The sequence below is a fragment of the Balearica regulorum genome, chromosome 25, assembly GCF_011004875.1.
Source record: "Balearica regulorum gibbericeps isolate bBalReg1 chromosome 25, bBalReg1.pri, whole genome shotgun sequence".
Classification (NCBI taxonomy): domain Eukaryota; kingdom Metazoa; phylum Chordata; class Aves; order Gruiformes; family Gruidae; genus Balearica; species Balearica regulorum.
The window spans coordinates 33370-155265 of NC_046208.1; the positions used below are offsets into that span (position 1 = coordinate 33370).

At 49.7% G+C, this 121896-nt stretch overlaps 5 protein-coding genes across 8 annotated transcripts; 4 read left to right on the forward strand and 1 right to left on the reverse strand.

The window, feature by feature from the left end:
* The first annotated feature begins 2989 nt into the window (after positions 1–2989).
* On the forward strand, positions 2990–5438 carry PHLDA3 (pleckstrin homology like domain family A member 3). Its single transcript, XM_075776049.1, has 2 exons — positions 2990–3868; positions 4281–5438. The coding sequence occupies exons 1-2, from the start codon at positions 3517–3519 to the stop codon at positions 4400–4402; spliced, it is 474 nt and encodes a 157-aa protein (XP_075632164.1). The 5' UTR covers positions 2990–3516; the 3' UTR covers positions 4403–5438.
* Positions 5439–12635: 7197 nt separating this feature from the next.
* On the forward strand, positions 12636–19751 carry TNNI1 (troponin I1, slow skeletal type). Its single transcript, XM_010305812.2, is given in 9 exon segments — positions 12636–12741; positions 12744–12831; positions 15845–15848; positions 15946–15987; positions 16633–16764; positions 16851–16940; positions 17421–17597; positions 18934–19044; positions 19379–19751. Coding segments are annotated over 8 exon segments (747 nt in total). The 3' UTR covers positions 19042–19044; positions 19379–19751.
* Positions 19752–27334: 7583 nt separating this feature from the next.
* Positions 27335–39089, forward strand: LAD1 (ladinin 1). The gene is made up of 10 exons (XM_010305814.2): positions 27335–27743; positions 30897–31037; positions 32451–32958; positions 33385–33528; positions 34244–34293; positions 35141–35213; positions 35604–35735; positions 36133–36222; positions 37503–37580; positions 37938–39089. The coding sequence occupies exons 1-10, from the start codon at positions 27706–27708 to the stop codon at positions 37941–37943; spliced, it is 1260 nt and encodes a 419-aa protein (XP_010304116.2). The 5' UTR covers positions 27335–27705; the 3' UTR covers positions 37944–39089.
* A 445-nt stretch (positions 39090–39534) lies between these two features.
* On the forward strand, positions 39535–51290 carry TNNT2 (troponin T2, cardiac type). 4 transcript variants are annotated; one of them, XM_075776046.1, is made up of 16 exons: positions 39535–39669; positions 42098–42156; positions 43285–43302; positions 43951–43980; positions 44737–44793; positions 45106–45138; positions 45666–45701; positions 45997–46018; positions 46984–47044; positions 47172–47288; positions 47666–47743; positions 47896–48006; positions 48417–48526; positions 48976–49066; positions 49620–49660; positions 50374–51290. In XM_075776046.1, the coding sequence occupies exons 6-16, from the start codon at positions 45120–45122 to the stop codon at positions 50381–50383; spliced, it is 696 nt and encodes a 231-aa protein (XP_075632161.1). In that variant the 5' UTR covers positions 39535–39669; positions 42098–42156; positions 43285–43302; positions 43951–43980; positions 44737–44793; positions 45106–45119; the 3' UTR covers positions 50384–51290. The 4 variants fall into 4 exon arrangements, with proteins under 4 accessions (XP_075632161.1, XP_075632158.1, XP_075632160.1 ...); XM_075776043.1 differs by having other exon boundaries at positions 50999–51290; XM_075776045.1 differs by having other exon boundaries at positions 43954–43980; positions 50999–51290.
* Positions 51291–72647: 21357 nt separating this feature from the next.
* PKP1 (plakophilin 1) lies at positions 72648–121388 on the reverse strand. The gene is made up of 15 exons (XM_075776042.1): positions 120962–121388; positions 118855–119077; positions 111523–111623; positions 101418–101842; positions 92838–92982; positions 91022–91229; positions 90237–90414; positions 88007–88121; positions 86654–86809; positions 86374–86550; positions 84189–84342; positions 83512–83698; positions 78561–78645; positions 77161–77261; positions 72648–76084 (listed from the first exon to the last, which is right to left on the reverse strand). The coding sequence occupies exons 2-14, from the start codon at positions 119054–119056 to the stop codon at positions 77190–77192; spliced, it is 2205 nt and encodes a 734-aa protein (XP_075632157.1). The 5' UTR covers positions 119057–119077; positions 120962–121388; the 3' UTR covers positions 72648–76084; positions 77161–77189.
* Between the last annotated feature and the right edge of the window lie 508 nt (positions 121389–121896).

Consider the following 121896-nt stretch of genomic DNA (forward strand, 5'->3'; position numbering starts at 1 on the left):
CTCCAAAGGTCAGGGTGATCAGAGCCTGTGGTCTCCAGTCAGGTTTGGGAACCCTCCAAGGATGGAGGTCCCACCACTATGGGTCTTGTCACATCAATGCACCATACACCCAGAGACAGTTATTTTCCTTACATGCATCAGAATTTCCCTTGTGGCAACTGTGCCCATTTTCTTTTCTCCTTTTGCCATTCACTGCTGTGTCTCCCTTCTCCCAATCCTTCTCTAGGTAGTGGAAAAATGAAGTTTGGTCTCCCCAAGCCCTCTCTTTTACAGGCTGGTGGCTCTCTGCTGAGCTTTCAGCTCCAAAGGTCCCAGGTGACAGCATGGGCAGTGTTCTGGGACAGGGGTGTTGCCCTGAGGGTTTGCAACTGGTGCTACACACCTGCTGAAGTTGCACTGTTCACCTGAGAGTGGCTTAGGGAGTGACAGAGACCAGGACAGGCATTTCTGGGGCTGCACTTCCAGACAGAGGGCGTGAGGTGGGCTGGAGGAGGTGATGGCAAGGCCCAGGAGAAGCGGAGTGGGATCAGAGGTGCTTTTTGGGCATCCCCTGCGCAAACTGCAGCAGGATGGCTGCGACCGTCTGCTACCCTCTGCTGGTTACTGCTCCCTGTGCACGGGCACAGCCTGTGCCCGTCAGCCAGATGCGTCTGGACACCTGCACCCAAGTGTTGTCCAACTCCCTTTAGAGGCAGCAGAGCCACCCATCAGCACCCATCCCTCCCTGCTGCCGGCACGGGGGGCTGCCAGCCCTTGGAAAAGGGGCTGTGGGACCCAAACCTGCCTCCAAAGAGACAGACCAGAGGGTCAGCTCGTGGCCAAGCACCCTGCAGCCTGGAGGCTGGTGGTGATGCTACTACTCTAAGGGGTCGGACTGGAGCCCTCCGAGCCCCGTGGCCAGTGGTGCCAGGGGATCTTGCGGCCAGGGATGCCACGCTGCCACCGCCCTATCCTGACTGTGAGTGCTTTGTGGGAATGATGCCCCTGCGGCTGCTGAGTCAGCCCAGGGCAGGACTTCCCCCCCTGCTGAGCCCTGGCAGCCCCTGTTACCTGCTCGTAAGGGCTTTGTGTGCACAGGGCATGTGTTGGGACCACGGGCAGCCCGCGGAGCAAAACCTTTTGTTTGCCAGCAGCCTGACGCAGTGAGTCTTGTTGAGTTTGCTGGAAGGAAACTGCAGCATCAGCCTCCTGGGCAGCCCGGCAGGAGGAGCCTCCTGCCCTGCGGGTCTGAGAATGGACAGCTGGGGAGAGAGGAGCAGAGAAAGACTTTGTGAAAGCTTCTTTACATCCACGGCCATGGAAAAATGACCTTCCCTTGGTGGCTGGAGCCCAGAGAGGCAGTGAGCATTGGAGGTGGGGTCTCAGGGAAGGCGGGGGTTGGCAGCCCTTGGCTCTCCCCAGCGTGGTGAGGAAGGAGATCAGGCTGGCTAGTGAACCAAAAGTGCCCATGGACATCCCAGCTCACCAGAGCAGAGCCAGGAGCGACAGTCCCGAAACTACTCCCTCAAGTTTCCAGGGCTGAGCATCCTTGTAGCTGAGCTTTACCTGTGCATGGGAAAACAGCCTTGGATGCTCCTTTGTGGGGGGAACCCACACATCTGCTCTGCTCTTCCCTAAAGTGCTGGGGTGCTGGGGGTGACCTCCAGGGCTGCGCTGGTCCCCTGGGCTGTGCCTGGCCCCGCGCTGCCTTTGGCTGCGGGGGTGGCAAGGGCCGCAGGGGAGATGAGGCCGCCTGATGTCATGAAACCGGGTCTCCTGGGACACCTGGGATCTCTGCCAGCATGGCGAGGTTGGCCCCGGGGAGCACGAACCAGTTCCTGGCTCCAGCAGCCACTGCCCTGCCCTCTTAATGAGGGATAATTAGGTGCATCTCATCGGTGCTGCAGACTTGCCCCCCAGCCACGCTGGCTGCAGGCAATGCCAGTGGCAGGGACTGGGGATGATGGAGGGGCTGGGGCCAGAGGGGCTGCACCTGGGGGGCACTGGGGGGTTGGGGTTTGCAGAGGCATGAGCAGGGTGATTCGGGAGGTGAGTGCTGGAGCAGCGGCTGCGTGCCAGGGAGCCGCAGGCTGACTTGCGGGCTGCCAGCCCCAGACAGTGACCCCGGCATGTCCCCAGGGGCATTTTTCACCCTTCTAGACCTCACCTGGGTGAAGACACCCACGCTGTCACATCTCCGGGGGCACATCCAGCCACCCAGCAGGCTGTGACCGTCACCCCCTTTGGCAGCCCACAGCCAGCACAAAGGGCCCAGATGTCCCCGCTGGCAGCACAGCACAGCACAGCACAGCACAGTGAACCCCTCTAAGCCAGGCACTGGCACAGGAAGAGATGAAGCTGTGGGAACAAGACAGGCTGGAGAGGAGACGGGTGTTTCACTGCAGAGGAGGGTGGACTCAGGCTGGACCTGGCTGTGCTGTGCTGCCCCGGCACTGCGCTGGGGGTGCATGCTGCCCTGCACAGGTCACACGAGGCTGGGGGATGCTGGTCCTCACTGTGGGACAGGCTAGGGGCTTCAAATCCCTGTCCCAGGGGATTTGGGGGACGGGAGGTCTGTGTGCTGAGGGCTGGACCAGCACTCGTGTGTGCAGGGCCAGGTGGGTGGTGGGTGTCAAGAGCTCTCCCCATTGCAGGGCAGCCTGCACAGCCATCTCAGAATGATGACACCACACGTCTCCTGCCTGGAGATGTGGTGCCATGTGTCGACCCTCCTGAGCCCTCACCCAGGGGTCCCCACAGCCCCTGCCTGGCTGGCATTGCACCCAGAGCCCCCTGCCCCAGCTGGCACTGCACCCCACAGCCCCATCTGCAAGTGAGACTGCGCCCCATAACCCTGTGCCTGGCTGGTGCTGCACCCTGCAGCCCCCTGTCCCCACCAGCACCACACTCTACAGCGCTGTGCCAGCTGGCACCACACCCCCCATCAGCTAGCACTGCACCCCCCCCATCAGCTGGCACTGCACCCCATGCCCAGGCTGCCGTGCAGAAGTCTCCAAGCCCTGCCCCGGCACCTCTGCCATGCAGACCCATGCCCACACCCTGCCTGTTCACATGAGGACCCCAGGGGCAGCGCCTGCCTGCGGGTACCCTGAAAGCACCTCCTGGGTGAAGCGGGGCTGCGCCGAGCCTGGACAGGCTTCGCCTGGGCGTGAAGGGTGCCTGCGCAGCAGGAGGGGCCAGGCGAGGCGGGGAGGAATGCGAGTGGGAGAACGGCCGGGCATGTAGCGACAGCTCCTGGGGCGCGCGGCGCCGGGGATCCCACATGTTGTATGGGGCAGGGAGCAGAGCCCCGGCAACAGGGCTGGAGGCTGGCATGGGGCACCCCATTGCTCAACCCCTTTGAGAGCCAGGGAACAGAGGGTGGCAAGTCCCCCCGGGGGGCAGCACGGCTGTTGTGGGGGTCCTAGCCTCGGGGAGCTCGGCTCTGACGTGGAGGTGCTGGAAATCCCCCAGCGGGTGATGCCCGGCTGTGCTGATACAAGGTACTGAAGATCCCGGGGGGGCTGAGGAGCCGCTATGACCCCTGAGAAGGTGCTGAGAGAAGGGGTGCTGGAGAAGCGGAGCGGGGGGCTGCTGCAGCTTTGGAAGAAGAAGAGGTGCCTGCTGACGGAGAAGGGGCTGCAGCTCTTTGAACCCAAGGGCTCGCGGCGCAAGGAGCTGAGCTTTGCCCGCATGAAGGCGGTGGAGTGCGTGGAGTGGAAGGAGCGGCACATCTACTTCACGGTGGTGATGGACGACAGCCACGAGATCGACTTCCGCTGTGCCCAGGAGGACCCGGGCTGGAATGCCGAGATCACCATGGGCCTCGTCCGCTTCAAGAACCAGCAGGCAATCCAGGTCGTCCGCGCCCGGCACAGCTGCCGAGCAGGTACCAGACCCCCCACCGTGCCGCAGGTCAGGGTGCAGAAGCCACTGGAGGATGAGGTCCCCAGCCACCAGGGCCCATCTCCGAGTGGTTTGGCTTCCCCGAGGAATCACAGAGGGGGTCCCATGGATGGGGGTGGGGATGGATCTGCACGACAGTTGTCGCGTGTGCCCCGCATGGGCTGAGCTCTGCCCTTCGCATCCCCTGCTGGGTTTTACCTTCCCACATCCCTGGAGAAGGACTTTCTAACAACTCCCTGATCTGTGGTGGCCCTGAGGGATACAGGGCTTTTTGCCATCTTGCACATGGGATGGCAGTGAGGACCGTGGCTCCCCTCCCCAGCTCCCCTCGGGGCTGGATCCTGCCCCGTGTCCCAGTGCTGGCCAGGTGGGTAACAAGCATCTTTTCTCTGCAGTGGTTCAGTTTGACACAGCCCCAGTAGGACAGCCCATGGACGCACAGCATCCGAAGAGCAGGATGGAGATGGCCCTCGGCTCGACGGGCAGTGGAGAGAACGGGATCCCAGCAGGCAAGTGAGGACATGGCTGTCTGTGGCCCGGGGATGGGGATGGTGGCCCCGGGGAGGCCAGTGCAGGCGCTGGCCCTGCCCCGTCCTGGGGCAGGACAGAGGCACCACAGGAGCCAGGCTGGCACAGCTGCAGACACAGGTCAAGCCTCATCCCCTTGGCATGACGGGGCAAAAGACACAACCAGGGCCACCACCTGGGGCTCTGGACATGACAGGTGACATCCCTGCCTGGGGACCCACCATCCTTCAGCTGACATGGCCAGGACCTTGGTGGACTGGTGGGGACCCCCGGGCCTCTCCTGCGGGACAGGGGATGGGATGGATGAAGTTGAGCCCAAAGGAAGCAGTGCGATGGTGAGCTCTGCCCGAATGCCAGTGACACTGGGACAGATGGATACGACCAGGGACACAGCTCCACCTGAGTCTCCGCATTGAGAAGGGCCTGCAGAGCAGCTGCTGCAGCAGGGACCCCTCGAGGCGCCATACCCAGATGGTGTGGTGATGTGGCCATGCTGCTGGACACTGTCCTGCCCTGGGCTGTCCTTGGGCTAAATGGGGGATGCTCAGGGAGGCAATGGGGACCCCGACTCCCTGTACCAAAAGTATCCCCAAAAAGGACTTTCTGCTGCTTACCCTGGTGTTGCTTTGATTTGTGGGACCCCGCAGGGTATGGGAGAGCACAGATCCTGCACAGAGCTTCTCCAGTTGTTGGCATCCCCCTACCTCTGCCAGCATCCCGCAGTCGGGCTCCAGAGCCCCCCGCTGCCACCCCGAGCTTCTCTGGTCACCCATCCTGCTATGCCCATGTCCCCAGGGATTCCCATGGTGGTTTGTGGGCAGGCGACCCAGGAGCAGTGCTGCCTGGCTTTGCAGGCAGGGACGACAGGCAGGGGAAGGGATGGCTCTGCCTCGACAGGCAGCGCAGACATGAGCGCCTCGAGCCACCCGGCTCTGCAAGCCGGCGCCTGAGCTCCAGCCCCGCAGCCGGAGGCGCTGCAGATCCTCCCAGAGATTGCCCAGTTGCGTGGGAATCGGGGAGCACGGCGCTCCGTGTCCCCGGGCTGTGGCAGCTGGCCCTAGCCTGTGTGCCAGCCACCTCCACCCGACCCCACCTGGGCCCACGGGAACCCATCCCCGTGCCAGGCCACCTCCAGGGTGGGGTTGGGGAGGGATGGTGGCATGGCTGGAGCCAGGTCACTGTGCAGGGCCAGGTCACGCTGGCTCTTTCCAAGCAGCCTAGGAATAAGCATTTTGGTGTTTTTCCACCCAAGGAAGCCTGCTTGGCCATCCCTGGTTCTCAGAGCTTTGTTTGCTGAGAACCTCCTCTGCCTGTGAGTGGAGACAAGCAGAAGGTCCAAGCTGGGGGGTGCAGATGAAGCTGGATCCAAACCCTGCACAGACAGAGCTCTGCACCATCCCTGTTCCACTGCAGGGACAGAGGGACTGAAACATGGGGGGCTCCAGGGACAGTGTCACCTGCTCCCCTACCCACAGGGAGATGCTCTGGGCATGGAGCCCTGCATGGACCAGCCCCTCAAAACAGGTCCCCGCACACATTTTGGGAGGGAATGGGGTTGTCAGTGGTTGGAGGAAGGTGCTGGTGCTCACACAGTGTTTCCATGGCAGGGATCTCTGTCCTGGGGTTTCTCATAAATCCCCAGCTGCCGGAGTCAGGGGATTCAGTGAGGCTCATTCAAAGTCCTGCAAGTGTCCCAAGCTTGTGCCATGGTGGGGCAGCACCCAGGGGTGGGGAGTACCCAGTGCAAGGGGTTTTCCAAAGTCATCTTCTGAATTTTAAGTCAGTTTTGGGCAGTCTGACTCCTCATTTTCAGATTTCTGTGCTCTCATTCACTGTAAACGGATATTTTCTGTTTTCTAACTGCCAGCAAGGAACTGGAGAAGAAAATGGTCAAGATGGATGTGTGTAAGCCCCAGGCCTGGCTGTGGACACGTCCACCATGCACTGATGGATGAGGCAGCAGAGTGGCTGTGGTACCCACAAGCTGAGGAGAATTTTAGGCAGTTAATAGAGGGAGGGGGACAGAAAGAGCAAGGCAAATCTCTGTGATCATTTCAGGTCCGGGCATGGGGAAAGCCAAGGTTTTCTGTCCCCATCCTGAGCTTCTCATCACTCTGCAGACCAACATGCAGCCAGAGTCCCTGCCTGTATTGCATATCCCCCCAGGTTTGGGAGTTTCTACACAGACACCCAAATCTGCCAAATCTACCCTCAACACGTGGATTCACAGCCTGACCCTGGGAGCAGGGGCCAGGGGGTGAGAGCCGAGCCAGCAGCACGCAGGTGGGAGGCAGGATGGTTTCACTCGCTGCCTGCAAGAGCCGAAATTTTTCATGCAAAGGAAAAGGTCACCCAAAGAATGAAAAGCAAATAAACAGCCAAGAGGCTCATCCAGACAGTGGAGCAGAGATGGGGCTGGCAGCAGCTGCATCCTCCATCCCCAGTAACGTGGTGCCAGGAGCTTTGCAGGAGGCCAAGCACTGTGAAAGTATTTTTAGTTGACAATTTGCACAGAGTTATGGATGCAAGGGAGCTCGCAGGGTGCTTCCAGCCAGCCCAAAAAGCAGGGAGAGGACACATCAGAAGCCTTTCTAATGCCTCTGGAAGTGGGGAAACTGAGGCATGGCAGGGGGCTGGTAGGCATGTGGCCTCGCAGCCCACCCCCAGCATGCTGGCTCCCGCTGCAAGGAGGGGCTGGCTCCTGGGGACTCCTGCATTGGGGACACCAAGCAGAGCTGGGGCTGAGTGCTGAGCCCCAAAATGGAGCGAGGTGCCCTGGAGCTACCTGAGTTCAAAGGCAAGAGCCTGAAAATCCAGCTCTGCTGCTCCCAGCCCTGAGGTGCCCCCACTCCATCGACCCTCCCTACGCTGCTCAGAGGATATCCCAGTGCTGGAGCTCCTCTGCACAGGCTGGAGACTGCCCTGTGCCTCCACTCCTGGGGCCAGAGGGTCTGCCAGCACCCATGGGTGCTGGGACTGGCACCCTTCGTGCAGCACCGTGAGGGTGAGGTCAGGTGCAGGGGGATCTTCAGGGCCCTTTTTTCCACCCAACAAAATCCCAGCACCCAGCCCTGGCTTTGGGGTCAGTTTGGAACTGGCTGGACCCCCCGCAACAGCTGGCGAAGGTGGTGGGGGTCACACTGCTGAGACAGGGGTTTGCAGCGTGATGATGCTGATGCATCTTGGCAGGTGAGTCCATGTGTACCTCCTCCACCATCACATGCCCTGTGAAGAGGATGGCAGTGCCTTGCTTGTCCTATGAACATCACTGTAGTTTGTGGGTGGTTTTTCCTCAGATAAAAATGAAAAGAAAAAAAAGAATCACAGTTGTAGCAAGCAGTATTTATTTTAGCTTTGGGTCAAGTGTCTGGCTTCCTTCAGATGCCCCTAAAATTATTTCATTGTTGACCATCCTTAATTACAATTCCTAAATCACTGGATTTCATTTTGGCATCCGGAACCTGCCCCAAGCAGTGCCAGGCTGGAGAGCTGCTCATCTGCATGCCCACGTTCTGGGGGAACAGATGGCTGGGACATGCATACCACTGCTGCGCTGGGTTTGGCCATCTCCAATAAAGTCCTTTTGTGTTTGAGCATAGGAAGAAGTGCTGTCATCCATAACATAGAGCTTGGGATGCTGAGGGGGTCCAGGCATGGATTGCAGGGATTGCACATGCGTTAATTCCCCATCCCCAGTGTTCTGGAGAGGATGTCCCAGGGAGGTGGAGGAGGTGGTGGGCGATGAATGTGGTTGTGAGCATCACCCACTGATGGAGCTGGGGCTGTGGGAGCTAGTGGGAGGGACGGGGCTCATCACGCCTTCTGGCACCACACAAAGAAACAAAAATAGGGGCCAGGCATTGCTGGAGCTGCAGAGGGCAGCAACAGAGCTGAATACACACCAGCACCTGTCTGTCACCCGCTGTCCCCAAGCAGGAGTCACCAGGCTGCCCTGGTGACGAGGGTGGCTCAGCCTAGCCTTGCAGCAAAAGGGGATGCTGAGCTTGTGAGTGTCTCAGAGATAGATGGGAGGGCCTGGAAATACTCCAAAAATGTCTAAGAAATGTGTCAGGGTCTTTGCCTGGGCCTGAAGTTTTGGATTATTGGAAATAGGTGGTTTTTTCCCTGTGAAATGTTTTGCCTTAGGCTGAAAACCAGGCTGGTTTTTAGGATATTTAAATGGACGTCGCTGTTGAACAATGCCAACCCATCAACACGGACAGAACAGCTAATATCCTCCTCTTGTTTATAAGAGTGAACAAGATCAACATTGGGAAGGTTTCATGTGTCACTTGGCAAAACCATGGAAAGCTTAAAGTCTTCAGTGGGTGGCTCAGCTCCATTTTAATAACATCTTTCCACTGTCCCAAAGTAGGTAATTCCTCCTTATTTAATAAAGACTTTTCTACATGCTCGTGGCATGAGGCAGGGAGCAGATGCTGTTTGTAAAGAACGCGTTAGCTTTGAGAGACCCCTCCTCAGCTTTGGCACCTTCTGCAAACATTTCAAGTCTCCCCAAAGAATTCAAGCTGAGAAAAACAGCTTGTCCCACAATATTTCTAGAAGTGGAAGGTATTTTTCCTGTTTTGTGAAAATTCTCCTGATTTTGGATCCAGCCCCACAGCTGCTTCCATGCAGATTTCCTGCCTGAAGCTGTGCAAAGTGGGAAGAGCGAGTCTCATGCCCATGGATGAAGAGGCTAAACACAGGCATCGTCCCCAGCTGCACCACATGCAGGATGGTGTCCAGCCAGGTAGGGGTTCCCAGAGCAGGAGGCCATGGCTGGAGAAGACAGGGTTCTCCAGCAGCAGGAGCGGCTGTGCTCACCCTGGGAGCCCAGGACACGGAGCAGCAATCCCAAATGGATGAAGAGCTTCTGCCCCGCCAGGTAGTGGGAGGCATAGGTGTCCTGGTGGGGCAGACGCAATGGAGTGAAGATCAGCAGGGCAGAGACCTGAGCTGGGAGAGGACTTTCAGCACCATGGGGTGTGTTTGGTGTCCGGCCTGGAGCCTCGCTGGTGATGATCACCACTGGCAGCTCCACTTCGATGACTCAGGGCATCACCCAAGTCTGGTAAGACTCACAGATGCAGCAGGCTGAGGAAGCATTGATTGTTGGAGAGCATCCCTGGGTGGCTGTCACAAATCAACAGAGCAGTTGCAACTAGCTGGATCCCTTCTGGCAGCTCCTGAGGAGTGAGAGCTGCCAGGTGATCTGCAGGAGAAACACTCAGGCAGGTGTTTTTCAGGACAAGTCACAGCTTCATTGCAACATGACACTGCAGTCCTGCAGCCTTGCAATCACCTTGCTTGTAGGAGGTGACCTCTATGTTCCAGTGTCTCTGAGCTGTTGCACAGAGGGGAAACCTTCTCCCACCCCACGGTGAATCTGCGGGGCATCCTCTGTCCCAGAGCAGTGACAAACCTGAGGCAGCTGGTGGGCTCCTGCCATCCCCCCACATTTGGGGCTGGCTCTGAGTGTGGCAGCTAAGGGGTGGGATGGCCATGTTTGGAGGGTGAGGTCCCAAAGGACAACAGAGGCTCAGCTGTTGTTTCTAAGTCGGTCCCGGATGCCCTGGGAAGCCTGTTGTCTTTGTGAATGCCATCAGGGTTGACGAAATGAGGACGGTGCTTGGAAGAGAGCAAGGACAGGATGAGTGGGATGGCTTCACGGCCTTGAGGAGGGAAAGAGATCCCTCCAGCACTGCTGCAAGTCTGCTTCTTCAGTGGAATAGGCTTCATGTGGGGCAACCAAACTGCTCACAGGGGTTGGGTACCTGTGAATTTGGAGGCCCAGCATCTTAAGGAGCAAGGAACCATTGCAGCCCCAGTGCAGTTCTCCCAAAGCCAGAGGGTAGCTGTGGTGGCCCCTGCCATGCTTGTTGGGCTGATGTCCAATGACGAGGAAGCACCAACACCCTCCAGGGACTCAGAATGTCCAGAGGTAAGAGAAACTGCCCACATCTGTCTAAACATATGCAAGGTTGTCCACTTGTCAGAGACAGAACACAGGTGACCTGTAGGACCACTGGGACGTTTAGGAACAAACAGACTGTCCCTGGACACTTGGTCCTGGGTGGGTCTGGCCTCCCCATACAGCTCTCTGGGAACTTTTGGTTGACTTCCATCCCCTCAGTGGCAGCCCATGGGGAACCCTTCACTTGAATGAGTGGCTCCCAGGAACGGAGGGATATTATTTTCCTTTGAATTTGGCCTCAGCACTGGTCTGCCCCGTAGATTTCCAACCTGTCCCCTTCCTACCTGCCAGCAGCTCAGAGGGGTGTCCACAACCCCAGGTGCTACCTAATAAAACAACCCCTCATCTTGAGGCAGCTCATTGCAGTTTGCAAACCAGCAATGGAGAACCAAAATGTCCTCATCATGTCAGCTGGAGAGGAGGGATGGTGAGATCCTGCGCTACTGCTGGTGCCTCTTCTGCCAGCCCCCCATGGCTTTGAAACTGGTGCTGAAGCCCCGAATCAAGGGGTCCCACTATCCCATCCCTCACCCATCCTTTCCTCCTCCTCACTCCAGGTCCCAGCAGAGGACGAAACCTGAGACTGGAGCAAATGGCATTCAAAGCAGCCCCTGTCCCCAGGCAGCGTGAGCTGGTTGAGTCCCCGGGGCATGGCTGTGGGGAATGCAGTGCCTTTGTCAGGGGCTAATTTTGGCTCCTCTGTGCTCTGAAAACAATCCCAAGGCAGCTGGGAGGAAAGATGCTGGAGGCATGGCCCCGCGGGAGCTTTTGCCTTATAAAGGTCTAACAGGGCTGGTATAAAGTCTCCTCCTCAGTGGCTGGGAGCAGATCTGTGGGACTGGTGCTTGAATTTAGGGAAGGGGAAACGTCCTTGGAGAGGTCCCTGAGGAGGCTGGGCACAGGGGGGTTTCTCCTGTGCTTGCTGGGACTTGACTAGTGCAGGTCAAAAAAGGATGGGGCTGCCACTGCCACTGCCACTGTCACCATCACCGACCTCGCACCAACTTGGGGGCTGCTGCATCGCCTCCCACCAGGGCACAGCTCCCTCCTTTGTGCCCAAAGAGGAGGAAAGGAGCTGGGGAAGAAGCCAGGGAAGGCAGCACCACATCCCCTGCTCTGCAGGACAGGGGGGCTGTCTTTGCTCCCCACCATGGGAGCTACCCCATGCATGCAGCTGCATGTCCCTCTGTGACCATAATAGCCTCAGGATTAAAATACCGGGCATTGTCCCTGCTGGGCTGCACGCTGGGAATTGTTTGCTCCTAAACTTGCCCCTAAAAATATCCCAGGGAACAGGTGTCTCCTGCCCCTGCAGTCCTCTGCCGCACGAAGCCTCCCTCTGTGGGGACACTGGGCAAGGGGCTTGGGGCGGGGGGGGGGGGCAGGGCCGAGACAGCAGCTTTTTTGCTGCTTTTCAGGAATTTCACAGGGAAAACAAGGGGCTGAAAGCTACTCAATCTTCCTAACCTGCTATGCTGTGCTGGGTGAGCCTGGATGGTCCTGCTCCTCAAAGAAGGGACTGTCCCATCCTTGGTCCCAGCCGATCATCTGTCCTGATGCTGTAACCTCACCTTTGCCATTTTACCCCATCACCACTCGGCAACGTGCCCTGTCCTGGCCCGTGGCGATTCGCCCTCCTGCCCTGCCAGCTCTGGTGGCTCCAGGGAGGGTCCTTGGCCAGCGCTCCTGTAGGGATGTCGCTTTGTGCTTGCAGCGTTGTAGAGCTGTGTGCACCGCTGTGCATGGGGGTGAGCATCACATCAGCTGTCCAGGCTGCTCACATCCCCCTACCTCCCCTTCAGAGACTTTCTGAAAGAAAAAAAGAAAAGAAATAAAAGAGAAAAAAAAAGAAAGAAAGAAAAAAATCAGGACATTTTCTGCAAATTAAAACACTGCAGTGTTTCCGCTCATGGTTTCTGCCTCCTTGCAGACTCAGGGGTTTTCTGGCATCTCTGATGCTGGTTTACATCAGAGAGGAGCAAGGTAAGATGTGCCGTGACGAATACACCCCATCTGCACTGGCACTGCCAATGCACCGCGGCCAGCCTGACTCGGCACATCTGCGTGCTCACACACAACACGCATGTGAGTAAGGTGTCAGGCAGTGAGTAGTGGCCAAGCTGGGGTGATTCACATGCAAACAGCACAGGAATTCACCAAATCACGTGGGGGCCATGGGGGCAATAAAACACGGGTGCACTAACGCCTGTTGGTGATGTGCATGTGTCACCCAGTGTTCGAAACCATGCCCCAGGTGTGTGCAGCACGTCATGGGGCACTGGGGCTAGCAGCAAACGTGTGCACACAAGAGGGGATTTGTGCTATTTTTACTGACCACTTGCAGGCAGGCTGTGATTTAATACTCCCCCTGCACTGCTGGCCCCTGGCAGTGTGCGGCTCTCCGGAGGCCAGGCATCACCTCCCTCCTGCACGGCCCTGAGGTAAGGTGCTGCCCTGAGGGTCCCCCCACCCGTGACTCCCCAGGTGTGCTAGTGGCGACATGGGCACAAGCGTGGGACCACTGTTACTTGTATGTGGTGGCGTGGCAGAGAGGATCCCCTGGCAGCAAATTTGTCTGAATTTCTCTCCCTGCCTGAGGTTGCTCAGACATTTTCTCTGCTCTTGCAGAGAGGATTGGTGAGACTGCAATGGGGAGAAATACTGCTAAAATCCCCAGCCCGGCTTTGGAGCTGAGATTTGCTCGATTTTCCTGAAAACTGGCAAATAGGACCATTTTCGGGAGCATTTGTTCTTCTGTCCTAGCCTGACTGCTCATGATCACTTGTGTGACCAGGGAGGTGAGGTTCAGGGTGTGAGCAGTGTGTGTGGGGCATCATGGTAGCCAGTCGTGTGTTCATGGTATGTGTCTGGTCCCCTGGGATGGGGGAGGATGTCAGGATTGACTGGGGATTTCTTTTTAAGGATTTCCATGGTTTAATGGTTTATTAAGCTTTTTAAGCTTTTCACACCTGGGGGCATGTAAACAGTGCAGAATTAGCTTGTTCAGATCCTCTTGTCCCCATCAGAGAGCAAAGTGTCTTGTGGATGCTCTAGATCCAGCTAGAGCCCAAAAGTCCCCACACGAGATTGCTGGGGATGTCTTACCAGCACAGCTGAGTCCTGGCTGTCCTCCGGGAAGCCAATTTAGAAATATCTGGTCCTAAAAATGTATTGACCTTGGTAGAGGTCATCAGCCCGAGGTGCAGTGTGGGTCCCACCTTCTAGGGACGCTGGACTTTGCTCCGAAGGGGAAGGAGGGAGACACTGAGAGGATTCGCCCAGCCCTTGCTCACCTCCAGAGAGCAAAGGCTTTTCTGCCTCTCCCAGAATAAATTGGGGCAGGGGAGCAGCTGGGTCCCGACCTGCTCAGTGCACTGGTGTCAGGCAAGAGGAGCTGCCTTCCCTGCAAATCCTCTGGGACATTTGCCGTATCACCAAAACCTCCAAAGAGGCAGCTCTGACTGCATCTGACTTATATGGCTTTGGGAAGAAAAAAAAATCCTGTTCTTGGGGTTTTTCTTTGTAAATCCAGAGATCTGGCAGGCTCTAGGGGAGATGATTCCTGCTGGGATTAAACGGCATTTTCCCCACAGACTCCATTCCTTCAGGCCACGGGTCTGGCCAGGCAGTGGAGGGCACAGGGAGGGGACAGGGACAAGCGGATGGAGCTGGGAGGTGCACTGAGACTTGCTCTGCACAGGCTCCACGTCTGGGATCAGTTGTCTGAGACCAGGGTTGTTCCTTTTTCTTTCCTCCATCAGGAACCTTTGGGGTTTAAAACACTTTCCAAATTTAGGGAGATGCAAAGAGATTGAGGGAAAAAAAAAAATCCCTGCTTTGCCCTTTCAGTGCAAAGGAAAAGGACTAAACCCACTACTGGAAAATGCTGTTTCTTCCTGAAATGCGGCAGCAGTTTGTAACTCCTAGTTGGAAAGAGAAAAAGAATAAGTTGATTGGCATTTTCCCACACATTTTTCTATTACTCAGATTTACGCAGTGCCCTGGCTTCTTGGCAAGAGAGGGAAGTGTTAGAGGCAGTGCCAGGGGAGCTAGCGAGGCAGTACATTTTGAAGCAGCTGCCAGGGCATAGTATTACCAAGAAAATTTAAAATATGAAACTGTAAGTATTTCACCGGGGACATGGATGCTAAAGGAATCTGCTCAGCTGCTTGGCCATGACTTGTTGCCCCTTGCTCTGTCTCTCCTGAGACGGATTTTGGTTCCACTGTCCTTGCGGTTGCCCATGGGGAGCTGCGGGACAGGGCTCCCTGCACTAACATGATGTGGGGGACCCCAAGGCACCCAATTCTCCTGTGCTTTCCAGCCACACTTGCCTCCAGCCCCTCGCCCTGAGCTGGGGTGGGTGACGCAGCCGGCGGAGGAGCAGCTCGGTGCTTGGGAAAACCCCCGAGGAGCAGGAGACCGAGTTCTGCAGGGCTGGCTGGAGGCAGGCTGGGACTTGCCTGAAATAAGGTTTCCTCAGAGCTATGGGGTTCGTCTCGGTGTTTCACAGTGAGATGGCAAAGCCACAGAGTCGTTTCCGTCTGCTGACAGCACGGGGCAGCACCGGACCTCAGGAGCACCCTGCCACCACCACTGCTGCTTTCTGAGTTTGGGTGGATTTGGGATTTGCTCCTTTGTTTCAGCTTCTTTCTCTCTCTCTCTTTTTTTTTTTTTTTTTTTTTTTTTCAGGTGAACAGTGTGACACCACAATGCCAGAGCCGTAAGTAGAGTTTTCCCTTGGATTTCATTAAATCCTTGCCTGGCCACTGGGCTGCTCGTGCTGGCTGAGCTTGTCCTTTCTTTGGGGGATTCAGCTGGGAGACCAGCCAATGCTCAAGACCTCTGTGCCATTCCTCTTGCAAAAACTGTGTTTAAATAAAATTTTTTAGCCATTTCAATGCCCCGATTCAAACCTTGGAGCATTCCTAGATCTGGAAATAAGGTTCTGAGGTGGGCAACATCGCTTGCTTTGCCGTGAGGTTCTTCGTAGCACATCGTACAAATATAACATATTCTCCAATGTGTGAACATAAGCGAGAAACCTCCTTGCAAGGCTTTCATCAAGCAATGACATGGACATACCCCAGCCCTGCAAGCCTGAACAGGATCCAAGCATCCTGCGCAGGGAACACATGAATGAGGGTGTCGTGGCCTGAACTGCAGCTGGAGCTGGCAGGATGGGCACCATGACAGCTCGTGTGCGGCATTTGAGGTGCATTTTTGCTTTTTGAGCAGTGGTCCTGAGTGCCCACTGCATTTCCAGAGAGCACAGTCATCTCAGGCCTGGCTCACTTGCAGGTGGCAACTATTAGATAGAGAAATAAGGAAGCCAACTGCAATCACTTGAGATGCTTTTCTTGATGGTCACTTCTTTTTCACTCTTATCCACTGATGCCCTGTTCTCTTCTCTTGTTCCTTATTGCTCCTTCCTGAACATATGCCTGTCTGCAGGGAGGTAAGTGACTTTCCTTTCGGGAGCCATCTTGATGCTACTCTGCATTTGCTGTGAGTTTGTTTTCAATTGGTTCTTTATTTTCTCCCCTTTCCCCTAGAGAAAATCCAAGATCACAGCCTCACGCAAACTCTTGTTGAAGGTGAGTCCTGAGGGTTGGAAACTCCCTGGGGTTTGTCTTGCTGGGGAAAAGGAGCCAGGTTGAACTGCGTGGTTGGAGGGACAGCGATGAGGAATGGCAGAAGTATGGGCCTTGGGGAGCAGCTCCCATTCCCACCTCTTGTCTTCTCAAAAATCCTCACTCATGTGGGCTCTGTGGTCCATGCACCAAACAAACCTCCCCTCACCTCCACTTTACTAAAGCAGCGGGATACTCTGATGCCTTGTTCTCTAAAGCCACAAACCTCGTGTTTGTGCACCAGCAGCTCTGCAGCACAAGCTTGGTAGATCCCCGGATTGTGGCTTGGGAAAATCATCTACTGCCACAGCAGAGCAAAGCGATGCAAAGAAAATGCCGACATCAGCATCCATCGGGACCCCACCACCGCAGCCCTGTGGTATCTCTGGCCCTGCTGTTCCCACTGCCTTCAGGGACACCACACAAAAGGCGTATGGATTTTTTGATGTGTGTTGCAGCAGCACAGTGATTTTGGGAGGACAGCTACAGCAGGAAGGAGGTTTGGGAGGCAGACAGGACTGTCCCATCCTACAGACATTGCATGAGGAGGCTCGGGGGGAACAGAGGAGCCTATTTGTTCACACCTCTGCCATTTACTTGTGCTCATAGAGTTTGATGCTGGCAAAAGCGAAGGAGGAATGGGAACAGGAGATCGTGGACAAGCAGTCAGAGAAGGAAAGATATCTGTCTGAGCGGATCACACCACTGCACACCAGTGGGCTTTCCTTGAGCCAGCTCCAGGTATTTCTCAGGTCTGAGGTTGGAGTGAGGTCCTTGGGAGCATGGGGGGCATCACTCACTGCTCACCTGTTGTGCTTGGCCCCCAGGACCTGTGCAGGGAGCTGCACGAGAAGGTTGAAATTGTGGATGAAGAGAGATACGACATCGAAGCGAAATGCAACCATAACACTCGGGAGGTAGGAGGCAGGATGGGCTGTTTGCTTTGACATTAACTCCCTTCCAGACGGTAGCTTGGACGTCGATAGGGGTCTGTCATGGACTGGGCCGAGCTTGGATGTGGGGCATGCGCCAGGCTTATCTAAGGGCTGGTATTTGCTCTGCAAGGCATCACTCAGCACAAGGTTCATCCCTGCCTCAGGGAGCTCAAGCTGTCCACTGGGTCCACAGGCAACCTCCTCACTCTTCTGGTCACCCCTTGTGGGTCTGAGAGGTCCTTCTTACTGTATGGCTGCCATCCCAGCAGGGGCAAGGCAACGACAACAGCTGTATGCTCAGGTGGACAGTCCCTTGGTGAAGGTGGTCCTCATGGCTCCAGGAGAGGAACAGACCCCCTCTGGAGATCCATGTCAGCAGAGACTCCTGCTTCACACAGGAGCTTTTCGTGCAAGGCAGCCATGCGATGACCTCCCACTCCTCCTCCTTTCCTCCACCTGCAGATTAAAGATCTGAAAATCAAAGTGCTTGATCTCCGAGGAAAGTTCAAGCGACCCCCCCTTAGGCGAGTCCGCGTCTCCGCCGATGCCATGCTGAGGGCTCTGCTGGGCTCCAAGCACAAGGTTTCCATGGATCTGAGAGCCAACTTGAAGTCTGTCAAGAAGGAAGACACAGAGAAGGTGAGTGACTATTCTAGAGGCCAGAATGAAGACACCTCCTAGGGATGCACTTGCCCTTCTCAAAGGTCCCCTGTGAAACCTGCATGGGTTGTGCTTGTGGGCAGTCTTGTAAGGCAGTGCCCATTGCGGGATGTTGTAGGACCATGTGGGAACAGTTTGACCGGGCCAGGTAACTGATGGACAATAGCAAGTGAGAATTAGGCCTGAGTCCATGATGCTCTTCCATCTCAGAGCATGTGGGGGTCTTTCAGCCAGGGCCTTCTTGGCATGTCCATTGAGCTGCACTTGCAGAGAGTTTGGTATTTGGTCTTCTAGGGTGCAATCACCCCCAGGAAACACCCAGAAAACTCCCAGATCCAGATTAGATAAGACAGAGCAAGACCAGCAAGCACACTTCGTCTGAGATAAACAGCCCAGTTCACACCAGCTTTGCAGAGGTGCGAGAGGGGAAAGTGTGTCTCAGTACCAGAGATGGACAGTGATGCCCAAACCTCCCTGGGGTGTGCAGGCACCCCAACTGCAAGAGTTGTGCTGCTTTCCTAGGGCCTCTCCCCAAAGGGGTTTTACCCTTTGGTCCCAGCTCAGCAGACTGGATGAGAATCTCAGTTTTCAATTATTTATTCTTTTTTTTCCCCTTGTTGCTAGTATAGCACATTTTCAGTCCTTTGGATAGAAAACTGTGTTTACAGTCCCCAACGCCAGGTGGTGAATAGATCTGAGTTTATTTTAGATGTCGTGAGATGATTTTGGGGCATGGCTTGTAATCTATGAATGCTTGTGGGTTGGCAGAGCAATACCTGGGCACGCTCCCAGAGCTGCTGTCATCTCCCCTTTCTGCTCTAAAAGCATCTGCCAGGCTCTCACTGTCACACCAGCAATCTCAGTCCCCTCCAAAAACTTGGAGAAGGTGGAGATGGGTTTTATGTGGGCTGGAAGTTCTCTGCAGAAAGTGTTTTTGCTTGCATTTTCCCCAGAGCAGTGGTGTAAATCCAGAGTAAGTCCCATGTGCTAGTTTCTTGTTCCTAAAGAGATATTTTGGGATTTTTGTGCCTTCTGGTACATTAATGCAACTTAGCCACGCTTTTGGGGGGTATCCCCATGAAACCAGACCTCCCTGCAGAGATCAGGCCACTGTTTGCCATCTTCCTGGCCAGCTCCATGTGCAGGGGCACACAGCAGGGCTGGCACTGAGGGAGAGGGTGTTTGCAACCAGGCAGCTGCCATCCCCGTGGTGCCTGCACACCGGGACCGAGGGCTCTGTGCAATGAGGTGGGACAGCGTGAGGCTGCTGGCCACCCCATCATACGGCCATTGTGACCCCCATCCCTCCCCACAGGAGCGCCCCGTGGAAGTGGGCGACTGGCGCAAGAACGTGGAGGCCATGTCAGGGATGGAGGGGAGAAAGAAGATGTTCGACGCTGCCAAGTCCCCCACGGGCCAGTGAGAGGTAGGGGATCCATCCTCCTTCCCCTGTGATGCTCCGTGCTCCCTGCAGCATCCCTGATCTGCACTTGTGGCCAGGAAACTGCAGAAATCACCCTAGTCGTTACAGAAAAAGGCATCACCTGCCCCATCTCCCACCCCACACTTGGGACTAGTGCCTGCCTCACACGTCCCTGCCATGGAGCCCCTGCCAGCAGCTATCCCCCTCTCCTAACTTGTCCTCCTCAGCTCTCTGGGGTCTGCTGCCCACACCAATTGCAGGCATCACTGGCACTAGCTTTCAGCAGCCCGAAAGCTCCTCTTCTGCCCCACTGCTCTGCTCTGTTTCTTTCCCACAGGAGCATCGGGAAGAAGAGCCTCCCAAGCCCTGCTGCCTGCCTCCCTTTCCCTTGCTGCCCCTCTGTGCTCTTTACACCCTCACCCCGAATTCACCACCAAGCTGAAACACGTGGACAACTGTGTGGGAAGGAGATCTGAACTTCTTTCTTGCAGCTCTGTCATCAACCCCACATAGCCCCAGCACAGCGGCTCCCCAGTATCACCCGCATTGGCCATGTTGTCTTCAAGAGGTCACCATCCATCCCTTCCCTCCCTACCACTGCAGAGAGGCCCTAGAGATGGCTGCTGGCCCTGCCACTTCCCCATCCTCCACAAGCGCAGCCTGAGATGTACCTGTGCGGCTACATGTGTATTAAAGGACGGTCTCCCGGGCAGAGCACCGCGTGGGCTCGTCACTGCAGGAGCATTGGCCAGGGGCAAGTGTTGTTCCACAGTTCGGTGGGGAAGACACCTCAGTCCTTTCCTGACACCCTGAGACATCCCCGTGCCGGTGCTCAGACCAGCAATGTGCCCTGGGATCAGACTTGCTCTGGACCCATCTCTTCCAGCCCCCCACCAGGCTGCTCCCTGGTGTCCCCAGTACCCCACAACCTCTGCTGAGACCCCCCCCAGCCTCATGCACAGCCACCCTCTGTCCCTCCCACATGCTGCAGCTCTCACTGGGCTCCAGCGACGCACCAACCTCCCAAGCAGCACGGTTCGGGTGTCAGTGCCAAGACAGCTATCTGTGGGCTCTCCATACCCCACTTTCTCCTCTGGTTTTGGAAAAGCCTTCAGAGCTTGCTCACCCAGGCACAAGTTCTCCTGCTGGCTGCCTTATCACAGGCACTGGAGCCATGGGAATTGGGAAAGCCCCATTTTAAGGCTTAATCCAAGCAATGTTTCAAGAGAGCATGAGATGAATCCATCTTTTGGGCCAAATAAGCTCACACTTCCCCACTCATCCTATAATTTTCTATATCACAGCCCCCAAAACTGCAGCTGGCTGAGTGCAAGCAGCTGGGAATGTGCCAGCTCATCCCCGGAGCAGGGCTAGAGGGGAGAATTGGTGAGAATTCACACAAGATTGTGTCTTCTGCCTGATTGCACTGTGGAAGATGCCAAGGCTCAGCCCCCACGGGGTGCTCTTGGTGGTTGTAGCAGTGCCTTGTCCGTGTTCCCAAGGTATCCAGAAGAATCGCAGCATCCATGGTTTCAAACCTGTGCCAAACCACGGGTGTTTGCAGCACACCCTGGTCCCTGTGTAGTGAGCTTGTACAGAAAATGCTATAAACTCAGGGCAAAGTGCAGGCACCCAGACAGGCACCCGGGCAGGAAGGAAGCAGCATCAACAAGTCTGTGGTCTCCAGCAGAGCTCAGTCTTCCCAGAAAAACACTGCATTTCTTTAGGGACAGAAAAAGGCAGCCCCATGGGACTTTCTGCAGCAGACTCAGGCTAGCTGGGTGGCTGGCAGTGCAAACAAGGGGAAGCCATTGTTGGGAGGTGTTTTTGGGTTTGGGCTCCAAACCAGAAGGACAACTGGATTGCTCTGGACATCACATACCCTCCTTCGGCCTATTCAGGGATACTGAGCTGAACTGCTCACTTTTGTCCCTGGGAAAAGAGGGTTAGGGCTGATGGCAACTGATGGGGACACTTATGTCTAGCATGGTTATTAGCACTTGGGGTGCCGCGATATCCAGTAGAACTTTTAAGACTCAATATGAAAACTGTCCTGAAAATTAGAGTTAGATCAGGGGTCACAGTTATCTGGAAAATTTACATTCACTCCCTCAGCAAGCACAGAGGCCCAGCCTTTGTGTTTCCACCTGACCCTCCATCTCCATCAGCATCCCCCTAACTGGGGACAGGACCACCCCCTGCCTGACCAGGGTGGTTGCACAGCACACAGAGTCTTCTCCACCCATTTTTTTCCTTTCCAAGCTTAATTCAGCAGAGCAGCCACAGCCTAGCACGACGCCAGGACTCACTGACGGCTTGTCCTCACCCTGCACACCTTAGTCCTGGGAAGTCTCGTCCTGGGCAATCCAAGAAACTCTGCTCTCGAGGTGATCAGAGATCATGCATGGCAAGATCTCAGGATGCTGCCATGGTCCAACCTGCCCCACCATTGAAGGTAAAAGTTTTCAGCTATAATCTCACCCCTCCGAGCTCGCTGCCCAAGCAGGAACTGTGCCAAGGCAGTGTCCTGGGATCTCGCCATGCACGCTATCCCCAGGGGGAACTCACACACTCAGCAGCGATCCTGGCAGAGGAAGAAAGGTGTGGAGGGAGAGGTAATAACTATTACCTGACCAACTGGTATAGCTGGAAAATGCAGAGAGGTTTCACAGAAACAAAGCCTTCTTCAGACCTGGAACAGAAGCAGAAAATGGCAAGCGAAGTCCAGGCTGAGAACAGTTGCTCTGAACTTAGTGCAATTATGCTAATTTGATAATTAAAAAAATTAAAAAGGGGGTGGTGTTTGTGGGGTAGAGAGGGATGGTAGTGAGATTAAAGGCAATATGGGTGATGGGTGCTGTGGAATCAGGCTCTGGTTGATGCCTGGCACCAATCCTGTGCCTGTGCCCAGCTCATCATCAGATCCTGTGCACCAAGACATCCAAAGCTGCTGCAGAGCAAAAGCTCAGGGCTCGCCAGCACATCTCTGCAGCCACAGTAAGAGCCAGCCAGGGTGCGCTCAGCAATGTCCCAGAGCCCACATGCACTTATCATAGGCTATAGATGGCTTTGCATGGCTGCCTTGTGGTTTAGATTGAGGGGGTGAGAGAAAAACCCAACCCCAAAACTCTTCACTCTGCAAGTTGCCCTGTTTTTTCAAAGTATGATGCTTCCCAGTCACCATGCCCTGCTTTCATTCTTCTCTGGTGGAATACCCCATTGATCAGTCATGGGAAAACAAAGTTCTATGGATTTCAGTTTTATTAGAAACATGGGAAAACTCCACCTCTTTACAGGGATTGAATCTCAAGGGGAAAATGCAGCTGTCCACTCTGAGCATGAGGCTCTCCTGGTTGCATCGGAGGACTGGGAGCCAAGTCTTTTCCTCCACCTCTGCTCTGGAGCTGTTTCTGTGGCTCTGGGCCAGCTAGGAACCCAGCTCTCCTCTTGGTAAAAGGGGAAGCTGGAGCCTTTCCTCCAAGGATGTGCCTGGCTTCCCTTGCACCAGGCCAGCTCTGCAGTCCCACTGTTGCTTCCCTCCTAGGTGACAATAATTCCAATTCTCTCTGAATTAGAAGGGAACCCTACAATGATCCCTTTTTACTGAAAATTCAGCCCAAATGGGGGACTTGCAAGGCTCTTCCTGGGGAGAGAAGCTGTTATTGGAACAGTCCCTAATGAAATTGTATTTATTTCCAGAACTGCATGAGTCAGTCCTGTGTCCTTGAACTGAGCAGAGCCCTGTCCCTATCGTCCTCCAGGTTGCTCCATTGCAGCCAAGAGCCCCCAAAGCAAAGCAAAGCAAAGCAAAGCACTGGAAGCTTGAAATTGTAGAAATTGCAAATTAAATTGGACAGTAGAAAAAAATATTAATCAACCCAATTATTTTCTACTGGGAAAAAAAAAATTTTTGCTGGAAAAACTGCAATGAGGGAGATGCAAAGGGCTTGGCCTGACATGGCCTTTCAAAAATATCCCTCCTATTTGGTTGTAAAATGGTCCTTTCCTTTCCTAGGATGCTCTGCGACCTCCTTGCTAATCGGTCATGCCTAGAGACATCTGAACTGTGCCCTAATATTTCCCTGAGTGTATTTGCAGCTCAGCTGGTGGCTGGAGCTGCAAAGGGAGGAAGGGGAGGAGGATTAGTGTTGATGGACAAACCCAGGGTGAGAAGGGGTAAAGTTTATCCCACAGCTTCTGAAGACCACCGCAGCACCCTGCCCTGTGTGGGGGCTAACGCCAGGGTGCAGTCCCTTCTGGTAAAGGTTAAACATTCACACACACACCCCGCCATGGTGCTGCCGGCACCAGGTCAGGATCAAACCCCGCAGCTGCAGCTGTGCAGGAGGTGGTGTGGGGCAACCGCTACACACCAGCAGGGTTATGGCATAACCACCCATCACCCTTGGAGTTGTCACTCAGCATCCTATGTGTCCCCTTGTCGTGGTTCAGCCCCAGCTGGCAGCTGAGCACCATGCAGCCGCTCACTCACTCAACCCCATTTTCCCCTTCTGCAGCTCTTCAGGCTCGGGTCTCACAGCCTGAGGAGGAATGGGGCTGGTTTGGGGTACGGTGCTTGGTGTGAGCAGGGTGCATCCATCTTGTCTATCTTCCCTTGCTGTGGCCTGAGCCGTCTCACTGACTGCTCACATCAGAGGGGATTTCTCATTCATCACAACTAATTTCATGTGCTATAAGGGATGCCATCTGCCATACAACTGCTGGCAATGAGTCGCACTTATTCTATCCATGACCTGAAAAGTTTCTACTGATAGCATTTTTAGGGGATGTCCATGATTCTTCATTGTTAAACCTGGGGCATCACAGGAGATGGCATCTACTGAGGAGGCCAATTTGCAAAGAAGAATGGGAACCTGAAGGACACTATAACATCCATGGGACAATGGTGACATTTCTGAACCAAGATTTGTCTAAAATATTTATTTAAAAAAAAAAAAAGTTCAATTACAAATGAAAAAAAAAAGCCCTCTGCTAGCCAGGTGTTAGGCAGTTTGGGCAATGGTTATTCCTTTCCTACAGAAAACAAGAAAATTTGTGGTCAGGTTTTGTATGGTTTCTGAGCAAACACACACCAATCTCAGACACTTTCTGGCTTTCTTCACACAGCAGAAGTATCTCTGTACTATCAGTTTCCAGAGTATCACACACATCTTTCCAAAAGCTGAAGGAACTGTACCTGGGGAAGGACAGCCTTGGAACATCCCAGCACCTGCAGAGTACAGCATGGGGACACAAGGAGACCTCTGTGTGCAGGGAGAAACAGAGCATTTGCTGGTGGGATCTTTGTGAGCTTTTGCACCACTGCAATGATGGGATGGCAGCTGAGCAAGGGTGAAAAACCCCTTTTTCTGACCATTGAGCCTCATGCCCCGGCCCAGTGGGGAAGCCTGGGCAGAGGATGTTGCTCACTCTGCTCCACCACCAGCAGCATGGCAGGGATGAGCCTGTAGAGCCAAGGGAGGAGCCGAGACGTGGTGATGCTGGTGGACCAACATGGGCAAAAAGGGTGGAGGTGGAGGGTTCACTGCTGAGCCCTGGGGCAAGGTTGAGGAATGCCCTAATTACAGCACAGTTATGGAAACTGGAAGCTCTCCATTGCCCTGTAGTCCAAGAAACAGACTCTGCACAGAGATGAGACACAGGACACTGTTCCCAAGAGGAAAACCAGAACAAAACAAACAAAAAAAAAACCCCACACCACCCCTGCTGATACTGGTCTAACTCCTTAGTGGATATAAATGGGTGTTTGCTGCTGATCTGCATCAGATGAAGATCTGGCCTCCCTGAGCTCCTCAGGCAGATGCAGGTCTGCTGGCAGAGCCCTCCTGCAAAGCAGCTGGAAAGCCACTGCTGGGCAAAGCGGGTACCTGGGGAGAAGTGTGGTTTTACACTAAAGCCTTGCCTGTATGCAGCAGAATCCTGTGGCACAACTCCCTCAGCCAAGACCACATAGCTTTTCTCTCCTGGTTGTAGATCTGGGACAGCAGATATGATAGCTTGGTATGTAGAACGGATCTGGATAAATGTCAGACTGGTTCCCCTGAGCATCCCTTCCCTGCACGGACTCTTTCCCCTGTGTAATTTCATCACCTTCAGCTTTGTGGACCTGCAATTTGGTCTGGGCTTCAGTGATGAGCTCAGAGTGGCCAAAATAGCTTTGATAAAGGGAAGTCTGGTCTCAAAAAGCAACCAGCATTCACTGAAGGCATCAATGCCCTTGTGGATAAGGGCAACCTGGTAGATAAGAGTTTTCCTGGGTTTCCAGAACCAAAGACCTTTAGATCAGCCACAGCTAAGAGGGAAAGTCCAAGTTGAGGTAAATAATCAATTAGCACGCAGGAAACAATGGTGAGATAACAAACAATGCTGATAATTCTTCCTTATTTGGCATAGCAGAGATGAAAGTTGGTGACACAGATGTTCAGAAGGATCTTGCAAGACTTGGGGTTTTGTGGATGAAATGGCAGGGGATCTTTCGGAGAGTATAAAGTGACACACAGAGGGGAAAATCCTACATGACTTCATATATAAAATGATGGATTATGGGTTGGGCATTGTCTAATTGGGAGTGATAGCTTGGGATTATGGTAAACATGAAACAACATGAGGAACATCAAGGAAAACATGAGCTAAATGCTCCGTGGCAGCAAAAATCTCAAACCATGAGATAAATGCTTTGTGCTGCCAAAGAGCTCAGCAGGACCTCACACAAATTAAAGGAGAGGAGGGAACTTTTTCAGCAGTGAGGAATAGATCTGGGGGACTCTTTGCTGAAGGATGTTTTTTATACTAACAATTTTCCTGGGTTTAATGGGAAACTGGGCAAATCCATGGAGGAGAAGCCCACTGAGGGGTCTTAAAGAGGAAACCACATTCAGATCAAAAGGTCTCTGAGCCAAAAATAAAGACCGATGGCGAGTGTCATCGAGGCTTGTCCTCTGCCTAATCCCCAGCCACTAAATGCCTGTCTAGAATTTCTTCTTCTTAATAATAAGAGGAATAACAAACTATGAGGTTTTATATTCCTTTGCTGTGTAGATCTTAGCTGGGGGTGTTCTTTCACTACATTCAGTCTAATCCTTTTAAAAATCCTGTTAAGTCCTAATGCTTCAGTGATATCCTTTGGCAATGAGTTTTGCAAGTCAAGTGCTCACTGTGCATTAATCAGAAAGGTTTATTGCTTTATAGTAGCTTGCTGATGCTGAACTGCTATATATAGTTTGTCAGCAATTAGCAGGACACTTGCAAGGTTATTTAAGTAATTTTTTTTTTCCTTATGCTGCAACTCGCTGAGTTTTCAGTATGTATGAAAACACTTGAAAGACAACTGCTTACTGCAAGAAAGAAAAACAGAGAACAAGCCCTGCTCAAAGCAGATGGCTCATTTGACAGGGCTATCTTTTAGAAATGGGATTTTAATCAGGAACCTTTGATTAAAATAGTTCCTTTGGTTTCTCAGGTCCCAGGCACACCCCTGTGGGCTGGAGGCAGGTGTGGCAAACCCAGCCTTATAACCAGTCCCTTGGGCTGGCAGATGGATGGATCTTACTGGGATCAGAGACTGAATTTGTACTCAGGGGGGTCCCAGATGACTTTTCCACAGGCATCCGCTGTGATAGCTGCCTCACTGCCCCCAGCAGTGGGAGCATGGGGGTCCCGGCCACACTGTGCACTAGGGTTGGCCCCAGGTAAAAACCAGGTTTGGACCTCTCTCTGCTGTGTCTGAGTGCCCCCATCACCCCAGTGAGACAGTCCCCCCGTTGCCTTCACACCTGCTTTTTGAAGGACACTGTAGCCCTGTGTGAGTGGGGGGGGAATGGGTCTTGGAACCAGCCCGGGGGGGAAGATAGGTTTGATGGATGGGGTCCAGGCATGGGACAAGCCTGGGCACACAGCCCTCCTCTGGCACAGGGCTTCAGCACCCAAAAATTGGACACACACACACACACACACACACCCCATGCTTCAGGCACATCCTCTGAGATTTTGCGAGTGCTCTCTACTGCAACAAAGCTCATTACAATGGAGAGGCCATAACGGCTCAATCCAAGATGTCCAGTAAAGGCCGAAAGGAGTGGGGCACCCTCCCATGTTCTTTGGAAAGGGCTGAACTGCACCCAGATGGAGGTGTTTTAATGACTGTTTTGGATCCCTGGGAGCCAGCCTCCTCCCACTCAGCCCAAGGTAATTCACCTCCTCCACCGGTGTTGGAGGAGTTGTTGACTGGTGGAGACCAGCTGGTAAAACAGGTTCTCTGCAGGGAGTTGTCTCCGAAACCCTGGGAGACCTGGATGGATCGAGCCCCAAGCACGGGTCTCCGCTCAAACCCTGGCACAGCAGGCAGCGAGGAGTGATTTGCTTTTGCGTGGCACTCCTGGGCAGGGCGTCTTTTGCACGGCGCCGCTAGTAGACAAATTACAGCCCTGCCTCTGTCAAGGTAGATAAGAAACCATGTGATGCAGCGTGGTGGTAAACGGGTTGCAGGCAGGGTAAAGGTGCACAGGGAAATAACCTTGTAGGGAGTTCCTCCATCCTCAGGGAGCAGAGTCTCCAGGCAGTGCAGATCCCCGCAAGTCCGACAGCACCTTGGCCTTGATGCCTGCAGAAGTGTTGGGGGCTCTCTGAAACTCACAAAAAGCAGAAATGTCTTCTAGCAGAAGGAACTGGTCCGGTCTCTCCAGGTAGGTGCTGTGGTTTAATGCTTAACCCTTTCCACTGGCGGGAGGGAGGGGGTGAAGGTGGGCTGCCAGCACTGCAAGCCTCAGCTGAGGGGCGTTGGAGAGGATGGGAAAAGGGGGCAGCTGCCGTGGGGTTTGTTGCTTGCAAAGGTGGTGCCAACCCCAGCAAGTGCTCGGCATTGCTGGAGTTTCTCGTGGGTGGGCAAGATGAGAGGCAGATTTGCTTCTGCTGCCTGGGGAAGCTGAGCACTACAGGAAAATGGCTCTGGAAATGCATCCTTGCCCTGTGTTGGATATATTTTTGGTCTGGTTTGCCTTTCTTTGGGGTAGAGACTAGCTGGCTGGGCTGTGCCTCCAGACTTGCTGGAGCTGGCTCTGGGGTTTTTTTCACTCGCCCCGTATCCATACAGCCCCTGGGAGCGTGTCCTGGCTCTGCCGTGCGGAGGTTGCAGCCTCTGCCCATCCGGTGCTGAGCAAGCCCTGATTCATCAACAGTTGCTGAATGATCCCCATGGCCCCGCGGCATTGGCCACTCCACTAGGTCTTTCCTAAAAAGTTACTTTGGCTCTGATGGGAGCCAGGGCCGGTGAGGCTTCTGAGCACTACGAGGTGAGTCAGGGGCTCACACAAAGCCTGGATGATTTGGGATCGCCCCTGACCTCCCAGATACCCTGGGGCACGCACTGCCGACTGCAGCTGCACAGGTGGGGTGACGGTGACTCAAACGCAGCTGTGCTCTCCCACAAAACGGAGCAGAAATCCTAGTTCAAACTAGTATTGGATGTGATGACTGAGACTTAATTGCAAACCGCAGTACTTAGTGTAAGACACCCACCTTGGCCAGCCCAGAAATGGGAATGAGGAGAGACCCTGTTGCTCGGAGGCTGCCAGCTCACATCCTGCCTCCTGCATGGATCCAGAGAACATCCCAGACCCATGCAGATCCACCTCCTCGGAGCCACGGACCTGCCCGAACGCAAGCCCAGCAGGGTCCTGCACCCAGGTTGTTTCACAACCCAGGAAGGCAGTTTCTCATTAGATGAGACAGTATTCACTGAAACAGCATAAATGTCAGATATCTCAGCACTAATGATTAACAGGGCAGGAGAGGACAAGGCAAGGGGAGAATCGCCAATCTTTTTTTATTCATCTCTTCGAGCTTAAAAAATGTAAGATGGTGAAAAATAAATCCCTCTTGGAAAAGAGGAGGGAAAGATTGACAAAGCAAATCCATAGCCTAATGGGTGGATTACTTAATTACAAATAATGAGAAACTGCATGTTGATAATGCCAGGTTATGTCCTACATCTGCAGGAACCAAGCAAATTCAAGGCAGGAAAACCTCATTTTCATTTTGAAGGAGCTTGTGCATGCAAAAACAAAGAAGAAACTGGCTCTCACATGGGTTTAAACTGGCATTAGCACTCCGCGCTGTCACTGCTTAAGGGACATGCAATGAGCACTTAGCAGAAGCACCTGCATGCATATCTCCCCATGCACGTGCTAACTTTGCTGGGCAGGAATGTGTGTATGCAATGACTGCTGCAGCACGTCACACCGGGAGATCACACCATGCCATGCAAATAAAGCTGTGCTGCCTTCCCAGTGCAGCTAAGCTGTATACAAATATGTACAGGGTCAGGTCCATGGGGTGAGCACAGCCTCAAGGAGCTGAACGAGGAGATGTCCCCCGGCAGGATTAGAGCTGGCTGGGGATGCTCACGGGCTCCCTGGGGTCTCAGCCTTCTCCATCCACATCTCGCCTGATGCCAAGAGCAGCATCAGGGACCACCCTGTGGCCCCCCAGCACTGGATCCAATTGCTGTTGGGGTGTGAAGGCTGTTTAGGGGAGCAGGGGGCGATGGGAATGAAGGCAGTGGGAGGAAAGGGCAGTACACCCCCTGGCATCGCATGTCCACAAACAGGTGCTGAGCTCTCAGCCGGGACCCGTCCCCCCTTTGCTCACCGTTCCGCTCTGCTGACCCTTTCGTGTTCCCCCACCTCCCTCAACCAGGAAGAACAGAAGCCGTGAATATTTGCGGGGGGTAATGTGGTTTAATTTATGACCCAGCTTTCATTACACAGTAACTTGTAAACCACACTGCAAGCCACCGTGTCCGCAACGACGTTAGTGATACAGCAGGCCCAAACCTGCTCTGACTTTCACGTTCTTAAAAGTCAAATTCAAAGTAAACCCTGAGTCTGGATGAAACTGGAGTGCCAGCTCCAGAGCTGGGACACTGCGATGGGACAGATCTGTGCCCTGTCGGGCTGTTGAGGGTGCAGGGAGCTCTGCTGGGACCCCTGCCTGTGTTTGCAGCTGGCTGAGGACTAGTGCTGTAGGTAAATGAACACTGTTGTGAAAAGCTCAATCCAGTCAGTAAAAATATTCTCCAGCAAAGCTCATGCACTGGCAGAGAGGGTGGGCATGTTTTGCACAGAGAAGAAGTGAAAGCCGGTGCTGTCCAAATGACTTTTTATTCAGGTTGACATTTTACTTGGTTTGTGCAATATAAAATCTTTGAATGACTCTTCAAAGATGATTATAAACCTTGTCTTTTTGGTACAATCTGTGATTACAAACAATTCCGAGTCCCTGCCATATGCAGGAAGTAAGAGGAGATCCTGCTGTCCCTGTTTCCAGGTAGAGCTTGTCAGCAGTACCTTCAGCCTCTGATGCTTTTGCATCTGAGGCTTTTTGCTCAATAAAAATTAAAATGCTATTGCCACAACTCACGCTGGGGCTAAAATCTTCTGCCACTAGTGGTTACCCTTCAAGTTTATGTGGTTGAGATCTATGTAGTGAAGCCAGGGTCCTGGACTTGCTGAGTTACAGGTTAAATATCCTTGCCCGAGAAGGTTTGCTTAACATAGGGATTCCTTTTAAATGAGTGCTCCCTCCAACAGAAGAAATTAGGAGTTGCAAAGTCGAGTGCTTGTGTTGGGAAATACCTGCATCAGCTTTGCGACAGACACCTGGCTCGAGTTGGCATCCTTCTCCTCCAGCCCCATGCAGCATCTGGGGAAGGCAAATTCTGTAAGCCCCTTACCCTTTGCCTGAGGGTGTTTTGGGCTCCTTTCTTGTTTGTCATCAGGGCTGCAAGCTCCCTGTGCAGGGCACAGCCTCACCATCATGTTATGTTTCATCCCAAACAGCCTGGCCAGGCTGAGGTCCCTTGAGGATGAAGAAGAGCAGCAAAGAGAGCGCCGGCGAAGGCACCGGAGCCTGCTGTCCTCCACATCAACAGATGAAGAACCTGCTAGTCCTGTGAAAGACACCAGTCCATCTTCCAGCAGGTGTGTGAGGTCCTGCTAGCATCAGTCTTACTCATGATGCTGACAGCTCACAGCTTACTGCCTTGTTTTTCTCAACCCTGAGCCAAAGCTGCTGCAGTTGGTGGGGTCTCTTCTGGATAGGAGTGGGCAGAGCTGTGGGAAGAGCAGGACTCCTTGTGCAGAAGGATGAGCTTCATAGGAGGAGTAGAAGAAGAGGGATATAGTTCTGGTACATTCAATCATGGGCCTTAACATGTCCCATGGCACAGGGAGCCAGTGTGCCAGGGTGAGGGTCGGTGCGGAGGTTGAGATCAGGTAGGTGCTGGCCATGTCCTAGTGGCACCTTCAGCAGATAAGAGCAGACAGGCACGCATCTCTGCAGGGCAGGTGGGCTGAGCATGCAGCACTTGGCTGGCTGTCCTCCTGCTCCTATGAACCTTGCAGTGATGTTGTATGACGTGCTGAAGTGAGGAGGTGACCCAAGGACTTTCCAGTGGTGCTTCCTAAGTCCCTTGCTGCAGGGAGCTGGGATTTGGAGGTGCCCTGATACCAGACTGCCCTTACACAACCTGACCCACTCTCTAAATTGAAAATTATTGCATATTGGAAATGTCCAAGATTTAGATGGCTTATGTCCACAGTGAGATGCATGGTCTATAGGTGTTTCTCTCTGCAGACATGATGGAGTTAGGATGCTTGGGTTGCATATGGGTTGAATAGGGGTTGGACATGGTTAAAATGAATAAGCTAAATAGAACATGTCCCCCTTCCCTGGTGCTAGCACGGGCTGGCCATGTGGTGACTAGAATTCAGGAGGAGGGCAAATATTATGCCATCTCCTTCCCTAGCCCTGGAGACTGTGTTGATACAGTCTGCGTGGCCCTGGACAAATTTCCTATCTGCCTCTTCCCAAATCCGGTACCCATGTTTGCCTGTGGGAAGGAGGGGAAAAATGACTGGTTTGCAGAATGTGTTGTCACTGTGGCAGATTGTCTTACAGCCAACACTTTAAATTTAAAGAGAGTGGTATTTTTTCCTGATCCACCAAAGAGCCACAGACACATGTCTCGTCCAGCAGTAGACCCAGCACACTGCTCTGAGCCCACAGCTCCTTGGCACAGGACTTGGCAGATGCTGATGTCCTGAGGTGAGGCCTCAGAAATGCTTAATCTCTGCCACAAAAGGGAAAGGGAAAAAAAAAAAAAAAAAAAAAAAAAGACTTTTAATCCAAACTTGTCCTCAGAGAGCCTAGCTGGGGTGATGGGAATGAGTGTGGCTGCAAGTCCTGGTCTGCATGGATGACTCCAGAGATGTTGGTCAGAGTTTTATGCTCCCCAGAGCCTTTCACCTGGGTTAACCTCACCTGCAGGATAAAAGCCATCTCTCTGGTCCTGGGATGCTGAGGTTTTCCCCTCATTTTGTGTCTGTCTCTAGACCTCAATCCCTGGTCAAGGTGGTGTCTCCAGAGGAAGAGGAAGAGCGTAAGCTCTCAGAGGTGCTGAAGACACAAGAAGGGAGACGGACAAGGTCCCCAATGGCTGTCTCCGAAAAGCTGAGGAAGGAGAAGGAGCAGCAGGAGCCAGGGGTGGGAGCGAGCCACGCAGAGGCAGGGATGCAACTGCACGTGGAGCAGGAGAGCATCCAGGCCGGAGAGCAGGGTCAGGATGTGGCCAAGGAGAGAGGGGACCCACCAGGAGACCAGCACCCGGAGCCAGCCTCAGAGAGAAAGGCTGTGGTGAGAGTACAGCTCCAGGACAAAGAGGGACAAGGTGTGGGGATGCCTCGGGGGGAGCAGAGGAAGGAGGTGGGGGAGCCACAGCAGCGGGCATTGCTGGAGCTGGGGGGCTGCCGGCTCCGTGAAGTGAAGATCCTGACCAGACAGGGAAGCCGTAGTAGGGAGGAGAAGACAGCCTCGGTGGTGACCTCATCTCCGGACCAGCAGGTGAGGAGGAATGGACAAGGCACCAGCCCTTGGGGTGCAAGGTCCTGGGTGCTGGGAGGACAACAGAAAGAGGGAAAGCCCAAAAGTACTAGGAGGGAAATGGGACCTGTGGGCTTTTCAGAAAAACCTTCGGTTTTTCTGAGAGCTGGAAACCACGAGGTGGTGGACAGGGTCCCACTACCTCGTTTCCCTCCCTTGCATGTACTACTATTCTGATCATCTTCTCTGGCAAGCCTCTATTTTCTTCCATTTGCTGAAGAGGTGTTGGGAGATTTGTGTATCCAAGTGAGACAGCCAAAGTTTGGAGGATTTCAGCCTCAAGCTCCTGCCTCCAAACCAGTTCCCACCCTGGCTGCTCTGCTCCCTGCACCCCAACCTTCTCTGCAGACTCTGCAGGGGTGCATCAGATGTCTGCTTCTTCCTCAGCAACCATCCAGGAATCCCTCAAAGGAGGTAATACAGCTGTCTCCCATCCAAGATAAACCTGCAGAAAAGTCAGATACTTCTCCAACTCATGTCACCTACAGCAGCTCCATCAAACGAACCAGTCCAAGAACTGTCTCCTTTCGGGTAAGGGCTAAAGCAAGTGGGAGAATGACACCCATTTAGGCAGAGGAGGATGGGGGGGAGGAAGGGTTGCTTTGGTGTCCAGGTTATGTTGGCAGAGCCTGTTCACAAAAGTGCATTCAAAATCCACCCTTGACCTGGGCATTGCCGCTCTGCTTCAGTCTTTCCTCCATTTCCCTTCTCCGTGTCTGACTGAAGGCCTGTGACAGTGAACATGTCCGTGTTCATATGCTTTGTGCTGGCATGGAAACTTGTGGGAAGTGATGAGAAAACAGGGAGCTCATTGTCCTCAGATTTTCCAGAGAGTCACAGGAATGACCATCTTCCCTCAAGCATTTCTAGTCTTCTCTGAGAGCACAGGATAAAAATAAAATCCATCCTCCATCTTGTCCTTGTTACACCCCTGAGCATATCTAAAGATCTCTGGAATAAAATGCTTGAAGAGGCTGGGAAAAAAAAGAGCTGACATCCTCCCTGCTGTGAATCAGGGCTGACTGGCTAGGCTTAATTGATTTTCATGGTGCTTTATTTGGAATAAAACTGTTAGCACTACAAAGTGTCTGTAGTCTGGAGAGCTTTGAGATATGAGATAACCTCTGCTGTGGGTGAAAATGGAACTTGCTTGAAAATGCAGGAGACAAGTTTGAGACAGTTTCTCCCATCTTTATCTTTGCTAACCAAAGATGGCTTCAGTATCTCCTCTCCTTGTGTCTTCCAGATGATCTCAAGAAATCAGAAAGAAGAAAACCAAAGCCCTCTCACAAGGAGGTCAGAACTTGTATTCATGTTACTTTGGTCTTGCTGGGTAGGAATTGTCATCCTTTGTTTCCCAAGGGAGGAGGAGGAGGTAATGGGACCTGGTACCAGCTAGTGAGTGCCCTGGCACAGGTCTGCTGAACATTGGTCCCCAGGGTGTCTGGCTGACTGGCAGCGATGCTTAGCAGAGGACAGGACAATGTCCAATGTACAGCGTGCATCTATACAATATCCTTCCCCCCACCCCCATCCCAGCTAGCCCCTGCTGTCTCTTGGTTGATGTAGTTTCTCATCAGTGCTTGTGTCTGCACAGGAGTGGTTAAGTGTTGAGTGGTGCTGTACCACAACAGGGTCCCATCCTTGGAGATATCAAAACCCACTATACCTGAGCAACCTGATCTGGCTTTGGTGGCCAGATCAATTGATCCTCCACATTTTCATGGCAAGGTTTGGACAGGTGGCTTGAAAACTCTTGAGGAACCAAGGGGTCAGGTCTGGATGCAGGGAGTCTATAGGATGCCCTCTCCCACCTGCAGAGCAGGGGAGTGGGGCTTTACAGGCACCTGGGTTTGCACCTATAGATACTATAGGCAAACTCATACTGATATTGGTGAAGACAGGGTAAACTGAGGAGGTCAGAGCTGTTTTTCAATGGACAGTGTGGCCCTAGTAAGATGGTGAGACCCAGAGATCTCGGTCACCAGCAATGAGCTGCCTTGGTTCACTTGGCAGGCAGATGCAGGAGTGCCTGGATTGGATGGGGTCTTCTCCTGCCAAGTGGAATCCCCCAGGACCATGGGCTGAGTCCCAGGAGATCCTGAGGGAGCTGGGTTCAACTCTCTCCCCTTTTCTTTACCAGTGCAAGTCTGAGGATCCCAGGTAGCAGCACCACCATTGGGGAGAAGCTGGAAAAGTACAACTCAGCCGTGCAGGTACCAAAAACTCTTGGCATGGTCCAGCTGGCATGGGAGGGATGTGTGCGGAGAGGGAGAGGGGTGGCCTGGAACTGAACAGGGAAGGGAGAGAGGGATTGAGTTGCACTGAACAACCAGCGTTAACATGGTTGAAGAAGATGGTCCCTGGCAGAAAAAGGGATCGGCCTGAGGAATTTAGGAGCAAGGAGGGGATATTCATTAGAGAGGGTCATGGGGATGCTGCACAGTCCTTCTAGGGGGCAGAGCAGCAGGGAAATCCCATGAGTTGGTGATGGGCAGGGAGGGAACAGACCCCAGTGGGCTCAGGACATGGGTCAGAAGCAGGACTTTGCTTTTTACTGCTCGGGGTGCAGCATGGTCCCTGTTGATGCCTCTCTCTCCTCCCAGCGCTCAGAGGTGGTGAAATCATCCCTGACTATTCAGAAGGGCCTCTTGATGTCCTCGGAGGGGGTGGCCAGCAAGCGCAACTTCTTTGAGGCAAGCGCTCCCTGCAAGGCTGAGCCGTTGGCTGTCAGGAAGGTAAGGAGAGGAGCTGGCCTGAGTGAGAACCTTCCACTGGGGTCCTGTGCCAGAGCAGGCATCAGCTTTCTGGACAAATCTTCCCCTGTTTGGATACCAGTGCACAGTCTGGAAGGCTGTTGCCTGGATGCAGTTTGGTGGGAGTCTGGTGCTTGCTGAGCAGTGCCAGGCAAGGCTGGGCTTGGGCACTGGTTGCCACCGAAACTGTGCTCCAGCAGTGTGTGGGTTCATGCCAATGCACTGGTATTTGAGGAGCTGGGATAGAGCCAGGGTGTAGGCTGGTCTCTGCCTGTTGCAGGTTTGCTCAGTCTCCTCATGCCCTGGGGACTGTTCCGGGTTATGTTCATGCAATGGGAGAGCTGGAGCTGTAACAATGGTGTCCCTCTCTGTGCCACAGGACAACCTGAAGATCTCAGGATCAGTGACATCCCGCATTAATCTGTGGATCAGCCGAGCTCAGGAGCCTGCCAAGGAGGAAAAAAGCAAGGTACTGGCTTGTGCTGACACCTCAGGCTAGAGCCCCAAGACCAGGCAACCTGGCAGGACATGTCCCTTCATATGGGCTGGTGGGGCTTGAAGGGCTGATAAACCCTTGGATGAAGCCATTAAAGGGTTTAAGAGGAGCTTAACCAGGGTTGGAGGTTTGGATGCTGCAGGGCCACCATGGAGAGATGTCAGGGCTTTATTTGTTGCTGTGCCCCAATCCTGATCCCAAAGTGTCTGAGGTAGCTGCTCCCAGCCCTTGGTGGTATGAAGAGGGAGCAGACACCAGCTGGGTGTGTGTCCCAGGGGATAAGCAGAGGGACCTGACCCTGACTGTCCACCCAGTGAGAGAGATCACTCCAGCACAAGCCCATCTCTACTAATGTCTGGAGGATTAGTTCAGACCTGGAGGCCACTGGGAGATGAGCCATATGCTCGGTCCTTCAGCTTGGAGACCTGTGTGTGCACTGGGAGGTCCTGCTGCATGTGGGGTGGAGTGATCTGCATTCCTGTGTGTGTCCCAGCCCCCAAAAGTAGGGTATCTTGTAGCTGTGAGGGCAAAGTGCCCAACTAAGGGGACTCAGGTCATCATGTTGCCACCGTGGCTGTTCCAGAGACATGGATGCTAGGGATGCTAGGCAACGTGGTCTAGTGGAGGGTGTCCCTGCCCGTAGCAGGGGGGTTGGAACTAGGTGATCTTTGAGGTCCCTTCCAACCCAAACCATTCTATGATTCTATGAAATGGACAAGAGACCCTTTGGCCTCGGGGTAGTTTACTGTACTTGCAAAGCAGAGATTCATCAAGTCCTGGAGAGCTATCACTGTTTACAGCAATAAGGTGTTTTGCCACTGCTTATAGCAGAGTGTCCTGCTACGTAGAGGACCAGAAGGAGCAGTTCCAACCCAGCCCTGGAGCCCGGACAGGCAAGCCCGGGCACCCCCACCGCTGAGCTGCAGAGATTAGCACTGCCCAAACGTGTCTGCACCAGGAGGGTGTGCTGGCTCTGTGTCTGCCAGGAAAGGGTTTGCTCCTGGGGTCACTCTTGGGTAAAGCTTGTGGCTCCTTTATCTGTTTTTCCTATAATAACGCCTGTTGCCATCCATCTCTGTGGACTGGAGCTGCACTTGGTTTTGAGGATCTACCAGGTGAAGGAGTTCAAAGGTGGCTAGTTTTACCTGGAGCACATATGCTTCAAGGTTTGGTTAAAGTCAGACCAAGGCAAGACTGCATATGATGCATGGGGAAAAATCTTCTTGTGCCACTTACAACCCTCCTGTTTGCAGGATATCAGGAAAATAAACAGCCTGCCGAACCGTGATGTCTGGGTAAAGCAGCCTGGAGACACCTCTGGAGACACGAAGGTAGGCATGGAGCTGCTCTGAAAATTGGTGCATTCTCTGAGCTAGGGGCAGAGCCAGAACCTGCCCACTGGTGCATCTCCCTGGGAGAACCAGGCCAAGGGAGGGAGAGGGGTCATGTGGGACATCCAGGACCCCATGACTTGGGGGAGTCAGCAGGAGGGGACAACTGGAGGCAGCTGTAAGGATGAGAAGGCATCTAGTCTGGGAGAGAAAGGGAAGTGGCATGTGGTGGGATTTAGGGGATGCCTGCCTACCCCATCCCCTATTCAGAACAAGTATGGTCCTGGTTAAAGTAGCTGCCTTTGGGGGGTTTGCAGCCTCAGGTCTGGTCTCACTGTTTCTCACTTTCTTTTGCAGTTGTAATAATCTCAGTTGTAATAATATCAGATGATCTGGGAAAAACTGTTTTGCTCTGAAGATCAAAGCCCAGCCCTACCCAACTGTCCAGCAGCTCACTGCCATGAGAGTCCCCTGCGCCATGTGTGGGTGCACCCCAGGTCTCTGGGGTCCTCTGTTTGTGGGATAGGAAGGAAGAAGGCTGGAAGATTATCCCTGCGCCCCCAGTCCTTACTCGCTGCCTGTCCAGGAGTGCCCTGGCCTGGAGGTTCCTTGCAAATGCTGAAGGCAGGCTCTTGACTCATTTCTCCACAACATCTCGGTGTTTTGGTCCTGATCTCTCCCTATGCCCCATAACCGTGCTTGCAAAGGGGATCAACCTATATGTCTCCCTTGCAGCTGGATGATGTCAGTGGAGCACGAAGCTGCCTGACCAAGGGAGTTTCAGCTGCACGTCCATGGGCCATGTCCATTCCTGCTGCCTGGCTCATGTGGGGTGAGGCAGATGTCACCTCCTGTCCCAGGCTGTCACTGCTGGAGGGGACTCAATCAAAGGCAAAGGCTGTTTGTAAAGTCACATGTGCACCGGTGTAGCTTGGAGGTGCCTCATGGAGGAAGGGTGGACATGATGGCCCTGGTGCTTCCCTCTGGCATGCAGCTGAGCTGTAGATGGAGATTTGGCCTTCTTCACTCTGCCCTTACCATCCCCTGCCCCCTACAAGCAGCAATCCCTTTCACTTATTGATACAGTAAGGTTGGGCTGGCCACGGCCCTATTTTGGGCATTTGCATGGAGCTGAGCATCCTGTGCTGGACCCCTTCTGCAAAACCCATTTCCCTCTCACCCTTCCTCCTGAGGTCTTTGCCCATGGCTATGCAGACCCCTGGCCCTGCAATCCCCAGGCTGCTGAGCCCACCCAACAGGGAAGCAGGGTGGTCTCTTGAGGACAGCTTTAACATACCACGGGCAGCCCATAAAACGATGCACAAATCCTTGTGCCAGGGCCATTCAGTGGGCTAGGGCCATGCCTTGAGCAACCATTGCAGTGTCCAAATTTGGTGTGGGACTCTACTGCTGCCCCTGGATCTGATGTTGCTTGTTGGGCTTTGGAAAGAACTTGGTTTTCTCTGTGCTTTTTTTTTTTTTCTCTAATAAAAGTTGCCCTTTCTAAGATACTCATGGTCACCTGCTCTGGGATCAAGAATGGTTTGCTTCCCTTCCTCTGATAAGATGAAAAAAGGCAAAAACCCAAGACAGATGTGTTCTGCGGGTAAAAGCAGCCTGAGACTTTTCCCTTCTCATTACAGCATCTTGTACTCAGTGCAGTGTCTGAACGAGCTCATGTTGGGGGCTGCGATGGAGGGTCCAGTCCTCTGCTCACACTGCTTTATCAGCGTTGCCGGCCCTAGAAAGTGACAGCTGACTGGCTTGTGTCAGCCCCTCGGGCACTCGCATATCTCAGTCCAGAGGGTTTAAAATAGCAAATCTCTGAGGCCACACAATAGCTTGGGCTTATATGGGCTCCTGGGGGGGGAAGGGGGAGTGGTGGAGGGGGCTGGGGCTGTGGCTGCCGAAATAGCAGCTCACAAGTGTTGCATTCCTCACTGGGCGCCGGGCACATTCCTCCCGGCGCTGCCCGCCCCGGGGTGGGTGCTGGAGCCCCCTTAAAGCCTCCTGTCCCCAAAGAGCATTTCCCAGACGCCCGCCAGCTTCCCCTCAGCTTGCTGGGATCTCACCGGCACCCCGCATAGAGGTAAGGCTGGGGCAGTGGGGTGCCTGCTCAGGTGTAGGATGCTCACCGGAAGGGCAGTTGTTAAAGATCCAAAAGGGATTTGGCGCAGGGTTAATGGTCCTCCCCAGCTGCTTGCACTGGGATTTCTTTTTGCCATGAAATCATTCCCACAGATAAAGCATCAGGACCCTCTCCAGGGGGCTGTATCTGCAACTTCCCCAATGCCTTTTGAACCACTCCGATATGTGCCAAAGTGGCTGAGAAGGATTTTGGCTACTCTGGTGGCAGGGAGATCTCATAGTTTGCTGTTCCCTGTGTCTCTGGAGGGACAGGAGGGATGCAATGCCCATGGGGCAGTCAGGCCAGCCTGGCCCTGGCTCACTGGCAGACCGTGGGGTGGGTTAGAGGTGGGATGCTCTCGTGCATGGTCTGACCCAGCCAAGCAGGAAGGGAGCAGCAACATGATCCATGCTGGAGCAAATGCTGGGAAATGGAAGCTCCATGTTTGGGTGGCCTGGAGAAAAGCAGGCACTGCAAACCGTGGAGGGTTACTCAGCCTCAGACATGTAACCAGTCAGCCCTGAGCTAATGGAGAGAGGGGTTGTAAGGAGCGGGAGGGATATCTGGATTATTTAACACACAGCAAATGATGGTAGATTTTTTGCAGTCTATAATATGTGCAATGTTTCCTCTTGAAGTCTGTAATATGTCTGCTGCATTCTCTTATTTCTTTCAAAACAAAATTTCAAAGCTTTAATGGAAAGGTTTCTCTGTTTCTTTTCAGAGAATGGATAAATATTTCCTAGAAGCACTTTTTTTCCTGTGCAGCCCTTAACAGTCCTGGTTTTGTTGTTGCTCCTCAGCAAATGCTCTGTGGGATTTGGTGATATATGAGATAGGAAGTGAATGGAAATGTAGAAATAAGCTTTCACAAATGCATATTTGTGCTGTTGAGGCCAGGAGAGAGTCTCCTCTCTTGTGTTGTGAGAGGACCACATGAAGTCTTGGGTGCTCAGAAGCCACAAAAAAGATTTGGCCAGACTCTGGGGGTAGCAGGACCATGCCTAGCCTTGGGGGGAAGCAGGGCCAGGAATTGCTGTTTGAGGAGGAAGAGCCGAGATCAAGGGGATGGTGCTGGAGGCGGATGCTTAGGTCCAAGCCCCAAATGCATCACAGGGAAAGGAATTACAATGGCAGAAGCAGGCGGCAAACCCAAGGCAGACAGGGCTGAGTTCTGACTTCATTCATCTGCAAAAAGCACCTTCTGAGTCATTGCTCAGAAGTGAGATTTGACAACTCCCCGGGAACCACGGGTATGCAGCGGCACCCCTCCTATAACACATCTTTCCCATGCTTGCGGATTCCAGTCCTGGATTCAGCATCTTGAATAAGAGATCCTGAAGCCTGTCCTACCCATCTCGGGTAATAAATGCCCAACAGATGTAGCCAGGGCCAGTTGTTCCCAGACACCCGGCAGGAGGAGAAGTGAAGCAGTGCTGCTCTGGGAACAGGTGGCTCAGCACATGGAAATTATTTCTAGAGCTGCCTTGCATTTTCCCGCTGTATCTCAGCTTTGTTGAGGTCTGGCACAAATGCGAGCAGCGGATAGGCTGTGCAGGGGCTTGGGGCTGATGCTCAGGCCTGCTCCAGGATGCCCAGGGTTGGGGCTGACCATGGGGCTGGTCTGTGCAGATCTTGTGGTGGAGCAGCAGGTGGAAGCTAGATGAGGTGAGACAATGAGTAAAGTCATCCTGACCAGAGCTGGGAGGTAGATGGGTGTGCTGGGAAGATGAGTGCAGCTGTTTCTGCAGAGTTACTAGCCCTATTGCTAAATTAGGCTGTGACTTACTCCTTTTACCTAACCTCAGCCTCAGGGCCAAGATCAGGAGAGAAATGCTCCTGCTGAGCCCAGATCGTCCCTTTCCAGAGCACCCCCTGCACTTGGAGGGCTGGGCTGGGAGGTTTCACTGAGATCTCATGCCATGGCTTGTGCAGGACCATAAATTTGAGATAATGGGACATCCCTGCAAGTTCCTATATCCCAGCTGAGCTAAGAATAGTCAGGAAGCAAAACAAGCTGAACATTATAATTGGGTTATTTTCCCATGCCCTGAGCAAACACAGCACCCTGAGATGGCTGCAGTGAGGGGAGCTGCATGTCCTGGACAGGGCTCCTGACAGCACTTATCAGTGTTGCATGAGGCTCTGTCTAATATCCTGCCTCCTGTTTGGGGCAAGCTGTGATCCCGGGACGGGAGGGGAAGGGGGAGCCTTATCTCTGTTGAGATAACACTGTCACAGCCTGGCTGGGGACAATTCAAAGCTCCAAGTGCTTTGGAGAGGCACAGCATCTCTGTGTCCATGTCTCGAGTGCTGGAGGACAGGCTGTGCTTGTCCTTATCTCAGCTCCTAACCCTCACTTTTTCCAATCTGCCTTGAATTCTGCTAGATAACCAGGCATGTCGGACTCCGAAGAGGTTGTTGAAGAATATGAGCAGTAAGTGGTCTGTTTTTAAACACCCTTTCTTTCTCCTTATTCTTGTCTTCCCACAGGGTTGCACCATTGCTTAGGGGTGTCATTCAAGAGGCACCAGCTCTCGTCATTACCCCAGCACCCAGCGTGAAAGGGCCTTGGGATTCCCCCACCCTGTGCCCATCTGCACCGCTGCTGTGATAGTGCCGAGACCCCCAGCAGTGGGGAGTTTTGCGTTAGCAGCTGTATCAGCACATGTATGGCAAGGGACAGTCCCTGCATTAAACTTGCTGCAGTCCAAACCAGTGAGATAGAGCTGGGAAAAGCTGACATCATCAGTCTGCTGCTGCTGCTGCTGCTGGGGTCCTACTGCCACATCCAGAACATCACTCCCCAGGGCCCAAATTTGAGGGCAACTTTTGCTAGTGAGGGCTGCTGGACCATGAGGCACACCCTGGAGAGAAGGGGCTCAATATCCCAGCTGTGTGGTTATAGGGATCAGTCCAAACACAGCTCCTACTTCTCATCCACCAGCAGAAAATGCAGATCTGAATCCTTCTCTTATGTTTAAATGCCACGACAGACTCGCATATCTCAGCAATCAGTCTGACCCCTGAGCCCAGTGTCCCCTGGACATACATGAAGACACTGCACATCTCCCCCAAGGTCAGAAAAGGACTTTGGGGCAAAGGTGGGATGGGAGATGCCTGTTTCTAGGATTACAGGCCATGGTCACTCGATCTTCTCAAGCTACAAAAGTGTTTTGCTCTGACCACTGTTGAAGTGTCAGTCGAGCACTTCAGCTCCTGCTCACTGCAGCCTGCAGGGTGATTTGGGTCTTGGTCCATCCCCACTGCCACCTTACAGCATGCCACACAGCAGCCTGCCCAGCAGTCATTGCCTATTCCTACAAAATAGGGGAGCCAGACTTTAGGAAATTTCAAATTCCCCTTTGGCATCACTGATGGACACATGCGTCCCGTTGCAGCAGATTGCTGTAACTCTGCAAATTTGTGTTGTGCTTTGCAGGGAGCAGGAAGGTAAGAGGACGTGGAGCATCTGCAGCTGCTCTGAGGCTGAAGCTAAGAAATGATCAGAGTAACTTCAATAACCTGCGTCTTTTTCCCTTCCCTCTCTCCTGTGCGCACATGTGCTCTGTGAAGAGGAGTACGTAGAAGAAGGTAGGTGTTTCACTGGCAGTTGCAAGGACCAAGAGACAAATGCTGTTGGTTCAGTAGTTTGCTTGGGTGGGTTGTGGTGGTAAGCTCCTTGACTGCAATGAGAAATCATGACCAGAAAAGGCAGATAGGACTATGTTCTTGATTTCTCCATCTGAAACATCAGTAGGATGAAAACCAGCCTGAATTTTCTCAAGATCTCTTGTGAGAGTGATCCTTTGACTCAAAACAGGGGTGGAAGTGCTGGACTCAGGCTTTCGCAGAGGTGTGAGCACAATAACTCAATGGAAGCTGGAGCCTCAGCTGAATGTATATTAACGATGCTCAAGCACAAACCTCCAACTGCCTCAGTCCAATGAAGAAGCAAACCCCATGGTGCACACAGTCACCCTGGGACACAGCTGGGCTGTGCATTTAGGGCTGGGTTTGGGAGCTGGGTTTTGCTGAGCTTCTTGCTGCTCCACGGCACTGCCAGGCAGCCCAGGCTGCTGCACGGCAAAACGTCCTGAACATTAAAAGCAAAGAGAGGTGCAAGGGGAAAACCACTGCAGTGCTAGAGTCCTCATCTCATGCACGTCATAGCTACACTCCACAGCTTTATGGTGTCTGACTAACCTCTGCACTTATTCCTTTCCCTCCTCCCTGGCTCAGAAGAGGAAGAATGGATAGAGGAAGAAGACGGTAGTTATTGCACCTTTCTTTATTTCATCTCTCCACTGCTGCTGTGAATATGTCGTGGGTTGGTGTGTCATTTGCCTACCCCTGGTTGGGAAATGGTTTTCTTTCATTCTTCCACTTCTCTCTCTTGTTTCTTGCACTCCCCCCTTCCTGCCCTGCTGTGCTGTGCATATCTGCTCCTGTGTCTGTGGCTTCTCTCTTACATCTATCAACCAAATGCACTCGTGGTTTGCTATCTTCTTTTTTTTCCTTCTCTCTTGTGGTGGGACCACAAGTCTCCCCATGACCTGTGGGCCCCAGCATCGCTCTGACTCCAGTGGAGGACTCCTGCGGGGATGCTGCTCCCTCCAGTGGAAAAATGCTCCAACAGTGTCATAAATAAGATTGTGAAGGTGCCGAAGGCACATTCTTTAATGCTAGTCAGTCTTGTTCTTTGCTGACTAGAGGACAGCAATAGAAATCTCTCCTCCCCTCACCGGGGTCTAAGAGTATGGATAGCAGGGGAGGGAATGAGGGACAAACCAGAAGGTGGCTATAAATCCTTTAATTTTTTTTTTTTTTTTTCCCCTACCCAAGCACAGAGACCAGCCTTTGGGTAAAGGTTAGAGTGAAGTCCTTTGCTTTCTGAGCCGCTGCCTCTTTCTCCTGCGGCTACATCTGCCCCAGGTCGGGTCCATGCTGCTCTTGTCCTGATACTGGGGTCCTTAGGGAGCCATGGGAGTGGTGGCTGTCGGACTCACGCTGCCCGTTATTCCACAGGTCAGGAAGAACAGGTAGAGGAGGTGGAGGAGGAGACCGAAGAAACCAGGGCAGAAGGTACATGAAATAATGCCAAAAATGAGTTAAGCCTGTTCCACCAAGAGGTCCCCGTAGCCTTGGAGGGGGGATTTCAGAGCTGGGGTCATGCTCTGATGTGTCTCACCATCCAAAGAGCACTGGACTTCATGAGACCTCTCTGGAGCAGACTGGCTTGCCTGATGTGTGTCCCTGTGCTGTCATGGCTGGCAGGGCAGTCTCAGATCCTAGCCGTGCTCCCCAAATTAGGGTGCTGGGACCCCTCTGTGCTGGGGGGGAAGTGGCTGCCCTCACCCACGGATGCTTATATTCTGCCCATTGCTTTTGAAACAGAACAAGAAGATGAAATGAAAGCACCAGGAGAAGGTAAAGCAGAAATGGAGGACGGGCAGTTTTGGCCATTTTAGTCCTGATCCCAGTCCCCCAAGACACTGGCCCCCCTGGGGTTTTCAATGTTGAATCAATTTGCTGCTGAAGAGAGAGAATCAGCAGTAAAAGGGGCAGTGCTGCCGTGGTCCTGTCCTCTGCCAGGGCTGGGGCAGCAGCAGGCCTGCAGGAGGGGTGGCTTTGTGCTGCCTAGGTAAGAAATTCACCCAAAATACAGGAGAGGGTAGTACTACTCCTTTCCCAGCCTGAGCTCTTGCAAAGCTTGTCAGGGTTTGCAAGGTCCTCCTGGAGAGGACCTTGGGCTTTTCTGGTCTGTCTATGGGTGAGGGGTGTCTGTGAGGGATCTGCTCTCTCCCTGTTCATCCTGGAGGGATGGAGCTGGGTTTTGCAGTGGGGATAAGCACAGGGCAGAGGTAAACAGCCTGGCCGAACCACCCTGCTGTGTCCATGGTCAGGATGCACAGGAGGGCTGGCCTTTGGGAGCCAAAGCATCATGTTTTCCACAGGTGGAGAGGGGGACCGGGAGCAGGAGCCTGGGGAAGGTGAAGTATCCATCCTCCTCCCTCTCTGGGGTGGGAGGGTCTGTCCCTTCACCTGTGTAAGGAGGTACCAAACACCTTTCTGCTCAGTCAGGAGCATCGACGTGTGTCTTGGGCTTTGGCACACAGATGGACACCTCACTGCATGCCTTTTTGCTGGAGGATGATCCACAGTGCAGCCTGTGCTGCTGGGAGAGAGGAGTAGCTTGACTCATTGTTGTGGGTTTTGGGTCAAGGTGTGAAAGCAAATGCCTCTGTGACACTAACGTCTTTCTCTCCTGCTTCTGGGGACCCATAGGTGAATCGAAGCCAAAGCCCAAGTAAGTATCAGTGCATTTTCTCTGGAACTAGGAGCTGTGCCAGGGCAGAGGCTGCATGTGATGGGCTTAGCACCATGATCCATAAAGGGCATGGGCCAGCAAGGCCTCAAAAGCATGAGGGGATTGGACATGGAAAGAAAAAGGGAGAGAAAACAGGCAGATAAACGTAGAATATGAAGAGGATCCTGAGAATAAGGTTGTGAAGCATTTTGTGTGCTCCTTGGAGGAGGTCCAGCTGCCCTGTGGCCCTGCAGTTGAAAAAAATCTGTGCACCCCAGCCCAGGGTACATGGTCCGTGGCACAGCCAGAGTCTTGCTTCACCAGTATGCTCCTGGCCATGACTGGCAAGAGGCAGTCATTTGCATGGGTGGCAGCATCCCCAGGACAGGAGCACCTGCCTGAAGAAGTGGGATGATGAACCATTGCCAGGAACCTGAGGGACCTCATGGACCCCTGAGATGCTGCAGTCTGGGAGGCAGATCTGTCCTCAGCCACGATCTCTTCATCCCTTTATGTCTTTATGTGCCCCTGCTGAGCATCTTCTGTCCTCCCTCAAGCTCACAGAGGATGAGAGGATGCTTTCCAGCACCCTGTGCCAGGTCACACTGGAGCATACAGTTGCTCTGTGTGCTTTTGGGTAAGCAGTGGGGTGGCTGCCAGCCCCAGGGTGCCTGGCAAAGGGTCATGGCCAAGTTGCCTGCAGCTTGCAGAGTTATTCCAGCCATGTGGGTGCCTTGGAGTGCTTCCCAGGAATGCCAGAGGTTTTCCTCTGAGGTTGTCCAGCTGGCAACCTCCAGCAAGCAGCATTACATTTCCCTGTCCTCAAAATGTGCTCAATCTGCATCCCCAGGGGCTGCAAGGCTCAGAGAGGAGGGCTGGGTAGATCAGTGCATGGACGAAAGGCACCGTCCTGTCCCAGGTATCTGCTGCAGGCTCACCATCCTCCTGCTCACCTTTGATTGCAGGGTCTTCATGCCAAACCTGGTGCCTCCCAAAATCCCAGATGGCGAGAGACTGGATTTTGATGTGAGTAGTGCGCTCAATGTCAACCTCCATGAGGTGGTCCCCTCACACTGTGCCCAGCAGTTCTGCAGCTCCTGGAGGGCTTCACTTGTGGGACTGTAGCCATTGCCGCTGTTTGTGTCTGGTGCAGGACATCCACCGCAAGCGTATGGAGAAGGACCTAAATGAACTGCAGGCTCTCATCGAAGCCCACTTTGAGAGCAGGAAGAAGGAGGAAGAGGAGCTCATCTCCCTCAAGGACAGGATTGTATGTCTGCAGCCCTACCTCTGTATTGCTATTGCCACTCTCTCCTCTGTGGGCGAACAGCCACAATCCTTTCCCCACAGTCCCGACCACCAGACCTGAGGCATCCCATGCCCCTGCAAGACAGAGCCTGAGATCTGAGCCAGATTTTGCACCCCAGTCCCTGGGAAGCCCCTAGTCTGGCTGCTGTGATGCTGTGGTGCTTAACAGAGATGCACCTTCCCCTGTGGGCTCTGGTCCATGTGCTCTCCTGAGAGACGTGAGAGCAGCAGATCTTCCCTTGGGGCTCTCAGGGATTTTGGGGTCAGGGATGTGTCCCTAGGGACAGAGAGGATGCAGATTTCCTGGGGCATCCAAGCCAACGTCCTCTCCCCCTGCAGGAACAGCGGCGAGCAGAGAGAGCAGAGCAGCAGCGGATTCGCAGCGAGAGGGAGAAGGAGCGACAAGCCCGCATGGCCGTGAGTATCTCTCCAGGGCTGGGAGGGTGGGCTGGTCCTGGGTAGCACAAGCCTGGCCGCAGAGCACATGGGAGCACGAGCTGTGTGAGGCATGCAAGCTGGTCCATGAAGTCTCTGTCTGTCTGGTCCTGATCCACTTCTGATCCTGGCAGGAAGAAAGAGCTCGCAAAGAGGAAGAGGAGGCACGGAAGAAGGCTGAGGAGGAAGCGCGGAAGAAGAAAGCTTTCTCCAACATGCTGCATTTTGGAGGCTACATGCAGAAGGTGTGATCCTACCCCGGGGGGTTGCAATGAAGCTGCTGGTGCTCCCAGAAAGGGCTCAGCCATGGGCTGGCCTCACAGCACTGTGCACGTTCTCGGTGCTCGTAGACTGTGGCTTCTACAAGCAGAAGAAGACAGGCCACCACGGTTGGGTCACAGCAGTGGTTAGAGGGCCAAACTGCTCTGAGAGCTCTGCTTTGCAGATGCTGGCCAGGGGTGGTCCAGCTTTGCCTCAGGGACAGGGATGGGGGGCGGGGGGGAATGTCTTGTTCACTGCTGTCAAAATTTAGTTGAGGACTTCCTGTGCTTCTGGAGTCCCAAAAGATGAGGGTGTTGGGGGCAGAGCTGGTGGTATGGCCAGAGCAAAAGCTGGGCAGATTTCCTTCCCTCCAATGGACTAATGGTTTCCTCAGTCAGAGAAAAAGGGTGGGAAGAAGCAAACAGAGCGGGAAAAGAAGAAGAAGATCCTCAGCGAACGGCGGAAGCCCCTGAACATTGACCACCTCAACGAAGACAAGCTGAGGTGAGCATGAGCTGCAGGAGGGGCCTCCAGCACAGAGGCTCTGCTTTGGGTCCCACCTCCCTGGGCAGGATCCAGGGCCAGGGCAGCCTGCCCGGGGCTTCCAGCCCAGACAAGAGGATGATGGCACAGCTGGGAGATGGGCTGTGACACCCCATGAGGGACATGGGCTCTGTGGCTGGGCCACCATGGCCAGGCTGCTGCTGACATCACTGGCCATCAGAGGGAGCCACGCTCACGTGTGTGGGGCACACCTGTCCCCAGCCTCCCAACCTCACCCATGGCTCTGGTCCACACATGGGACTGGCATCGGTCCCTCGCCAACACATCCCTGGCTGGACATGGAGCTTGCAAAGACCCGTCCGGGGGGAGCAGGCAAGATGTTGGCATCACTGCCCTGTCCCCTGTACCGATCTCCCTGTGAGCCACATCCCTTTTCTGCACTGGCACAGGGACAAGGCCAAGGAGCTATGGCAAACCATCCGCGATCTGGAAGCTGAGAAATTTGACCTGCAGGAAAAGTTCAAGCGGCAGAAATACGAGGTGAGCTGCGAGATGAGCAAGCTCCATCAGCTTGCTCACCCTCTGTGTGCCTGGCTACTCCTTCTGCTCCCCATCTGGGAGACGAGGTGGGTTGTCTGGCTGATGGTGCTGTCGCAGGGCAGCTGGGTGTGTCAGAAAAGGACTGTGCCCCCCTTGTGCATGGGTTGACAAACATCAACAGGCTCTACAACCATTTAAAACAAATCCACATCTGCCTTCCTCTTGACAATGAGCCAGGATCAAGCCAACCCCCCCAGTGGCTGCCAGCCACCCTGGCAAGGCTGAGCATACAGCTGTGAAATGCTGGAGGATGTGGCAGCTGGTGAAAGGGGCTGTGTGGTAGCCCTGTGACCTCCCAGCTCCTGGGGATGTGTGCTTTGCACCACAACAGGCTTCCCACTGTGCTGCACATCACAGTCCTGTGCTAAACCCCACGCAAGAACCACTGGAGAAGAGAGAGCAATGATGCACCTTCACCCCAACCCTCATCCCCAGCCAGTCATGGGGCATCTTGCAAGGCCTCACCATCCACCTGCGTTTGTTTCTCTTGCAGATCAACGTCCTCCGAAACCGTGTTAGTGACCATCAGAAAGTGTAAGTCCCCAGGCAGGCTGAGCATCCTTCCTCGATGCCTCCTGGTCTTCAATCTCCCTGCTCCCCTGGCCTCAGTTCCCCCTCTGTGTATCTCCTGACTCTCTTGCACCATTGCAGAACCACCTCCTGTCCTTCCCAATCCTGCCCTTGGTCCCACTGGTACCTGGTGTTCATGGACCTGCACTTTGGCCCAGGGACCTCGGTCCATGCTGCTCCACTCCTGTTGACAGACCCCCATTTCCTCCCACCTCCACCAGATTCCCCCAGCCCCAGAGACCCCAGCTGGAGATGGACCCCCAGGAGACCCCACCTCTGCACCTGGAGCCTTGTATCCTGTGGGGTCCTGCCAGCCTCCAGCTGTCCCCATCCCTGCAGTGGCTCTGCCCAGCATCTCGGAGAAGGTGCTGGAGATCCCAGCTTGTGTAGGAGGGGAAAACCCTCAAGCTGTGCGAGCTGCACAGACCCACAAGAACAGGGGAGCCTGTCCCTGTGCCCATGTCCCCTGCACAGGACTGAAGGACCCTTCATAGGAGGGTGGAGATGGTTGTTTAACGCCCACCCTCAGGAGCACCATGCTGCTCTCAGATCCCCATCCCACCCCGTCGTCTCGCATGAGAGGTGCTCAGTCTGCCCCGTGTGACAATCAGCAGCATCCCTCCCCACTTACACCAAATCTCTTTTCTCTTCTGCTCCAACATGGCCCGTTACTGCAGCAAAGGGTGAGTACAGGCGTTTCCTGGGTGCCGTGTGTCTCCCACTGCACGTGTGCTGCATTGACACCGGGGCTGACATCGGGCTAGCAGTAGGGCTGAGGACTGGCAGCCAGAACTGGGCTGGTGACTCTTGGGATAATGTGCCAGAAATGCCCTTCACTGTCCACCTGAGCCTCCTCCTCTCTGCTGACCCATGCCCAGAGGAGTGCCTGTTCCCCTGATGCTGGTTGAGGAGAGCGATGTGGTGGGTCCTGGCTAACAGCTTCACAGCTTCTGGTTCCTGGGAGAAGGATCCTGCAGCCATCCTTATCCCTTTGCAGCCGAGATCCAACTCCTTCATTTCATTTGGGAGGGAGGAACAGGGGAAGGGAATTGGGACTCCTTAGAAACACTTGGCAAAATGCATGAGCTTCTTCCCATGGAGTCCCAAAACACACAGACTCAGGTCCCAGAATTTTACCTGGGGCCACTGAAGACTTTCTTCCCCACAAGGCAGTGAGCATCAACCAGAGATGGCTTGGTCCTCTTTGCAGGGCCTCTGATTCTCCTCTGACGGCACCCACTTTCTCCTTCCTTTCTCGGTCACTAATGCCTTTATGCACGTGATTTTCTGCTTCCCTTCCAGGTCAAAGGCTGCCCGTGGGAAGACCATGGTGGGCGGACGGTGGAAATAGATGACTCAAAAGGCAAAGGACGCTCAGCCACAGAGGTGTTACTGCCTTTTGGTCGACCAGCTGGCTTCCCCAGGTCATGGAGCCTGCATCATGCACCCACCTGCCCTCCCACTGCACAGAGCAAAGACCTTGCTGCAGGCACAGTACTGTCTGTGTGGGCAGATGCTTCGCGTGGTGCCATTTCTCATCTCTGCACCCCCAGTTGATGTTGTGTCTGTAAATAAAAAGAATGGTGAGGGGGCACAGGTGTTATCCATCCTGAAGCTCTGAGTCCAGAGGAAACAGGCACAGGACAGCCCCAGCAGAGCTTGACTGAGCAAGTGCAGTTGCACACTCACTCCCTGGGGTGCAAGAGGATGCAGCAACCATCCAGGACCTCCTGAATAACATGTCCCCTTGCCTCACAGCATCTCACACCTGCAGTCCTTGGGAAGTTTTGTAACAGACCTCAGTGGTCTGACCTGCTTTTCCTGCTGCAGTTTGGGGCAATCCTAGTTATGGCCACTTTAGTTCCTGCTTTTGCTGTAGCAGAGTCCCCCTCACTCCTCTCTGTCAGGGTTGATCCTGCGGGACAGCATGGATAGGGGCACTGCTTCCATCTTCTTGACCATGGATTATTCACAAACCCTACTTCCAGGCCATTTTTATTCCTAATTCCACCTCTTCCTAAAGGGCCCAGACCAACTATGTTTGCCTCTTCTGCATGTTTCTGACAGCTTGCAACAAAGACTTGAGATGAGTCAGTGTGGAGAGACCATTTACCTGTCCTTTCAGGGGTGCAGATCTCTTTAATCTAGCTGTAGGCATCTCTGTAGCATTGTCCCACATGCAATGCCCACAGGGGCACATCAGCTGCATAATCCCGAGTGTTCCTGGTGCATGGAGCTGGGCTGTCACGCAGCAGAAGACACCAGACTTGCATGACCATTTCCTGGGGCAAGCGGTTCCTTGCTGTTGATCAACAGCATCTGGGCTGTGAGGCATTTCCCAGAGCAGTGAGAAGGGGGGTGGATGCACAGGATGATGGATCTTCAAGGGCTTCTTGTCCCTTGGCAAGACATTTTGTCTCCTTTCTTGTTGCAGCTGCCTGTCCTCCTAATCTCAGACCCAGTGATGTGGGGGCATCCTGCAGGTTTCTCCCTTGTGCTGCCTGTTGGATGATGAATTATTTTGCCAACTTCAACATGTGCCATCAGGTTTTGCAGAACAAGGCTCTGGGATGCCTCAGCTTTAGTGAGGCAGCAAGTGGAGGGCAACCAGTTCCCTCTCACCTGCTCTTCAAAAATGAGGTGTGGAGGGATGATCCTGGTCCCTTACTGGGACAAAATGGGAGAACTGGGGAGGGTGGCAGTGCTGGGACATGAAATTCCTGGAGGGTGGCTGAGTGAAAGTCTGGCAAATGACACTTCCACCCCACCTGATACATGGCCCTGGGCAGACAGGTACACCTGGCCTGGAAAAAAAATATCCCCTTCTCCTGGACTCCAAAGGTCCATCCTCAAAACCTTTCTAGCAGTCAAAGGCATGGCCCTGCCAGTGCTGGTGCCCGGTGCCATGCAGAGGTGCTGCAGCCGCTCTGCCCGTCCCTGCGGGGCTGGCAGCACCCAGGGTGGGGGTACGGAGGCACTCCCTGCTTCCCACAGTGCTGCCTGTCTCAGCAGCGTGCTGGCCCCCCGCCAGCCTGGCTCCCTGCACGCTGGGGCCGAAACCTGTGCGCTGCCTCCCCGCCCGGAACCTCCCTGAGTCAGCATCCAGCCCTGCCACCGACCCTCCCCTGCTTCCTCTGCCATCAGTGTCTGTGGCTTCCACTGTGAGTGGGCTGCTGCTGTGCTCGGGCATGGCAGAGCAAGGTACAGGATGCAGAAATCCTCTGGGATGTGGCAGAGTGCTCTGGGGTCTTCTCTGGTGTGTTACAGGGTGCTGGCATCATCCCAAGTGTTGCATGGGCTGCATGATGATTACAATGGCACAGAATGTTGTGCCATGGCTTGATGGAGCGTGGTGCAGGGCTCTGTATCCTGGCGAGCAGCTCTGATGTGCAGGCGTACTGTCCCCATCCTGCCACACATAGCACGTGTTTTGCAAGTGGATGAGTCTTAGGTTAGAGCAGCAGGTCAGGGACTGGCCACCCTGCTGTGCACTGCAGAGTGAGGGACCCCTGGCAGCTTTTGGAGGTGCTTTTCTGCAGGGTGCAGACTCGCAGTGTCATGCCTTTGGGAAGATTAGCAGTGTGCTTGTGTTCTGCAACGCTGCCCTGTGGTCTGAACGCCCACGTGGGCAGCAGGACCTTTGGATGCCAGATAAAGCACCAGTGTCCTCCGGAGCATGGTATGAGGGGTAGAGAGCTCTGCCCTCCTCTAGCAGGGCATCTTCCCAGAAGATATGAAGTGTAACATCCTCTAGCATGTTGCAGAGGAACAGCATCTTCTATCATAGTGTGCAAACATCCTCCATGCCATGGTCCTTTGAGGATCAGTCCCTTGTGCAGCACCACTCTGGAGCACAGCACCAGTGAAACCAGTGTCTGTTCACGTGCAGTTCTGGTCTCTCAGCCAAAGCACCAGACGGGGATCAGGTTGTGCCCCACGCAGTTCGTGCAGTGCAGGATCATTTTGGCTCCTCTACAGAAATGTTGACAGGTGCTGCAGTGAGGTGTGCGTGCTGGTGGGTGCAATGCAGGCCTCATGTCCTACAGCGTGGTGTGGCACAGAAAGCCTCTGCCCTCCCCAAAGTGGTGCCAATATGTCCTAGCCAGGGTTCAAAGTTTCAGGGGCTGCTGCCAGCCTCCTCCTCCGTCATTCAGCATGAGTGTCCCAACACTACTGCATGACCCCAGACCCCAGCACACCTGTGCCCAGGTCTCACAAGCATGTGCGCCTCGTGGTCTGTCAATGCAAATCCATATCAAGGTCCTCCTCAGGATACCACTGTCCCTACACAGTGGAACAGATGCAAAAGAGGATGCCTTTGTTACCCAGAAGGTGCTGGTAAAATATTAAGGTGATGTTTTGGGTTGTGATTGTGCTAAACCAGAGCTGTGTGTAAGGCACACTCAAAACCCAGGACCGCTCCCAGAGTCAAAGCCAGGCGGAAATACAGATATTGTAGAGCCTGGTCTTGCCACTACTACTATAGATAGAACCAGCCTGCTCATGTCTTTGATCAGTTCATGTTAGCCAAGGATGCTCTGGACAGTGCAGGAGATTCTGTGATTGCTCTCCTGGGGACAGGAGCCAGGGTCACGCATGGGCCCACGCTACCATCATTATAGTCCACGATGTAGCTGCAGTGGTCCACGAGGATCTGTGGGACAATGGAGCAGCAGGTCTTGAAGCAGAAATTCTGCCAGGGCCCAGTGTGTCTCACTAGATTGGGATGTGGAGCCTCTTGCTGGCCCCATCAGTTGGGGTACAGGGTGAAGGATCCCCTCACCTCCACCTTGGAGATGTTGGAGTGTTGCTTCCCTCCATCAGGGAACACAAAGTTTGAGGTGGCCCCAAGGGCCATGAAGTGTGAGCAAGAGCAACGTGTGGAGGAGATAGGCAGGGCGAGTGGAGTGGGTTGTCAGAATGTGTGTCAGAAGACAGAGCCTGCCCAACGTGCCGGACAAGCACGGTGAGCGTGGGCTGCTCTGCAGCTCCTGCTTTGTTCCCTGGGTCAGCCAGTGCCCACGGTCTCCAGTGCAGGATAGGGACTTGAGTCCTCTGGGGCTGGGGAGGCAAGTGCCAGCAGCAGCAGAATAATGCACACACCAATTCCCACAGGACATCCTTGTCTCTAAATTGGAGAGACATGGATTCAATTGGTGGACGACTGGGTGGATAAGGAATTGGCTGGATGGTCACACTCAGAGAGTTGTAGTCAACAGCTCCATCTCCAAGTGGAGATCAGTGACGAGTGGCGTTCCTCAGGGGCTGCTATTGGGACTGGCACTGTTTAACATCTTTGTTGGTGACATGGACAGTGGATCGAGTGCACCCTCAGCAAGTTTGCCGATGACACCGAACTGTGTGGTGCAGTCAACACCTGGAGAGGAGGGATGCCATCCAGAGGGACCTGGACAGGCTTGAGAGGTGGGCCTGTGCAAACGGCATGGAGTTCAAGGAGGCCAAATGTAAGGTTCTGCACATGAGTTGGGGCAATCCCAAGCACAGCTACAGGCTGGGAAGAGAATGGATTGAAAGCAGCCCTGAGGAGAAGGACTTGGGGGTATTGATTGATGAGAAGCTCAACATGAGCCAGCAGTGTGCGCTTGCAGCCCAGAAAGCCAACCGTGTCCTGGGCTGCATCCAAAGAGGTGTGACCAGCAGGTCAAGGGAGGTGATCCTGCCCCTCTACTCTGCTCTTGTGAGACCCCACCTGCAGTACTGCATCCAGCTCTGGGGGCCCCAGTACAAGAGAGACATGGAGCTGTTGGAGCGAGTCCAGAGGAAGCCACAGAGATGCTCAGAGGGCTGGAGCACCTCTGCTGTGGACACAGACTGAGAGAGTTGGAGTTGTTCAGCCTGGAGAAGAGAAAGAAGGCTCTGGGGAGACCTTAGAGCACCTTCCAGTACCTAAAGGAGCTGCAGGAAAGCTGGAGAGGAGCTGGTGACAAGGGCAGGGAGTGACAGGACAAGGGGAATGGCCTGAAGCTGAAGGAGGGGAGATGGAGATGAGACCTGAGGCAGAAATCCTTCCCTGTGAGGGTGCTGAGGCCCTTGCACAGGTTGCCCAGAGAAGCTGTGGCTGCCCCTGGCTCCCTGGCAGTGTTCAAGGCCAGGTTGGATGGGGCTTTGGGCAACCTGGGCTAGTGGAGGGTGTCCCTGTCCATGGCAGGGGGGTTGGAACTAGATGGGCTTTGAGGTCCCTTCCAACTCAAACCAGTCTATGATTCCATGATTCTACAGTGGATCCTGGCTGGCACACCAAGTTCCCACTGCCCAGGCATGGCACAAGATGCAGTATATTTTTCCAGTGATGTTCCAGGTGTTCAAGGCTGGCACAGCTCTGTAGAGCATGGAGCAGGCGATACTGGATGCCATTGCCACAGGAAGTAGATGGCATTGCCTGTTCTTCGGAGCATGGCGTGGGGTTCACTGCTTTAACCTTCCATGACACTCGGCTCTGGGGTACGTGGTGGCCACTTTGCACTGATCCATGGTGTCACTGTCCTGAGAAGAACCAGGGTGCCCAGCCTTGACTTTGAGCCAAGACTAAATGCCAGAAAAAAAACCTGCAGAAAACCAAGCAGTACAACCTCTGATTTTTGCAGGTCAGGTCTAACAAGAGGCTGTATTTTAAGAGAGAGAAAAAGGATGTAAATGTTGAATTTTGAAACATATTCCAGACCTGGAGCTCTCCTCTCCAGAGTCCCAGTACATAAGCTGTTGTGAGATGTCCCTCCTCAGCACGCTCCCCTGCAGGGCAGGTCCATTTGTTCGTGCAAGCATCTGACATTTGCAAGTTTTTTATGATTATTTTTAAATGCCTTATAAAACTTTAAGTTGCATTTATTATCTTAGCCCTGTAAATCATAGTAGCTAATTCATAGGTATCAATTGCCTGTAATTGCTTAAAGTCACCCATGGTTTATGCTGATTCCACAGTTGTGTTAAATCATCAGTAAAGTCTTTAATGCACCACAAGCACAGTCTAGCATCTGTGCAATGACCCATGTCCATGAGACAAGTCCTGCTGACAAAGCAGGCAACAATGCTCTGGGATGGAAAGGAAGAGGCTTTAGCTGTTGTCTGGAAGCAGCATTTTATTGGCATTTAGTGGAAGGAAAATAAGCTTCCTGCTGATGTCTGAATCATTGCTTTTGCATGTGCTCTCATGCCCAGGTTTCAGCTGAAGTCCTAGATATGCTCTTCTTCAGTGCAAGGCAGCAACCACTGGCAGGAGCACTGAGATGCTGAGACCTACCAGGAGCGGGGATCAGCCCTTTGACGAGCAGTGGATGGTAAGGTCCATGACTGGAAAAGGTGGTGCTGCACCCTATGTCCAGATCTGGAATGGTGCTGAGCACCAAAGCTGCTGTGACGGTTTGCAGGAGCAGCAATACCTGCAGAGGTGGCTCTGGCAGCCATGGGCAGTGCCCAGGTCAGGGGACAGCACAGACGTCACAGAGATTTGGAGCACTGAAGGGAACTGGTCCCACTCCTGCACCCTGCCATTGGCCTCAGCTGCACAGATCGTGATCCATCTCCCCTCACAAAGGGCACGTGGAGACCAAACACACCAGTGCTTAGCTGGTGCACGAAGCTCTGCAGCAAACATCAAGCTGTGAGACAAAAGCCAGCACCTTTAGCATTGTCTCCCATGGTATCATCTCTGGTTAAACCCCTAGGAGGCAGGGCTCACATTTGCAGCTTTGAGGCCACATGTCTTCAAAATATTCCTGTTCTTGCTACTCTGCTGCTGACACTGTCCTGCTGCCCGCAGAGGGAGGGGTCTGTGTGCTCCTGTGCAGATAAACGCACACACATACGCATGTGCAGAGTCCCAAATGCACCCATGAGCAGACACAGTCACAAGTACTTGTATGCACATGCACACATAGAGCTTGCTGTACCAGATCCTGCAACGCACGTCCAGAGGAAGGTGAATCAGCAGCGATGGGCGCAGGGGCACTGTGCCCATGGCACCCCGAGGCAGTCCGAGTGGATGGGCTGTGCCAGGACATGGGCACCCAACAGCAGGGGATGCATTTTAGGGTATCATTCATTTGCAGTCACCTGATTCTGTGCTCCAGCAGTGGAAGCAGAGGGATCAGGATCTTGTGCTGGCAGCAGGGAGCTGGAGTGCAGACAGAGGAGCCTGAGTGCACTGGATGAGCCTCACTGGAGAAACAGGTTGGGTGGTCTGAAGGGGATGTGGATGCAATGCTGAGTTTTAGTTTTATTCTCTCAGTGGCAGTGCTCAGGTCCTAACTCTGTTGATGGTCGAAGACTCAATCATGAGCACATCTAACAAGGGATGTGATTTTGTTGTTGTTGTCACCTTGGCCAAGAGCAAGGTCCTGCACCCTGTACTCTCATGGTGTGAACCCAGCACACAGTATGTGTCCTGTTCCAGATAAATTCCATTGAAAGAGGTGGAAAGGGATGCTGAAGTGTGAACTTGCAGGCTTTGCCTTCAGACCTGGCATGACCTGTGCCTGGGAAAATCCTCATTACACAGCAATTCTCTTTGTATGCCTTCCTGTGTGAAATAAATATGCAAAAAGCTGGTCTGCTGCAGATTATTGAAGTGCACCACCAGACCCAGTGCGGGTACTTAACCCCTACCCCAAGATGCCACCACTACTGCCTAATCCCTGCCTGCTGTTTGCTGCCAGCCTGCATGCTGCAGTTGCTGGGGTTCACACTGATGAAGCCTGATGCTTCTGAGCAGCTCAGCACCTGCACAAAACAGATGGGGTTTTTTTTCCCAGCTTGCCTCTGAGGCTCAGCCTTAAACAAAAGACACAGAGGAGGAGGGAAGAGCAGCAGAGGAAGGCAATACTTCTCTTATCTAACAGCTCAGAGGTTACAGCATGAGGAGGAAGATTCAAGTTCCTGTCTCCTTGACTTGATAGGAGCACGGCTTTGAGCTCTGTTTTTTAACCCCAGCTGAGCTGCAGCATTCCGTACTCACTCTCTATGACACTGGTTTATAATTCCAATGCTACACACTGCAACTGATGTGTTAGATTGTGACACAGTGCAATATTGAAATTACTCTATTGATGGTACTCTCCTGGTTTCGGAAGTGTTGTGAGCCACTCGTACCTTGTATCAGCACCTGTCAACAAACACAGTTGTGCCTTCACAAGGCAATAAATCTAACCCTGATATCATGACAAAGATGGAACACTTTGATACAGGGAAACACTTTGATCTTTCGCTGTGAACCAGACGCTTGTTGACTAGCTGTAAAAATAGAGCAATTATTGTTGCAGTGCTATACTATGACCCGTCAGTATATTAGCTGTGTGCCATGACACACCTTAAAATGAAATAGAATACGACGTTGTTAGGTTTCTCCCTCTCCTCTCCTCTCCTCTCCTCTCCTCTCCTCTCCTCTCCTCTCCTCTCCTCTCCTCTCCTCTCCTCTCCTCTCCTCTCCTCTCCTCTCCTCTCCTCTCCTCTCCTCTCCTCTCCTCTCTGTCAGCAACATGGACAGTGGGATCGAGTGCACCCTCAGCAAGTTTGCTGACAGCACCAAGCTGTGTGGTGCAGTCGACACACTGGAGGGAAGGGATGCCATCCAGAGGGACCTTGACACACTGAAGAGGTGGGCCCGTGTGAACTTCATGAATTTCAACAAGGCCAAGTGCAAGGTCCTGCCCATGGATTGGGGCAATCCCAAGAACAACTACAGGCTGGGCAGAGAATGGATGGAGAGCAGCCCTAAGGAGAAGGACTTGGGGGTGTTGGTCAACAAGAAGCTCAACATGAGCCGGCAGTGTGCACTTGCAGCACAGAAAGGCAACCGTGTTCTGGGCTGCATCAACAGCAGCATGACCAGCAGGTTGAGGGAGGGGATTGCCTTCCAGTCCCTGAAGGGGCTGCAGGAAAGCTGGAGAGGGGCTGGTGACAAGGGCAGGGAGTGACAGGACAAGGGGAATGGCCTGAAGCTGAAGGAGGGGAGATGGAGATGAGACCTGAGGCAGAAATCCTTCCCTGTGAGGGTGCTGAGGCCCTTGCACAGGTTGCCCAGAGAAGCTGTGGCTGCCCCTGGCTCCCTGGCAGTGTTCAAGGCCAGGTTGGATGGGGCTTTGGGCAACCTGGGCTAATGGAAGGTGTCCCTGTCCATGGCAGGGGGGTTGGAACTAGATGGGCTTTGAGGTCCCTTCCAACCCAAACCAGTCTGGGATTCCGTGATTCCATGATTCCATGATTCTGTGATAAGTTATGCAGTTCTCAAATTCTGCTGATTTTTTGGACCAACATTATTTTGGAAAAGTAACATTTGGGTTTGAGAGCTTTTCCACCTCAGTGTTTTTGTCCAGGCCAGTGTTTCAAATACTTAGAAATAATTACAAGTAGAGTCATCCTGGCATAGACTAAGAAACATTTCTGGGTGCTGGAAGAAGTCCCAAGGGCCCCATCAGGGGAGGACGGGTCTTCTCCCTCAGCCTGAGCATCTTATGGAGGTCATCATCACCTGCCTTGCTGCCCAGACCACATCCTCCATGGCTGCCAAGTTGGGTTGTCTGTACCAAGAGCTCCATGGTGGAGCTGCCACAGCATGGAGGGGATCTTGGCATCACTGGGCTCCAGATGTCACCATAGCATTCCTGGAGACCATCAGCTCCAGCCAGGGCAAACTTGTTGCTCCTCCAGCAATATGGAGTAAATCAGGCACTGTAGGTCCAGATTCATCCCAGCTCACAGCAGTGCTTAGCAGACATACTCATGGCTTGATTTCAATTCCACGTCACTCCACGGCAGTGGGCAGAGATAAATATCTCCAGAGGGTGATTCAATATTATGTGATCTGGCAGGGCAAAGCCAGGAGGATGGGGTCCTGGCTGGAAGGAGCACACTGTGGCAGGATGGCAATCAGCTCCTGGTTATTTGATCGATGGGGCAATTAGTCCCGTAAGTTCCTGAGCCCTGTGATTAGCTGCAGCCGTCCAAACATCATCACTGTGAAGGAAGAGTAGCTAAAGGATTCTGAAAATTGTTGGCATTTCTTGGCGGCTGCAGAAAAATCCCAACTGCAGCTTGCAGGCCCTTGGGCTAAGGGTAGGACAACCTACTGGCACGCAAACCAATAAACAACTCAGAAGGAAGTGCTTCTCTTTTAAGAAGAAGGAAAAATGACAAAAAGTCCCCAAAGCTTCTGCCCACAAACCGGGCGAGGAACCAAGGGGGAACAATCGCTGTCTGCTACAGGCCCCAGCAGTGGGTGGACAGGGTACAGCATAAAGAGCAGCTGTGTTTCACAAAGATGTGGGGTCGCATGGGCATCAAACTCCTCCATGGATTTTTTTTTTTCCCTCAGTATCCTGGGACAGATATTTTGGAAATCTGGCCCTGTGGTCTATGGAAAGGCATTTGGCCTGTAACACCTTCCTCACAGACCTGAGGGTTACAGCTACAGCACAAGGTTGCTTTAAGGCACCTGAATCCTTTGCTGGATATTGCAGTTTTAAATCAGACTTTCTAATGCTTTAGACAAAACAGAGGGGCAGCAAGTACTTCATCCTGGGGTCCTCAGCAGCCTGCACGTTGGGTGGTATGGATGCCTATGCTAACTGGGAGGTTTTACATTGATATCGCAGCATCCCTGGGACTGAGATGTTGTGAGATGGGGGCTCGTATCCCTGAAGCGTGTCCTGAGATTTGATGTCTCCCCTGAAAAAGCACCTACCCCTTAGCAAGCCCCACAGTTACATTTCCTCCCCAGCAGTCCCCACAACCTTTGGGCTGAAATTTACTGAGGAACTGGGGAAACTTGGTTTAATTTGATCCGTCATTTAGAGGTTCTGCCTCAGAGGCACACCAGGGATGTTTCGTGGTGGCAATATACGCAGCTAGGTAGGAGTTTCCAAGACAAAATTCTTGGCCTGAAATGTTTAAATACTTTTGTAGGGTTGGGTCTCTGAGTTCATTTACCCATAAAAAAAAATGACTTTCTCATCTCTATTTTGCTCAAGTAAATGTGACCCACATTCCCCAAAAGCCAAGGACCTGCAAGAGAAGTCACATTCTTGCGGCAGCTTAATAATTTGCCCAAAGCAAGGAATAAGAGAGCTGGGGCTTCAATAAAGCTCCTCAAGCTGGAGACACAGCTCCAAGGCCAGGTTGATAGCACCCAAGGTTACGTTAAGGAAAGCGAATTCTCCATTAATAGCCCCTGTTACTGTGTGTTCTTTCTGAATTAATGGTCTTGGAAAAAGGCTGTTTGCAAATAAAGTCATCTTCCCAAGCAGAGTGGGAAACCTCATTTTGCGGAGGTTTGCAGAGGGACTGTTAGCTCAGCAGTTTCAACTCGCGCCGAGTGCGCGTGCAAATTAAAAGGAGGAAGCCACACAGTTGGTTTTGGGGCATTCCTGTCGAGGTGTTGCTCTTTTGAAGTCGGTGGGGCTTCTCCTGGGCTGGGTCCGTTCACGCCGCTCACACCCCTGGAATGTGGCTGGGGATTGGTGTGACCAGTCAGGTCAGTAAACAGACCTTCCTCTAAAATGAGTTTTTACTGAAATCTGCAAAGAGCTGTTGCAAGCGGGTTGACTCACATGGTTTCTCAGCTCTTAGTCATGAGCTTCTTCTCTGGACAGTTAATTAGTTTGTTCTTGTGGAGTGCTTTGAAGATGCAAAGCAGGCTGGGAAAGTGAAGTGTTATTAGCTCATTATCTGTAATCTTTTCTTTTTTTTTTTTTTTGTGACAGAGCAATGAAGTCCAGGCTCAGCCTGAGATGTTTAACAGCACTAAAAAACGAATCATCCACACACCCAGTTCTGTCCTTATTTCAGTACATCTCTTTGCCAAAGGTCAGTGTCTCTTTAAACTACAGCTCCTTAACACCAGCCAGGCAGAGTAGGGTGGCATAGCATCACTACACAGGTACTTGGCAGTGACTCTAAGATTTAGCCTTACTCTGACAGAATACCCGAAAATTTGGAATTTGGACCACTAATTTCAATCTTCTTCCTACTAGTTTCCACTGGGATGTGAAAGGGGAGAATAAGGCCAGTGGATTTTTTTATAGTTTATACCCCGATATAGGTGTATTAGGGGTCAAGTTCAGCATCTGAGAACCTGAAATCTTTATAGAGAGGAGTAAAATTGAATAGCCCGGAAGGTTATGAATGAGATGAATTAGCACCTGTCTGTACAAAGCAGCTCATGTGTGTCTGGCTACATTCAAAAAGAAGAAGTAATATTAAAAGTATTATTTTTATGTCTGCAAAGGACATGCTGGCCAGACAGCTGCCATGCCCTGTGGAGTATAGTGGATATAACAGCTCCGTCTACATAGCTAGTCATTAGTTGTGTATCTGGCAATTTGGGGATGCCAGAGGCATTTCAAAAGCTGGTATGTACAGTGATGTGGCCTGCTGCAAGGAAATGTGCCTTCATAATTGGGTGCTTGAACTGTTTTGGCCCTGTGGCCCCACTGCAATGGCCTCACATGCAAAATTAAGCATCTTATTGAATTCAAGACCGTCCCTGAGCATAAATATCAATCTGTTTCTTAGGAAAAGATTGCATGTGGGCTGCCCTGATTGCCCTGCAGACCTCCACCTTGACCTGAACATGCTCCAGCAATATGACAAGCTCCAAGTCTGTGGGAAAAGGCCAGGCTGAGCAATGAGCCTCATCCCTCGGGCACCTGCGTGCGTCTACACACACGCACATGCACACGTGAGAGAAGATCTTCCATGACACAAATGTAAATTAAATACCTAACTGCTTTCACTGGGTGCTCACTTCCTAACTTCAGGTTTCACCTGATAACATCTCCCCTTGCCGAGCAACCAGACTTCCAGCGCTCACCTTTGCAAAAGTCCATGATACAAGTCCTGTTTCCTCAGTTTGCTGGACACAAATGATGAATTCATGATATCCCTGTTTGGTGAATAAGATGCCTCTATTTTCATTGCAGGCTACTGGCACCAGTTATACAATTTCCAACCCTCATTTCACTGTTGGGTTAGAGTACCACCAGAAAAAGCAAGGGTGGACTTTCAAATGTAGCTTTTTTTGCCACCCAGCCTTTTTTTGCATTGCTTTACGACCAACCAGATACACTGAAAGCAGCCACAAATTGCAAAGGAAATCCAGATAGAAGGGTTTCCATCCAAAGATGAGCAAAATGAACCAAGCTATGGACATGAGTCATAGACCAAATTATTTACGGCGAAGTCCTCTTAATCCTAACCATAAAGGTGCATTACCCTCCAGCATATGGGTGGTGCTGAGCATGCCAAGCTTTTCTCTGCACATTTTGCTTGGAAATAAAGGAAAATGAACATCCTAGATAGCTCAATGACCCCGGGAGGTGGGTTTTGCAGAGGAACAGAAATGGTGTGAGCGGTGACGGCAAGACATGAATTGGGAACACCCCCATGGTGGGTGCCCCATGGGTGCAGCACAAGGTTGCAGGAAGATTGCAAAGCCTCTGCCTGGTTTCACCCTCTTCGTTGGTCTGACACTAGTTTCACGCTCATCTCACAAAGACACAAGAAATGTGCTGTTTACCATCCCACCCTGCCAGGGTAGAGCTAGTCTGACATCCTAGAAAGAAGATTGTCCCTTTGCAATACAATATTAGAGTGGGCGTTTTTGTGTATGCGCACTCACAAAAGATAAAGGGTGAGGTTCAGGCCACATAGCTATCTGAGCTTATCTTAATCTGGACTTCCTTAATCAGCAGTGAAAACATAAAATTATTAATTTGCCCCTCTTTCCACCTCTGTCTGATGATGGGGTGAACCACATGATGGGAAGACTATTTCTCTCCACTAGCAATGAAGGGAACCCAGAGCAACTATCTCACACTTCAGCATCTAATTTTAAGATGCCCAGGTAAGGGTGGATTGATCCTAAGAGATTTCTCCTAACAAGCAATAAGCAATAAAGGCCAGGGTGGTAGGGAAAGTTTTTTAGATGTGGTTGTTTAGCTCAGTTTATGGAGAGCTGGTGTTTGACAGCTTAAAAAAAAAAAAAAAAGTGCAAGCAAGCTGTGCTGCAAGCCCTGGAAAGCCATGCAAGAAGGCAGATAGCTGTGGGGAAATGATAGTTGGACATAGCTAGAGGGGAGGTGATGGTAGATCCTCTCCTTCTACACTGCCAGCAGCCTGGCACAGGGTACCATTCGCTGCACCACCACTATCACTGCTGGCAAGTTTGTGCTGAACAAATTACTCTTGGAGACCCTCAAGATGACTTTAAAAACATGTAAGCATCTGAATCTTCTGAATTCACTCATCCTTTTTGAAAATCCCAGGTTCCTGTTAAAGCATTTCAGGTTTGCACCTTGGAACAGAGTGCAAAATCACAAATGGCTTTGGACAGCCCTTCCCTGGTGAGTGAAATTTAAGGCCCTGAATGTATAGTCTGGTTTTAGTCAGTGCCAAGGTCTGTCTGAAGCCAATAACCTGGTTGTTCTGCAGTGTGCTCAAAGCAAGAGTCTGGGTTCAGACATGAAGGCTCAGATTTTGAGCTTTGTCCCAGGGACACAGCACGAGCTCTGTGCTGGAGGCAGATTCCTGACCAGTGATGTGTGTTCTGGGTCCTGAGCACTTCTAGCAGCCAGCAGGTATCTGGGGGTGTCTCAGAGCACCAATAGTTATATGAGGCGTTTTGTGCCAGGATTTCTGGGAAGGAAAGGGCACAGAAAGCTCCCCAGGACTCTTGGTCTGCTGTGCCTGCAGGCCGTTGTGAAGCCAGCTCAGCACTGAAGCAGGCACCATATGTTAATGGCCTGGGACCCTCTCAAAAAACAGCTGAACAGACACCCAAGGGCCAAAATATGCACCTGTAAATGAGATAAACTCACTCCTAGCTGGGCCAAAGATGCTGAAGGAGAAAGTCGGTACACATCCCACGCAGGACTGAGCCTTAGAGAGAGATTGTCATGGTGCCAGCATTGGTGTCTCTGCTTGTACCAAGCTCGTCTGCTTTCTGTGGTCCCAAAGGAGGATGACAGGGTGGTGACAACAGCCAAGGCAGGGCATCCTCATGTTCCCGGTCATTCTGGGAAGGAGGAGCAGCCTGGTGGCACATGCAAAAGCACACATAGAAAGAGCCACAGTGCTCTCACACGGGAAATGCTGCCCCTGCAGCATCTTGCCAAATGAAACTTGAAGACATCAAATATTTTGGCCTGGCTCCTCCTCAGGGTCTGGCCTCAGGTGGTACCACACTGGTGCTTCTGTGGCGAGCAGTCCAGCTCTGCACTGGAGGGCATGGGGGTGCTGCCCTTGAACCACTCCCAGGAAGGTTGCATTCCCCTTTGGAGAATTTATGGAAGGTGCCTGCAGCTCTGCTGCTGCTGGATCATGCTCACAGCCCTGTCCTTAGCACAGCTATGGGGCTGCATAATATTGCACGTCCCCCCCACCATGACTTATTTCTCTCCCCCCAGCTCATGATGGAGGTGAAAATGATCCATCCCTCTGTCAAATGCCAGGAGATGTGTGGACCAAAGCCCCAGCCATGATTTCTGGGGATTGCACAGCCCATTCACGCTGGCACTTCCCCCTGCAGGGATGTGGTCCATGGCAGGGGGGTGGTCGCAAGAACACAGCTTAGAGGAGAGTCATTGATAAGATATTCCCACGTACCATGGTCTTGGGTCTTTCAGTCCTAGGCTCTGTTTGACCCTTCCCTGGGCAAAGCTGAGCAGTTAGCTACCTGCCCATGAGTAATGGTGACTGCTCATTCCATTCCCTTCTTGCCTGCTGGAGACCTGCCAGTCACTGTCAGTCTTTCCCTGGTATGCTTCGATCGCAGGAGGAAAAACTCCTCCATCCATTCTCATTATCCCATGCTGGCTAATTCGGCACATGGCTTCGTCGCTGTTTTAACTGCAGCTTTGCAGGCTGCAGCACCTGGGAGTGGGGATTGGTTCCCGGGGGCCCCCATGGGTACAAACCACCCTCTCGTGCTCTGCCTTTTTTTGGGTGCCTCTCTGCGGACTCTGCTTCCTCCTGTTCAAAGCAAGGTGGGGCTCTGACTCACCTGCATCTGGGTCTTGCTGCGCGGCAGGACTCGCTGTGGCTCTGCTGACTTTCCCACGGTGGCTGAGCCCTGCAGTGATGTTGCTGCTTCACCCAGGAGCTTGCGGCAGGCAGACTCCAGGGGCAGAAAGGCAATGGGTGTGGATTTTGCTCCATGTACCAAGGAGTCATTGCTTCAAATAGCATAAACACTCGCCTAAGCCATCTCCACCTTCTCCCCTTTCTCCTGGCTCTTTAACCCTCTACTTCTCTGCATCCTGCAGGAAATAATTTCTACATTGCTTCTGGGTTACCCTTGAAAAAAAATATATATTTGGGATAGGTACAGCCAGTTTCTCATTGCATAGACAAAAATAACAGGAGCCATTGAGGAAATGTGCTGCTGCCTGGGAAATCCAGAGTCTCGCTATGATCCTGCCAACAGCCCCACTGTGATACTAAAGCAGTGTCTTTTCCCCTCTTGGCTATTTCTCCTCCTCTGAAAGAAAACAAGAATTAGTTTTCACCATGGGTGAAACATGCCAAAGAAAAGCTCAGGGTGGAACTCAAAGGCACTCAGATAATCTTCAATTTTTTCCTTTACATTTTTTGAGCGTTTCTTTCAGCCCTGCTGATGAGAGACTGATTTTCCTGTTCTGCCAGGAGAGATCCTTGTTGATTGAAGCAGGAGTTACCTGTACTGTGAGATAAAGAGGCTTCCTGGGGAAGAATAGAAAACATAAGGAAGAAAGCAATAAGATGCACAAAGCAAATCTCTGCTATGCTTCATTGTACAGCACCCAGTCTGGGTCATCTCTCAGACTGAAACTTGGCCTCGGGACCCAAAAGCAGTTACAGTTATTGCCTGAGCTCCAGTTTGTTAGGTAAGATGATGCAGCGCACTTGTAAAGCTTTTTGTGGAGAGAAGCACCAGGGAAAGGAGGGAGGAACTCCGGTTCTCTGGGAAAGTATTTGAGGTTTGTAGTGCCAGGAACTTCCGATACCTTTAATCACTTTTAGAAAATTTCTACCTGCTTTTTTTCCCATTGCATTGCCTTGGGAAGCCAGGCACACCTGTGCAACGAGGGGGTTAGTCCCTGCTGCACAGGCTGATGGTATTTCAGCTGTGCAACATAGGGGTGATTTGCTGCTGTGTTGGCTGGGGCTATTTTAACTGCTTTGCTCCTCATTTGCAGAAATGTAGACGACTCCGCTGGCAGAAAGTCAAGGGAGAAACCAGGCTCAGGAAGGCCTCCTGCAAGCTCTGTGTGTGGGTACAACAACAGTGCCATGTTCTGGAGCCACTGCAGAAGCAGTGCTCGTATCTGGTCACCTCTAGCTTTGGGATATCTGAGATCTCATCCAAGACCTGGAATATTGACCAAAGTATATATCGGGACCAGATCTGCTACCTAAAAATTACTGCCAGCATTTCCACCTTCCCGATGCAATCCCCTTGTACGCTACAAAGATTCCTGCAGTGCTCTTTGTTGTGCTGAAAGGTCATTGCTCTTGCTCATCAGTAGCTGCTGGGCTGAGGAGGCTGGGAGCACCAAGGATCTCATTTCTACCGCAAAGTGTGGTGCATTCAGCACAGAAGAAGCACACAGGAGGGTGGTAGCAGGGAGGTAATTACCTTCTCATCAAAGCCCTTCCTGCATGAGATGATCAAGTTGCAGAGGGCTGTAATGGGAGCCAGAGCAAGAAAAGCATTGTTGGGGCTCAGTTGGATGGAGGATGCTTGGTGTAAGCATCCAGGAGTGAATGCCACATCCTGATAAACTGCATACAGAGTTTCCTAAACCTGGGAAATGTTGCTCTGGATGTCACTATTCCACCCACCCTGATGGAGAAGAAGGTGCTGTAAAGGCTGAGGTAGAGATGCAATATTTTCCTGCATCCCAGCAGTACAAAGGAGAGATCTCCTGGTGTTAGATGAGAGAAAGGGACATGGCTGTGTGTTTGGGATGCCTTATGGAAGTCCCTCAAAAGGCAAGCTTAGAAACTCAAAAGTGACAAAGGCAAGCTTAGAAAACACCAAGAAAGGGGCCAAGTATAGTCTCGGGTAGGTAACGACTTCTGTGCTCGGCAAGATTAAATCTGCAAGGACATAAAACTGTGGGAAAGATACGAATGAGAGTTATACGATAGACGAGCACAAAGTCATGCATGTGATGGGAAGGTAACTAGGGAATGAGTCACTGTGCTTCACACAGGACTTGTGCTTTCTCCAGACCCAGGCCACCAGCTCCTGTGGTGGAGATGCCCTGGGGTGTGGGTGCACAAGCGCCGTGGGGGCTATGGTCTGCGGGTGCCATGCATATGCTGAAGCTCTTCTGCATATGTCTTGCCTCTGTGGGGCAGGGATTTCTGGTATGGGCTGCCACGTGTCCTCCAGCAGCGTGCTGTGCGGGACCGTGGCACTCCTAAGGTGTCTGGCCATGGGGTCAGGATGCCACAACAGTGCCTCTGCCTGGAGTGATTTCACCCACCATGTGGGAGCCTGAGACAGAGGAACTTTGTTGAGCGAGTGTGTCCCAGCACGAGATGTTGGTACTGTGGGGTTGTTGGTGCAGTGTGTGGCTGGGGCTTGGTGTTTTCTAGGGATGCCCTGCGCAGTGTAATGTGGGAACTGCGCTGTGGAATTGGGAACTGCTCTTGGCTGGGAAGTGATGATCCTCTGGGGTGTAGCCTGGGGAAGTCAGGTATTTCCGGGAATGCCTGGGATGTGTGGGGACGGTATCACGTGGACCTGAAAGTGGAGAGTGGGGTCTGCTCTGAAAGCATCATGGGCAGTGATAAAAGACTCAAAAGTTGCACTGTGGGATGCGAGAGGGGGCTACACGGGGGGCTGCTTTGCTGGTGGAATAAGGCTTTTCTGGCAGAGTCCCATGCATTATTTGCGATTCTATGAGCTGTAGGATCTGTAAGGTTTCCAAGGACTTAATGCTTGCTGTATTTTGGAGAAGGAGTGCTCTGTGGGTACTCTGCATCCTGCAGCACCCCACAGCACCCCTTTTCTTTCCCTTGAATCCTGCTGCAATACCAATGCATTTGAGCTAAATCAGTGCATCCATCACTGTCTGCCCCCACAGAAGTCTCTGGCCTCTGACCCAGCCTTTAGAAGGGATGCACGTTTCATCGCATTTGAATCACATGAAGAGAATCTCGATTGTCTTTTCCTTGCAAAGTGCCCTGTGGTCTTTGTGTGTGTCTACAGACTGCCCTGTCCAAAAATGGCCTTATGTGTTCATACATAGGATACAGGTTCCAAAATAAAAATACATACTAGTTTCTTGGTATTCATTTTACATGCTGAAATGGATAGAGATCCATGCACATAGTCGTATATCGGCTTTATTGCTGAGCAACTCTTAATTTCCAAATTGGAGGCATGTGCTGAGAGCTACAATGACATGGCCTGCCCTTCTCCGGTGTCCAGAGAGCCTGCTCAAGACTATAGCGATAGGAGTCATTGCATTAATTTTAGATACTCTGCATGTATGCCAGACTTGGTAGAAGACAACTTTGCTCTCCTAGCCTATGATTTATATGATCTTTCGTAAATGTGCCTTCAGATGTGCTTTGTGCCTGAGGAAGCTGCAGAATGGACATCACCAGTGTGTATGAAACATCAATATTTTATCCTTCCAGGGAGTTCTGGATACTTATCTGGAGATAAGTCCTGCTACTTAATGGACTTTAAAACAATTACTTACGTACTACATTGAAAACCAATTGCAGATACGCCTGCTGCAGTGTGGCCTAGAAACAGCTTAAGTACAGAACGATCACAGTTGCCAATGCAATTTAGTTTTTGAAGTGCTGCTGTATAAGGTCCACCCAAAACTGGTTAAGACATTTGGGTTGGGGTGCTTTGCCTTTGCACTTAATCCTTTAGTGCTTGCCCATCCTTCAAAAATCTTGGCAGAACAGCAACGTGGCATGCAGTGACCCTTCTTCCATGCAGGGATTCACAGGCTGTGCCAAGACTGTCTGATAGACTGTGAATCCTCTTTCCACAAGATACTTTTCAAGGGTAAGGATTATTCCTCAGCCTTGCCTTGAGTAAATGAACTAAACACACCTCATAGCTGAGATCACATTCCCCTTTGCCAGGTTTCTTCTTTGAAGAGCCTTCTTCTGAAGGAGATCAAGAGGATGCTGCTTCCTTATTTCTTTTGTAAGGCTGCTGCCAGTGTTTATACACTGCAGCGTTCCCCTGTACTGGCAGTACAAAGTCTTCTGTGCACCCTACACTTCAGCTATCCCTGTATAGACTGGGTTTAAGTTACTGTAGGATGTGATGCAGAGAACAAATTCTTAGATGCTGTCGACAGCAATTTCATGGAGCAGGCTGGGAATTCCCCAAAGCACATGCAGCCTTAAATTTGATCCTGATTAGTACGAAAAGTCTGGCCTCAAATCTTTCATTTATAGAGCTGACCTGTAACATCAACATCTGGATCAACAAAAGCCTAAAAATCTGCCACCTTGTGCTCATCTTCCAAAAGGGGAACTTAAAGGATGATGTTTGTTAAGGGAAAACAAAAGGGAGAATTAAACTTTACAGGCAGTGGACTGTGTTTATCATATTGAAGCACAAATTCAGTACATCCCACCAGTTGAGAAATCCTTGAGGAAGGGCAGAAGGGAGTTGGCCCAGTTAAGCAGCAGGAGAGGGAAGTTGTCAGAAGGTGTCTTTCAAATAGCTGAAGACAAAAATAAGAAAGACTTCATAACCTCTGCCTGGTTAAACATTAACTATATTAAATATGCCAAAAAGAAGTTGAAGGAACAACTACCTGAAGTCAGAAGAATAAGCCATAAATAGTAAGAGCATCTTCAAATATATGAATGCCTGCCACAGGGACTGGAGGGCCAATAAGTATCAGGGGTGAAAGGAGCACTCAGAAAGGAGAAGAGCAGGAAAGATCATGTATTTACTTTTTCTGATTTGTGATCCCTGTGAGCAATGGGAAAGATTTCTGCAGCATCCTATACTTGATACAGAGAAACCCACATCATTGCATGCCTGAGGACTGAAGGTCATTGTCTGCGTATAAGTTTTTGGGTAACTATAGACCAATAAGGAAAGGGTGATAAATGATAGAGAAACATCAGCATAGAGAAATGTTAAGTGATACACATGGGGTGAAATAATCTTACCCTGACATGTAAATGCTGAGCTTAGAGATGACCATGACCACTTGGAGGGAATTCTATGATGGACAGCCCATCCCAGTGACAGCCCAAAACACAACAGAGCTGCAGAAACCAAGGTGAATGTCAGGAATTGTTGGGGAAGGAGAAGAGAACAGAAAAGTGGCTGTAATGTCTATACATAAATTCATGGCTCACTCTTTGCATACTGTATGGTCTTCTGGTCTCCTCATCTCAGAAAGGAAATAATTTAATTGGGAAAGGTTTAGAGAAGGTCATTGCAGGTGACAAGCTGATGAGTCTGTCTGAGGAACTGGTCTGTGAGCTGGGATTTTCCAGCCTGGACCAAAGAGAAACTGAGGAGGTTCAACTCATAACACTTTTTAAATATAAGATCTAGGGAGCTTCAAACACAACTTATATGAGCCAGGTTCAGAAGAACCTAAGGTGTGGGGTTTTTTTTTCCCACAACGAGCTTTGAATCCATACAGCAGTGACACAAATGATACTATTGGTAATTAATTCTTTCATGGATTGAAGTGGTGACTGTAAAAGCTCATGGGAAAGAAACCCACTGAGGCTGGCCAAGGATGCAATGGTGGAGGAAATGGGATTTACAGCTTCATTACTTGTATTGGCATAAGGCAGAACAATCCAGACTGATCACTGCTGCAGGGTAACTGGCTTTTACAAATCTTTCAAACAGATGCTTTATTCTTTCCTAACATGAGCAAGACAACCAAAATAAAACCATCCAAACTGGGAAGCTTGAAGAAATTCCAGCAATTTTTATTGATTTCAGCTTTTCCAATGAAGCAAATACATACAGTACAGCCAAAACAAAACTCTGATACATTATTCTCACATACCTATATCTTACAGAATACACTGTATAGCTATGGACTGGTAGGCTAAGTTGATCTCAAACTGGTGTGTGGTCAGAGAGGAATAAAACTGCCTACTGCCTTCTACTTGTCCATGAGGCTTCTGAAATGCTGGGGTGGGTTGGATTGTACATACACAAAACAAACAAAGCATTTATGAGAAAATAGACCAAAAAGCTCTGCTAAGCTCAGGACAAACAAGTATGGTATTTATTTACATGGTTGTGTGTCCTGTGCACAAATCAGGCCCCAACTGCTCTTATTCCTGCTGCTGGCAGAGCTAATGGTGCTGTTAGCTATGGTCCTTCCCTCCTCAGTAATTCTCCATCACTACGACCCAGGGCATGTGCTATTGCTGTAGACCTGCCCTTGTTCCTATCATTGAGGGTACGCCCTACCTTGGCTCTTAAAGAAGCAAGAAACAGCAAAAGAGCTCATTGAAGAAGATGTCACAGTTAAAAACATGCCTTTCAGAAACACTACCTCCCTAGAATGAAAAATAAAAAAAATGTATTGGAGGTGAAAACTGCATCCATTTATGATGGAGGGAACCTCACTGAGCTCCCAAAACTGCTGGTTATGAGCAACACCATTTACTCTGGTAAGTCTGATTTTCCTTTCTCTTCTCACAATTGGGCATTGATGTCACTTCTCTGACTTGGGTGGAGTCTGTAGTCCAGATATTAAAAAGAGAAACTGAGAGGAAAATAGAGTTGAGTATCAGAGAATTTCCTGGGGAAGAAATAGCTGTAAAATAGCCCTGGGATGGCAGAGCAGTTACAATCGACACAGCCCACTGCTCTCCCGAGTTAGCTGTATTGTGAGGTATGAAAGCAGTAACATACAGCATTGTAAAAAAAATTGGATTGGAAAGAACTTCTCTAGTCTGCCCAGCTCAAAGCAGGGATGTCAAAGCCAGATGGGGTTGCTCAGGGCTATGCCCAGTCATATTCTGAAGATCTCTGAGGATGGAGACAGATTTTATTTTTATCATTTTATTAGCTTTGGAAAAACAACTTTGCTGTACTTAATAAAATTTACATGAATGATATATCTGTCTCTTTGAGTCTAATACTTACTAATGAAATCTCCAGTACTTGCAAATTTAATTGTGAGATGATGATCAAATAGCTACAGCTCTTTGTGCCTTACACAGTGATTCAGTAAACTGCATTACTGGTGAAAGCAGCAGCGGTGTTTTAAAATAAAGCCTAAATAACAGCCAATTAGAATGAATTTCCTCAATATTCCATCATTATATTTTCTAGTTAGGTTGCCCCAATTAATTTTACAGAGAAAAAACATTAGCTCCCAGGACTTCTGTCAAACACGTAATTACAGGAACAAATCTGAATGCAAAATTGCACGCAACATACTCTTAACACCAAAACTGTAACAATCTTGCCTGTGGATGCTGCAACCGTTTTGGACACCCGCAGTCTTGGTCCTGCTGAAAACATTTTCAACTGTGCATCTGGAAATATACATCTAGCTAAGGAACAGCTGGCAGGTACGGCAAGGGCATGCCCACGGGCTGGGGCCTTTTTGCTGCTGTTTAAATGCTCCTGAAACTGTCCTACCGGATTCTCCTGGTTCTAGGTCTCCACTTCAAAGGTGCTTTTTTTCTGTCTCATTTGGCTGGGAGCTCAGCACAGAAAGCTCTCGACTGAACGTGGGTGAAAGCAAGCAAATAGTTGCTGCTCATTAAAGTGCACAAGATTAAGCCACCCTTTGTAGTCCAAGAGAAAAAACAGCTGGAAAATCATCTCCCTCTGTGGACACACACTCCCCATGGTCTAAACGGGGGACGAACAAGTGCCACTGCGTTTCTTAGCTCTAGAGCTGTGTCAGAGCAAATCTGAACTTCATGGACAGTTCTTTAGTGGGCATGAATCACCCCATTTCTGTGAAGTGAATGGGGTCATGATGATTTCCACCTATTTAAAAGTCTGACACTTGCAAAAAATGAGACTGTTTTTCTCTTTCCAGGCTCACAATTCATCCTTCCCAAGCAACTCCTGCACCCCTGATATTTGCAAAACAGGGTCTTGTGCCCCTGCACTGTTTGAAGAAGCAATGACTATGTGTGGGGGGGGGGGCACAGCCAGCAAATGCATCCTCAGCTGGTCCTTTCCCTGTGGATCTCAGCTGCATCCTCTCTGGGGACAGATAGAGGATATGTTTTCTTCTTAAGAGAGGAAAAGCAGCCTCTTTCATCACACAGTTACTGTCATAAGAAGTGGGTTGCCCTGAAATGAGCTCAGCAGTCCCCTATCACAGCCTTAGCATCACAGGATGATTCATGTAATTAAAGATCCCAAGAAGTAAAATATTTCCAAACCTGACTTCACACAAGTGCTTACATTCCTTTGCATATTAATACTATTTCTTTACATTGATCAATAAAAACAAAATGCAATTAAAAAGGCCACATGTCTCATTTTTTTCAGACCTGTGTGGCAGTCAGTGATCCCAGGGGAAAAACACTTTGCCTGTCTCCAGCTCAGCTTCTCAAATGCCACGTGTCCAGGTACAGTCACAAAAGATTGAGTTGTTCTGGCGCTCAAAATGGTTCGGGACCCGGTAATATTCATGTTCTGCAGATGTGTTGCAATTGTCCCCTCACATACAGCTTCAGAGAAAGGTTACTGAGACCCGGGAGAGAGTTTGCAGACATCAATTTGCTTCTTGACATAAAGAGTTCACATGACAGAAAAGAAAATACTAATAACTATAAGAGCTCATTGGAGAAAAATTCATAAGCAGAAAAGAAGCCTGTGTTTATAAATGTTAGGAATAACCAGCCTTTGTAAAGAAGAGTATCATTGTGTGTATCTGTTTATAATGGCCATATGCAATGGGGGAACTCAACCTAAAACTGACAATTTTTACACTTGCGGGTAAAAATAGGTTGTGACAAGTTTTTAGTGTGGCAGTATTTGGTGCATGGATCAGGTGGAATTGGACAAAACTCTGCAAAGGGGTTAAACTGCACAACTCACACCGACGTTCGGTGGAAGACAGGGGACTAAGCCTGTAGAAAGATCCTACTCACCATGTGTGCACATGTATGTTGACTGTATGCACACATACACAGCAACACGTACATAGTTACACAGACACACTCTTTGCAAAAAAAAAATAATTATTGACATCAAGAAAGTATAACCTCAATAAAAGTCCCTTCTCCCCCTAAAAAGAAAAAATGCTTAAAAATATCAGTATCATCCACATGAAATCCATATGTTTAGTTTGCTTTACAGTTGAGTTAAACTCAGAAACACTCTACATCTTTAACATCCTAAGTAATTGTGAAAGGGTTGTCTTCCTGGACATGAACCAATTCCAAATTCTGAAATGGAGAAAAACAAAGAAAAAACCAAAATCCCAGGTAATTAAAGAATTCAAGAAATCTCTTCATTACATTAAAACACAACTCTTCATCTTTTTTCTTGGCCTATACCCAGTTTCTGTACTGCCCATAGCTTCTTCCCCTAGACTTCCACACTTCTCTGAGTCTCAGTGGAAAAATCCCAACAGAGCAAGAAGTGAAATCTGTACCTGGGCAGAGAAAAGAAATGGGCTTTTGTACCATTTTCTCTTACATCAGGACTGTGCTTAGTCCAATCGCAAAGACCATGTTGGGGAAGGGAGAAAATAATTCATTCTGGATAATCTCAATCTCCATCATAGAGACATCTGATATTTGAAAAGCACAAAACTGCTTAAAGCTTTTCCCTTCAGTGGGAATTATGAATCAAAAGTACGTTACAGATGCAATCTCCATTTCACACTAAATAAAAACCCATAACGATGCCCCGGGAACTCTGCCCATGGTTTCTCTAACCTAGTTTCTCTATTGGGATTTTTCAGATTTCAGCATGTAGTTCCAAATTTTAACATGAGGGTTACAGATAGATTATTAAGTGCTCAAAAAATCCATAAGAGTGATGGTTAATGCCAGACCATGTGCTGGAACTAATTGCATATTACTGACACTATCTGGATAACATCATTTAAAATTCAGGAATGAAAGTAGTCTCAGAGAGATTCCTGTGAAAAGACCCACCTGAGGGGATTTGGCAAAATGCAATCAATCAGTTATTGCTTGACAAAGACAGGCAGACAGACACATGGGGCATAGTAAAGTCCAGCAGCTTTGCCTGTCCTACGGCATCTGCGCTGAGCATATCTAAAATGCACAACTGCATAGTGTGGGCAACATCTGCATTAAGCCCAGAAACCACACAACTTCCGACCTTTCATCAAAACAAATGCTTTGCAGCTTGGGCTGATAAGATTTGTGATGAAGATCTCACAAACCCACTTTAGGGGAGATTAAAAATAGCAAAAAATTCGTGGCATTCACACATCACTCTTTTGCCCTCAAAACCACCCCTTCCCCATGCACGAGGGCCCCCTTCTCACCTGCAGCCTGAACATGCATGGAGAGGCTCCTAAAATCTGGAGGAGAGGGTCCTGAAGGTTGTTCCAGCTAAAGATCCCATCATGTTCTTATCAAATCCTTGCTGAAAAAGCAGATGAATATGAAATGCATTGAGTGCATATCAATTTCTAAACTGATAGCTAGCTATGGCTGTGAGAGAGAGCCTCCTACCCCACTTCAACAGCTGTCCTCCACTTAAAAAGTGTGCTTCATTCTCAAACAACCTCCTCTGTCCTCCCTCTGTGTGCCTTCAACACGTCACCTTTATTGATGGACTTCATCTTCCTTGCATTGCTTTCCATCCGCCAAGAGCTGGACTTCTCCAGCTTTACCGGAGGAAACCTTTACTTAATCCTTCACTGAATATTATTTCATCTTATTCCTCATCTTGGAAAAAAACAGTAAAGATATATGCATGATGCATATATCCTTGCAGACTCCCATCCTTCTCATCTGATGTATACCTATGCAATGAACATCTGTGTGAACACAGGAGTGACTCAGTCACATCAAAATGAGTTGGCACAGGCTCCTGAGCAGAGCCTGGCGCAAAGCTACACAAGCTCCTATGGAGAAAGTCCCTAACCGTTAATATGAGAACGATATTTAGGTACTCTCTACCTTCCTGCCCCCAGGGTACTCCCCTTTGTGGATGTTACTCCTTCTCTTTAATTTGGCCCTTTACTCTCTGCAGGTGCTGCTGCTGTTGAGTTGGAAAAACCCAGCTTGTTCAAAGCAAGCCACTGGGAGCTGGAAGCTGGCTCTGCGCCGCGCCTGGCTCTGCACTTTCACAGTTCCTGTTGCAGGGAGCAAAACAAATCCTAAATACTCCTCTTCTTGGTTTAAAAGATTACCCTGACTGTAGGGGTGATGTAACCGCAGGGTAGAGTTATGGACACAGAAGAAAATGGGGGAAAGAGATAAGGAACCTTGCCAGGCAACTGTTGGGACACGCTGATCCTACACAATGGACAGCAGTGAAGGAATTCTACCAAGCTAGTGAAAAATGTCCAGGTCTGTTCCCAGCACAGACCAATGCTGTGCACACAGGACAGTATTGCCTCCAGGAGCATCGTGGAAGAGCCCCCCTAAACTAGCATCATCCCCAGGGCGCAAGCTGCCCAACACATACTTGCCACCATCCATTTAGTCCCTAAAGCCAGTCCCGGCAGCTGCGGTCGCGACTCGCTGCCTCTTGCTCAGATCTTAGGCGGGTGCCCATGTGCTGAGAGCATTGTGGTCCTCCCAGTGCCCCAGGCTCCTCCCAGCCGCTGCCCATACTTGCTGCTGAATCATGGCCTTTGCAAACTCACCAACTTCAGCAAGTGAGTCAAAACTAGGGTTGTTCTTGTCGGTCGAAAAGCAGAGGAGTTTTTCTTACCTGCTTGAGCACACTCTGGAGCTCCCTGTTCGACCAAAGGTCTGTCAGGAGGAGGCGAGCAGCTTCGGCCGCTTTCGGACAGGAGCTGGGAAGATGAAAGCAACCTCGGTGAATTATGGCAGGCCACAGAGCAGCAACCCACATGCATTACCAACAGCCTTTAAATAAGCCCATCTCCAGCTGGGAGGCTGGCTAGACTTGACGGAGTACTGTCAATAAAACCTTCCTTGCTCTCTCAGCAGTGTTTCATGACAACAGCCTCTGGGACAAGAACAAGACCGATGAAAACGAGGGGAGGATTTGAGTGGGAAAATGGGCATTGAACTGAGCTGAAGGAGTGTTTCTGGAGTGTGAAATCTGGGAAAGAGCAGGGAAACGGTGCCAATCCTTCCCTGGAGTCTGTAGGAACAGTGTGGGCGAATCACTTGGGAGGGCAGCAGAGGAACGGGCTCTGTGCTGCCTGGTGAGGATGGAGGAGATGGGAGCATTTGTAATAACAACATCTGCAACCATAAGTCCTTACTCAGCACAAGTTAATAGATACTTGCTCACGTAACAGCTCCGAAACCGTGAGTCATAGCAGTACCTTTTATAATTTTGGAACATTTCACACGACAACCTACATATAAACCTCCGTGCTGGTTCTTATCACTGCTCCTGATCTGCTCGACCTCGTCCTGCCTGTGGGAGACTCTTGATCTGGGTTTAGTGCGACAGCCCCAGCCTGTCTCAGCCAGGGTGATGGAGAAGTACAAGACCAGACTCAGGACCTTCCCTGTATGATACAGCGTCACAAATCATTGCGTCCTCAAAATTGTCCTTGTCAGACTAAGAAATGGGGCTGACAGTGGTCATCGGGAACAACCTGGGACCTGCAAGCACCATATTCTGAGTGTGAAAGGACAGGATTGTAACCACATTCAGTAAATTTTGGGGCATTTCTCTAACATACACAGCAGTTGTTACCAAAGAAATTAGCAAATTTAACTTGGTCATATACTCCAAAGGGATTGTGCAGATTGCTTACATTGGTGTTGCATGGAGGGCTGGAGGAGCTGCAGACAATCAGAAATTCTTGAGCGATGTTTTGGGACAGGAGAACTAGGTTTTATTGCAAGATCACTTCTCTGGTTATAAACTTTCTATGCCCTGTCAGAATGACTGTGTTTAAAAAAAAAATTTTGTGGCTGAAAAGCCATTAAAAAAGAATAAACCCAGTGGTATCTATGATTAGATGGTCAGTGCATGTTCTGGAAATTGTTTTTCAAGGATATCTTGTTTCATGTTGTTTCTCTCTTTCTGAGCTAGAGTAATTTTTATTATTTTTTTTTTTTATAATTTGCTTCTAATGATACCAAATACGTACTCTTTGCCATTGTGACTTCACCTCAAAAGAATTTTTCTTTTAAAACCAAAATTACCAACATCTGGTATCTGAGACATTTCCGAATTCAGACAAAAGAATTTGTCCACTTTTAATCTGAAGGACTGATACTGACTTTGTTTCATACAGCATCTACTGCTACTATTTAGGTGTAAAAAGATTAAGCATGAACTGATTGAGCTGTGATGACAATTGCAGTATGTAAAGTAGCATATCCTAAACAAAAGTGCTAGGAATAATTTGTAGAACATGGAGCAGAATATCAAGGACAGCTGATTTGGAGAAAAACTTTCTTTAAAAAAAGTTACCTGAAAATCAAAGTTGTTTTTAAGGATAGTCTGTTTTTTATAAATAGAGTTAGTTGTAAAAATTTTTGAAAAACAGGAAAGATATCCACTGGACAGTGGCAGCAGTCATCCAAAAAACTATTGACTCAACAAAACACAACCAAGAATCTAGTCAGAAGGAGATGGTGAGGCCGGGGGGAAGCGTGAGGGCAGCATAAAAGATGAGATTTTTTTCTACATGCATATCAAATAATGGTGGGAAATAATGTTTCCTCAAAGGGCAAAAATATCAAGAACCTTATGTATGTCACAGGAAATGCCAAGGAATTCTTGGAAGGACTTCGTCAGAATGTTATGAGTTTATAAAATAGATATCAAGGTGCAATCTTTGGAAGAAATGAGAAATTGGAAATGTGTGGATGAGAAGAACTCTTCCACAGAAAAGAATCAAGGAAAGATCTGAGTTTCTTCAAAGATTAGTTCTGGTAAAATGTTATGGTTTAATTAAACTGCAAAATTATATAATTATAATTAAACTGCAAAATTATATAATACAAAAGGTGTGAAAAGTGAATAAAGAAAGGGAAACTGAAACAAATCAGTGATAAAAGGATTGTGAGATGAACTGCAAATCTGATTGTCTAAAATTACAGAAAGAGATTTTGGAGAAAAGCTTTCAGTGCAGCCAGTAGAATTATTGAGAAAAATGGTAATTTTATCAGTGAAATAAAGTTGCTTGAAAATAAACAGAATAATATTTTTCAGACAGCTGGAGAAGAAAGATGTAAAGGACATAAGACATCACAATAAATCAGTAACAGTAGCTTGATTTTCAGAAACGCCACCAAAAAAAGAAGGTAATAGTCAATATTTTGGCAACTTGGATTAAAAATAACAAAGAGTGAATGAACACCATCATACTATGAAGCCCGTGTCATAGATGAGGATATATGCAGAAGACTGAGACAATTACTTAATTGGGATGCTTCACAAATGAGAAGAAGCCACAGCTATCAGATAAACTGCTGAACTGTTTATTCCTTTCACTCAGAATACAGCTACAAGAAACATCCAGAAAAAGAAACCTCAGCTTTGAGGAGTCGTGGTTGGCATTTGAGAAGAACATGGGAAAGGAAAAGATCCATAACCTACTTGTCTGTAACCTGGAAGATCTTTCTAAAACATGAATACAAAAATGTTTGAGCATGTTAAACTAATGATTTACAGCTTCAAACGTAACACAACAGCAGTTTGAAAATGTAGATAAAGAAACATTTGTGAGGTGGCAGAAGAAACATGTGCCAGGGAGGCACTATGCAGACACGCCAACCAAACCAACACCAGTGCTGGAGGTGAGGGAAGTGTGTCCACAGGGAAACTGAGGCAGATTAACAAAGAAAACTCTGCAAAATAGTAACAAGGTGCAACATGGCATGGTGTTCTCCCTGGCAATTTGGTCACCATTGAGCACTCCTCTGTTTTCTATTTCTGCTGGTGCTGGTGCTCAGAAGGAAGAGGTTCACAGCATGGGACTCACCACGCTCAACATCATGTGGGGAGCATGGGATCTGCATCTAACCTAGGCAACAGCCCCCAGTAGAGATGTTGGATGTAGGGGGTGAGGCTCTTGCTGATGTAGGACTGGACAAATCCCACCTTAAAATTTCTTGTTCATCTTCACAGGCTATACAGGGAAGTGGGAAAAGTCAGCTAACTTGTGTACTAGCACGTGTCCAAGTCTCTAGAGGGAAGATCTACTTTACATCTTTATGGGAACAGTCTGAAATGATATGGCTTGAATAAGTAAGATTAGTGCTGGGTGTAAATTATTGTCATTTTTTCATAGCAATTGAACAGCATAAAAATCTTTGGGGACAGAAATGAACAATGGAAGAAAAGGAACAAATTCAAGTTTTGGACATTGTAAGAACTGTGGAGTTTTTCAGAAGGAATTAATGATAAGACAGGAGGAACACACTGAAGACATCTCCAGAGTTCAGTAACTCCTCACAGTTGAGTGAGTCGTTGCAAACAAAGCTCATCACACAAAACAGTCAAGACAATTAAGGTACATACAACCTCAGTTGTGCAACACTTGGCTGAAGTAGTAAATTAGCTGACGACTGGTCTGAGGGATCGGAAGCGGGATTTTAGACAGAAGTTAATACCATTCAAAACAATGAAGACTTGGTAGTAGGCTGAGTTTCATGATAATTGGGCTTGTTGTAGAGTGGAAGCACACAAAAGAAGCAAATTGACTGATGTTGTTGGCTGAGGTCCAAACTAAACAAGAAAGCCACTTCTAATCACTGAGAGTGTCTCTGCTCCCATGAAACAAGTGGTAGATTGTAAGTGGTTTATCAAAGGATGATGGAGAAGGCATGTGAATGTCTTTTCACAACAGAAAACAATAGATTAATTGCATAAAGTATTTTGAAACAAAGACAGACAGATGGCAGGAGAGATGCAAGTCTAGGAAGGAGAATACGTGGCCAAAGACCGTGTAAGTTTAACACCAGTTTGGCCAGAAATGAACATACAGCTCGGCAAGGGGTGACAAGATTTTGACAGAGCTGTAAAGAGTATGGAAAACAAGCAGGACAGAATTATTACCACCAAAATTCAAACCAAGTCCTAAAAGAAAAAGTGGTAAAATATGTTGGGATTCGTCAGTTGTAAAATATACGTGAGTAGACCAGGGAAGGCACTTATAATAATATATACATATACACACATATATATGCTTCATCACAGCTGCATCGCTGCAGGTGGATGTTCCAACAGAAACATGAACATATCTGAACATTAAAGCTAAGCACAATCCCGGTATATCGGCGGTGCTTGAATCTCAGACCTGACCTTCATGATAAGGTTTGCAGGAAGCTGTGAGTGGGAAGCCCGGGTGCCTGGGAGTCAGGCTGCGTACTGACATCCCCTGTTTTGAGGGCTGGAATTTTTAACAGGGTTTAAGATGTTGGTCCTTCAGTTCTTTCTAGAATTTCTTAAATTTCAGCCAGCAGATTTTCTGAGGCCCTTTTACAAATTCCACCATGTACAGCTCATGTCTGTTTCCAAGAAACCAGTGCTGAGGATTTGTGTCTACCAACATGCTTGAATTTTTTTGGCTCTCTCAATTTACAAGCACAGGGACAGCATAATGCTTTACTGTGGCTCTGAAGGGTGTTGGGAAGGCTCTGGGTTTAATCTGGCTTTGCACAGCGTGCATGGGCTCAAAAATGTCTGTATATGACCCTCTCCATGCCTTCTGCCCCAAACTCACCCATTTCGGCACAGGCTTACTACATTATTTAGCATGTTGCTTGTCAAGTAAGACTTTCCCAGGTGTGGGTTGGACATGATGAGGTTCCTCAGAGTGTAACAAGCTGACGTCATGATCTCGCCATAGTTGTTGGTATTTCCAGACTGGAATGACAGGAGACGTGATACATCTGGGAGCACCTGGTGAGCTAAAGAGGTGGAATGTTCCAATCAACATTTAAATAAAACCTAGCACAAGTGAATGATACTATTTGTGTTAGCACTATTCAATACAAGAATGCAGTGTTATCTCTGGAAGGAGGCACTAATAATGTTGGACGGTATTGGCATAGTAGTCATCACTTGATTTTTCAGAGACAAAATGAGTTCTGCAGGCCTCTGGAAGGGCAATGATATTGGTCATGGGGAGTCAAGTCCAACTAATTTCCCAAAACACTATTGTCCTCATGATCCTGCAGATTTGTCATTATCTATAAAGCGTACCACATGCTTAGTTTTGTTAACTAAGCCTGCAGATATCACCTGTATTTGTCCTTTTGGCCAGAAGAAATTAGTGCTTTGCCCAATTTTGGAGCTTGGTTAAGTCCTATTATGGGGTTTACAAAGCGAGGTGCGCAGATATTAGAGAGTTAGAAACTGGACATTGTTCTGGAATCCACTGTAATGTAAATTACTTACCCATGGTTTTGTGGAGAACAGGATGCCGGGACATGTTGCTCAGCAAAGAAGCCCCAGACCGGACAACTTCAGAGCTGTTGGACTGGAGGAGCCGTGCTATGCGAGGCAAACCTTTTTCCTTCACACCAATCAATTGGCTCATTGCATTGGACATCTAGGAGACAGAACAGAGATGTCTCATGACCTCTAATGCCGGGAGGACACAACTGGAATCATGCACGGGGCCAGACAAACATGACTACACTATAAAGTAAGCATCTATATAATACCTTCTTCTGCTACCATAATCTCACTTACTTTGTCATTTACCCCTCTTGTCCACAGGCATTTGCAAAGTCAGCCTCATCCTCTGTGATACAGCTGGTACTCCTGCCCTCTTTCTGGAGTCTGATGAGGGGGCAGTTGCTCACCCAACTGATATTCCCATAAGCTGGAGAAGTTTTACCTTCATGTCCACCTTGCCCTTGCACAACGCCCTTGGAGCTCCCTGCCATGCCACAAGTAAGAGGCTGCTTTGGAACAGCTAATGATACCGTTAAAAAACAAGCTGAAGACCAGAAATACTCATCTTGGATCCTGATCTCATGTTTGCTTATGTAAATCTAGATCTCAGGACATAGCCAATGCAGATGAGTGTTCATGGATGTTGAAGTACACACCCTTCATAAATTGTCCTCTTATTGATAGAGTTTAAACTGAACTTCTCAGCTACTCCCCCACCAGAAAGGCTGCTGGAGATTGTCGCACCACCAGTGAAACATGTCCATCAACAGTGACATGGGGATGGAGGAAACGGGCTGGAAGGCAACCCTCTTCCAGTGGACTGAGACCAAATTTCACTCCCATGCTCCAGAAGGCACATGTGCCACACGAGCAGGAGTGGGATGTGTAAAGCTAAGTCTGAGAAGAGATTCATAGTTCTCCTCTATAAGCTAAAGGGTTCTAGTAAGCTTTGTAAGCTTGTCCTCAGTTTCCCTTTCCTTCAAGTGACAGCAAACCCAGCAGCCCACCCCAACTCCAGCTCTGAGCTGGCATAAGACCCTTGAAAGGAGAAGCCACTTCTGCGCATCCAGGCAAATTCCAACCATTCCCTTCCAGAAGGCTGAAATAAGTCACTTCAACACTGTCAGAGCTGGGTTTTGTTTGTTTGTTTTCTTCCTCTCTGCCCAAAAGACATTCTTGTGTAATGATCATGATTGCTGAAAGCCTTTTCATTTCCGTGCAGCACATAGCTCCAGCCCCGTTTCTCTGATTAGCTCTACCCATACTGCAACAGCCTCTCTCCACCTTGTTAGTGCCACTGTTCAGTTAAACTGGAAAAAAAAAAAAAAAAGGTTCCCAAAGAATTTCACATTGAAAGACTCGTAACAAAAGCTCCCAGGAGATCAGAGCTGTCTTTGCAATGACGGCTCCTTTCGTGAGTCACTCTGTGTTTCTGGGTGGAACACATAGCACACGTGACATGCCTCTCCTACGTATGAAATAATTACCTCTTTATCTCCCTAGCCATCTTATTTAAATTGGAATTGATGAAGTTCGACACAAACAGACAAGTCGAGGTTTGCCCACGTGAATGCAGCCTGTGAGGACGTGCCCATGGTAGCGATATTGGGCAGAGCAGAGCTGCTGTCATGACGTGGTCCTCACCGTGCCCTAGCTCCTGCAATACCCATGGCGTCACGCAGCCCATGTCACCTCCACGCTGCCATACCTACAAGTTAGGACATCTATCAGAGCTATTTTACAAGCAGCTCTGATGTGAGGACAAGCCACAATCCACATCACAACCCACCCTGTTATTAGAGCCACCTCCCACTTAAAAAAACACACACAGGCAGTGGCGTACGCACATCCTTTCTCTCTGCTTTAATGACACCTGTCCACATCTGTGCACATCTGTGCACATCCTCACTGGTGTCCTGGGGGGAGGGTGCAAATACCAATAGATGCTGGTGATATGGCCAACCTAAAGGAGCCCCTGGAATGTGTATGGAGCTGGGATAGATCCTTGAGATGCTGATTATAGCCCCCACTGAGACCCTATTTTGGCATTAATAAATACCTCATCTGGAGCATCCGCTGCAGAAAGACTTGCAACAGTGCCCTGAGAGCATATTCCTTTCTGATTACTGTAAGGTGCTGACGCTTTTGACTGCATGTGCGGGGAGGGGAGAGGAGTGCTTACCAGCCCTCGGCTCGCAGTGAGGTTCTGCAGAGCTCCAGCACAAGCTTCCAAGGTGGCATCCTTCTTGCTCTGATCCATCAAGGACAGGTAGGTGCGGATGGCATCAGAGTGGTAGAGCCAGCTGGGTCCTTTGGGTTTAAAATCCTCCTCAGGAAGGGGGACACCATATTCGTCATTCTACAAAGAGATGAGAAACTGGAAGCTCAGATCCTGCTTCTCGCTTTCAGCCCCTGCCTGTGGCTGAATACCACATTTCCAAGCCCTCTGTGGCACATCTTACCTCCATTTTACCACTTCTGCTGTTGAAGCAGCCTGTGAGAGTCCTGTCCATATAAACACTCCGGGCCATGTGGTTGAGCTGGGTGTATTTGTTTGGAACTTCAGCATCCAGGCGGTAGGAGAGGTTGTGCAGGATGCAGATGCAATTCTCCACAGACTGAAATCACCACCAGAATAAAAATGCAAGCATCACATTAGGCAGAAAAATAAGGAGCAGCACCTGCTATAGCTACAGAGAGGACGTATACCATGCCAGAATCAGCTTTTTTTAGCAGTTAAACTGTATAAACTCCTGACCCTGCTCAAGGTAGCAATGGATGGGAAGGAAGAAGGAGGTAGAATAGACATGAATGAAGGCCACATAGCCCAAATGCTATACCGTGGATCTCAGTGAGCCAACTCAGTGAACCTTATTGGATGCCACTGCCACATACAAGTGGATAAACAGGAAAAGAAAGCATGAGTGCAGAGGGTGGTTATATCAAACTGCCCACCATGAAATGCTAAATCTTGAAAGTCTTCCTCTTTCCTTAGTCAACTTCCAATGACTTTGTCCAAATCACAGCTACTGATTAGTGGACACTTTTTACCAAGCACAGGCTTTTAAGTCTCCTTTAACTGGATGTCAGAGTGCCCAATGTAAAGAGCAAAGGAAAATTTTCACTGGATACCTGTAACCAACACCAAAACATGCAGTTTCCAAAGACTTGTATTCAATATGTGCTGCTGAAACTGATCTTCTTGCAAAAGCCATCCCCAAAAGAGGATTTGCTCAATCCTGAGCTCATTTGAAATAATTTTGGTACTTTGCTGGACACTGAGGACTTTAGGGTGTCTGGCTAGTATCACAGGTGTTGAACTCCTGAAAATGTGACATTATTTTGTGCAAGGTAAGTGCCGTTTACACATAGCAATCAGAGTCATAGTTAGGGAACTGGCAGAAAGACGTCAGCTCCTGGCTTCTTGCTGAATGTGATGCCAATCTGAGGCTTATATACTTGAGTCCTGCTGGATGAAGAGATGCCGTGGTGGAAGAGAAGAAAATGGAGGTTAAGATTCTGGAAGGATCCCAAGGTGGGAGGGGAAGGGAGGAAAGCATATTGGGGGCTCAGGAGCCAAAATATTTTGCTGTGTCTCTGTTTGATAAAGGGAAATGGTAAAACCCACCTCTACTACAGGCCTAGAGCACAGAGGACTTGCATTCCTACAACAGATCACACTGAGATTTGGAAGAACAAGAGCAGCCACAAAGAGTCCAGTCCCCTCTTGCATTTGTTTGAAAGGGATTTTGAGATATTCCCAAAGTTGCAATTATTAACTACGGGCCTGAACTCTAGGAAACAGCATCTGGTACCTTATCATCAGGTCGGTTAGAAGCCACGCAGTTCTGGGCATAAGTCATGACTGAATCGATCAAGCCAGGGTAATTCCTCATGGTCTGGCGCCCCATGTCTGCAGAACTCAAGTTTCTGAAGAAAGCCATCGCAGAGCATGTCAGGAAAGAAGAAGGAGAGAGGATTAGCTGGGTTCACTTCCTAGTCTCTGTGGGGTCTGTTCTGGCTATGGTTGTAATGGAATTAAGGATATTTTTGTATATTCAGCAAGGCTGGTGTACTGCTCCCATTTTGGTGGCCTTCTGTAGGACTGCACTGGTGCATAGCTTTCTTGTCGCTCTTTAGGATTGATTTCATCTAGGAAAATGTCCTGTTAAGGAACTCTGCGTAGAAGACATCTTCCTAGTAAGAGTAACTATCAGCAATATTTTGCCTTAGAGGCTATGCATGTGACGTTACAGACTCATCGTCTCCTTGGAGGTGTTTCCAAAGACTGAATAAAGACCATCTGGGATTATTGTGAAAACTAGGAAGGTACATATAGTTGTAAGCATGGAGCTACATGGGGTCAACAGCAATATTTGCCTGGGAAATGGGGGCAGAGATGCTGAAGAGCAGTCACTCTGATCAGAGGGATTGACCAGTTTGTAATGTTGTAATGTATTCCTGAGCACTGGTTGCTGCCAGGACAGGGGAGTTTTTCCAGTAACAGGAAATGCTTTTTTATTGTTTTGTTGGGTTTTTTTCCTTCCCTGTTTTATTGCCTTGTAGCTTGCAAATGAAAAACAAAGAGAGGTTGGCAGTCATTGTGAGATATTCACTCCAGGCATTCCAGAACTGGATTTGATGTTCACTGTGATTTGCAGCCTCCTCATTAACATGAATTCATCTGCAATCCAGAAATGCTTGAGCAGCAATGGCTCAAGCCCAGGGCAAACCCAAGGCTGTTCTCATCTCTGTGTTATGATGTGGCAGGGCAGTGAGTCAGAGCAATCCTGGTTCACCCCTCAGAGCAGGGGCTCTGGACCCAACCACCCTGCTTTCCTTACCCGGCTTGCTTCCCGGCCCTGTTCCCCCCCAGACTTTTGAGCTCTCTCGCTGACCTGCATCTGTCAGTTTTCACTGGGGGTGTTGGGTATTACTGCCACAGACTGTGGTAAGTCTCAGGAGACAGACCGTGCCTTGAGTTCAGCTTCACAGAAAGCTTCTTTGACAAGCTATCATCATACTCTTTCCCTCTTTTCAATGGGCTATTTTGTGGCATCGGTGGGTTGAGATGGTCTTAAAAGTGGAGCACCTCATATGCAACGCACACCACACATCCCAACGTACAACTGCAGAGGGAAGGTGCCTTCCAAGACAGGGAAGGGAGAAGCACTCACTGTCTTTCAGACACGGTTCCCAGCCACAGAAGACGATAGTATCACGTCTCAAAAGGCCCCTACCGTATTCACCCATTTCGTTTCATAAGCAGATACAGCTCCTACTAGCTGCATGTCTGGTAAGGGTGCGGTCGGTGCTGCACTCCCTCGGGGAGAGCTTCAGTTGATGAAAGTACCTAATTATACAGGGTAGGTTTTTTTCCTCACTTGTTCCCAGTGAGACAAGGAGCTTGCATCCAAGTGGAGGAGGGTGGTAGGAGAAACAGCAAGTTGGGGCAAAGATCCTCTGCAAAAGGGCTCTGGCTTTCCAGTGAAAAAAATAAACTACTCTGGGCTCAAGCTGCACCTCCTGTTTTGTAGATGACCTGTCTGATGAAATGAGCCAGGAGCAGTCCAGGGCAATGGGCTGCTCTGTAGTAAAACAGTTATTAAAATCAGTGGGAAAATGCTTGTTTTCCCCACATAGAGAATTCTATATTTTTGTCACCTAAGACCCAAACCAGTTTGTTCTCTAGCAACCAAAATTTTCTCTGGAAGCCTCAAAAATCTAAAAGCAAAAAGTGTCAAGTTCCCTGGTCTGAGCTGAACGCTTTCAGGTTTCAGTACTGCAGCTCTCCTGTGACAGAGCAACTTATATTTTTTGAGCAGACTTAGCAAGAACAAACTTATTTAAATTTTAAAAAAGCTACTAGGAAAAATATTTTACGTGTAATTTTTTCTGCACCTTCTCTTAGGAAAACTTTCTCAAGGAGAATTTTTTATTAATACAATTGCAGTAAGCATGTCTTTAGCTTATTGTAAGAGGATTTAGACAGCTTCAGCTTTTGTGAACAGACAAGCTACAGTAAGTCCCTGCTTGATGACTCACCTCAAACAACCTGTAGCATTGAAGAATACTTCTGGGTCAATAATTTCTCTTGTCCTATTGCAGCTGCCATCAGACCAGCCAGAGAAAGGGATGATAACACAGTCTGTCAAGACGGGGAGGGCCTCCTGTATCAACTCTTCTTTTAATTCATCCGTGGAGGAGAGGTTCCAGAGCAGTCCTGGGAAGGAGATGGGAGAGAAGCTCAAGCAGAGGGTCACCATGCATTAGAAACTTTCTTTAGGTCAGAGTGAATTCCAGCAACAAAGTCCTTCTTCACTCCATCCCTCTTTGAATTAAGGGTGCAGAGGCTACCCTAAACCCTAGTCTCTGTCTGTCCCTATGGGAGACAGGCAGGATGGGCACCAGGAGCATGGTATCATGTGGAGGTGGGCATCTAAGCATTCTCCCTCCTCCCAAAATTGGTGTCTATTGCCATTAGGCTGCAGGGGGAATCTCTCCAGGGATCTCATACAGGCTTGCACACTAGACCTCAGTCACAGCTGAGGGTGCCTTGCACCAATAAACTCACGTCAATCCTTCAAGAAAAAGTGAGACACCAATGAGATAACTTGTCCAACCTTACTGGGATTGCCAGCACCCTTGGCCTTCCCTGGGAACAGCATGGGGGCCAGGAGTGCAGGAAGACATAGGAATGGCAGGATGACCCCAGCTGTGGGGGGAAACCTGAGGCAGGTGCTTCCCCAATGGGCACTTATGATGTCAGCACAGACCACAGGCAAGGAGGGGCATGGTTCTTGCTCAGGGCTGAGTGGTTTGCTGTGTACCTGTCAGTTGTTTCTGAATTTCAGTGTTCCCTGTCCTCCGTAGGAGGCTTACGCACTCCCTTATCCCATTCTGCCGCCGGGTTTCTATCTTGTTGGTTGGATTCTTGAAGACCAAATTTCGGAGGGCTCCAGCTGCCGCCCGCTGTACATTCTGGTTTGTGCTGCGGAGCAGTTCGACAAGCTTGGCAATTCCCCCCAGCCGGTAGACCTGTACCAGGAAAGACATGCTGCCATCAGCGTGGTGAGCAGAGCATCACTGGCACAGGGACAACTAGAACTGTCATGGCAATGCAAGGACTCAACATGGCACATAGGGGAGCTGGAAAAGCAGACTTGGCAGTAAAGGATGGCTAGAGCTTTCAGATGGCTTGTCTGGTTCAGGCCATAGGTCATGAGCACAAAGGTACTGGCCTTGAGGTTGATGTCTATAGTAATGGCAATGGACCAAATCCTTTGCTGATGTAAATGTGCTTGCTCCCATAAAATTTCACCTCCCTCCATCAGTTTGCATCAGGTGAAAATGTTGCTCTGCTTATATATAGAGGCCATTTATAGCTATATAATGACATGATGTGGTAATTTATCTACATCCTGAAATCACAGGCTGAGCTAAAAGGGATGGTCATGGTACAGTGCAAACACCTTTGAGGTCAGCCAGAAGCAGTACTGGGCAATACTCCAGCACTCAACAGGGGCAGCATCAGAAAGGGGTGTGAACCCCAACCTGTAGGACACCACACACATGCTGGGGAGGTTTGAAGGCAAATTCCTCCAGCTGAGCTCTCCAAAATGATGCAGGTTCCCGCTGTAGGATGTCCTCTGTACCAGGTGTTCCAGGGATGTGATCCCACATGGAGCCCCTCCTGGCACAAACCAACCCATCAGCTGGAGATTTGCTGACAATAGAAAATGAATGAGCACCTTTTTGAAAGGAAAGAAAACAAGCGTGCACTCGAATGACTCGCATACCTGCTCTGACACATCTTTCTGGGAAGCAATGGGACAGGACAGGCTCAGAGTGTGTTTTCAACGGTAACAAAGGGTGTGGCCACCCCACAATTAGTGACTGTAACGTGGGCTGGGGTACCTGTGCTCCGTTCAGCCACAGCAAGGGCACAGAGGTACATCCCCACACGGTGCCAGCATGACTGCAAACATGCCAGGATGGGGATAAGCTTTTGGGATGGTCTTGCTACAGGAGATCCATCCTTGAGGCTGCCTCCTTTGCTGCATGTTGGCATAAATTTAGTAATCGGAGAGTAAGAGCGTAAAAGAAATGAGCTGCCCTATAAGAAGGGCTTTTGTTTGATCAAACATCTTTGTACATGATCACTAATTAACCCATTGGCTTAGATGACTGAAAATGGCTGAAATGTCACTGAGCAATGCGCAACGAAGATCACAGTGGGCTGTAGGGCAAAATTGCGTTTGGCTTTGACACTGCAGCTCTGAGATAGCAAAAGATTCATGTAGAAACGGGTGCGATTGCATCCAAAAGAGGACACTGCATGTGGATGGCTGCTCCCATGTCTCCAAAACCCTTCAATCTATGTCACAACACCTTACAGTCATAATGTGGCCACAGTCTCTTCTGCTGCCTGGTAACTATTCCCCTGTGTTAAAATCTTGACCTGACTGCTAAGAGAAAGTGGCCACTAATAGTAGAGAAACTACTTAATTAATTCCTGAGTGTGACTAATGAGGTATGAAGCTCCATCATGAAAATCAAGGGGACCTATGGATCCTTGGTAGCTTCATCCATCCCGTGTGCCATTACATCCAGTGTGACAGCAGAGCTCTGAAGGAGTTTGCTCACCTCTTGCTTGGCAGACTCATCCTGGAAGCAGGTGTGCTGGAGGTAGTAAGCACCCATGGCTTGGTATTTGTCATCGGAGGAACACAGAAGTTGTATGGCTTTCTGGATGGTCATTGTACCGCCATCTATCTCATCACCACATATTCTGTTTTAAAAGAGAAATACAGCATTGGTTGAGTGCTCAGCTAAAAGGGCTACATCAGTACTGGGAATTATTAGGAAGGAATTAAGTACAAAATGTTAAATATTATCACATCATCACATAAACCACATGGTGCACCCCTAATGCATTTCTCTGTCTCAAAAAAAGAGATGATAAAAGTGGGAAAGATACTGTGGAGGCTAATAAGTTACGGATCTAGTCTATCCAGAAGCTAAGGAGACAGCAAATAAAAGCTTGGTCTAAGTGCTAGATATCTAATCATGTCTAAGGTGGAAGGATTAAGGAACAGAGAACCAGTATTCACTGTTCCTCACATAAAAGAATTAGTGGACAACAGTGAAACCATCCATTAGGTTATTAGGACAATCTAAAGTAGGCAGATGCTTTTCCCACAGCATGTGATCCTTTGATGTGAGATGTGGTGGAAGCAAAAATGTGAGAGCAGCTGATGGTCTCAGGAGGCTAGAGCAGATCCCTTAGGAAAAGGCAACAGGCATGTCTAGAGTGATGGGATGGACAAATATTGAGTTTATGAAATACTAATAATAGCACTGAGACATCCTGCTCCCAGGGCATGTTTACATTGGTAGTCTCCAAGCTCTTCATAAAAGTTGGCCACTGTCATCATCCCCTGTTATAGGTAAAGAATGTGCCTACAGACTGCAGAGGAAGACTATGGATACCTCTGGCTTGAAGCAGGACTGAAACATTGGGAAGAATACAGACACCTGAAAATTTGTCCCTTTGTTTAGAAATACAAAGGTCCCACTCTCTTTGGGTTGTAGTTATTTAGCATCATCTGTGATTTTTTAACCCCATAAAATTAGAAAACTACAAACTTTCATACTGATGAAGGGGCTCTGAACTGCAAAGCTTGTCAGTCTAATAAAAGCTACTATATCCTTTAGCATCCTTGCACCTCAGGCCTGCAGCTGGCTGCGGCGGGATCTCAGCATTAATTTGCATCAGATTAAATGACCATGCAAAGTTCAGGACTGAGATGAGCCAAAACCCAAACTCCTGTCTGGTTATTACAATTTCAGCAGTGATGGGATACAAATGGGAAATGTTTTGCTGACAGTGGATGAAATAGAAAAATTGTGAGGGCTTTGCTAGGACAGCTAGGTCATCGTTGTGCCTGACTGATGTTATTCCCTGTTCAGGATCCAATTGCGACCGATGGGGAGTTTTACCTGGAGACAGGGGAGATCAGTTCCTGTTTGAACCACATTAACTAGTATACAAGCTCTTGCTCCATGTCATACTAGTAAGTGACTATGTAGAGCAGCTGATCATCTTCCAACAATCCGATGGACTAACAAACCAGAGTGTTTTTTAATAAGTTCTTTAAATGAATCTATTACCTTTGAAGTATTAAATATTACTGTGGGGGAGCAGCTGCTTCTAGGCACAGGATTTGCAGAGTCATTTTGATTGTGATGTAAGACTAAAGATCCAGACCCCAGTATGGTCACCACCACCAGCAGCTTACAGTAAGACAAAATATTTTGTCCTTAAGCATCCAAACGTTCACATCCACATGGCATGGGCTAGTGAATAATATCCACAATTCTATAGTACATTTCATACAAAATATCAAAAGCCAGCAATTAGACTGTGACACTGAAAGACAGCCTGAAAGACTGTTTTGTCTCCCCTACCCTCACTGATATAAAGTTGCACTCAGTTTAAATTACTCATTTAAGCACCTGAGAGAAATAGGTGCTTCCAATGAATAACTTGTCTTTGTGTCTTAGACATGTTTCCTAAGACAGGAAGACCTACCCTCTGGAGATAACCTCTGCCTCTGCTGGTATACAGGAATGATAGACAACAGTCTGGGATTGGACCTTAAGTATTCAGTGGCTAAGGTTAGATAAACCCCATTCCACTTTTATTTCTACCCTAACAGTAAAACATCACTTCATCATATAATTTTTCATCCGTTTGAACCTCTATCAAAAGTTGGCTCCAAGAAACTTCCATTACACTTGCAACAAGGAAACACAAAACTGCAAAGACAAAGTTTAAATCAGAAACTGTGGAACCTCTGAAATCTTTGGTTTGGATTCAGGATGCTGTAATTTCTCTTAGTCTTTTTCATGCTCCTGAGACATACAATAGAGCTGAGATGCCGACAGATCCGGCATGAGTAGCAGCAGAGTGACTTCTCCTTTGAGAATTCAGACCTGGGCTGGCAGTGTGGGTAGGGAGGCATATTAATAAACATACCAGGTCAGTGGCCATGCAGCGTATGTAATCATGATGATTTTTTTTTCTTTTTAATGTACTGAATTGAGAAAATCCCTCAATCAATCAGGTGCATTTTTTTATGAGAAAGAAGGATGTCCACTTGGTCTAGCTACTCAAGGAAGGCAACTTTCTACACATCCACTCCATAAAAGGGCCAAACCCTCCTTCAGCATGGAAAACCTAGGCATCCAGGTCCAGTTCTGTGTGGGAAAACATTGGGAAGGTTCCATTTCCCTGCTGGCTCACCAACAGGAGAATTTCACAGAGGATGAGCAGCCAGGCTCAGTCATCCTGCCCAAGAAGAAGCAGTGATTTCTCCTAGCTGAGAATATAATCACCTTGGCAAAGCCCATGCTAATGGAAGATTGTTCATCAGTCAGGGATATTCCTAACCAGATCTACACTACGAGAACAACAGCCTGCTCCAAGACAAATTCTTGGACTGTGGCCATCTCCAACCTGGACCAATGTGCCTGGTAGGAAGAGCTCCAAAGGTGGCTGTTCTTCCACAAGAAAGAAGCAATCAGAATAGGGAGACACCTCAATTAGAAATGATTCAACAGGAGACAAATTAGATGATCAGATTCAGGTGTGGATGGGAAACAAATACTTAAGAGGATCAGTATCACAGAAAGGTAAATTCCCTCACTTGATGCTAATGCCTTTGGTTCACTTTGTATCAGCAGATTGGTTTGTGTTAACCAGATCTAAGTCTCTATCCTGGTTGTTAAGGCTACAAGACCCCGGAGAGGAGGAAGCCAGAAAAGTCTAACAAATTCCATTGTTCAATCATAGAATCAGGGTGAAGACACCCAAAACAGTGTCTAGCACATCCAAGCCTTCCAGAGTCAGGCAACACAAGAGCAAACCCAATAGCCATCTTCATGCCAAGCAGCCACGTCCACCCATGGGACACGCTACCAAGGTTTTGGTGCCATTGAAAGCTCAGCCGGAGCTTCCCCTCAGGCTTTCCTTGGTGGGTAGATACCAGAGAAGATGGGCACAGATTGAGGGGAACCTCACCATGTGCAATGTGTGATCTGTACCCTGCCACGATATCATCATGCACAGCTCCATGGCAATTGTTTTGTATGCAAATGTACAGTGCAGACAAGTTCACATCACAAGGAGCCAGCACGGTGAACTAGTCATTTTTAGAGACACTTTATCCCAAATAAGAACCAAACAAAATGATAGTGCCTATCTTTGTATGTGGTTCTGCTTTGTTGGTGTGGCATAGCCCTGGAGAGTTTATGTTTTCATACTGATCTCCTTTGGTTTATCCCTAAAGATCTACCAGAAAACACCCTCAGTACTTTTTCAATAACTTTTCTATGTTTTCACTGTTTATAGTACTTCCAGAGAGACTGAGCTCCTCCCTAGGACTGAACAGTTAAAGGACACACACTTGCTGTCCCTGAACTTTAGCTGAGCTGCAGCTCAGCTGGGGCCAAGTGAGCATCACCATAAAAACAAATATGACTATATGGAAAATCCAAAGAGTTGCCCCAGCCTTTACTGCCTCCTCCATAGCTGCCAGACAGGGTATTCAAGGCCTTTAACACAGTAGCACCAAAATGTTATATATTTCCAGGTGACTTGATAGACACTTGCTTTCACATGATCTCTAATGAGGTGGTTTAGACTCTTTCTCCCATACATAGAGAACACCAAAGGAAAATGCATCCACATCTTAAAATGAGGCCATTTTAAGGGCATGTAGTACTATGGAAAACAACGCATATTGTAGGTATCCATTAATGGCTCCTGATCTATATCAGCAACCCTTAAGCTGGGGAATGTCTGCATACACCCCAGCTCACCTCTTCATCTTCACAAATGGGAATACCCTGAATCCTTCACAAGGGGTGAGATTAGTCCAGCCTCTCAGCAATGTCTCCAGCTCAGACACGTGGGTTTCCTCTGAAGTCAACCAAGAGACACTGACTTTGTTAGGGGGTAACTCACTGACCTACCTCAGATTTCAGCTCCATTGGCTGATGACTGCATCTCTGCAGGGGCAACAGGGGCACCCAGCTCAGATGTCGGCATCTCCCGCACGTAACCAGTTGACTACCGCACAGACTATTGCAGAGCCACAACCACCATGTATCACAACCTAGCCTGGCCCTGGGCTGCCAGTCCTGTGTGTGTGTGGTATGTGAAGCTCTACACGTAACATGTCTGCAAGCAGAACTAATACAACATCAGCCAGTGGTAGCAACAGTTTTCCTGTACCTAAAGTTGCACCTGGAGGGTGACAAAGACTCCAAGTTTTCTAGGATGCATCAAACATCACATCCTTTATTACAGCTTCTTGTTATCGCTACCTGATGACCAAGGAGGATGTAGAAAAAGATTTCCTGCCTGGGCTGAATTGCAACATGTTATTTATTGGCTAGCTCAAGATGACACACTGTCTTGGAGCACATTGCAAATACCACTCATTAGAGGAAATGGGTAAAAAGCAGGCAAATACATGTAGTTTTTACCAGCTGCTGAAACCCCTGTGTTGCTGCCAGTTTGCAGCATGAAAGGCTGCAGATCTGTGGGATGTCATGAGACCCCAAAAAAGGAGAAGGGTCCTGGGGAGAAGAGGGAGCCCTGGACACCAAAAAAACTTCCACAAGCCCTATCAGGTAGAAGGACTCACTCCATGAGCTGTACTGTGGCAAAATGTTAGTGCTGCTCCTTCAGAACTGCCTTTGGGCAAGAGCCACCAAAATAACCCATGAACTTCTGAGCCCAGGACAGACATACTGAGCTTGGAAATGTTGTTCCAGATATGACATAATGTTTAAAAAAGCTTAAGCCCCTGGGTGATTATAGAGAAGTATGTCTGGAAGGGACATCGGAAGGTCCCTCTTTGCTCACTGAGGCAGGATCATGACAACAGGGATGGTGGAAGAGACGATACTTCAGGAGGAGGTTTCTCAAAGCAAGTCAGTGCTGTTTAACCTCCTAATCTGAACAAACAGTGCACAACTCATATTTCTTCACCAGAACCAATACTATGGGTTGAGTAACACCCTACAACATGGTTTAGTTTATCATAGAATCATAGAATGGTTTTTCCCAAAAAACATTTAGGTGTTCAACTACTCATCAGCTAGCTGGAGGAAAGGTGCTCTCATGCTTTTGTAAGAGGAAGGACTCATCTGAGAGATAGTTATCAAAGAGACAGCTCTTCTATGTCTTACACAGCCAAAGCTAGTTCTGTAAATGGAAGCAATCACACAATCAAGAATAGTTCCCAAAATTAAATAACTTTGTGACTAAATGCAGTTATTGTTAGTACACATAGTTTGACAGTTCTTGCATACTCAGTATTTTGATCTCCACGTGCCACTCTCACTGCCTGAGAACGTCCAATGACCCCTTTTTCATCTCACACCATCCAAGGAGATCAGATCCGTAGCACAGGAGGACCACAGCTCTTGAACCAGTACTGACACTGTCCACAGTCACTGCATTACAGAACAGTTTTGTATCACAAACAGACCTGGTGGATCACAGGTCCCACTGGAATCACTCTCACAGAAATGGAAATCACCCCACTGGATCACCTCTAAAAGCGTGGAAACTATCTAGCCCTTCCCTTGCTCATAGAGATGGTTTGCTAACCTGCAGGTGAGTTATCCGCCTACACAGGAGATTTGCAGCATGAAAACTGAACACAAAATTATCCTTGTTATAAAGGCAAAAATTCTACCTGATGAACTACTAGAATAGAAAGAACAGAGCCCCAAACAGGGAACTACCAGCAGCTATTACCCAGCTAACCCCTCTTCCTGCATATGGAGGTTCATAATGGGATGCCTACAAGAAAACCTCTCCCTACCCAAAGATCAGGCTACCTAGATGAAGATCAAGTTCTCCAAGTGCAGAATCCTACAACCAGAAACAGTCCTACACAGCAAAGACAGCCCAGATATGGTCCCAACCCATCTCTGAAGGCCTGTTCCCAACAAAAGCACATTCCAGACCAAGACTAGCAGCAACCGGCCAGATACTTTATAGGGGTTAATGGCCTTCCAAATAAGTAATTTTTTCAAAGAGGACAACTCCATAGTATGTTTCCAAAACTATAAGGATAACTGCTGCCAACTTCATCTTCTTCGAGTCAAGAGCAGAAACACTTGTACAAACTGCAGTGGGTTTCACACGAAGCAGGGGACTGTGCCCCAGCCAAATCAGATTTACTCAGGGGACACAGCCCCAGCTGAGCCCATGACTTGAAGCCTCAACGTTTCCACATCAGAACCAGTTCTGCCAGATGAGCCATGCCCCAAGCCAGGAGAAGTGTATAAATGGAGCCACTCCCTAACCAAAGGGCATCCAGCACTGGAGAGTATTCCTCTCACAACAGCAGTTGTCCCTCTCTTCAGAAAGTGGCATTATTCTTCAACTGACCTTTCCAAAGAGACGACCAACCGTGAGCATTGCACAGCGCACAGCAAGGCTTGCTTTGGAGGGACCCTGCCTGCCTGCCTGGGACTAACTTCTCAAAAGCAACATTTTCCCCAGGCAGAAACCAGTTGCAGTCCCTGTTTAATCATTCTGCCACCCCTCCCAGTACACTTTTACACTCTTTAGTCAGAAGTTCCTTGGAACTCCTTACTTCCAGTTTATGTATCATCTCTGTTTCCCATTCCAGAGGAATTACAAAGCTTCTGAAATTAGCAAGCCAATGCCACCAGTGCTCCAGGTTGTCCAGGGCTAATTTTGCATGTGTTAAACATGAAGTAACTGGGCACATGCGAAGCTAAGGTTTCATGACAACACGCTAACAAGCAAGTGACATTTCTTGACATACACGCTCTGGGACATACTTCTCCTGCTCAATACAAAATGAGGGAGGCTGAACAGAGAATTAGCCAGAGAAGTCTGGAAATCAACATTCAGATATGAAGAAGGGCATCATTTGGCTCACACTGCTGACTGTGAGGGGGGATTTTCTCCATATCTACATCACGCCTTGGGTCAATGGCTCAACAATCTCAGGCCTTTGGCGTGAGTTACGACAAAGCCTATAAGAACTGTTAATTAGTCTCACACTTATGCTGCAAATTCTCCTTTGGACCAGGGACCACCAGGAGTGAGCTCAGGAGCTTCTAGCAGCATTGAACTGCAATGTTTTGCAGTTCCAAACATGCAAACCATAGTCTTGGAAGACTATGGTTTATGCAGACCAAATGTCTTCCAAGACTATGGCAGAATATGGTTTGTGCTCCAGAGCCAGAGGCAGAGTAGGCATCAGCATCAGGGCAGCTTTGTATCAACATCATTGTAAGGCCATCAAAACCCAGCAGTTTTGGTTTTGTCTGGGGTTTTTTTTGTGAGAGCTCTGCTGCATTGCACAGATATATCAGCTTGAGAGTGTGTGAGCTCACTAGTGTGCTCTACATGTTCTATTGTTGTAGGCAACATTTACAAGAAGGGACCTGATGCTAACTGAGACATGAAGGACCATCCTCCACCCTTACATAATTCCTAATCCCAATGGAATTGGATGCTCTGGACAGGAAGGAATTGGACAGCTTCCGTTCCCTCTTTCCTGGCTAGGTAAATTATTCCAATTAAGTTATTTATTTCAATTTCTGACTCATTTTTTTCTAGAACCTGAATCAGACATTTTGGGAGAATGAAGGAAGGGTTGGGTGGAAAGACCGAGGGGTAAATACAACTGCTCAGCAGGTCCTCAGCTCTGCTCTGAGTCAGGCCCTCAGGAACCAACTCCTTCAAAGTTAGTTGGGTTTTTTGATTTGTTTTCTGCCAAATCAGAGCAGTGTGACAGCCAGGAGCGGTACCCAAACTGCCCACCGGCCTTTCTGCTCTTCACCTCCCCACCCTCATCTTGCAAAGGAGTTGTCAGCACCACAGAGACTGGGGGATCATCTTGCCCAACATCGCAACTACAGCAGAGATATTTACACTGAGCCATCATATTGGTTTCCCTCCATAGCTCATGAAAAGAAATAAACCCTTTGAGTGACTCATCTGACCCACTTTAGACCCTACTGCAGGATGCAATTAAGCATGGTGTGCACTGGGGAGCAGATCTCCAGTGGCTATGAAGCAGCTCAGGTGACTAGCTCAGATGGACAGACCTCCACAGCAGATGTCTACATTTACTCAGATTTAGCCCACTGCGACAGACTTACTTGGAGCTGGACTGAGTCTGTCCATAAACCATGTCCTGCTTGCAGCTCATCATGGGCTGGGCATAAACCACATCGGGCTTGTTGCTTGAGGGGCAGGAGAGGGCCCGTGCTGGCATTTTTTTACTTGTCCTGGTAGTTCCTTGCTGGGTGCTACAGCTGCTGTAGATGCTCTGGCGATTCAAGGTTGCCTTATGCTCTGCCCGGCCCCCCACCTGGCTCTTCCTCAGCGTGCTCCGGGGTGGTTCACAGTAGAGGTCAGGCTCGCTCCGGCTGCTCTTGATGTTCTGCACAAAGCAGTAGTCGCTGCCAGCCCTGGCAGGGCTGCAGACAGCCTTGCTGTAGTGCTTGCTGCCCCAGCCCTCCATCTGGCTGTATGAGCTGTAGCGCCTGTTCTCCACATCCCGCTTCAGGGTCCCATTGTACAGCTGGTCAACGAGAAAACAGGAGACAAAAAATTAGGAAAGGGTTGAGGTGCAGATCGACATTGCCAAGCACACTCCTGCATGGGTGTCACGGCTACCAAATTCCTATGCCTCTTAGGTATTTTTGTGGCCCAAAACTTACAGGTTAGCCCACCTGCAGCCCTTACGAAGGTGCCAAACCCTCCCTTGAAATCTGGGGACACTTAGTGATCAGGATATGGCATCCAGGAGCTTGAAAACTGAACTGAAAGCTCAAACATGACCCTGTCATTAGAGAAAATGCCTTATTTCCAACACATGGGGTCTAACCCAAGTTGTAATTAGAGGAGCTCACATCACATCTCATGCCATCACAGAGAATGATGCCCCATTCTGACCTTCCAGAACTGCCTGCATGAATTTTAATTTCCTTATGCTATTTTGTTCCCCTTACATCTGTAAGTTCCTTAAGGAAGTAAAGGGAGTGAAAAATCAGTAAGAAGGGATTCTTGAATCTCGTCATGCCAAGAAACAAGTGGAGACAACGAATATCTGCTTAGGACTTACAAGGTGTGTAGTATCAACTCATATAATGGGATGTCCTGAGAACAATGGGGGATATGCAATAAGAATTGCGATGACTAAGCCAGGAGAAAAAAAAAAAAAAGAATAAAAGACAGTTAAAAAAAACAACTGCAATTAATCAAATGAAAAAATGGCTTTAGCTGGCCCGCTGTCAGTTCAAAATGTCTTCAGCACTTCACCAAAAGTCCTCCAGAATTGCCCCAAGTACACCAGGATTGAATCCAATATTCTTTTGCAATATTAAACCTTCTGGATGTCAATCCTGGCACCTGGAAGCCTGCAGGGTTGTATCCAAGTGCAAGACAAGTCACTAAGGTGTGTACTCCAGAAAGGAAAATAAATAAAGCTATTTTAGTGCTGTTTGCCCTGTGATATTGAGTTTTTCCACTGCATCTCCCTCAGCACGCTGGCAAGCAGATCTCTAAGACATACAGCAAAGAGGCATAAAAAGAACTAAAGAATAAACCTGCCTGCCACATCCTCCTTTGGTTTATCTCAGTAAAGCTCATCCGTGGTCTCCTGTTGGGCCAAGCTTGTTTTTCTCAGCTAACTTTAAGCAGCGGTACTTTGGGTGCCTCTTTCTGCAAAAGCCACCCAAGGATTCCTCGTCTGGGCGAGAGAAATCAACACTGGCACCTTATTATTTCCATGGAAGTTCAAGGCACAAGGTGTGAAAAGCCTGTGCCTGGTGCAATAATCCATGCAATTGAAAAAAAAAAACAAAACCAAAAAAAACCAACCAAAAACGGTATTTCCTAACCTAGGAACACCACGTGACAGAGAAATTTGTATCCTCTGCAGACTCACCCTGAGTCCTGCTGCTCTGCCCCACTCCATCCCAGCCCTGAGCACACTCAGCATCGTTCCTGTCTCCAACATTCTGCAGAATTGTCATTATGTTAATTAATTAAGCCAAATATTTCCATTAACAAACTGATCTTCAGGAATGCAGTGAATCCTCTCTACTGTGTCCCAGAGAGTTGCACAGGTAACGGGTGAAAACTTTTAAAAGGGGTTACCTAGCCAGCATGCCATCTGGACAAGAAGAAACCCTTTAGTCCAGATACACGGATACCCAGATTGGTCTGTCATTTCAGCACCAGTCTGAAGTAGTTTTCATACTTTCATTCTGCAGGTTTGCGTCTAAACAGGTGAATTGCTGGAAGGGGAGAAAAGGGCAGCAAATTCTCTTTGTGTTTACTCCAGAGGACACAAAAAGCCTGTTAGTACTGCAGCACAGCAGGTAACAGGTTTGGTGCATGCTGCCGAGCTCCAGGGATTTGGAAGAAGAATTTGCATGTGATAAGAAGAGCAAGGATGAGGCACATGGGTAAGTGCAATAAGTCTCGAGGGTTCCTCTGGCAGTGGGGCAGGCCCACTGAAATTTCCAGGGTGGCCATGCACAGAGGTTCTCTCCGTCCTTGTCTTGCTCTGGATGCAGCATGCATGCAGCAATGGCAAAGTGACCTTTCATGAAGTCACGATCTACTCCACTGTGGATGAGTATGTCCTTCTAAGGGTGATATCATCCTCATTTTTCCTTCATTTTTCTGGGTTCAGAAACCCTCAGGACAGTGAGGGATGGGACAGGCCTGTGGCAGGAAGATGGAGGGTGGACTTTGCCTTCTCAGTGGAGTGGGGAACCCACTCCCAGGGCTCACCACTGGCAGCAGCTGGCTGGAGGACAGAGCAGCAACTTGGTAGATGTGAGCCCTGTCGTTTTTCTTTATGAGTCAGTATAAGCTGGGATTATTTTGCAGGGCTGTCAGAAGCTTGGCAGAGCTGTGGAGCCCCTGGGCATTTACTGAAACCAATTCAACTAACCATGGAAGAGCTAACTTGTTATTTATCTAAAGCTATTGTTTGCTCTGCAGTGTACTCACATGGGCTCTCTGCCAGCAGAACGGGCGAGGGAAGGTGTGAGTGTGTCTGTGTTTATAGATACAGAATTATCAATTCTGTATTTCCAGCTGTGTTTTATAGTGGCATATAGCATTGCCCTGTTTCTTGCCAGCCCTGAAAAGGGTGAAGCAAATCAACCGCCTGTTTGGAAAGACTCCTTTCTGCAACACAGGGAGCCCTGAGCGGCAAGTCAGTGCAGATCCTGGAAGGGCGGGGAAGCCTTTTGCAAACTCATGGGAAAATAGTTCCCGTGTGATGTGAAGCTCATTACCAAAGTCAGTGCATGACTTTTATTGCTGATTCTACTAGATGCTTGGCTGAGCCCATTTTAATCTCTTTCAAGTGGCATGGACCTAATTGGTATCTTAGAATTCCTCTTTGCAGCAGGAGCCTGATCCAAAGCCTCCAAATCAATGAGGAGTCTCCTGCCAGCTTCAGCGGATTTCAGACCTGCTTGCCAAATAGTCCTTGCACAGACGTAGCTGACCTGATCACTTCTTGATCTTGGCAAAGTGCTATGTCCATGCCTTAAGAGCAGCTTTCTCAGACTAAAACCTATGTCCCCATTCCAGATGTTCACCAAACTATGTCGGAGACCTTCACTTCTAACATGGCCAAGGGAATGGAGTTCCCCATGTTGTTATCTCTTTGCTGGATGCACAGATCAGTGAGATAGGATGCACAGCAAGGTAGACGCAAGGCGCTCTGTCGTCTGGACAAGAGATGACATCTCTGAAGGTGAAGGTGATGCTATTACATAGTCTGTGGTTTGAAGAGCCACCTGACAACAATCTTGTAACTTTTGCTGATGCTAATATGTGTGTGTAGTGAGCTCTCCCTATGCAGAACAGCATTAGTGAAAGGAAATAATCAATCCCTTGCCTTCAAACTTCATAAACAACTCAGATTTCCTATCACCCCGAATTGCATCTGCTCACTGCTTGTGGGTGTTTGCATGGGGGAGGTGGGCCAGGTCCACACCTTCTCCCTTTAGGAGTGCAGAGAAATGCTGGAAAAGACAAGGAAGTCTCTCAAAGCAAGGTGGAGGCAGAAAGCAGAGATTCTCTCTGCACTGCAAGATCTGGAAACCATTTTAGAAGAGCACACGCTGTCACCAAGACTTCTCCCCATGGGACCTGGGAAGTCGGGGCAGCCTGGTAGGTGTCTCCTTTCAGCCAGACGCACTGGCAGTCCCCTGCACTCGTAGGATGCAGGAGGATGTGCACGTGCAGCTGGGCAATGCTGACATCCTGAAGTTTAGCCTGAACTTCTCCTCCCTACTGTGAACCTGGTCTATATGTTTGAGGCGAAGCCTTGGGAGCCGTTCATTCATATTAAAACAAGGAGGGGAGGCACAGGGAGGAAAGGCAGCGAAGATGAGCACTGATAGCGTGCAGGTGCTCTTATCAGGCCCAGGGAGAAAGTGCTTTCCTTCACTGGCAGCAGCAAAGACCTGCCTTTAAATTAACAAGCATCTATGCATCACCAGTTCTCAGCCTGCAATACATTTTAGGAACATCAACTGGAATATCCAACACACATAAGACAGGTAAATAAATATCTTTAACCTCTTATTTCAATTGGAATAAAACTGGTGCTAGATAGAAAGTCAAAATGGCATTATCCCAATCACTGCTCATGAGTCCTTTTCTGTCTTTTTCTTTCATAAACCCTCTTGTTTAACAGGAAAAGTCCCTCTCCTCCTCCCACTTTCCAGAGAAGCAGAAGCACTGAGCAAGGCACACCAGTCCCGGGAATTGTGCTCCAATCTCAGCGCTGCCTTTCCATGTCGGAGGCCCTCCCAGATAACTGGGTGTTTCTGACTTCTGCATCTAAGGACGCGATCAGTTCATTACCTAGCTCTAATTTTTTCCCTTGCAATTTGTTTGTTTCTAGAGCGGCAGACAGAGAGAAGTAAAGGACTCCGTATAAACACGTCAGGAGCAGGTTTCTCCCAGGCTGGAGGGCAAAGCACAGGCAATGCAACATGACAGCGTCCCACCCTGAGTGATGGGTGGGGAAAACTCTTGATGCTGCTTGCGAAATGCTTTAGCTGCTGCCTGCTACACACTCCATTGCAGGGAGAAAAATTGCAAAACCAGCAAATATATTGTTTATCCATTTCTGAAACACACTTTCCCACCTCTCCTGGATGCTGCCTTTCCGTATGCTTTTTCATCATCTCCTTTATGCAGCTGAGATTTAGGTCCTGATGGTTCAGTTTGTTCTGGCCAGGGAAGGTAATGTCCAACTTGCTACTCCAAAACATAAAGTCTCTTGCAAAACCTCACAGGGAGACCAGGGTCTGGCCAAGCAACAACTATCAATCCTTGTTTTCTGTGATAAGGTTGCCCAAACCACTCTGTTTTGTCATTTTTTTTTAACTTGAATGTGGCATCACAGCAAATGACAAATTTTATCCTGAAATTCTTATGGAACAAAGCTCCCACTGACGATGTGAGATTTTCGTCCACAGAGGCAAAGCCAGCCAGGGGTAGCAGGGACCATTCCCATCTGTTTGCACGGCACCGGGCTGCAGGTAGGCATATCTCATGGCTGACACTTCTCATGCAGATAATGCATTTGGGAGAGAAAGCTCTGCAACTTTCTCCAACAGAGAAAATTTGTTTAAGAATCTACATACAATCTCTAGTGCAGAGAGATCACCAAAATGCATGTTTTTAATTAGTATCATAACGGACATAATTGCTACAGAAACCAAGCTGGGTGGGCCAGTGCAGCACAGAGCCCAAGACCCCAGGTGTGGTGCCTGAGGAAAGCACTGGTGAGCCCTGTTGGCCCCGTGGCCACTGGTCCCCACCTACTACATGCCAGGATCCAGCTCAGTTAACTGCTTTAATTGTAACAGCATCAGACATGCCAAATATTCCTTGGTCTGGGAGCAGGGCTGCTCTCAGTAACGTTACTTGATAGAAGCCCCAGGCTGAGGTCAGCTCTGTGGGGATGATGATCTGCTCACCCCGCTGGAGGCAGAGCACCCTAACGTCAGAGGACCCTAACTCCTTCCCTACCCAGCACACTAGGGACTTGTTTGCCCCTCGTTCAGCACGGTGCCAGAGGATGCATGCTGCAGCTTACACCCACATCATGCCAGTGTCTTTCCTTCTTATGGAAGCAGCACCACAGGGGAGCTCAGGGGTGCTTCTGTGCCTTGTCCTGATACTGCATCATCTTGACAGTGCCAAAACAGACATGGGACCTGGGAACCCCCCCTCAGCTCCCTAGCAGGGATGGACCTGCCAGCCTAGCAGACCCGGGCAAGAGCAGTATTGCTGCAGGTGGGAATTAAGCCTTAGAGGGTCTTTGCTGATGGCATGCATCCTGGCTCCACATACTGCCTTCCCTTGGTGTTCGGAATTTGGCTGTGCATCTCCAAAGCTGTGCCTGCAGTTGGGGTGAACTCATTGCAATCCACGGGCCACCGGACTGCGACAGTGGCTTTGAGCCCAGTGCTGAATAGATCCCATTTTTGGGGTGGTATTGAGTCAAGGATGCAGCTTATGCTGACACTTCTCCTGCCATGACTGCATTGCTCTAGGTGCCCAGTTTTGCTTAAACCTCCCTCAGGTTTCTCTGTGTAAATTATGGTCACCACTGTACCTTCTGTGGGATCTCAGGCACTGCTCAGGCCTTACATCAGGACATGGCATAGTCAGCTCCTGTGATCAGATGGCTTTGGGAAGTGGTGGCCACTCATAACTCACATTGTCAGTAGGGTGAAAAATGTCTCTAAGGGTCCTCTGGGCTCAGCAGCACCTGGCTTGAAAGATCACCTAACACACAGAGGTTTGCAGTCACTAATGCACCCATTACTGCATCCCACCATGGTCACTGTGCAAACGGGACTGAGGACTTCATCACTGAAGGCTGAGCCAACCCAACATGTGAGCCAAGGAAATGCCACAGCCAAGGCAACCCTGCTGCCCTCAGAGGTGGGAAGCTGTGCCTGTTTCTGGAGTGGTCCCACTGATCCCAGTGTCACCTACACTGGTAATGAGTCAGTACTCATTGCAGTGCTAGTTAGAGAGATGCTATGGACAAGGCACTCCATGATAGAAATAAACACAAAATAGTCTCTAATAATAGGTAAATCAAAGGTTTTAGTCAGAAGTGTTGACTGATCCAGAGAGCGCTTTTTCTCCAGATCGATCATTTCTTTTGGTCTAATATATGAGTATCAGCATCTTAAGGTTGCGAAGAAAACTCAGAAGCAAGAAGCTTGAGATTTTGAAGATAGAAAACCAGACAAAAGGACTAAGTGAGGAACAATGGTTTTAAGAGCTGTGGGTGAGATAGGGTAAACGACATACCTTCTTGCTATGAAGATGTCAGAGTCACCATCTAAGGCAATGCACTGATAAGAGCAGTGTCTAAGTTGCAGGTGCTGTGGAGCAGCAATACGGACATGGATTGCCTGTTACATCTTTTTAAATCCAGAACTATTAAGAGTAAGTAATTTTCCTGAATACTATATCTGAATTTGCTTGCACATCTTAATGGACCTTGGGACTTCTCAGAAACACTCACAGCACCAGCACCAGCTGGAAAGAAGTCCAGAAATCTTATCTTCAAAAATATACTTGCTTTATTTTTGTTTCCATGTCTTACAATTCAGGAATTACAAATAGAAGAGATTTTTAAAAATGCCTAGAACCTGCAGAGACTTCAAACAGATCTGTAGACAAAAGTTAAAGTTAACCCAGTCTGGAGGCTGCTTGTGGATGGTGTAAACCTTTAATACTTTTCTGGAAGAATGAAAATAGAGGAGGTTCCTCAGTGTGGTTGGGGAGTATGATGTCTCTTAAGCTTGTTAAGCAGATTTAGGTTTGAGGTCATATGTTCCAATGTGCCAATGGCACTTGGGACCCATTGCCCCTAACTGCAGTCATCTACCTGTTAGGTGACTGCTCCGATCCAGCTACCAGTGGAAGGAGATAAGCATCCAGAGGGGCTGATTCATCCTGACTTGACAGATCTCCAAGATAGAGGAGATGAATCACCTCCTCGTACCTCTCTCTTTGTTGGCTATGGGAGGAGTCTAGACAACTTGTTAAGACTAAATGGCTGATTTTCAGATAGACACAGTTAGGTAAGACAAATTTTACTGTGATTCCTTCACAAGTCCAAGTCCCTTTTTCTAAAGCAGCCCAGGTCCTGAAGACCTTTTCCAAAAATTTCTAGAATGAAAGGCTTGTGGTCACTTAAGTTTGGAAAAAGACCTTCCCTCATCAGAAAATGCAGAAGAGCCCTTCAGATAAAGCCCTGAGCTGCATAAGTCCATGGTGAACCAGAAGTGACTGAACTGCTGTGTCCACAGTACTCTATGGTATCTGATGGAGGCCCTGATCTTCGTAATCATCTTGCAAGCTCTTCACCAGAACACCAACATTGCTGGACTGAAATCCCCAGTAGCCAGTGGCATTTCTAACTACCTAGCATTTGTCCAGCTGTCGTAATGATTGGGAAGAAGATCAGGAATGGACAAAATTAAACAATAATCTTCACATCAGCAACACTGGTTGCAGTACCACCTTGCCAGCATGAGCATGAGCCAGACGGATCCCCCAACTGCAGAGCTGGGGATTAGTTTCCCCTGTCTTTAACAAACAAAAAACCTAAAAAACCCAGCTAGAAACTACTGGAATGGCTGGGACAGAGCAGTTTTGCTTAGACAAAGCATAACAAACTCCATTCAGGATCACAACAGACAAACAGCAATATATCATTGAAACAAAACATCTGACTTATGAAGCTCAGAAACTCCACCTCTGGCTCAGGAGGTCCCTCAGCTGCAAATTTCTGGTGGCCACAAAAACATTCTGGGATGCATCATCTGCTTACCCCATTTAGATGCTTCTGCAGGGGCCCATCACTGCCTTAGTGATCTGTCGCTAAGGACAGGACACTTGGCTGGATGGACCTCTGCTCTGACCCATCATAGTCACACTTTTGGTCTTAGACCAGGCAGAAACACCGCTGTCTGGGATTTAACCAGCTCAGTAAAGGACGTTGAAACAAGTCAACAGACAGTCTGTAAATAAAAATTTCAAAGACGTGCCAGTGCTCCAGGTCCTTCCTACTGAACATTCAGGAGGCAGCAAACCCAGTGATGCAAACCTAGCAAGGGACATTATTGCTGCCTTGAAGCCAGCATGCTACACCACGGCCATTAAGGAAGACAACAGATAAGTCTTTCTGAAGCTGAGGACTGCTGATGCTATGAACAGGCAGAAGATCTGGCAACTACAAGGAAAATCTTCAATCCTCTGTCTCTGTGCTAGGAGCCAACATAAGCACCTTTCCTGGTTCAACCCTTTGATGGTTGACAGGGAGCTGCTTTACAGTCCCAGAGTTGTTGAAAGGAGCTCTTTCCTTTTCCCATATTCAAATCCCAGATCTGTGAATCGCTCCTTTCTACTTTACAGCTGATGAAGACTAAGGAACAATAGAATACAGGTCTGAGGTGGAGGGGCAACACAAACACAAGCTGTTTCAGTGGATGCTGGAGTGGTTAAGAGTGATTCCCAGTGTACCAAGAGTCTGTCACCAAGGACAAGACCAGGACCTCTGTGGGATGTGTAAACTCATATTGCACAAAGACAAGTACAATCTCACCTGTGCTTTTTCTGGCATTCTGTAATATTTTCTTTAGCAATCACTATGGGAGAAGTGGACCACCTCTCTTCCAAGCTCAGAGAATATCTGAAAAGGGTCTGCACTAGCACTGAGATTGGGAATAGCAACACAGTTATGATGCAAATCCCCAATCATCACCACTCAACCGCATTAATGTTGTTCACAGAGAAGTTTCCGTGTATGGAAACAAAAATGGAAACTGTTCCAGGTGAGAAATGGATGTGCTCCAAACTTGAACTGAGATGTAAGAGTCTGAGCCCATGACTGATCCTTCAGACAGCTTCAAAACTCTAGTGACGTGTGGATATTAATCCACAAAACCAAACTAAATCTTGTCCTCACTAAAATCCCCAACCCCATACAACATAGAAATAGGGTCCTTGATCTACTGATCCTCTTCCATTGCATTGAATTACTCTCTAAGATAGCCATAGCCATGCATAATCTCTCTCGGGCAGGTTTCTGAAGTGCTATGACCTTGCTAGATGCAACTCCTGCTAGAGGGTGCTTCAGGTTACCTCAAGAGTATGCCACAGTTCCCAGATAAAAGAGTATCTTACCGGATATCCCCAGCTGCTGTTTCCTGTTTGGGTTTTGGCGTAATAGCTGCCCCGGGATGTCCCATAGCCATAACCATCAGCTAAACCATCGTACATGGAACCTGTAAATGGAAAAAGCATGGTCAGCAGGAGAAAGTGGCCCCAGCAGGCACCCCTTCAGAGCACAGTGCTCTTTTTTGCAGTGAGTTTAGTTACTGAAGATTAGCAGAGTTAGAAACCTTAACAGGAACATAGGAAAGACAGGCAGTAAGTTGAGTCCTTGCCATTGCAGACAACTCATTGGAGATGTTCATTTCAGAAGAGCTCTTGGAAACTCCAGCTCTCGGACAACAAGCAACAGCCTAAGGTTTTCAGCACAAAAGACCAAGTGCCATAAAATCTACAGTGGACAAGAGCAGGCAGGGTCAGAGACCAGGCCAACATCTTAGGTCTTTGCTATATGAGAGGAACTGGATGATATTTTGTGCTACACATCCTGGAAGGTCTGAACCTGGAACGTACTTCTCTTATTCTGACCTGGAGGTAAATAAAATTTGCCTCTTCTCTGAAGGCAAAACCCATACCTGACCCTTTGCCATTCTGGCTTTCCTAGTCTGAATACTAACAATGTCATCAAAACAAGCAGTATGAGCAAGGCTTGCTAAATTAAATAAATTGTAAATAACAAACATCGGTAAATCAAGTCTGTTTTACACCTGGGGATCAGAAATAATCAAACATTAAAAAAACCTAACAGCAGTGCCTTAAATTTCAATCTCCAGTCTCTAAAAGCTCACTCTATGTATTTACACTTTCTTTTCCTGAAAATGTATTAAGGTCCATCATTATTTTTGGGGCTCTAGGGAGATATGTGAGACTAGATCTCATACATTTTGTAAAGATGCAAATATCTTGGATCAGGAAGAACCCATCAACCATTTCTACTGTTTCCCAGTGCTTTATTTAGAGTGTTTGGATTTACCTATCCCAGCCCAACTTAAAGCTCTTCTAGCTGTCTCTCACCAGTAGCCCTTGGCAGTGCAGTCTTTGGGTCCCTCCTAAAAGTATTTTACTCAATGCTACATTCATCACTACAAGAAAAAATGAAGTGAGTCATTCTCTTTCCACGTTGGAATTCCCTTAACGCCCTTCAGATGGTCCAAAAGATTGTTTAAGTTTCATTTTCAAAAGTGCTCAATAATTGTGGCATCCCAAGTCCCGTTATGAGGAAGTGCAAATCCTACACTCCAATTAACTTCCAGGGGAAGCTCTGAATGTCTAACGAAGTACAAAATCAGGACTTACCTGTCTTAAGTTATGCACCTAAACTGGTGGGTAATGTCAGAAATACTCTAATCTCTCTGATTGTTTGATAAGACTCATCTCTTAGATAAACTGGATAAGCTCGACCACAAAGGCCCTGAAGCCACTCAGGTCTTCTACAGCCACTGATCCTTGGAATAAATCTAGTTTATTGCCTTGCCCAAGGCATCCAGAACCTGTTATGGTGATATGGTGCGTGGCTAAAAATTCTTGCATTTTCTCAGGAAGATCATTCCCGTAGATGCGGTATAAATAATAAGATTTGCTTTCTATTGTCAACAAGAGAGGAGCAAGACTGCATGGATGGCAGCATCTGAAGAACATCACTGAATGCAGAATAAGCAACAGCAGAGTAGTTTCACAGACACACGCTTGTGCAGAAAACCACAGGATCTCATTTTCCATAAAGCCTATAGACTTGGTGGTCATTGTTCCCTATTAATATCTCTCCAGCCCTGATTGCTTCATATCTATTAAGTTGCACAGAACTTGCTGATAAGGCAAAGGCCATTGACGTGCAACAGGAGATACAATTCAGCTGTGTCCTTCACCTTGTGCTTCCCTCCCCATCCTGGGATTTCCCAGACACTCCATATTAGGACATTAGTGCATGGCTTCAGCAGAAGCAAGGCAGGGCTTGAAATGGTAAGTTTGGGACAGGTGATTCACCAGAGGACAGTTAGCTAATAACAATAGCAATGATAAAAAATAATGCAGCAATTCCATGATAACAGTTTCCTGAGAATTACTTCTTACAATCAACCTCTTGTTCTGTACAGACATTGTGTAACTGCAGGCGGGAGCACCTGGGAGCATTTTCCTGACACTGAGTGAGCAGTCAGAAGAAAAGGTTTCTGGGCATGACTCACAGGTTAATCAGACCAGTCCTTGCTGGGGACCATGCTTTTCCTTTCAGGATCCATTTTTGGCATGCACTGCATTAAAGACTTTAGGGTTGAGCAAGGAGACACCAAAAATAAGCCAGTTTAGGCCTATCTCTAATTTTTTTGTATAAATTCACTGCTATGTGGCCAAATTCAAGAGACCAGGCAGTTCATGCAAGTTTATGCTTTACAGTTGTTGAAGAGTTGCCTTCACCTCCAAGAACCTGTATATAAGATCTTATAAATATATAATTATATATAACCTCAAATGTTCAAGGCATTTTGAAGCCGCCTTGCTGGTTGGAGAAGGTGCTGCTTCTCCCAACACGCAATTGTGATTTATTGCTTGGAGAGCTCAGTCTGAAGGCCAGGAAGAACCGGGGGATTTTCTGATGGAGGTGGCTACAGAAAACATCATCTTTGTTTAGTCCTGCAAGTTTAGACACTTCTCTGCCTCGTTCATCTTCAGAGCCAGCCTGGAGGTGTATCACCAGCCCTCGGGGAGAGGAAGGATATTCCTCTTTTCAAACACCCCAAGTGTAAAGACCACACATAAAGCTGGTCACAGGTCCTGATAATCTGGGATAAAAACCAGACTATATCTTCCAAAAAAAAACCATTTTGGCAGGGAGTAGAAATGCTCTTTGGGGGACATGCCTCCCTGGTCCTTTTTTCTACCTATATCTATATGTCTGTGTCCAATTTGTTGTCATCCAAGCAGGTGTTTAGGTCTCTGAAGTGCTCTCTTGCACTTGGACAAACACAGAGTCAATGAAAACCATTGTATTAGTGGTAGATAATAGGCAGGACAGAGGCAGAAAAGACATGGATGAGAGTCACTCAGATGAAGCACAGCCTCCCAGTGACCATGGTTGTGGGCAGAAAATACCCCCAAGGCCTGCTCCCTCTCTCCCACCCCCAAATTGTAATTTCCGCAAGGCATTCCCTTCAAAACTTGGCCAATCTAAAATCTCATTTAACTTCAGTGGGACAGTTCACAAGGGTAAAAACAAACTACGACAGTTAAGGATTGCAAGATCTTGCACTTAATCACTGTGAGCCCCACTACATGCTCGCCTGGTCCTCATCCTCCTCTCTATAGCTGTTACCGATCATTGCAGAGCAAACTGAGACTTCCATCTAACCCAATATGCCTGCGCTTGATGAGTTGTTTACTTTCTTCAAAGGCAACTTCACACCCCTTGAAGCTAAGAGACTGATGGCAAGGAGAAGAACTGTGTTAAAAGTGCCATTTTCAAACACAACAGTGAAAGACTTCAGCCGGACACATAAAGCTAACAGGGAGCACTGTGGAAATGGATGCATGTTAATAAATATTAATCTGTGGCAGGGAAAGGCAAGACAAGAACCAGTCACTGGTAGTGCAGGCTAGACAAGTTAAATAATAAACTATGCACGGCTTTAAAACAATAAGGATGATTAAACACAGGAAAAACGTAGTAAGAGAAGAGGGCCTGTGGGAGGCACAAAGCAAAGCCTGGATGCCTCCTAGGAGAGAAGTGTTAGTAAAATACCAGAAATCAGGATTCTTGCAGGAATGAACAAACTTCATTTCTGTCTTCTGACCTATGAGCTAAAGGGTTTTGGTATTTTTTCTATACCAATAATCTAAGTTTGCTAGAAAAGTGGATGACTTTCACTGAATCATCTCACACTGAGGGAAGGTTACAGAAGTCTTCAAAAGACTTACTATCTCCAAAATCTCGTCTTTCCTTCACATCAGAGTAATGGCCCCCATTAGAGCTAGGTGGGATCCCATTAGAGGGATTTCTCCCCTCTCAGCCACAGCTTGCATAGCAAACCTCTAAATCACAGCTCAGCCACGAGACAATTGGATATTACACTCCTCGGTTGGGTTTCCTCAGTTCTTTGCTCCCTGCTATACCTTGCCAGCCAGTGACGAGTCACTGGCAAAACTTTTCTTTAGCCAGAGGACTTTGCAGACTAGCGCTGTTGGCTACAAGGAGCTGATTCAGCTTGGCCTGGCCTTTTCTCCTGCCACGCCACTGAAATTCATTTTCCCTGGAAATTTGCATTAGTCACAAATTCAGAGGGAGCCATCCAGTTACCTAGTCCCATGGTGAGAAGGGCGGATATGCTCTAGGGCAGACTGCCAGACCCAAAACCCAACAAGGGCAGACCCCATAGACTCAAAAGCCAAGGAGGGAAGACTCCACAGACCCAAAACTCAAGTGCTCTGCAGCCATCCTTGGAAACACCCGTGGCTGCTGTGCTGAGAAAAGGCCCCACTGCGGGTGCAGGATTATGCGGCTTTGAACTGGTTTCTGCTCACTGCCCTGCCCCAGCAGACACCAGTGGAGCCCAGATGGATCACCTTGCTCTACGGTGGCTTGCACACATATTGGGTGACACCAGATCTTCAGAGAGTGGCCACAATGCCTTGATCTGCTGGACTCCAAATAACCAACTAATTTTATGTATCCATCGCTTAGCAAGACATGGAGGGGATGTCTGCTGACCTTCTAAAGAAGCTCCAGTTATGGGATATAAAAACACCCATCCCTGCTAAATGCAAGAGGGGTCCGTGTCCATGCTCCCCGTCCTACATACACAGGCGTGTGCATTCCTGAAGCTGGGGGAAGCTCCACATCGCTCTTCACCTCCTGCTCAAACCACAGATCAAAATGCAGCAACAGAGGGCTGGACCTGGACCAACACCTAACCAAACACACGCAGGAAACTGTCTGGGTGCAGAGGGAACAAAGCACTCAAACGTTTACCAAGGGTCGTTGTGAATTCCCCAGTTTGTGCTGCCTTTGAGGAGCATCTCAGAGAAGTCATGGGGGGATGCAGGTAGCTGATGTTGGAGGAGCATTTGAACAGGCAGACATCTATGCCTGACAGACCCATGTAGCCTGTTTGTAGGAAACAATAATGCTTCTCATTAGGTCTGCCCAGCTAACCTTTGGACCAAAAGCAGTAAAAACCTATACTTCAAAGTTTAGTCTGACCGTCTCAGGCTCCAACCCAGGAGAAAACCCCAAGAATAAATGGCAACTTCTTGCCCTTCTGGGATTGCCTCCAGAAATGCACTGAGAGAGCAGCTGCCAGGGTGAATCAGCCATCAGGATCTTCATGCTGGCCAACCTCCCCACAGTGGGAACGGGATGGCCACAGCCCCGTCTTTGGAGGCAGCTCCTGGGAGCTGGATGTGACTCAGCTTCCCTGGGACACAGAAACCAGAACTGCACATTTCCACGCAATTCCCAGTTCCAGACATTTCCAAAAGTGTCTGGAGGTGGGGTTAGCTTCAGCCTGTCAAGCAGAGACAGGCAGCTTGGGAATTTGCCCTTTTTTTTTTTTTTTTTCTTTCACAGAGGTTTCACCTGGGCTTCTCTCCAGGCAGAATAATCCCCCCCTGCCTCCCTTCCTGCCTGCCTATGGGCAGCAGTGGGAGACATTTCTCTGCCTGCTTCCCCTTGAAACACCCCTCCACTGGAAAAGGAAGCTGGCACTGCCCCAATACCCCCAGAGCCTCTCGTTTCATCCTGGTTTGTATTTTATTTTGTTAGGTCCAGCACCATAACACCTTAAGCAATAAACCCTCCTGAGGTAGGAGGAGATTTGCATCTTCCATTTTGGTGGCAGAAGAAGGCTCTCCTTGCCCCGTCCCCCACCCACCCCTTGGAGTCTATGTCCACAAACACACAAAAAAAGAGAAAGCAGAGATTTGTTCCTGGCGGTGCCCATGACAGGTCACTGCACACATGCCACCCACCACAAAACTGCTCTATTACCTCTGTCACAGCAATTGCAATGCATACAGCCAGGATGGCTCCTATGGGAGCACCCCCCTCCACTAGTGACACCTGGCTTCCCTTGGCAAACCAGCCTAAAATGTGTGTCTGGACCGTGACACCTCACCAGCACTGGATTCAGCCTCACAATCCATCTTGGAAGGGCTGCCGGGCAAGCCCTACTCCCCAAAAGAGGTGGCCGAGACTAGCCCAGCTCACCCAGCTTTCCAGCAAACACCCCTCTACGTGCTGCTCACTCCAGACGTGGCGGAATGGTTCAGTCCCAGCCCCAGCATCCCCTTCTCCCTAAAAGCCTGGGGTTTTCCTCTTCCCAGTGAGCCCAGCCAAGCCAGTGAGCTCGCTGCAGCTGCTGGCAAAAGCACCTCTGAGTGCCAGGAGGTTTTGCACTGTGGCTGTCACAACCCTCTGGGTTTGCAGCTCCTGGCTGGGAAAAGCTGGGGTTTACCTCCAAATCAGCTTTCTCCAGATGCAAGGATGGTGAAGAAAACTATTTCTCAAGCCTTGACCCAAAGAGGAAGGTATTCCAGTAGGAAACCTGGCTCCAGGACTCAGCTGATTGCTTGCTTTCTATGACACAGACGCAGTGCATGGAGGTGGACTGGCTGCCAGACTCCTACACCCCTTTCTACCCATCTGCAAAATGGAGGAGGCTGCAAAGCATCCCACTGAGCCAAAGCAAGCCACTGCAGTAAGAAAAGAACATCTCTCCTCCTAATTCATCTCCTTCCTACAGCTCACACTGGGGTGTCTCGGGGACTCCCACACTTCTCAGCCTGCAAATGGGAGACATGTTCAGAGCTTGAGAGGTGAATCCCAAGCTCAGGTTTGTGTCCTGTGTGTCAGCAGAGCTGCCTGCTCCCCATCTGCCGCAACGCTCAGGAGACACCCGAGCCCCAGCTTGTGGCCAGCTCCCAGCCCCAAGGCACACTGGAAGAGCAACGCTGTTCGCTTTGGCCATCCACAGGAGGGGACAGGTCTGGTGGAGGATTCCAACCATAGGGGAAACTCGCAGAGGAGGGATTTGCAAAAGTTAGGCAGCTTTAGAGCCAGGGAACAAATGGTTAATAGCACCACACCGAAATGTCCAAGTGCCTCATGGACATGGAGCAGCGCAGCACTCCCAGGAGATCAGCTCAGATGGGAGGGAGTTCATGCATCCAGCTCCGCGTCTTGTTCTAACTCCTTCATCCAGTGCAAGAGACCTCGGTATCCCCTGCCTGGGGTAAACCGCAAGAGATGTGAACCGGTCTGTCCCCCGCAAACAAAACCCCACAAAAGCACCCCATAGCATCTGCTCTGTCCCCAGAGGAGACACCCTTGCTGTCCAGAGCGCGGTGAGATTTTACCTCGGTTGGAGTGGCCCACGCTTGACGACACAGACGACTTTTGCTTCTGCCGCTTCACCGTCATCATCACTTGCTCTTGGACCCGCTGTTTTCCCGTGCCCTTAGTTTTCAGCTTGTGGTCCGAGGGCAGAGCCAGAGTGGAGCTGGCCTGGTCTTGGAAGCACTCATATGCCAACGCTGTTTTCAGTGGAGAGTGAAGCATGGCTGCAAGCAGACCGTGGGGCTGGGGGGGAGAGGGGGCTGCACTTCACCTGACCACACACAACACAAGGCAACAGCAAACACGTTTTGTGCTGGGGTTAATCTCCCAAACCCCTCCTTGCCATACGTCCCTCAGCCGAGGGTGTCTCAGGGCTCCTGCTCCCGGCTCAGCTCCCTGGCGTGTGAGCAGGCACACCCTCTGCCAGACTGGATATACAGCCCTGCCTGCACACACCCACGCGCTCCCCGCCACGGCTCGTTCGCAGCCCCTGCGCCGCCGCTGCAGGGCACGCGGCTCCCCGCTGCCCTCGCCCCAAATCTGCTTCCCCCAGTCTGTGCCGAAACAGATGGGTCGAAGGGGGCTTGTGGGTACCAAAGGGCAGTGGGCAAGGCAAGGAGGCATGAGGGCTGGGGATGGACGTGGCCATCCTCTTCACTGTGAAGGGCTCGTGGGTGAGGCTGTCTGGGTCTGGGTAGGAAACAGTGCAGATGGAGGGCTGGAGGATCTCCCACACAGCCTGCTCATCTTGTATTTTATTATTTCCCTTAGTTTAAACTGGATCAAAATGGTGTCTCAGTGCCAAGAGCCTGGGGACACCCCTGCTAGTAGGAGGTAGCATCACATACGCCATGGGTCATCACCTACGCCGCAGTGCCCGTTCCTGCCTGGGGGTCCAGCCTCCATCCTGCCAAGATGCTCCTGGGTCAAGTGTCTTCTGCCTGCACACGTTGCAAAACCACCGTGCTGAGCCCAGGACTGCAGGGTGACCTGCAGAGCACCTAAATTAGGGGTGATGGAGGGTCCTGCTGACTGCAGGGTGCTGCTGTGTTCATGGGGGTGAGACCTCTTCCCAAAGGGGGTCCCATGTTTTTCAGAGACAGCTGTATGGAAAGATCAGGGCAGCTGCCAGGCAAAGAGTTGAGGCGATCTTTGCAAGTAACTTGGGGTAGCACGGAGAAAAATAGGACTGTTAGGAAGCAGAAAAAAAAGATAAAATGGCTGTGCAAGGAATGACATGCCAGGTTATGAATCTGAGCAGAGAAGTTTCTCTCTGCCAAGCCACACTGCAGCAACTTGTTTGCAGAGAACTGAACACCTTGGTGCTGGTGTGACCAGTTTCAGGTCACAGCAAGCACTGACAAAACTTCTGCCAAGCCACAAGAGGCTGATACAGGAGAAGAGGCACAAACCCATCAGGAGGGAGGCTGAGGGGAGGGTGCCCAGGGCAGAGGCTTCCTGGGCCCCCCAGGACCAGGTCCGGGGTGTTTGTGTCAGCACAGAGCCCAGAGAAGGGCCAGGAGGAGCAGGCTCCTTCGCGCTGCTGGATGGAGGGTGCTGTAGCGGAGAGGACTTGTGGGGTTTCTCTCTGGTACGAATCATCAGTGCCCAGGGTCTGGCTGCCCACAGGCCTGGTGCTTTCAGGTCCCTCCTTGAAAGCAGCAGGAAAGTACTTTATTTAATTCCCATTCATCAGGTTTCATGTTTCCCTGGTGGCTTATTTCATAGGAACAAGAGCAGTATCAGAAAGCACAGGGCGTGCTCCTGGGGAAGATGAACATTGTGCACCTTCCTCTTCTGATGCTCCAGAATGCTCCTCCAGTGAATCCTCACAGCAGAAACCCAAGCTTTGTCAATGACACACAGGACTAGAGCAAACAGAGGGTAATTACCTTTGGTCCCCTCTCCCCACGTTTCCTGACACCTCACCCAAGGGATGCAGCGGCATCACCCAACCAGCCTGGGCATTTAGACCATGCATGAGCAAGGCCAGCCAGGATGAGGGGTGAGTGCTGCCCAAGACTGGGTGGCCAGTGCCCACTGAGATGGAAGATTTTCTGCTGCTCCTGCTCATTTCACAGAGTGGGGATAAGCTTCCAGTCCAGGTAGGGAAGAGCAAAGCAATACCTGGGTGTTGTTTTCCTCTGTCCTACTTGTTTCTCCTGAAAGCTTGTTATCGATGCCAAACAATGTTTTCACAAATCAATGACAGGCTGTCAGCGTCAGATGTCTTCTGCACAACAAAGTGCCCAGCTCTTGCAAACCTGTAATGTCATTTCCCCCACGGCAAGGAACAGCCCTCACCCTGTCCCCGCACGGGAGAGCCAAGTGTTTATCACATCCCATCATTTGCTGGTGGATAATACAAATGCTACGCTCTGGCATCTGCCCTGTTTCATAACTCACCCAAAATGCTGACCTGGGCTGTGGAGCTGAGGACAGGGAGCTTATAGAGGCTTTCAAGAAACAATAGTTTCTTCGGGCAAGTTTGCACGGTATAGCCCAAGGGAGGGAATCTCCCAGGTTTCTGCAACAGATTCCAAACCCAAATCTAAAAGAGAAAAGGTACTTAAACAAAGGAGTTTATTGCACCTCTATGCAAACTGCTGTTTCTGCTCTGAATCACGGGCTGGGGATGCTTACTTAGCAGGGCATGGTGAGTGTCATCCTCAGCAAGCCCTGCGCAGCACCGGCGCAGCAGCAGAGCTTGCATCTACCAGCGCCTGAAGCGAATTCCCTGTCTGCCTTTCTGTCTGGAGCTTGCAGGCAGCAACAGGGAGAAGGCTGAAAGGGAAACAAAACCTGTGCTGAATTCAGGGTGCGATCGGCAAAAGATTGGAAGGTTAAAAAGAAAATAAAATAAATAGGCAATCGGTGATTTGAGGGAGATGGGGGGCCTTCGCTGCAGTCCAATGGCTGCATGTGCGCACACCAAGCATCGCATGGCGATGCCGTGAATCACTGCTCCGCACCCCACACAGGGACACGCCTTGTGCATCTGGCCTCTTCAAAGCATTTTTGTACGAGTTCCTGGGATTCCTGCCAACTCACTGATTGCAATC

Coding starts and splice junctions, on each gene's coding strand:
- PHLDA3 (XM_075776049.1), top strand. CDS start 3,517: ATGACCCCTGAGAAGGTGCTGAGAGAAGGGGTGCTGGAGAAGCGGAGC. Junction 3,869..4,280: donor CCGGCACAGCTGCCGAGCAG/GTACCAGACCCC, acceptor TTTTCTCTGCAG/TGGTTCAGTTTGACACAGCC.
- LAD1 (XM_010305814.2), top strand. CDS start 27,706: ATGTCTTCTAGCAGAAGGAACTGGTCCGGTCTCTCCAG. Junction 27,744..30,896: donor AACTGGTCCGGTCTCTCCAG/GTAGGTGCTGTG, acceptor CATCCCAAACAG/CCTGGCCAGGCTGAGGTCCC. Junction 35,736..36,132: donor AGCCGTTGGCTGTCAGGAAG/GTAAGGAGAGGA, acceptor TCTGTGCCACAG/GACAACCTGAAGATCTCAGG.
- TNNT2 (XM_075776043.1), top strand. Junction 47,289..47,665: donor TCTCCCTCAAGGACAGGATT/GTATGTCTGCAG, acceptor CTCCCCCTGCAG/GAACAGCGGCGAGCAGAGAG. Junction 49,661..50,998: donor GTTAGTGACCATCAGAAAGT/GTAAGTCCCCAG, acceptor CTTCCCTTCCAG/GTCAAAGGCTGCCCGTGGGA.
- PKP1 (XM_075776042.1), bottom strand. CDS start 119,056: ATGCTTCACTCTCCACTGAAAACAGCGTTGGCATATGAGTGCTTCCAA. Junction 111,624..118,854: donor CGTGGGCCACTCCAACCGAG/GTAAAATCTCAC, acceptor TTCCATTTACAG/GTTCCATGTACGATGGTTTA. Junction 84,343..86,373: donor TCACTGCGAGCCGAGGGCTG/GTAAGCACTCCT, acceptor TCTGTCTCCTAG/ATGTCCAATGCAATGAGCCA.